Source organism: Henckelia pumila, chromosome 4, assembly GCF_033568475.1.
Source record: "Henckelia pumila isolate YLH828 chromosome 4, ASM3356847v2, whole genome shotgun sequence".
In the NCBI taxonomy this organism is placed as follows: Eukaryota; Viridiplantae; Streptophyta; class Magnoliopsida; order Lamiales; family Gesneriaceae; genus Henckelia; species Henckelia pumila.
In genome coordinates this window covers 523,110-644,200 of record NC_133123.1, presented here as the reverse complement: position 1 = coordinate 644,200, position 121,091 = coordinate 523,110, and the positions used below count along the sequence as shown (strand labels likewise).

The following is a 121,091-nucleotide window of genomic DNA, read 5'->3' as shown; positions in this document are numbered from 1 at the left end:
CTAAGAATTTAATTTATTGGGCTTAAATAGTGAATATTCTGGGCTTGAATTAAATTTATTGGGTTAAGGCTTAAGTTAGTATTGGACCAAATTTCTTGGGCTCGAGTAGATTAGAGTTAATTGGACCAACTTTGATCTAATTGGGTTAATTTATGAATAATGGGGCTAATTTAAGTGTTTGAGCCTTGGTAAGGGTTAATGGGCCAGATCTAGTTTTAGGGCTGAGGTTAAGCAGCAACAAATCGAACCAGCCGTGGCAAAATAATAGTCCGTAAATATATATTTAATAGACGTATATTTAATATTCTGATATGAAAATTATTTTTATAAAAATAAATTAAATATATATTTACGGGCAAAGTTTTCAAGGAAAATTAATATTTTAATTCATGATTTATGCATATGATTTACGTTAAAGTGATGACATGTGAAGAAAAAAATAATTTTTGGGATAATTGATGTGATTTGTGACAAACACGGGACTGGAGGTCAGGATACCGGGCCCGATGACCTTTTCACTTACGATTATGAGCCTATGGATCCCCAAAGATTGGGTGAAGTGGCATAGGGCGTTAGGGGTACACCCCACAGACCGCCACCACGTACGATGGATTTAGGTTGATCAATCAAATTAGGTTACACTTAACTGATATGACCCACATCAAAGATTTTTATGACTACGACATGCCATATTTATGTTATGTAATTATGATATGATTATGTTATGATTTATTATTACGCATATGATTTTACGTTCATGCATGCATTAAAATCCTTAGGTTATTTTTATATGCGTCATGTGCTTGCATGTGGTTTTATTTAGTAGTACTTGTTATGTATATTATAGAGCATGCTGGGCCTCTAGGCTCACTAGATCTAAATGGTGCAGATGAGCTTGATACTGTAGCTGATGATGTGGTCCCGACTGGCGGCGAGGACCTCTGAGCATCCATCGCGCGCTTGCATTTCCTTTAAATTAATTAGGCGTTTTAAAACTGCTAGAGATCAACCAATTTATCATATATTTCATTACGTGGAATAAAAACTAATTTTTTTTTGTAGTGACACATATATGTATGGGCATATATGTGGGGTTTAAATTTACATTTTAAAAAAAAAAATCCTTCGAGTGTTCGATCGTTTCAAGTGGAATGTAATTAAATGGTAATGATTCTCTTTACGAGGTGTTTCAGCAGCGGATATTTATAAATGTAGGTTTGATGGAGATGAAAGAGGACATCTGGGAAGGATAAATACTTTGTTTATCAGAGTGCGCAGCAGGAGCATGAATTTTGGGATATTGAAACTTGGAAACTAGATAGGTAATCGTGGATTTAGTAAATTGGATTTTTGAGAGACTCCGTTATTAGAGTTTGATCAGTCGAATTTCGATGACGAAATTCAATTTAAGGGGTGGAGAATTGTAGCTCCTGGTATTTTTCTCCCGTAAATTCGCATGCATAATTAAGGAAGATAATTATTTAAAATTTATACTTGTGGGTTAAATATTATTTATGTGTTATTATGTGTTATATATGCATGATTTAAATTATTTTAGCATTTAACCCATAATTATGAAAATTCTAGATTTTTAAGAAATTTATTATTTTGATCGCGTAGACGGAACCGTGGACGGACGAGTTAAAGATATTTCATCCCAATTATTTTTAGGAGATTTTAGTAGCCATAAATTATTATTTTTGAAGTTTTTATTCTGAAAAATTATGGTATTTTATTTATGCATTTTAGAAAGCCGTTTTTAGCCAAAATGAGTCATTTTAATGACTTTTATCAACTTTTAAAAATACCCTAATATTATATTTCGGGATTTTAAGTTTATAGAATACATTAGAATGTATTTAAAAGTTTAAAAGTTTTATATTTTTAGAATATTATCTATCCTAAGTAATTATCTACCTAATTAGTCTAATTATCACCTAAATTAATCTTAATCTCCCCAAAACCTACGCTTTTCCCATTCCACTCTCCTCTTCCCCCCCCCCCCCATTTCATCGACCAAAAGCAGATTTCCAGACCACCATAGCCGACCCTTGGAGTTTTTATCGAGTTTGTTCGTCGTTCGTCATCCCGGAGTCGTACACGCGATATTCTCCGATTCTATTCAATAAGGCATGTCTATTCTTTTTATTTCTCACCATATAAGCTATTTACATTATTTATAATAGATTCACCATGTTTTTACTCGGTTTATCAAGAAAAGTTTTGAAGAGGATTGAGTTATTTCATTGCATGCTCACGTTTTTTATATTTGCTTACTTCATGCCTCACGTTTCTGCCATGGTGAAGGTCTAGCTACTGGTGCATGGCTAGTTGAGTGTCTTAGGGTCTACATGGTTGAGCTTGGTCAGGATTTGGGGCTGGAAGAGGCTAGAACCGAAGCCATGTATTTCTGATGCGCAACAATTACAATTTGAGCGGTTTTGGGAGAATGGTTCGTGTGCACTGTATAGGATGGGTTTGAGGGTGATTCCAATCGGGTTAGAACCCCAAGACGTAGAGGAAGTTATTACAGGTAGTTCTCTAGCCAGTGATGGTGGATTTGGAAGGCCAAATGGCCGGAAGTCCGGCGTCGCGCGCAGCGCGCGAGCAAAATTAGGCAGATTTTGTTTTTGTTCGTTCTCCTTCATTAGGACTCCGTTTGGGCTGGTTTTTGGTTTTCTGGAAACTTCTTAAAGTATTCTAGGTGTAGGTGGTGGTGATACTGCCATTGGGTTGTCGGAGTAGGGTGGCTGATGCCTCTGAACAGAAGCTGGTCGCAGCCGAGAGTAAGGAACAAGGGGGAAACGAGTTAGGGTTTTGGGCAGTTCCGGGTTGGGTCTTGGGGCCTGGGTCGGGTTAGGTTGGTCCGGGTCCATTTTTGGTGGGCTGGGCTCGGGTATTTTAATTTCTAAGTATTTGATGTTTTAAGTGGTTTTTTGGCCAATTAATTAGATAGAAAATTATTTGGGCCTCCAAATAATTTTATTTTGGGCTTTAAATAATTTATTTAAGTTAGCCGAATGATTTTTATGAGCTTGGGAGCCCATGGGAATTTTTGGGCCAGTCCGTAGATTTTTGGGTCAGTCTAGAGATTTATTGGGTTTAATTAAGTTAACGAGCTTAAATATTTTTATTTAGGCCCAGTTAAGTTTAATTAAGTTATTTGGGTTAAAATATGATTTTTGGGCTTTTATTTAATTAATGAGCCACCTTAATATTTAATGGGCTAAGAGTGAGTGATCAGCAGTATGAACCAACCCATGAAAATTTACTAAGTCCGGAATATATATTTAATTTATTTTATGCATGAAAGTTATTTTTAAGTATAAGTACTTTTACCACCGAGCACAGGGTAGTTTACTACCAGCATAGAGGTGGATTTATCCACCGCCACGTACGATGGTTCTTAGACTGATCAGTCGCTCATGATTACGAGCCACACTCATGGATATAACCTACTATGTTCTTTATGATTATGACATGCTTAAATGATGTTATGTATTATATGATATAGCACATGAATGTTATTTTATGATGAAAGTTATGACATCGAAGTATTTTGATGCATTATTTTAAGAGCATGCACGCATGGTCATGGATTATGTATATGTATTAGTATGATTATGTGATGCATTATTTTAACCCTTGTTACCAAGGTTTAGACATATTGTGCCTCTAGGCTCACTACAGTTATTTGGTGCAGGTGAGCATGATGATTTCTATGTAACTCCTACCGGTGGCGAGGACGTATGAGTGAGCATGACAGTGGCCCCATGACCGTCGCATTGAGTCTTAGCATGTTTGAGTACTTTTGAGAATTTATAAAACATGTTTCATATTTTCAGTTTCCGGTAGTTGAGAGAAATAATTTTATTATGTTTCCGCATTCGAGGTTTATGGATTTTAACTTGGATATTATTTTTATTTTTATTTTAGCGTGACGTAAGATTTTCAGTGGTATCATGTTTATTATTTACTTAAGCTTTTGTTTTAAAAATTTTATTTATTGGTAGTATTTTTAATTTTTATACATATATGTATGGGCATATGTGTATAGTTTTTATTATTTTTTTAAAAAAATATGTTTGAAATTTTTTTATCAAACAGTTTGAAAATCTTATAAGTTCAGTCAAACACCCTCGTAATACGTTTATCTTGATAGAATTTTGTATCTCATCACTCACGTAGTCACGTTTGATTGAATAATACACGCAACATATTGGGACGGGTATGGGGATGCTATCCCCATCCCCGAACCCGCAATAATAACAATAATAATAATAATAATAATAATAATAATAATAATAATAATAATAATAATAATAATAATAATAATAATGCAGTATACAAATATTTTAATTATCAAAAATTTATTAAATCTAAAATATTATTTAAAATTAAAATTATTATTATTATTTGGTTTATATATTTTATAAATTATGTATAATACATTTGTTTATGATAACATAATTTTTTATAACATAAAAATATTAATCAAAAAGGGTTTTTGATTAAGCTATGTTCTTGATTACGGGTTTCATTCCTTTAATTAGTTTCTCACTTTGCAATTGATTCGATAAATCGACTTGGACATCATGAATGAAGAAATTGGAGAAGTGATTAGAATCGCCTCGGGCAACATGAGCGACCATGCAGAGATTGAAATCGATTCAGCCATCATGAACGAGAATGAAGATAAGATTGGAATCGACTCGAATAAAGAAAAGCAGTGACACATCGATCGGAAATTCAGAATCGGTTTGGGCTCCTGTTTTTCACGTGTTTCCGTGTCTACCCTATGGAAAGTTGAAAATAGTACCAAATGATCTAGGCTACACAATGACATCTTGTTATATATATGTTTCCTTTTGAGAAAGTGAATATTGGGTTGGCGAGTCTGGAATGGATGGTGCATTAATCAACCCCATAAGTACAATTTTAGGTGAGATTTTCTGTTTTCACCATGTATCGATTCCCATCACGAAGGAATCGACTTTGAATTCAAAGTTACACGTTCGAAATTTGAAGAATTGAACTCAGAACTGTTCAAAGAATGTCTTTCACGTGTTGAAAATTGTTTGAAATATACTAACATGACCAAGACGATGATTGACGATGTCATTTTGGTCGGTGGCTCAAGTCGTATACCCAAGTTGAAGCAGCTAGTTCAAGAATTTTTTGAGGGAACAAAATTGTACGGATTACATCAACCAGAGAATGATTTTTCCCATGGGGCTGTACTCCATGCTGCGAAGCTAAACAAGGTTTTGAAGACAAAAAGATGCTTGAGAACTATATTTGCAAGATATGAGACAAGATCCTTTCTTTTGGCTAAAAAATAGGGATGAGAATTTTTCTCACGTATTCGGTTACCCACGCGGAAAACCCAAAACGAGGTAGGTTCGGAGGAATATTTTCAGGTAAGGGTTCGTGTTCGGAGATTTTTAAAAATTCACGCAACATATTGGGACGGGTATTGAGATGCTATCCCAATCCCAAAACACGTACCCATAATAATAATAATAATAATGCAGTATACAAATATTTTAATTATCAAAAATTTATTAAATCTAAAATATTATTTAAAATTAAAATTAAAATTATTATTATTATTTGGTTTATATATATTTTTATGCATTATGTATAATACATTTATTTATGATAACGTAATTTTTTATAACATAAAAATATTAATCAAAAAGGGTTTTTGATTAGGCAAATCCACGTAGTCGCTCTTGTTCTGCCATTGCTTCTTTTTGTTGTCTTCTTCTTCTGCGAAAAGTTCTTTCAATTTCTGGATCAAAAGGCACGAGTTCTGCTTCGGGTGAATGTTGCATGCACTGCAAGAAAATCCTGCAGTTCACATATGAAAATAATGATTAAAATTGAAGTAGAGAAAACAAAATAAAAAAAAATAAAAGTAATCAATAGTCCCCGACAACGGCGCCAAAAACTTGATCGAGCAAATACCAACACTTAAATTCAAAGTAATTATATCTCTTTTCTGCTCAAAATTATCGCAAGTTCACGACTCAAGTTATAGAAAAGTGTACTGAGTACGAGTGTCGTCCTCAGGGACTATGTCACAATGATTCAATTATTTAATTTCTATACCTCAAAGTACGAAAATTTGATGTTTGATTATTCTAAAATTATAAAGTAAAGAATTCGATTTAAAATTTCTTGGATGAAAATAAAATAAACCACAACAATGTTTAGCACAGAAAATTATAATAAGAAGAAGTTTTGTTGGAATCTCGGTTCACCTTTCCCCTAATTGAATCTGGACAATTGAAATTACTTTTACAATCATAAATTTGACAAGAATTCCTGAAATATCGACACTCTCTCTCGAGTTTATGCCAATCTAATTCAAGTTAATGAAACAATCAAATCTCTTTGATTATTTATCATTACTGATTGCTTTATGTTCATTGTATTCCTACAACTTTCAACCTGGTGATCTATGGTTATCAACATGTACTAAATATCATATCTCTATGTATATTTTAAGTCCATAAATTTTATCACTCGTCCTAATCATGAATCTATCTCTCGACAGCAATTCACAACTTACGAATCTATGTTAAAGTTAGCTACTCCTCAACATAGAATAATAAAATATGATAACATCAATTACTCATATAAAAATCAGTCAATTTGTCCAACGATTCAATCACAAAAATATGTTTCGGGGTTAGGATTCCCTAAATTCCAACAAAATAAAGTTTAGCTACTACAACTCATAATAATATTCAAGCTAATAAAGTTTTCAACATAAAAATTCAGAAGAATTGAAGAAGAAGAAGAAGAACTCCCAACGAGAAGAAGAAACTTCAATCTTCAGAGCCGCCTCCTCCTGCTTTGCTGTAGTTTTTCCAATCCTTAAAACATCTGAAAAGATGATATATATATTGCCCCTAGAGTCCGTTCCTTTTAAAACTCCTGAAATAACAATTTCTGCAATTATGCGCGGGCGCTCGGTCTTCTAAAACTCACCGACCGAGCGCCCAAAGTTGGCCAACCTTTTGCCCCTATTTTATCAGTGAGCGCTCGGTCTGCTAAAATTCACCGACCGAGCGCTCCAAAATCTTCAACTCTCTGCCTCTACTTTTTATGCCAGCGCTCGGTCTGCTCTTTTCTGCAGATCGAGCGCACCCCCTTGTGAAGCCAGAAATATTTCTTTTTTCTATTTTTCCTGCAAAGTTAACCACAAATCAATAGGAGTAGACAAAACACACAAGATTACCATAAATGCAATCAATAATTAGAAAAACACTTACAAGACCACTAAAAACGAATGCAAAAACACTAATAAAACAAAAAATAAAACAAGGAAAAACGACTCCTATCAAATATAAAAAAAAAAAAGAAGAAGATATTTTCTAAAAAAATATGGGTGATTTTACTTTTTAAAAAATAATTTATAAGCAGTCAAACAACTTATTTTAACAGCTTTTAGGTATTGTTTGCAATATCTAAAAATAAGTAATTATGAAGATTTTTTAACAAATTTATAAAAGGGAATCTTCATAATAACTTAATTTTAGAGGTTGCAAATACTTCTTTAAGTTGTTTAAAATTTTTTTACCAAACAATTTGAAAATCTTATAAGTCCAGTCAAACACCTTCATAATACGTTTATCTTAATAGAATTTTGTAGCTCATCACTCACGTAGTCACGTTTGATTGAATAATACAATTTATCTTCAGCATCTTTACAAAGGAAGTTGGTCTTTATATGCATCTTCTGCGTACATGTATATTTCTTGATTGCATAGGTTAGATGTCATAAACAAAAATTTGAAGGATTGAACTCAGAACTGTTCAAGGAATGTCTTTCACATGTTGAATTTTTTTTTAAATATTCTATCAGGACCAAGACGATGATCGGTGATGTCATTTTGGTTGGTGGCTCAAGTCGTATACCCAAGTTGAAGCAGCTAGTTCAAGACTTTTTTGAGGGAACAAAATGTACAGAGTACGTCAACAAGATGATGTTTTTGCCCATGGGGCTGCACTCCATGCTGCGAAGCTAAACAAGGTTGAAGACAATAAAGATGTTTGAGAACTATATTTGCAAGATGTGAGACAAGATCCTTTCTTTTGGGAGAGTTAGTTTATACTTTATATAGATCCTAAACCCACGAAAATAAAAACTAAGAACTTCCACCACACCAACTAACACGTATTGTAAAAAATATTAATAATAATTACCATAGAAGATATATGAAGAACATCCGTTTCTTTTTTATACAATAAGATAAGATAAAAAACAAAAAAAATAAAAATAAAACTATTGATCACATCATAGGGGATAAAACATGTGGACAAATGAAACCCAAGTAAGTGATGATTGTGTCATTCATTAATATCTCCCACCGGCAGCGTAGGAAATAAACAATTCATCATACTTAAAAGCTTAAACACTGTAATAAAAACTAGCTAGGAAGCTCGTTTCTTGGCCGACGACAGCAACGATAGACGAACCACCCCAGCAGCAAAAGAAGGAACACAATTACTCCCAAGGATGAATAGAACAGCACCCGAAGAGTTTTCGGAGGAGAAGAATTTTTTGATTCCATCCAACTTGAGGGAAACCTACAATCGCCAAAACTCGGGTCGACCATTGTTATTACGCCTACACCTTTCGAGGTGCAGGCTTCCAACGAGCCACTTTGATGCAGAAGAGATGAAAGTACGAAAGATGCGTGGCTTTTCAACGTATTAGGAATGAAACACTTACCACTTGATCGGATGTCGAAACAATCGACCGTGGTACCACATGTTGCGTCCAAGATATTTTGCATGGCTGAGTCAGGAAGGGAATCCTCCACGTTGCACCATATCTCTATTCCTTTGGACGTGATGGTTGGAAACAAAATAAAAATAACGAACCATAAAATTTTAAGGGAAACCATTACAGAGGTACTTTGAAAAACTTGGAGAAGAAAAACCTTTGTGGAGATGATGCTTATTATACGGTGAAGAAAATTCACACTTTATTTCAAAAATGGTTAAAAGATTAGACAGCAATTGATTTCCGAGAACGGGAAATTGAAAGACCCTCGGCTAGGGACCTCTCTACATATTTAATATGTATTTCTTGGAACTCTATCTCTCCCCATTTGTGGTTCTCTCCCTTTTCCCATCAATTCACTTTCTTTCTTTCTTTCTTTTTTGTTTTCGTTTCTTATTTTTCCCCTTTGGCTTATTTTTTTAATTTTGTTATTTTATTTATTTATTCACTTTTACTTATAACCATATCATTCTTATCATTTTTTTTAAACCATCAACATTATAAATAAGATTTGATTTTGGAAAATAAAATTAAAAATGATAAATTTATATGATAGAACATATAAATTTAAAAATTACAAGGAATTTTGTAGCTCATCACTCACGTAGTCACGTTTGATTGAATAATACAATTTTTCTTCAACATCTTTACAAAGGAAGGTGGTCTTTATATGCATCTTTTGCCTACATGTATTTTTCTTGATTGCATAGGTTTGATGCCATAAACACAAATTTGAAGAATTGAAATCAAAACTGTTCAAAGAATGTCTCTTTCACATGTTGAAAACTTTTTGAAATATGCTAACAAAGCCAAGACGATGATTGGCGATGTCATTTTGGTCGGTGGCTCAAGTCTTATACCCAAATTGAAGCAGTTAGTTCAAGACTTTTTTGAGGGAACAAATTGTCCGGAGTACGTCAACCAAAGGATGTTTTTGCCCATCGGGCTGCACTCCATGCTGCGAAGCTAAACAAGGTTTTGAAGACAATAAAGATGCTTGAGAACTATATTAGCAAGATGTGAAACAAGATCTTTTTTTTTGGTTAAAAAATAGGGATGACAATTTTCACCGCGGATTCGGGGACCCACGGGAAAAACCCAAAACGGGGCAGGATCAGAGGATTATTTTTGAGTATGAGTTCGGGTTCTGAGATTTTAAAAAATCCACGCAACATATTGGGACGGGTATGGGGATGCTATCCGCATCCCCGAACCCATCTCGATAATAATAATAATAATAATAATAATAATAATAATAATAATAATAATAATAATAATAATAATAATAATGCAGTATACAAATATTTTAATTATCAAAAATTTATTAAATCTAAAATATTATTTAAAATTAAAATTAAAAGTATTATTATTATTTGGTTTATATATATTTTTATGCATTATGTATAATAAATTTTTTTATGATAACGTAATTTTTTATAACTTAAAAATATTATTTGAATCTCATTCATGTTACGTATACATATAAATTATTTATATTAATCTATGTATATTTTTTTATTTATTTTGATAAATTTAGTAACAATATATAAATTTTTGATACATAATATTTTATTTAAAATTATAATATTTATTGATAAGAATATTTGTTATTTAAAATATTTTTATTAATTTTAAATTTTAATATTATAATAAAAAAAATTACCCAAAATATTTTATGTATTTTATCATAAAATTGAATAATAATTTTTATATTCTTATATAATAAAATTTACAAATATTTTATATATATATATATATATATATATATATATATATATAGAGTTCTTTTATGGTGCCCAACTCTATATGCCCAACTCTATGCCCACCATGTACAATATGTGATAAGTCAACTCATCAATTGTGTTGGTCAACTCACATATTGTACATGGTGGGCATGGAGTTGGGCATATGAGTTGGGCACCATAAAAGAACTCTATATATATATATATATATATATATATTTGGGTATGGGGACGGAGATGGGGACTTAATCCCCTCGGGGATGGGGAAGGGGAATCCTTGATAAAAAAATTATGGGGATTGGGGCAGGTACGGGGATGGAGTTCGAATTCGGGGTCGGGAAAGGAAGGAATCCCCGTCCTCGCCCCGTCGCATTGTCACCCCTACTAAAAAATCGTCTTCGTTGTCGTTGACCTTAGTGACAGAGATAGATATATAGTTTTATGGAAGAGATAGGAGATGCAAAAAGATGACTTGAAGAACACGAGTATGATGATGACGCAAACTCATTCACCAATAAAAGAAAGTGTTTGCAGACTATATGGAGCCCTGTCATACAAAAACAGAAAGATTGATTGAGGCAGCAGTAGTTCGGGCCTTCGGGGTGTTGAGAGTGTATTCAGTATGCTTTATACGTATCTCTTAGGTAGAATTTGACACTTAGACGGTGTTTGACTAGGCAAATTAATAAAATTTTATAAGCTCCTAGATCTTAAAAGCTGTCAGAACACGAGTACGATGATGACGCAAACTCATTCACCAATAAAAGAAAGTGTTTGCAGACTATATGGAGCCCGGTCATACAAAAACAGAAAGATTGATTGAGGCAGCAGTAGTTCGGGCCTTCGGGGTGTTGAGAGTGTATTCAGTATGCTTTATACGTATCTCTTAGGTAGAATTTGACACTTAGACGGTGTTTGACTAGGCAAATTAATAAAATTTTATAAGCTCCTAGATCTTAAAAGCTGTCAGATCTTATTTTAAAAATAAGATGTTAAAGTATTTTGATGAACTTATTTTTAATAACTTAATGACGTTGATGTGTTTGATATTATAAGATCTTTTTTTATTGCCAAAATTACTTAAGAGAGTATAATACTATGAATGTAATGTAAATAGTTATATACATAAAAAAATATTTAAAAATTTATCATAAATTTATTCATATATTAAAAAATAAAACTATTTTATATTTTTATTTTTTGATAAATCATGTAAAATGATGATTAAGGGGCATGGTGTGTATTTAATAAAATATATAATGATAATATGAAAAAGTGAAATATAAAAAAAAAAGATATTTTCTAAAAAAATATGGGTGATTTTACTTTTTAAAAAATAATTTATAAGCAGACAAACAACTTATTTTAACAGCTTTTAGGTATTGTTTGAAATCTCTAAAAATAAGTGATTATGGAGATTTTTTAACAAATTTGTAAAAGGAAATCTCCATAATAACTTTATTTTTAGAGGTTGCAAATACTTCTTTAAGTTGTTTGAAATTTTTTTACGAAACAATTTGAAAATCTTATAAGTTCAGTCAAACACGCTCATAATTAGGGCTGAAAAAAAATATCGAAATACTATCATACCGCCTTTACCGTACAAAAAAAACCGAAAATATCAAAAATTTTGGTATACCTTAAATTTCGGTACGGTATGATACCGTACCGAAATTTTCGGTATCGATAACGGTATAAAATTTTCGAATTTTTGGTATTTCGGTATACCGTAAAAAAATCGTTATACACGGTATCGGTATGATACCGTGTATACCGATATTTTTTTAAAAAAAAATAGTATAAAAAATCGTTATACACGGTATCATACCGATACCGTACCGAATTTCGATATTCGGTACGGTATCGGTATGGATTTATGCCATACCAAAATTTTGGTATACCGAGTAACGGTATCGGAAATTTCGGTATCGAAATTTTCGGTACGGTATGCGGTATTCGGTACGGTATGCGGTATACCGTACCGAACCACCCCTACTCATAATACGTTTATCTTAATAGAATTTTGTAGCTCATCACTCATGTAGTCACGTTTGATTGAATAATACAATTTTTTTCAGCATCTTTACAAAGGAAGTTGGTCTTTATATGCATCTTTTGCGTACATGTATATTTCTTGATTGCATAGGTTTGATGTCATAAACAAAAATTTGAAGAATTGAACTCAGAACTGTTCAAGGAATGCCTTTCATGTTGAAAACTTTTTGAAATATGCTACTAGGACCAAGACGATGATCGGCGATGTCATTTTGGTCGGTGGCTCAAGTCGTATACCCAAGTTGAAGCAGCTAGTTCAAGACTTTTTTTAGGGAACAAAATTGTACGGAGTACGTCAACTAGAGGATATTTTTGCCGATGGGGCTGCACTCCATGCTGCGAAGCTAAACAAGGTTTTGAAGACAATAAAGATGCTTGAGAACTATATTTGCAAGATGTGAGACAAGATCCTTTCTTTTGGCTAAAAAATAGGGATGACAATTTTCCCCACGGATTCGGGTACCCACGGGGAAAATCCAAAACGGGGCAGGATCGGAGGAGTATTTTCGGGTATGGGTTCGGGTTCAGAGATTTTTAAAAATCCAAGCAACATATTGGGACGGGTATGGGGATGCTATCCCCATCCCCGAACCCCCTATTTGATTCGATGTCGACTTCTACCTTTTCTTCGATTCGATGTAGCTTCCAAACTGAACAAGCGATTCTCGATCAATTCTTCGACGATTCGAATTCTACTAGCTCTGAACTCAACAACCTTCCACCAAATCTGTACGGAGATATAAAAAATAATTCAATATCAATCAATCCAACCGAATCCAATCCTCAATTTAATCAAACTCCCCAAATTCTGAAAATCTCAAACCGGCGACATAACGGCTATAATTCAGCTAACCGAAAATCAACAACTCAACATATCAATCTCATTCAACTACTAAAAACTTCAAACCAACAAAACAATTCAAATATCAACAAATCTTAAAACCCCTATTACGAATTTGCTTCCAAAAATCATAAAAAAAATCCAAATGACGTTCTTTTTTCGATCCGACTTCGAATATACGATCTATGCTAGCTCAAGAATGACATATCCTAACAAAATCAAAATCTGACGATACCTCAAAATCAAAACATGCTGGATCGTAATAAAACTTACAGTAGAACGGAGCTCTCGCAGCCGTGATCGTGAAAATACCTTCGGATTAAAATTCCATCGAACGGATCGAGCAGAAACTGAAATCAGAAAGCTTGAGATGACGCTTTAGTGGAGGTTGATCGGCTAAAGGAGAAGAAGAGAAGAAAGAAATGCCACCTACACGCTTCATCCTCTATTTAAATAATAAAGACCAAGTCAAAATAAGAAAATTACACTATGGTCCCTGAATTCTTCAAAAAATTGCTATTCAATCCCTGATCAAATATCAATTCAACCCTCGAATTTCATAACCTATGATTATCAATAATAATCTCCTATAATCTCGATTGGGCTAATTTTGGGGCGTTACATCCACGAAATCGTCGAAATATAAAAAAATAACAACTTTATATTATACAAATGTTTTCACTCGGAAATTTGTTACGACATCTGTTGTTCCCATTCCAGAACGGTTGTTCCACCCGTTCCAATCCCGTTTTTTTGAACCATGGTACCAAATGATCTAAGTAACAAGATGACACCTGTTATTTTTGTCTTGGGAAAGAGATATTGGATTGGCGAGTCTGGAATGGATGCTGCATTAATCAACCCCAAAAATATAATTTTCGGTGATATTTTCTATTTTCATGCATGTAATATTCTTGTGTTATGAATCTGTTTTAGGTAAGTTTTTAATATTTTGTGTTTTGAGTAGATTATATATGATTGTTAAGCATGTCCTTGATTGATTTAGATTCTTAACATTGTGTTATGTTTTGATTAATTTTCAGATTTCTAAAAACTTATCTTATAGTATTTTTCATTTTGTGAGATTATCTGTTTTTACATAATATTCTCGTGTTTAATATTTTATGTTTTGAGCAGGTATGTATGAATGTTAAGCGAAACCATTGATTGAGTTGGATTCTTGTTGGTCATTAATTTGGTCTAAAATTAATTAATAAGTATATGTTTGGATTAATTTTTAAGTTTGAAGATTTCAAAATAAAGGTTTTGGGGGGAAAAAATACAAATTTCGGTGAGATTATCTATTTTCATTTAATATTCTTGTATTTTGACTTGGAATTCTTAACTTGGTCTAAAATAAAATGAAACTACTAATTTTATATGGTTGATCCATATTTTAAGATTTCAAAAGATTTATGGATAGAAAGTTTAGTGAGGTCGTTGTACCAAGTGACTTGTCTTTTGTTGTTTGTTCGCAAATCACATGACGATGACAAGACAATGGTTGAAGTCGCCTATATCAAGGTGAACGAAGAAGAATCTCCCCCAAAAAAATCTCTGCCATCATGGTCACTAAGATGAAGCACATTTCCAAAGAAGATCTGGGACACCATGTCAAGAACTCAACTCTTCTAAGGTTATGTGCGGTATTTGCTCTTTAACGTAAGTATATGTGCAAGTGTTTAAATGAGAACACGGCATAGCTTTGAGAATATTTGGTATTGTTTTAACTTTAGTGATTTAAAATTAGGGAGCCACCCTTTTTATAGTTGCGACTTTCTAACATGAATGACTAAGATATAATGTTCCGTCGATGGATATTAACTCTCCAGAAATTTCTTGCTTTTACACAAGTCTAGTTGCTTCTATCTATATAATTTTATAAAAGTCCAATATATACAAGGGAATTCTAGAAAGCTCTATGTAAGTATAGAGCTAGCCAGAATAATCTATAAGGTTCTAAAAGTTACGCAACCTGCACAATGCACCACATTTAAAGATTTTTGGAATGTGTTTGAAGTTGTGGGTTTATGACATTCTCCCCCACCTATTCGGCTGACATCCTTATAGCATCAAATTGGTGTAGTAATTATTTGAATTGCTACAAGTCTTCTTTTGTTCCCTATGTCGCTTTAGTCTCTGACAATCCTTTCCACTTGGTCAAGTATTCAGTGCTAGGTTTCACTGCTCGTCGTGTCGCTCGATACGTTTGGTTAGTACTTCTTCAACTTGTTTGTTAAAATATGTTGTTACTATAGGAGGTTCCTGGTGGGAATCACCTCGGCTTGTGTCTTCCTTATCCAGATAGTAAGGTTTTATCATGCTCACATGGATGACCGGGTGAATCTTCAATATGTTGGAGGTCGAGACGATATGATACCTTCTCCACCCTAGCAATGATCGTAAAGGGTCTTTCATACTTTCGGATCAGACTCTTGTGTAATCCTCGGATGTTTTTAATTTTATGTGACTAGATTTTGATGAGTACTATGTATCCGATGGAGTACTCTGTTGACTTTTCTTCGTATTGGCCCATTTTTTCATGCGTATTTTCCAAGTACATTCGAACCAAGTCCATGTGCTCGTTGACATCTTTGTCGTGGTTGGGATTTGTCCCTTAGCTTTAGGCAATTGATAAGCACAAAAAGTATTATCGTTTTTTGTCGTAGTCTGATAGAAAAATGTTAGAAAATTGTTTTTTAATTACAAACAATAAGCCTGGACCTTACTTCCAAACTTTCAATAACTTAATTTTATTTCATTTCTCATAAATAAGTATTTGTACAACGCCGTCGTTTTAACGAAGAAAATGATGCTCAGGGCCGGGAAGCAACTGCAATTGCAGAAGATGTCGCTAGCAGTAACTCAAATCGGGCCATACTACATTGTAACACCGTCGACTCTGGCTCAATGTAGATGTAAATGCATAAATTAAGAAATGTAAATGCTTGGCGTTCTTCTCTAGGGGCGAGTCTTCTTAGTGTTTGTTGGTGCCGGAGCTTGGAACTTTGGTGCAGGTCTTGAACCCTGCGCAGGTTGGATTCGTCAAGATGTCTAAGTAAATCTTAACAACTATTATTTATTTGAAGAAATTGTAGTCTATCGTTTATAATGCCTCGTTGGATCGAATAAGTGCACTTCTAGCTATTTGAAGAAATAAAGTTGCCATATTTATACACTTGCACAAATATAAAAATATTGGCGACAACTTACAAATTGAACTATACAATACAACAACAACTAGCTAGTGCAAGTATGTCACAAAATCAAAAACTTTAGCAGCCAAAAAATTAGAAAAAGATTGATGCAACTAATTTAGTAGGGTTGAAGTGGTGTTTGAACTGTAAATAATCGAAAAGCCGACACAATGAATATGTATGGTGGGGTTCTCCAACATAGAGTTCTTGTGCAGCACAAGACAATTGGAGATGAGAGCTGGACCCAATCACGTGGAGTGACAACTCCTTTCCGTACGAGAATTAAAGCATTTGTTCCAAAGTGCGATTTCGATCCCCCAATGCCATGTGATTAGCAACATTATATTAGGGGAATTTAATTCTTCACCATCAATATTATACCAAATACAGCCTCATTTTTGCATTTATTCATCCACCCGTGAAATGGAAACGCGACAGGGATCGAGGAATTAATTTGCAGTGTAAAAACTTTGACCAACAAAACTCACAATTCTATGTATACATACAACAAAATTTAGATCCACCACTGAATCCACTCTCGATTCATTCGGTGCTTGGTCACCACACTTTAAATTATAATTTGGAGAGAAATAAAGTAACTTCGAAATTTACTTGCTAATATTATAATCTTTTTATTCTTCAAATAATTATATTGATAATAATAGATAAGGTGTGCCAACCATCAATTAATTAAATTATAAAATGGTTGTAACATTGATTAAGATGTAATTTTGTCTGATATAATAACGACATGAACCGACTAATACATCCGCGAAATAAATGTGATAAACGAATTTTTATATTAAAAAAAAAAAGCAAAAAAGAAAAGAAGACATCTTACGGGATGCCATTTATAAATGAACAAATTTCTATCCGCGAAATAAATGTGTTAAATGATTCTTTCTTTCTATTTTTTGGTGAACGAATTTCTTTGATCCTTTCTATGCTGTGATTTCACATCTTTGAATAGTGGCGATTAATATTGAAGTTTACAAAAAGAAATTAAGAAATTAATTGTTGAAGAACATATATAAAAGGAAAATATTGTACAACCTATGTATGGAATTATGCTGAAGATCGATTTCTTATTATTCGCGACAAAAACAAGTGTAATGTTTTAATTAAAATTGAAGAGAGCAGTACTAAAAATATGGTACTTTCACAGTATATATATATATATATATATATATATATATATATATATTTTCACAGTATACTATATGGTACTATACATACGACGAAGAAAATAAAAGGAAAAAGTATCCATCCTATTTCAGGGAAATTTCTCAATTATTTTGCAGGCTTTAATTATATCGTATGTTTGGTAATATAGCTTCGGAATTAAGAAAATTGAATTTTATGAAACAAAAAATAAATAAATATTAACTTTCACGGTGAGATGAGAGGAATTGGACCGACAATTAATAGATGTGGGTGTAATTGATTGATAATATCATTTTGTGGATGTATGCTATTCGCCGGGTAGTGCCTTACGGGTGACGTGGCGGCTCATGATTGGTGAAAATTAGTAGAACCCACGTGCGACCCACTAATTTTGACCAATCATAAGGTTACACATCACCCGCAGGGTGCGTGGTCGGGATGCATTTCATGAAGCGGAGCGAGTCAAGTTTTGAATAAAATTTTGAACCGACAAAAGTTTAGTGCGTAAGCCCAATCGAATAAGAATTTTTTACATTGATATCGACTCAGATCAATAATAGTTTTATAATAATATAATGGTAACAAGCACTACAATTAAGCTAGAATTTAATCGAAATATTACAAAATGACCTGCAATTTTCTAAAAGTTAATTGTTAAAATACGAATTTCTGATAAATTTCAAAATAAAATCATAATTTATGGGCGGAAATACTTAACTGAAAAAAGTTCTTTTTTTTAAATATTCCTATGTATCTATTTATTTGTAAATATTTATATCCTCTATTATATGTTTAGTCCTATATCTTCTTCTTCTTCTTTTTTTTTTTGGCAATTCTGGAGCTACGATAGGTTAAAATAATGATTAAAAAAAACAAACATAACATACTATGTTTGAAATTTGACGAGTTTTGCTATGTTGCCCACCTCCCATGCCCACCTTCATGCCCACCTATGAGGTGGCAATCATTCAATGGATGAGATGAATCATATACAAATGGTTCATCCAATTGATGAGTGTCACCTCATAGGTAGGCGTGGAGATAGGCACGGGAGGTGGGCAGTATAACAAAACTATATATATATATATATATATATATATAATATGCGATATATTTTTAACTTTATGTTTCTTGCATTCTTGGTGTATTATATATACTGTGATTATCATGCATTCTAGTAATTTGCTAAATAAAACTCTAATATTGTATCATCTGGCCAACCTTCGGCATATACTTAATTACAATTCGTTTACTTGGACCTTACTCGCACAGTTACCCATCAATGTATACAGGAACGGATCCAAGAATTAGAATTAGAGTTGGTTTGAACTTAATTTAATAAATAAATTTAGAGTAATACAATAATAAATAAGACTCAAAATTTTCATTTTTTTTTCAACCACTACAATTTATTTTGATGCAACAACAAATATTATTCATTATTTAAGTAATATATTTTTCTCTCAAATCATAAAAAAAATATAACTTTTTAATACATTCATATCACACAACTATTATAATTTTAAAAATTAATCTGAAACAAAAAAGATATTTCATTTGTATATGTATTTAAGACTTGAAAAGCCGAAGTCATAAGCTGAATTTTATAAAAAAAATTTAAATAATAAGCATACAAGATTTAAAATTTACTACACTATTAATTATTTTTGAAATTATATATATATAATATATATATAACCCAAAAAAATGGTCATACATAGATTCGTCCTTGAATGTATATATAATGTAAGATGTGCGGAGTTGTGCTACCATCTTAGCGGGTCATCGTCAGCTAAATTATTGTAAGATTTGAGCTCGGTTCGTTTTGAAATTATCAAGCTAGTGAATAGCTCAAGTTCGGTCTTGTTTATCATGTTTAACTAACCCACTGTAGCTTGGCTCGTTTTCAAACTCGTTAAACATACTCATTTTTTAGCTCGTTAAGCATATAATAAAGCTCGAGTCCCACTTGATTCGAGCATTTTAAAGATAGAATCGAGCTCGAACATACAATAGAATGTATGTCTAAAACTAATGATAAACTAACATGTTCAGTTGTTCACGAACACTAAATGAGCATGCTTGCGAGCTCAAGCTCGCTAACAGTACTCACGAGTCTATAAACAAGCATGCTCGCGATAAAATATTTGAGCTGGAAATTGAGCCCGACTCAACTCAATAAGATTAATTAAGAATGATCTCAAACGTGTTTTTTACGGAGTCGAGTTTCGAACGCTACCATAAAGGTTTTAGGATATTACCTCAAGGAGTTGATCGTGAATAGGAACCTTTGAAGCTTATTTTAGGTATATATGTTAAATAAGTGTGGGGAAATGTATAGTGGCGTGGGCATTTCAAATATCAGGGAGTTGTTATAATTTCAGGAGTGAAAGAGCTAGCACATAATCTGTTCTTTCAATAATGAATCCGCTCAGCGCCACAGGAATGATTTTTTTACCGCAAATTCTGAATAGTTGTAAGAAAGAGACATTAACCAAATTAACTATTATGCGAGGTGGAATATATACGGTCACATTCATGCATATATGATATTATAGACATTAGGAAATATAATATGGCCGTTAATGATGATGGCTTGGATATTAAAATCCTACACCAAATCGTTTAATATTTTAATGGTAAAAAGGTAGTGTTTCGAAATCGAATCAGATTTTTTGAGCAGGTTGACTCGGCTACCTTTTATATGTCTCCATAATGCTCCGTCAAAAAAAATTTGATGAGTTATTTAATGAACAGTGGCCAGAATAATTAGAGAAGAAAGAAATTATTTTTGTGTATATGATAATCAAGTTACCATATATATAGCACTCCATTTCCTAAGGTATTTAGGATAAACACATATATAGATGACTTTTCAGCTGTCCAACAATTTTTTTCCACCTCGTTCCGACCACTAAAATCCGGCATTGGGTTTTAGTTTTTTTTTATTTTTCGCATAACTAAAACAAGATACCGGGTTTTAGTGGTAGGGAACAAGTTGAACATCATTGGTTGTGCAGCTGAAAATTTTTATATATATATCATCATAAATATGAAAAAACAAAATAATTAAATTGCAATATTCAAGATCAATAATTAGTGCATTGTACTTTTTAGTGCCATATTTTAAAAACAGAAGTTGAAAATGAATGCATGAGAGAGAAGAAATAAACAATACAGTACTGGAAAAATATATATATAAAGAAAGTAGAAAAGAGGCAAAGGGCCCATATCATGTCTACTCAGTAGACCCTAAACTCATGGTTTTCATCTTTCTCCACTTCTTCTGTAAATAAATTCCCAACTTTTTCTTTCTTTTCCAATTGCTAAAAATAACCATGAATTCTCCACCTGCAACGATCATGTCCAAGGATTCTGTCGAAGCTTCAGCCAGCTGCAAGCACCAGAAGCCGCCGCCACTCAGCCGCTACGAGTCTCAAAAGAGAAGGGACTGGAACACTTTCGGGCAGTACTTGAAAAACCAGAGACCTCCACTCACGATGTCTCAGTTCAGCTGCAGCCATGTCCTTGAATTTCTCCGGTACCTAGACCAGTTCGGGAAAACTAAGGTTCACCTGCCCGGTTGCATGTTCTTCGGGCAGCCCGATCCCCCGGCGCCTTGCACCTGCCCCTTGAAGCAGGCTTGGGGGAGCCTCGACGCTTTGATCGGACGGCTTCGGGCAGCTTACGAAGAGCACGGCGGATCACCGGAGATTAACCCTTTTGGCAACGGATCAATCCGCGTTTACTTGCGTGAAGTCAAGGAATGCCAAGCTAAGGCAAGAGGGATTGCGTTCAAGAAGAAGAAGAAGAAGAAAATCAGCCATCCGATCATGAATCTGAGGCAACCCACTTGAATTTATAAAAAATGGTAACTTTACTTTATTTTTATAATTATATATAATAATATTTTGGTGTGTCGATTTTTTTTTTTGCTTCTGTCTGGTAACATCAAATAGGGATTCATGGAATTATATATTAAAGAGACCACAAATCATTAGATTTTCAGTTAATAACGGTACCTCGACATATGAAATTAAAGCTATCTGAAACCCATATATAGAGGGAAACAGATGAAATATGTTCAGACAGGACCACAAGATCACAGAGATACAATAATAGTATATTAAAGAATGCTATACTAACAGACAAACCCTAGATCCACAAAAGCAAAAAAAAAGAAAACCCTAAATTACATGGCCACTGTGGGTGAATCAGCTCCAGCACCTAGTAAACTTTATATAATTGGATGAAGGGAAAAAATAGTATGTGGTTAGAAAATGTTTAAATAAGTAATTAATTAAGTCCTTTCTCTTTGTTTCTCTCTCAAATCATACAAAACACTGTTGTTTTGCTTCATAATTTAAATGTTTTCTTTTTTTTTACCTTTTTTTGGATTCTTTAAGATTTTGTGCCCCATGACCTTTCAGCGTATCAGCTTGTCTGTGTGTTTTTCTTTCACAACTGTGGAGGTATATATATATATATATATATATATATACCCAATACACACACACACACGCTACAATTTTCCACACCATAAACTTATAACTTGATTAGTAAAAAATCAAAACAATGTTTTTAAACGTGGACTATATATAATATATATCGTAGAATTTTAACCCCCCAAAAAAAAAACAGATTGAAGAAATTACTTTTGTTGCTTCTTGTTAGTTGCTCGCATGGAAGTGACAAATGCACAATATTAATTATAAAATGCATGTTTCCATACCGTTTTTGTATGTAAACTCCTATTCTATTATTTTCAAAGTTTTTTACAACACCCAGTGTTGCTCAATTAATTTATAGGATGCATAATAATTTTCTTATTCCTATTTCAAATAAGTTACCTCATATTTCCTCATGTACAACTATAATATGTGTGTATCAAGTTTGCTTGAGACGAAGAATAAATACATTGTTGTATTTATGGGTTTTTGCATGATGTATGTATGTATGTATGTATGTACATGTATGTGCGTGAGTTACAAAACTTTCTTTCAAATTTGAAACCGACGATTTTTAGTTCTTTGTTTACTTAAAGTTTTTATGTTCCGGCCGGATATTCAATGCATGTCTATAAAGTGAGTATTACAACATCAATGTATAGAGTTATATATGCATGCACACATGACACATACGCATGTGTGTGTTTGTGTGTGTATAATCTAGATATTATCGTAGTGTAACATTTTATTTGGAAAAACAGATGTGATCTCTGCAGCTCGTTTGTTAGTTCCATCTGTACGTACGTCCCTTTAAAACTTTTCAGTAGTTCTTAAGCTGTAATTTTTATTCTCGAATTAGAAAATGGTATTTAAGTGGGGAAAAAATTAAAATCTAACTCCATCAGAAATATTTCACAATCGCGCTAGATCATTAATTATTGTATACCAAATGACTAGCAAATAGCATTGGACTTGGTTTCTGTAGTTATTTTATAATTTCTTACCTGATCATGTAATTCTGCCTTTCATGCATGATCAGTGAATTGAATTAACAGGCACTATTGTTCGGATTGAACCAAAGTATATATTCAGGATATCATGTAAAATGGTTCATATGGAACCGCTAAGTAGTAGTTCTTGACATAGAATTTTCCTATCTGGTTTCTTAAATGATATATTTGGCGATTTTGTAGTGGCTTGAACGTTGTATTCTCTACATATTAATGTCAATGTTCTAGAAAAAGACATGCTAACTAAATTGATGAAGTTAATTAGTCGCTAAATTCGGATGGAGTTACATCCATTTGTACCCAAATAATGTTTTGATATGGAGATATATAGAATTGTTAAATGTTAAGTACTGAACTGAGTTCCTACAATATATTGATGCCCACACTTTGGCCTCACACTAAATATCTAGCTCTTTCGAGTAAGTTGCCAAAGTTGGTGTAGATGAGGTAAATATTCAAATCGACGCTCTCCTTCTCTCACTCGGCCTTCATATATCCTCAACACAAAGACCCTTCGGCGATCAAGTCCTCCAACGACTTAGGGATGAAGTAATAGCATGTTGGTAATATGTTTTGGCGAGCGAACACAAGAGGAATGAGTAGTATTGTTTTTATATATATAGTAGGAATAAAATTTAAATCTTCCTGCATTAGCAAATCCCAAACCTTTTTTTTTATGTTTATCCACAATGTATTGCTTATCCCTTCTTTTTGAATGTTCTCTGTCCTTAAAATCCTTTCCTAGAAATTCCTCTGAATGAGGTCGGGAGTAAGCTATATATATACGACCTGTCATCTAATCTTATATAGCCCTTCGCGTCACGTTAAGCTTTTTATTTTACTCTATTTTATTTCAAAGAATTAAATTCAGCGCTGGGAACTCACATGTGATGGGACTAAATTTTGTTAATGTTGTTGTCAAGTGCATGTTTTAATTGTATGGAGACACATATAGTTTGGTTTTAATACAGAATACACATTTACCTTGTACAAAGTTGTGATGATATTTTTTTGCAGGGATAAGGTTAATAATTGTGTGGGAATGTTGGAGCGACCACTGGAATTCATATCAATTTCTTCTCTGCCCACTATTTGCAGACATATATATGCATGTATAATCAAAGTTATGTAAATTGAAGTGCTGGTTAATATATACAATAGAGACACATATATATAGAGAAAATGTATTACTGCTACATGGACGTATATATACTTAATTAATGATCTACTTCTCTTGCCTCAAGAGTTTTACTTTATCATCGAGAGAAGTTAAAACATCAATTTTAATTTTATTACCTTCCTGAGTATTCAATTTTTTCATTGATATTGTGTATGCACACTTTTATAGTACGAGTACGACTGCTCATCTTCCGTTGAATATTTTGGGAAATTAAAATTGCAGAAATAGTTCTAAAATATTAGTCCAATTTGACTTTTCATCCCATGAATAATCAAAATTTGATCTAACTCCATTGAGTTGAATTTCGTTGATGTGAGCATCTTAGGTGGAATATTTTGAGAAAACTGCAGATATAAGCCCCGTTTGGTATGAAAAGTCAAGCCAAAAAGCACTTTTTTTTAAAAAAAAAAGTGTTTTTTCAGCTGATAAAGTGTTTGGATGACCAAATAAGTGCTTAAAAAAGCATTTTTTTAAGTCAAAAAAGGGGCTTTTTCAGAAGCCAAAATTTATAGCTTAAAAAATCTCTTATTTTAAAAAATCACTATAGAATCCAAACGAGCTCATAGTTCTAAAATGTTGGTCCAATATTTTGACTTTCCGTCCCATATATATAGTTAATCAATTTTGATCTTATTTCATTAAGTTGGATTTTTTTTATTACTTTTTATCCTTTTGTCGTCGAACGGCTGATACATGTCAAACACATCATCAAAATCCAGCATCATATTAGTTAATGTATTATATCAGAGCACACATGAACAATAATATTTATCACTCAACATTCCGATAAAAAAAACGAGAAAGATATAAAAATATCCAGCTTATCGAACTAAATCAAAGTCTAAAAAACTCACAAGACCAAAATTCGAAACACGTCAAGTTGTGAGATGATTTTTTGCTATTTTCCTACGGTTTGAACTTGTATTTATGAATTCATAAGTATAATAAAATTGTTTCAATATAGCATCATGATTTTATTTTTAAAAATAAAAATAAAACGTAAAATGATCTTTGAGATTTATAACAAATGGAATATATAGGTCAAGGCCTCTCGACCAAGTGACAAAATATTGCTTCCAAATCTAGGGGACTCCAATTCGAGTCATATAATTTGTAAACGCCCGCATGTTACGGATTTTTTTTTTTTAAATTACTATATGTTTCCTTAACGGTTTAACCCACTAAAACTTACACTAATAGAAAAGTCGCGAAAGACTTCGGTTATTAACTGAAGTTGTAGGTGGATAATCACCGAAGTAGTGTCATGTGAAGTAATAGGGTAACGTTTTACTTCACGTTATAACCGAAGTTGTATCCCTTAAATTACCGATGAGTCAATTTCACAAATTCCCGAAGTAAAAGACATTATTCTACTTCGTCGATTAATTAAATTTCCGAAGTAAAAGACTTTATTATACTTTGTCAATTAATGAAATTGCCGAAGTAAAAGAATTTTGTTTACTTCGGCAATTTCATTAATCGATGAAGTAGAAGAAAGTTTTTACTTCGTCATTTTACTAATAGACGAAGTAAATTATTTATTTAACTTCACCATTTAATTTTAATGAAGTAAAAACACATTTCTATACATTAAAATTTAGATCCAATAATGTCACTATAAATATATTTTTGAAACTTAAAATACACTAATAAGATTAATAAATCCATCACAAAACTGACATACATAAATAGACCTGGCCAAGGGCCGGGTTGGACCCGGACCCGGACCGAAATCGGCCCGTGGTCAACGGGCCGGTTAACTGGGTCAACGGGTCCAACCCGGAACCGGGACCGAACCGGCCACTAGGCGGTCCGATCCCGGTTTTCCATTTGGAAAACCGCCGACCCGGCGGGTCGGTCGGTTCAACCCGGCGGGTCCGACCCTCCGGGTTCGCCGGGTTGACCCAGCGGGTTTATCTTTTTAAAATAATATTTTAATTTTATTTTAAATAATATATATTTGATATTTATACATAGGTGAGATTTGAACCCAAAACCAAATGATTTTGGGTCTTCATTCTTGCCACTAGGCCAAGTGTTAATTTGTTAATATTTTGTGATTGAATATAATTAAATGTAATAATATTTTTTATACAAGATATTTAAAGTTTAAATGTAATATATTTTTTATTGAAATAAATATAGTTTTTAATTGAAATAAATAGAGATTTTAATATAAGATGTTGAAATATAATATATATTTTTATTGAATAAATATAATAAATTTTTTATTGATATATATAATTTTTAATATAAGTTGTGAAAAGTTGAAATGTAATATATTTTTTATTTAATAAATATATATATTTTTTTATTGAACTACATAGAGTTTTTAATATATAATGTCGAAAGTTGAAATGCTATATATTTTTTATTGAATAAATGTAATATAATAAGATGTTAAAAATTGAAATATAATATATTTTTTATTTAATATATGTATTAGCTTTTTATTGAGATAATGAAATATTTGATAGAGTTTTTAAAGTTCAATTTTACAAAAAAAAAATTATTTTTTTTTATAAAAAACAAGGGTCGAACCGGACGCGGAACCGCCGGTTAACCGGTCCCGGAACCGACGGTTCCGGGACCCGGATCGGAACCGGCCATGGGCGGGCCGGTTAAGGGTCGGCCTATTGCCGACCCGGCCCGTGGCCAGGTCTATACATAAATCCAAAGTACATCCACCAAAATAACCCAAAATTATGCATGTATCCACACGTATTTCCACAAATCTAAACGTGTACACATAGACAAAAGAAAGTTTATCCCAACGTGCATGACATATTTAAGCACCTACATAGGAGTAGACAAATTCACTCCATTCACTTCTAACTTCATCAAATTGATATTGGCTGTAACATTGATTCTTGATGGTTCCTGCAAAGTAAAACGTAAAAAAAGATAAATATGTCACTGTAAACCAACAAGGCAGAGTTGCAAACTAAAATGTAAAAATTAAGGTAGAGTTGCAAACGGAAATGTAAAAATTATGGATCATAATTAATGTAGATTTTCCCTTTCAACTGTCTCTTCGAATCGGGTTTCGGTTTTCTATATATCCACCACCATTTTGTCTCTCCCAAACTCAGCAGGATTAAACAAACCAATTAAGCACCAAAAAACAAGAATCATCAAAAGGAAAACAAAAATGAGAGAAAATGGTGAATCCACAGAGAACCAAGTTGCTGCAGGGAGACACCAAGAAGTTGGTGGATTTAGCAGTGGCGCAACAATGCTATTTTTAATGAAAAAAAAAATGGAAGTGGGATTAAAGTGCAGTGGATCAAGAACCAATACAAGGAAATTAAATACTCTTCTAACTCATAAAATATATGTTGTTGCTCAATTGAAGAGGCTGAGCTATGGGAAATGTGTAAGGAACTTTAACTAGCGTGGGAAACTATGATCTGCAGTTTCAAAGTGCTTATGTTAAAAGACCAAAAAGGTTTAAACTAATCATCTGCAGTTTTCAATCTCTAGGAATAGTTCCACAAAATAATTTTAAATTCAAATATGACTGAGACAAGCTCAAATACGGAAAACTATTTTCAAAATCAAGAATGGATACTTTTGGTTGCGAAGTAAAAGCTCGAAATTAATCCTACTAGTGCACGTATGATATGGTAATAACTAAGCTTATGACATTTACACTTATCTGTATCAATACAATGTGAATTAGAAATTTGTTCGCACCTACGAGAACAATTTTTATTTGAACAAAATTTTCTAAACTTTGCAAATTACTTCAAAAATTTGCACAATAAAACTATATTTAACCATTCTAAGGCATAACTTCCAAACTTGAATTATCCGACAATAAAATTTGAAATTTTGAAAATAGTAACGCGGGCTGAAATTTCGAAAAATAATAAACCTTAGCTTCGGTTCTTGCTGGAGTTGAATATTTCAATACCTGCAATATGACACATCATATCTCAAACATTAATTAAAACTCAAAAAATTCAAACAAAAAACGAGCAACAAAATTGGATAAATAAACTAGTGAATATGACTTGGCATAGTAGCATGTGTACAAATAAGAAAGATAACATGATGCTCATCTATACATAAAAGAAAATATCAGTTTTGGGCATATATCAAATCATAAAAGTTTGTTTATAAAGTCCTTGGATTCTTCGGGCTCTTCAATTCACGGTATTTTTTCACGCATTGTTAGTGGCACTCAAATTAAAAAAAACGATGATAAAATGACGAAAAACAAGATATTAAATGAGAAGTATCTATATCTCGTTAGAGCATAAGTCACAAAAAGTAGACTTATACGGTTATACCAATACAAAGTCATCCACAAAAGTTGAGAAAACCAGGAAGCCATTTTTACATGTTACATTCTTCTTAGCTTCTGTTGCTTCAGAAACAATTTGCAAATTACTTCCAAAATTCGCACAATAAAACCGTATTTAACCATTATAAGGTAAAACTTTCAAACTTGATTATTTTACAATAAAATTTGAAAATTTAAAAATAGTAACGCAGGCTGAAATTTTGAAAATAATTAACCTTAGCTTCAGTTCTCGCCTGGAGTTAAATATTTCAATACCTATATGATGACACAACATATCTCAAAGACTCAAACATTAACTAAAGCTCAAAAAATTCAAACAAAAAACGAGCAGAAAATTGGATAAATAAACTAGTGAATATGACTTGGCACAGTAGCACATGTGTACAAATAAGAAAGATAACAAGATGCTCATATATACATGAAAGACAATCAGTTTTGGGCACAGATAAAATCATTAAAGTTTGTTCATAAAGTCCTTGGCTTCTTCGGGCTCTTCAATTCATAGTATTTTTTCAGAATAATTCTACCATGGCCAAAAAAGCACACAAAACACAGATTTCCAGCCAAGACATACCAGCTGAGGTGCAGGCAGCTGGTCCAGCAGATGAACCAGTGGTATACTCCTCTATATTCCAAGGTTTCTTGTTCTACCCCCAAACCAGATATCATCATATGCTAGTGATCCAGTCACAAGCTTTGCAAGAAGAACATCGCCAACAGATTTTAACCTGCACTCATCATCCACATACGTCAGAATGACTGCCTTACCTTATATATCGTGGGCTATACTCACATATCTTTTATAAACCCAAGCTTCAATGTCAAGAACTTGATTTTTAAAAGATTTAGAATCCCACGTCCTCTTGTAATGGGGTACAACAATTACATCCTTCAACCCGTATGGAATACCATGGAGTGGACCTATATACAAGTCACATCCACAGTTTGTCACAACAACTCTAGAAAAATATATTTGAATATTACACATATTAAGAAACCTTCAACCATTAAGAAACACAGTCATAAACATTGATATCATGAAGGTTGAGATTTTAGTCCAAAACATGAAGAATAATCAACAATTGCCTATCAATCCACAATATAAAATTAATTTCAGCTTCCATTTTTTGTCTTTTGGAAAGAGAGAAACGTGAAAGCTTCATTTTATTCTTTTTGCTCCCTCTTTTTTTCCCCGTCTTTTTTTCCTCGTTTACAATTCAGGGGTGCAACAAGGGTTTAATAAAAGTTTAAAGACATGCAATTGCATTTTGAATTTTGGTGTGAACGAACTAGAGAAAAAGAAACAATTTTTTTAAAAAAAAAAAAAACTAAACAAAGAAAACCCGAATTGATGTAAAAATATGCAAATTGTTTTGCTTGCTTGAATGCTAATTCTTCAGTAATAGTCACTACAGCCTCAAGCACAGGACCATACCTAATAGTCACTACAGCCTCAAGCACATGAATTCTTCAGTAATGCTAATTCTTCGAATGACTAATGAATTAATGTGAGAATCATTAGCTTATTTTTCGTTTCTTCGAGGGAACAACAAAAAAGAAACATCTTTCAAAACATGGAAAACCAAAATCAGAAAAGGAAACCCGAATTGATGTAAAAAACAAAAAACAAAACAAAACCTGAATTCATGTGAAAAAATAGAAACCTCATCCAAAACATTTAAAACCCGAATCGATAGGAAAATAGAAAGATTCATACGCTGGGCTTTCGAATTATTCCGTTGGCAGCAGCTTCGGGCAGGGGTGGACGGCTGGAGTTGTATCGGCGGCGCTAGGGTTGAAAGGAAGGGGAGGGAGTTGCTTTGTTTTTACGGATCGTAAGTTGAGAGCTAGATAACTAAAGGTTAGAAAGGGTGAAACAATTACTTCACCACTTACATTAAAAATTTTATTTTCTCACTTTTTAATTACTTCATCGAAAAAAAAAATGCCGAAGTAATATTTTTCCAAACGTTAAGTGAAGCCCGTATTTTTTAAAATTTCGAAGTAAAATGTGCGTTATTACTTCGTATGCATTATTATTGAAGTTGATTATCACATATTACTTCGTAATTTATAATTACCGAAGTAATTTGTGCCGAAATAAAATGCAAAAATTTTACTAGTGATACCCTTTTCACACCCATCTCATCCCACTCTTTTTTTAAAAAAATATATATATATATATATTTATCGGGACAAACTTCATTAAACAATACAATATAATAACTTTTCTTGTTTATATATATGTGTGTGTATACACATACATATATATTATTTATTAAATTTTTTTGTAATTATAAATATTCTATTATATTAAGTTAACGTCTATCTTAGCTCTAATTTCTGAATACCTCTTTGTCTGTTAGCCAAAATTTTCATAATGATTCGAACTTCTCCTCTTCGCGTTAATTGTGTCCCACGTTGGTTCGGTAAATATTCTAATAGTTTAATATATAGACAAAAATAATTCTCTATATCAGAGCTCAGATCTACCATTAAATGTATTGGGTTTTCCATAGTTGAGACACTCCAAATGTTCACTCCTGAGAATGTATTGAAATATACCCCACGTCGGTTGGATCTCTTGCTTCTCGAGCTGTGACCCATGGCTGGATCCTTGCAAGCTTAGATCTTGTCCGTTGCTTTTGTGCACTTTTGTGTACATCTTCTAATGATACGATGTTTCACTCTAAGAAAATATATTAGTAGCTGAAATTTACTAATTTGTGAAATTTGTGGAAATGGCTTTCGAATAAACTTATACATGTTTATAAATTGGGCCACCCAAAGCGCATGATTTATCTTCCCCTAGTTGTGGCCCAATGGACCGCTATTTCCTGATTGAGTAAAGTTTTTTTAAAAAAATTATTATTATTTAAAAAAATAAAAGGAGAGTAATGATTATTGTTTGATAACTGGATTTGGGTTACAAATTAATAGGTACATGCGCGTGATGCGCCTTACATCGACAATAAATTTTAAGTGGGTATATGTGTAACAAATGGATTGTGATAGCATAATTTATTTTTCAAGACCAATACGATTAAATTAGAAACTAAAATCTAAAAATTATTTTTTGTGCGAATGATGAAACAATAAAAATTAATTGATCATATATATTTGTTTCATTCAATATTTGACTCAATTTTTTATTAAAAAAACATTAAAATCATAAATCATCATGTTATCCATATATATCACACATATCATTCCATGATTCCATCTTAAGAACTGACTAAATCATACCAAAATAGTCAAAATTTTGAATAATTAAATGTATCTTCGACATGTTGGAGACACATTAATTTGCCTCTAGGCTCCCATATAACATGTTGTATTATTATTATTCAGTAAAAGACCCATAATATTTCAATCTAATGACAAATCGACCCTCATTTGCATTCGAGCGTATTCAAATTCGATTTTTTTTTAAATTCTTTTATTTCATCTCTACCCTACATTTCTAACATATAAACCCTTGAACTTTTGATAATGAATTTTGTGAGACTTGTTTTTGTTGTCTTCTCTCTAATCTACCATTTAATTTATTCTAAATAATTTCACGTATCTGCTAAAAATAAATTAGAAGTGAGAATAATTGGTTCGGCTTCCCATAATTAAGATATCTTAATTACATTTCCTTTTTTGTCGTACATTAATATATAAGTGAACCGGCCGAACAAGTGAGCTAATTAAGTGAACATCGACACATCGTGTATATCGCGCGAAAGTCTTGACTCTTGAGTTACACTTTATATATGCGACGCTACCGGCCGCATATATTATAAGAAGATTCATGTATTTTGAAAATAATAAAGAGTAATACCATCAAAAAAAGAAAAGAAAATAAAGAGTAATTATAATAATAAGAAAAATTATAAAAAAACACGTAGTGGGTCAAAGATTAAAATCCAAGCTTCAAACTTTTCAAAGTTAATACGAGCTTAAAATATTTTTTTCCCAATTTTCACCATATTTTTTATTATTATTTTATGATCTATAAGTTTTAAAGAACATAAAAGTATTAAAATGACAATAATTAATAGGTTTCTAAATATCTACAAAATAAGAAAATAAAAATTATTTCATTATAAATTAATATGTCCTATAAAGTATAAATATTCATGATTTTTAAATAATATTTATTTATATTCATATATGTTTTCATTAATAAAAAAATAATAAAATCGTTTGTTCTAATAAATCGTTGACGTTGAAGTAAGCCATTTGAAACAAGGATAAATAATGAATTTAATAGTCGATTACATATAGTTCATCTGACAACAAAGTCTCATTCATTTACCAATTCAAAAAATTAAAAAGAATTTAATAGATATAATTGCAATTAGTTAACGATTTAAGACGAGGAGAGGAAATTATTTTGTCCAAAGCGTGTGCCTTTTCACGGTTTGTATTTAAAAAATAATCATAACAACATATGATAAAAATTTACATATAAATATTTGGGCTGGCTTCAAACAACTTTTGAGCTTTTTCTCTGAAGGCCGAACAGAGTTTGGCTCCGACAAATAACAAACAATCAACCAAGAGAGAGGCGCCGCTCCAATTATAATATAATAATAAATTGATTATATAATACTGATACATCATCTCATATATATTAATTTACTTAGCCTAAAATTGGAATTCTTTTCTTCCTGTTGGAACAATGAATGTTTATTCGGAGTTCCACTTCTCAAAGTTTTCATAAAAACGACCCATAATAAGTCACCACCATAATATTGATCATATTCGACACATTGACCTTATTATAATGAACATGAATATGATAAACATTAAATTAACATGCAATTTGATGCGCTTGGATTGGATTCCAACAAATGTGTAAACTTTTTAGGAGGTCCCTAATGATGGGAGAGTTACCTAGCTAGCCTGTACCAAATGGATCGATCCGAATATATAATAATAATAACAATAAAAATAAAAATAAAAAACCCTTTGCTGTAAATCACCTTTTGAAGATGCTATTGGCATCTATCATATACGTAATCCATCTCTTTTATATACAATATATAACCCAATTCCTAAAGGCACTGCCCACTTGCCAGATGCGAGCTATAACTCCATTATTTATCTCCATCCTAACCACTGTGGGGACTATTATTCCATCAGTATCAACATAATTTAATACACACACACACACACATTTTTCTGTGTTTAATTGTGAGGTAAAGATTGATGAAAAATTATTATTGATTATATAATAGATATATAAGACCGTACAAGATGCAATAATTTAATGAAAGGCGCACAAATGCGGTTCTAAAAAATGATTAACTTCTTCTAATGTGCTACATATAAATATTAAATCATATTTTAAATTTTAAAGCAGCTTTGATCATTTATTCTCGTGATAATTATTAATGTATACATATGTGTGTGTGTGTGTTTAAGTGAGTATATATATACCTCTATATATGAGAATTACTTTGCAGCTAGTGGTGCCGGCAGAAAAGGGAACTAGAACCAGGAAACATGGAAACTGATTGTGTTTCTTTCCACAATGAAATAATTATAATGGGACATGTTTATTAATATTTTTATTATACCAATTGATGGGTGGAGCACATAAATATTATTATGAAATTATACAAGATAAACATACACGATCACCTCAAATTATTATACACACTGCGTTTAAAAAGAGACGAGGAAAAAAAAAAAGAAATAAAAGATCGATAAAATTAAATTTTGGGGGTAAATTACAAAAAAAAAATGATGATTGAACAGTAGAAGTGGGATCATATTCAATACCAATCTCTAAATATAAGATAACTAATAAGTGATATCAAATCCTGAATTCCGTGCCTCATCAACTTGATAAGATCACGGTAACTCTGATCAATTTTGATTTTTTGCTCTTTTTTTTTTTTTTCTTGAATTCTTATGTACAAGGAAAAGGATGAAAGGGAAAATAAAAAGACAGACGATCAAGAAAATCAAATATTTTAGCTTCGAAAACCCTATAAGTGAACTACTACCGTAATGAAAATAACATCGAGGAAAATTAAAGAAAAAGGGAGAAGGAAAAAAAAATTTACTGGCGTGAATGATTTGAATTAATCAGGCTTCAGAAAGGGTCTCAGAAATGCTCTCCAAATGGGGCCTCCACACGCCGACGCGGCCTCGCCGCCGATCCCTCTGCGTCGAAATCTTCTCCGATAAAATCTCACTCAAATAGCGATCGGAAATGAGTAGATTTGTGGCTGAAACATTGCTGCCAGCTCCGGCAGCGTTCTCCGTAGTAGTGTTGTTATTATCAGAAAACTCTTTCTTTCTCCTCTTCGATCGGGTTTTCTCCGGCGCCGGAGGAAGAGGCATGAGGAAATAAATCTTGCCACGCTGAAGCTCGGCGTCCGGAGAAACGACGACGATTTTGGGGCACACACCTTCATCAGAAGACGAAGCCTTTGATGGCTTCTTTAAGACGTGTTTGGGGTGCAATTTCATGATTTCAGCTGCTTTTACAGTGCCACTGATTTCTTCGACGCGGCCATTAGCATGCACGATTCGGATAACGTCCAGTGCCCCGCATGGCAGAATGCAAGATATGCAGCATCTGATTGCGTTTTTCATTTCTAGCTCTCTCCCTCTTCTTTTTCTCTCATCAAGTGAATATTTTCAAGATTGAGAAAAATAAATAAAAGGGTTGTTTCCTTTTCTTCTCTTTTATAATTTTTTTTTTATTTATATATATTTTTTGTGTAAAAAGTAGTGGGAGGTTGAAAACAAAAGTCGTGAGTTTGATGAGTTGTTGATGCACTTATTTATATATATTCGGTTTATTAAATTTATAATTTAAAATAAAGATATAGAGATAGAGATGACGTACAATATTATGAAGAACATACACTATAGTCTCATTTAAATTACATTTATTTTACACAAATAACAAAATTTGCTTTGAGAAAATCATCTTTAATGTAAAGGGGGTTACTATTGACGATGTCAAAATGTATAATTATATTCTTTTGGGTTCTCACTTCCTTGGAATAAAATCAATGGCGTGATTTAATGATTGCACCACATTTGTACTTTGCCTTTGGATCCATCAATTAAATCCTACACTTCTTCCCATCCCTCCCCACCTTTAGACGTTCAATAATGTTTGGGTAGGGTGCCAAGGGCTGGGGGCTTATGTGGAGACACATGTTCCTCCATGATTGGTGTATCCAACTAATCCAATCGACCGAGCACACGTGTTTGAATGGATACGCGACACTTGTCAAGACGTCGTCGATTTGTCCGTATCATGGAAGATAGGCAAGACATGGTAAAAAGCTCTATATATATGTGGATTAAAGGGAAGAAGAAAAGGAATGAGATATATGGGGTTTGTGAGTCGTGTAGTGTGTGAAGAAGGGGAAACAAATGGGTCGATTATATTTGTCATATATTTTCATCTTTTACATTTAGAATTATTTGTGGTTTTGGAGATGGATAAGTGGACCTTTTTCTTTTGAGAGTGTCAGTGATATTTCCGTATTGAGCCCTAAGCAAAACCATGTGGAATGTGGCTTTCGTTGGAAAGTGATCATCGGGGATTTAATTTTAGGCTTTTCAAAGTGCTTTGACTTGTGTGTGGTCGGTTGTCTTCTTTAGTTAACCCAAGATAAAAACGTTTTCCTATGACGATTCTCGCTATCTAGCTAGTTTATTGTTTTTCAAAAAATAAAAACCGTGACATTAATTTAAGGGAAAACATTTTTTCCCGTTAATTTGTTCAATTTTTTTTATTTTGATACGCTAACTTTTAGATTTCTACAATTTTAGTTCAATATGTTATGTGACATCTTCACAAGTCGGCAATTTCCAAAAACATGTCATTAACTCATTATCTTCTGATTTCACGTCGGTATTTTTCGGCGCTATATAAGCAACTGAACCAAAATAAGAAAAAAAATAAAAAGTTAGTTTATCAAAATTAAACTTTAAAACTCAGTGAATAAAAACTCAAAATTCAACAAATTAGTAGATAAACATATTTAAAATATTATTTCATTTTTCTTTCTTCTTCTTAAGAGTTGAACGAGACGTCTAAATTCAACACGTTAAGAGTTAAGGCATTACATGCCAGCATGTTAGGTTATAAACTCATGAGGTGTCTATTCCAAAAGGCTTGCCTATTGGGTGGGGTTGCCTCATGAGTTTATAACTAACTCTTTATTAGTTTAATATTTCAATGTGGGATATCATAAAATTGCCGACGTGGGAAGAAATTCTCCATCGTTGCGAGTTCGATCCTCGTGTGGAGCATATTTCCTGCTGAAATATTGTGGGGGGTATGCTCTGGGGATTGGACCATGTGCTCCCTCATTCAGGTCTGTGCCGCTCGTGCACATCCCTCGATTTACCCTCCGCATGAGCCAATGAGCCTCTAACTCATGTGGAATGAGGTCCCATTCGGGGTCAACCCTTTAAAAAAAAAAAAGTAAGTCCAAGTATTAGGCAAAAAACAAGAAAAATTAAAAAAGGAAATGCCCTTGCAATTTATTCTCGGCAATTTTAGTCCACTTATAAAAATGATCAAAGTTTTCTCCAAGTTGAAATCCATGTGCTTTACCATAAGTCCCGTCCGAGTTAACTCCGAGTGAAGAAATTCAAAAGGAAGAAAATGACACGGAGAAAAAGAATTGTTATAATAAGATGACCGATTTGATGTATATCTTACCCCGTGGGCCGACTTTTCAAACCGGATGAAAAAAAAAGGAACTAATTAAATCGGTTCAAGGCAGGTTACTCGAACAATATCCTGCTTAATTGTTGCCATTTTAATGTCTAATCCAACATGAGGACCCAGGCCATTTAATGGTTGTTAGTGGGCAACATGTGGAGGATGGAGATAAAGGGTCCATATGGGATAGGGGTCAAAGAATGTTATATTCATATATATGTGCAGAGAGTAAACTTGGGGTTCTTTTTTTTTTTTTTTTTTTTTTTTTTTTGTTTTTTTTTTTTCACTTCTATGGGGTGATTTAGTATAATTTGTGGGTTAAAATGATAATTTTCAAAAATATAAATATTAAAAAATAAGAAGAATAATTTTAGCACAAAAACTCTTGTAAACAGTCTCACAAATACTTTATTTGTATCATCAATGAAAAAATTATTATATTTTACGTTAAAAATATTAATTTTAATTGTAAATATGAGTTGAGTTGACTAATCTCATGGATAAAGAATCGTTAGACCGTTTCACGAGAGACCTATTTTTTCATGAATAAAGAATCGTTAGACCGTCTCACGAGAGAACTATTTTTTTTTTTTTTAAAAAAAAAAAACCGGGATAGCAATGTGATTAGTAAGATTGAAGCAATGGATTATTAAAGGAGATTTGGATATTGTGGAGGAAATTGAGGGGATCATGGGTTGTCCGATGGATTTCAATAGTAGTGCATCAGAGAGTTGTACGTTTGGATGTATGTGCACAGAGGCTTTGTACCTTGGAAGCACAAAAGAAAAAGGGCCATTTAACTGACAAAATTTTGTAATCCGAAAGTAGAAAATAAAAATGGATTCAAGTACGATATTCCTGGGGGGTTTCCAATTTGACATAGGTAAATGAAACATGAAGAGCACGAGACGATTTGTCGCTCGTACGTAGGTATTGCCATTTTTATGGGAATTTAAAGTAATCTAGAGATCTGTTTCTACTTTGGAACTTACAGAAATGAAACAAAGATTCATCCATACATAAAAAGGGGAAATGATTTTTTTTTTTAAAAAATAATGACAAATACTCAAAATATTACAAGCTTTATTCAAAAACAAAAAAAAAAAAAAAATCATACTACAGAAAATAACAAAATATTTTACAAAAATAAAATATTAATTTTTACAACAAAATTAGATCTTGGACTCTGGCCCCTCAAAGGTCAAGCCCAGCCTCTCGATAAAATGAAAGGAGCCCAACTCCTCAATAAATGTTTTCAATAAAAAAAAAAGATTTATTGATGTGTTGGGGTTCAAACCCCCGCTCCTCTACAAAATTGAAAAAGTTAATTGGAGGGACTCAGACTGAAATCAATATATATACTACTGACTACATGTCGACGCACGTACAATATTCGACAGACTAAATTACATCAAAACCAAAAAATTCAAGTTATTTAATTAAAATAAAACTCTGGAAAATTAAAATACTAAAACTAAAAATATATCAACTGAAGACTAAAGTAGTAAATTACAATATCCCCGCCATTCATCTAAATGAAAGGAGCTAGGGTTCCCTCGTGAAGGAAGGCAAATGGATAAAGTTGTAACTTTCAGTTGTTTTGGTGTTTTCTTTTCAAGTTAAGAAAAGACGAATATAATCCGAATTCCTGAAAGTAGGAACCATCCTCGCAGCTTCCACGTGCATTCAATCATGTATAAATTAATAAATAAAAATTAACACGTCTAAATAAAAGCACACATATCCAAATTCCTACAGCATGTGGATTCTACTCATCAAACACTCCCTTTTCCATCACTAACATACAAACAATATCCATCACTAATATACAAACAATTCGAACATCATTGAAATCTATAGATACACAGTAGCGTATCTCATGTATGTATTACTCAATAAAAATATCGAAATCTTTTGGTGGTACACAATATTATATGTTTTCTAATTAAAACTTACATTTTCCTATTGCAGTATACATATATCGAGAGAGTTTAACCTACTCTATGAGTATTACCTAATAGTGAATCTAACTATTCATGATATACCACATCAAAATTTTAAGATGTCGCTTGGTACATTGGATGAAAGTGAGATGATCCATAAATTTTTACTCATTTCATGTTTCTTTTTTTTTTTTTGTTAACTCAATGTCATCTCATGGCCCGGTATGACATTGTATGTGAGCTTGATGAAAAATCTCTTTCAACCCATGTATTAATGAAGGATGAGTAAAAATTAAAAAGAGTCATTAAGAGATTCTATAGTAATAAACACAATAATCCTACAAAATTAAAAACATACAAAAACAACATATTGTTCATATCTATGTATTGTTTATTCATATTTTATCATGTTTTTATTACACTTCTATTCATCTCTCATACATCTCATCCATAAAACCAAACGGTATCTAACATTAATGTTACCCATGTTGTGAAATGGAATATATAGTTATATACCCATTTCTTAAGCATGTTTATTTATAACTTATATAACTAGAAATTGGGTCCCGTAAATTCATAGCGCCATTAATTCTGGACCCATGAATTCTCAATGGTTAATGGCACCTACCAATTTATATCATACACGTTTTGCTCCTTATCCAATCAAAACCTAATTAGTACTCTTAGTCAATAAAAAAATAAATAAACAAAAACACTCCAATTATATTCTAATTTTCTTCCGTAACAAGGTTTCGGATTCGAAAAATAAAATAATAATAATAAAGTGCAAAAATAAATCCGGCTAATATAACGCCTGATCATCGGCCTTTATCTTATCTTGATGGGCTATTTTTGGCTTCTTCATGCAACCCAGCAAAAGGTCTTTAAACCAATTCGATAAACTAAAATTGCAAAAAAAACCCAATCCATGTGATATAATACCAATTCCCACCCAAAACCCCATCAGCTATTCTTTTTTCTTTTTAATGAAGGGCCAGTGACTCAGTAGTAGTTAATGAATGAGCTGACTGGTTGGTAACTAACACTTTTAATTCTTCAACCTCTCAAAGGCATGAAACCAAACCACAGTCAATGAAGATCGGAGTTCATGGGGCACCAATTTCTCCTTCCGATCTTGATATCAATTATCGTAGCTTCGATATTACCTTATCAGCTAATATCTTCTTCCCCACTACTCCCCAGCGAGTTCTCGATCATCGGCGATTACCCTGTTCTTGAAAAGAGAATCCCGGAGCTCTTCCAATCATGGAAGGAGAAGCACGGAAAGGTGTACGAACACGCAGAAGAGGAGGCAAAAAGACTGCGGATCTTCCGGACAAATCTCAAATATGTTCTTGATCACAAAAACACTGACACAAACACAAGGTCGTCGCCGATGGGTCCCCTCGTGGGGTTGATGAATAAGTTCGCAGATTTGAGCAATGAGGAGTTTAGGGGAATCTACACGACCAAGATACGGAAGCCCTTTGAGAAAAGGAGGAGATATTCGACGGAGGATGTTCGGTTGAAGATGAAGGTTTCCTCCTGCGAAGCTCCTGCTTCTCTGGATTGGAGGGAACATGGCGTGGTTACAGGGGTGAAGGATCAAGGTCAATGCGGTAAGTTTTTCTTTTTACAGCAGTGATTTCTCTGCAAGAAAATGGTAGATTACATATAATAGCCATGATTGAGCAAAGATGACAGCTTTGAGATTGAAAATGAAAAGTCAAAGGTGGAAAAGTTCCAAGTTGTGGGGGGCATTGGAAATAATAACATATTAAATTGCATCAACCTTTTTTTTTTTTTGCATTACTGTATTATTTCCTGATCGATAAAATTTATCAAAAAAGTTTCCTATGTTTTAAATAAAAAAAGGCATAACAAAATGAATAATCGATTATGAAATTTAAGATTTTAATTATTTCAGATTTTATATATGTGCTAGCAATATTACGTGTCAAATATTGGGAAAACATTGATAGAAAATATTATATTTAGGATGGCTAGATAATTATAAGCAGGTGTGAGACGGAGAGACAGATATATTGGTGTGTAAAGGTCAATAAATAAAAAGCACCGTGTTTGGGTGCAGGGTGAGATTATGCTACGCCTGGTGGAGCTTAGCCGTTGGATTATGGGAGGTCCCACATGAAATTATGTGGAAGCTCTTGATCCTTTGAATTTGGAATTAGAACTGAGCCTTGATTTTAAATCTATGAAATTGGAATTTTAATATTTTAAAATATAATTTGGAAGATAATAATATTTATATTTAACATTTTGTATTATTTATTTTTAAAAATGGTTTTTTATTACTAATATTTATGTAAATATTTTTGTATCGTTATCGAGAAAATTTCTTTTAACACATAAAAAAATATGTTTATTAGATAGTTTTTTAAGAGATGAAAAAACACAAAATTTATGGAAATAAATCAAAAATAAAGTTATCAAATTTTGATAAATTAAGTTTTTAGTATTAAAAAGACTAAATTTTTTTTAAGAACGTGAAATAATTATAGAATTTTTAATATATAAAAATATTTTTATTTTATTTTTTCTAAAATATTTATATAATATAATGGTGTGGATAGATTTTGTAAAATTTTTAAAGAACACCTAAAGTTTATAATTAAGTAAGATATATGAATTTACAAGTAAAAATAATTTTATTGCTTTTATAACCTAAACCCATAGCCCAAAGGATATATCTTTATCCGTCACAAGAAAATGAGTTTCTTGAAATATTATGGATCCTTTATATATGCACTTTCGATGCTACTACATGTAAAAATAAACTATAGTTTGGAAATTTTGATATATAGGAAGTTGTTGGGCTTTTTCTTCCACCGGAGCCGTGGAAGGGATAAATGCCTTGACCACAAGAGAACTAGTTAGCCTCTCAGAACAAGAACTCGTGGACTGTGATCCTACCAATTATGGTTGTAATGGAGGTTACATGGACGATGCTTTTCAATGGATCATTAACAATGGGGGAATCGACGCAGAATCTAATTACCCATACACCGGCAAAGATAGCAAATGCAACAACACCAAGGTTTTATTATATATTTTACATTGAATTTTGGATTTTATTTGTTCTGAGAAATAAAAATAATGTTTGGTTTAATAGGAAGAAAAAAAAGTTGTCAGCATCGATGGATATATAGATGTTGAAGAAGAAGAAAGTGCTATCTTATGTGCAGTTGTGAAACAACCTGTTAGCGTTAGGATTTATGGCTCTGCGATTGATTTCCAATTGTATACTGGGGTATGCTATATATACTTTATTATGTATCCAGATTTTATCTAGCTAGCTACTTTCTTTACTTTGAAAATATGACTTGTTTATGGCTTTGTAGGGGATTTACGATGGGGAATGCTCTGGGAATCCGGAAGACATAGATCATGCAGTATTGGTGGTGGGATATGGAAGTGAGGGTGATGAGGAATACTGGATTGTGAAGAATTCTTGGGGGGTGAATTGGGGGATGGGTGGATATGTTTGGATTAGAAGAAATACTGGATCTAGATATGGTGTTTGTGCCATCAATGCCATGGCTTCTTATCCAACGAAGATATCATCTCTATTTTATTCATCTATTCAACTATTGCCTCCTTTACCTTTCCCATTTTTTACACCACCATCTCCTCCTCCCCCATCACACTCTTCTCCACCCTCACCCACACCAACGCCTCCGCCTCCGCCTCTTTCCTCATCCCCACCGCCACCATCGACATCATCTCCTCCAGAACCCCCTCCACCATCACCAACAACGCCCTCATCACCGCCTCCTCCATCCTCGTCTTCGCCACCACCTCCACCACGACCACCACATCATCCGCCGCCTCCTTCTCCACCACCGTCACTGCCTCCTCCCTCACCCCCTCCACCTCTTTCGTCATCACCACCGCCGCCACCTCCACCGTCACCACATCAACCCCCACCCTCTCCACCACCGTCAGCGCCTCCTCCCTCACCACAACCACCACCACCACCTCCTCTTTCGCCATCACCGCCTCCGCCATCGCCTTCATTGTCACCGCCTCCGCCACCACCCCCACCACCTCCTTTGCCATCACCGTCTCCACCACCACCGTCACCACCTCCGCCCTCACCCCCACCACCTCCTTCGCCATCACCGCCTCCACCTTCACCCTCACCACCTCCGCCATCACCACATCCACCACCACCCTCTCCACCACTGTCCCCACCTCCTCCCTCACCCCCACCGCCTCCTTCACCATCACCGCCTCCACCACCACCATCACCGTCACCACCTCCTCCCTCGCCCCCACCGCCTCCTTCTCCCTCACCGCCTCCACCACCACCGTCACCACCCCCGCCATCGCCACCTCCTCCCTCACCCCCACCGCCATCACCACCACCCTCACCACCTCCACCGACTCCACCATCTCCTCCACCACTAGCTCCACCGCCACCTCTTTCCTCACCTCCACCTCCACCTCCGTCGCCATCACCACCTCCTCCCTCACCCCCACCTCCGCCACCGCCATCACCACCTCCTCCCTCACCTCCACCGCCATCACCACCTCCTCCCTCACCCCCACCTCCGCCACCGCCATCACCCCCACCACCGCCGCCTCCATCACCACCTCCTCCCTCACCTCCACCGCCATCACCGCCTCCACCACCACCGCCATCACCACCGCCGCCATCGCCTCCACCGCCGCCGCCACCATCGCCACTTCCTCCATCACCCCCAAGGCCACCCCCATTTCCGCCACAACCACCACCCCCACCATCCCCTACTCGATGTGGAGACTTTTCCTTCTGTCCACCAGGTTCCACATGCTGCTGTCGCTTTCATACGTGGGGCATTTGTCTCATTTATGATTGTTGTCCACTACATAGTGCGGTTTGCTGTAATGGCTCTGAATATTGTTGCCCGATTGAATTTCCCATTTGCGATGTGTACGAAGGTCTTTGTTTCAAGGTATGCAACACCATATTACCATTTTCAAAATTCAATCTGTTGAATAACTTGTGATTATAGGTATTCCCATACACAACCCCCATAATCATTTATATTCTTCGTTTTATTTAGAAACGTGGAGCTTTAATGGGAGTGAGAGCAAGCAAACGGAAGCCTTCGAGGCATAAATTTCCATGGAGTAAAATTGAAGAAAATGATAAGGAGTATCAACCTCTTCAATGGAGAAGGAATCCATTCGCCGAAATGCGGTAAAAAACAGAGGATCATCGGTCATATGTCATTCAATTTTACGTCAAACTGTTCGATTTTTATATGAGCTTCACTACTGGCAAGATTTGTATTTATTTTGCCATATGCATAAATTTATACACGTTTTTTTGAAAATAATTACGTTAAGATAATGGTTAAAAAAACATAATGTTGATTCTTATGAGTTACAAGTAATTATTTTCTTCCCAGTATAATTTAACGTAATTTCTTTTATTCTTATCTTTTAAAAAATTCCAGGAAATTTAGTAACTATTGTCGGACCCTATAAACATCCACATTATCATTTAAATTCATGTTGAATATACCTATTTTAATAAATTTTATTCATACTGATCACTGATACAATTAATTAATATATGATATTATATTAAAGATTAGGTTAGGGATGGTAACGGGGCGGGTCTGGGGTGGGTTTAGCAAAACCCGAGACCCGACCCGCCTCTCTTTGGACCCGCCCCGCCCCGCCCCGTGAACCCGGAGGGTTCAACCCGGGTTAGACCCGTTGGACCCGTCAGAAAATTAAATAATTTTAAATTTTTAAAATTAAAAATTTTAAAATTTTAAAAATTATCAAAAATCATTAAATTTAATTTCAAATATATATTGATAATATTTAAGACAAAAAAAAATATTTTCACAAGTTAAATTGTATCAATTTGTAATTAATTAATAATTATTAGCCAAAAAATATTATAATGATACATCTTTATACTAAACATATCATAATAAAATAAATTCATTTCAATCCAATAATATTATACACTCAAATTAAGGATAAAACATTAATTATTTAGTATAAAAATATAATTATATACTATTATTATTGCATATATATTATATATTTATATATATACATGTATATTTTAATAAATTTATATATATATATATATATACTTTGTCGGGGCGGGTCCGGGGCGGATTTGGCCAAACCCGATACCCGCCCGGGACCCGCTGTGGACCCGCATAGGCGGGTCTAGACACGCCCCGTCGGTGCGAGTTTGATGCGGGGCCGGGTTTAGACCCGACCCATTGCCATCTCTAGATTAGGTAGCTCAGTTTCCAAAATTCATTTAAAAATTTACCTTAACCTAGTCGACAATGCTAATGGGCATATTGTTTACGTAAGACATGGCCCAAATTTATCTGGACCACATGCATACATCATATAAGTTTTTGAGAAGAAAGCCCAAGATTACCTTCGCAACAAGACAACTGTAATAGAGTCGAAAATTTAATAAATACAGAATGTGACGCACATAACATGCTGGAATTCAGTGTCTATTTCTCATCAAGAGCAACACGTTAACGTAATAAGGGTGCGTAATTTTTGGGTTTATCAAAACAAAATGCATGACTGTCTTCATATGCTCTATCAAATCTGAACTAATTAAATCAAAATAATCTGATGAAAAGAATCTATTGATATAAAATACCAAATTTTATATTAAAATTTAAACATACATTTTTTATTTTCAAAATAACCATGACAAATGTTATCACAACCAAATTCAGAAAATTAATAAGAAAATTATAGTAAGGGAGTGCGGTCCTTCCTAGCAGAGCAGTCGTGAAACATCCCTAAATTCCGAGAACAACTTGATTTGTTGATTTAGTATGCACATTACACAAACAAAACGACAAGATGATAAATCCTTAGCAAATATTTTACGTACGACATGCATTATTCTACTATTAAATTTAAACTGGATGAATTTGATTCCGATTTGTTTAGTGTTTCAATTACCAAAAAAACATCAGATTCAACGATGATATGCGAACCGTCCAAATTTTTAAGCCAGATAAGAGCTTCTTTGATGCCACAAAAACATTTATTTATCTATACAAAAAAAATCAAGATTCCCATTTTTAGATTATAAAACTATTATAATTGGTTTAGAAATTTTATAAGTTACGAAGAAAGTTAAGTGGAAGAAACTCGGCACGGTATATATAAAAAAATGGGGAAAAAAAAAAAGAGAGCAGAAGATGATTATTTAAAAAGCAAAAATGAGATATAGAAGCAAAACATCCAATAGAAGGCAATTGATCTATTAGTCGAGTTAGTGTAGTTACAAAGTTAAATACTTAAATAAATAGGTTGAAATAAAAAAGTTAAAGGTTTAGACAGTAATTGTATCTTTAATTTTTTATAACTAAAGTCTACAACATGCATTCTTCCTTTTCAACCTAGCTTCATTCTCGAGTTCTTCTTTCTTTTTTTGTTTTTGAAATCTTCAGGAGATTGACCATCTCGAATTAGCCTCGTACGCTTGTTCAGCTATATATATTAGCTCGTATAAATATACTTTAAAATTTAAAAACCTGTTATTTATAATTTGTTGAGAAATGGTTTATAAATTTTTCCCCCCTTAAACCACACTCAACAATTTTAAAAATTAACATTTTATTTCACACGGCATGTTATGTTTTTAAAAAATAAAAAATAAAATTGTGGCCCCGACCATATTTGTCTCACGCAATAAATTAATTCCTGATTGATTAGTCAAAGAAAAGCAGCTCTGGTATACATTTTCAAAATCTCACATGCAGGAAGGCATCAAACATGCTTACTTTACGCCCCATTTGTTACTCTTCCAAAGATTACTGGGCCACTTTATATATTATTATTATTATTATTATTATTATTATTATTATTATTATTATTATTATTATTATTATTATTATTATTATTATTATTATTATTATTATTATTAAAATATATAATATTATTTTTTAAAAGACCTAATCTTTTGGTAGAAAGACCTGATCTTATTATAGGGTCAAAAAAGCAAAACATGGGTGTGTTTTGTTTACAGAAGAAATTGAACGTAATTGACTTTATAAGCATTACCGACAAATCCACGAGCACTGATTTTCCATTTCTTTTGGTTTGGTCACCATTAATTACGGGGACTTTTAGCCCGAATTGTCAGTTGTCACAATTGCACCAAATGACATTCATTGTATTTTCAATATTTCTAATCGCAAATGTTTAGAATAAATACATTATTTAATAACAAAGACATAATAGTTGTGGATATTTTTTCGGTCCCATGAATCAATTTGATGGTTTGTTTCTGGTGGGAAAATTGCAGATACGGCAGGGGAAAATCAACTTGTATAAAACAAAACAAACAGTGGATCTATTGGGAATAATTAATAAGCAAAAAAGATATTTAAAAATACCAAATTCAAGCCATCAAATATCAATTATCCAATGCGAACGTATTGGTGAAAAATACGTGTTTTGCTTGGTAGCACCAAAAATTAAATTAAAATTTGTAAATATATGAAAATGAATATGTAAGAAATTTATATAATATTTATGTATTGAAAGATGTGCGCCGGTCGATAAAAAAAAGTGAGAGAAATCATTAAAAAATTACTATAAAAAAGCTCTTGCTGATGAATATATTTGGCGGGTGAATGAATATTAGGAATTTGAGTTTTTGACACACGGATCGAGGTTCCTCAGCATAATTACAATGTTCGCACTTTGTGCATTAAGACACTGTTTGATTTGAGTGATATGATAAGTAATCCATAGATAAATAATATAATGTAAATTAAAAATAAATAAGAAAAAATAATTAATACATTATTTGATTTGATAGATAGATTATAATTTATTTGATTTAATTGATGTAAAATTATTAATTAATAAATAGATAAATAATATGACAAAAATAAGGCGAAATTAATTGAGATAAGTTATACATAGATTAATAATATATCAAACCAAACAATGCCTAAATAAATTAAAATAATACTTTAAGGCATGATTCTGTTCACCATATTACTAATATACATATAACTCATCTAATCTCATCTCATGTCACGTTTTTCTTATCATATTATTTATCCATATATTAACTATTTATTTATATCAATTAAATCATTAATTATTTACCTCACATCAATCAAATTATTGAACTTAAATTACTATATTATCCTTTATAGATAATATAATTTTTATTTTATTTATTGTTAAAAAGACAAAGTAGTCATTTAACATTTTAATATAAAATTTAATCAATCAAATCAAATAAACCATAATCTATCAATCAAATCTAATACTATTTTAACTATCATTTCTTATTTATTTTTTTATTACATTATATTATTTATCTATATATTACTTATATCTTACAGACATACCTCAAACCAAATGGTGCCTAAGATATTTTTGTTATTTTATCCAGTGATCGATTGAAATTATAATTTTTTTTATTTCTCATCCTTATAAATTATAATGATGTATTCATCATTTCAAATTACGAATCAGTATAACGGTGAAGGGAAGCTTAATTAAGCAACTAATGTTGAGCTAGAATTGAAGAAATTAGTCGTCTCAAACTCAACACAACTGTGTTTCAGCTCACTAATTAAGTTTTAGATATATAATTAATATTAATTTCTACGTTCCTTACGTTAATGAATAACTAAAAATTAAGGGAAAAAAGGGTCCCCTCCCGTGTTTGGCTCCTCAACTTTAATAAACTCGGGAATTGTTAAGAAAAAAAACAGGCGCGAAATAAAGGCAGTTGGGGTTAACTGTCATTATAATCCAACGGTATATACGTGACGTTTGTCCCCTTCATCTGCAGACAATCTAAATAGCATAGGAAAGTGAACGGCTGGAAAAAAAGAACAGAAGCATTATGGAAATTAAGAAAATATGTGTTTGGTATTTATTGTTTGGATTGAGGCCCACCAGTGCCCAAAATCCACATGCATTTGTCAATCACTCATCTCCATTCTCGTCTCTACTCATTATTCATAGCCTCAAAAAGCACAAGCAAGCAGAGGATTTGCTCAGTTCTTTTTCTTTCCCTTTTTCTCTCTCTCCCTCTCACTCACTCTTTTCTTATTTTTCACGCCTTTTCCCCAGTCTTCCCATAATTTGCGGAGTGCGCATTGCTTTTCTCTCTCTCTCTGCCTTGGTAAGTGAAGATGCATCTGGGTTTTGTTTACTTGCTGTTTTATTACAATTTGATATATGTTTCAGGGTGTGTGCTGGAAATGTGAGCTTTATTAACGTTGTTTCTTTCCAAACAAATATGCTTACTTGTCACTCTTCACGAATGGCACTTCTTGGAAATCAGATTATGGCCCTGTTTCTTGTGAGAATTTATGGTGTTTACTCGGTCATTTAGTTTTTAGTTCTTGACGAGTTTGGTAGCGTCTGGAATTGATGGTTTTATTTAAGAAATCTAGCTGAAATATTGTTCCCCTTTTCTGGTGAGGTTTTTGTAAGTTCTTGGATGCATTAAATGTATGCGTAGGAGCTCATTTAAAAAGGAGAAATAACTAAGCCACTAAAATCAATTAATTGCTCACTGATGAGTTCTGGTGGAGAATTAAGTAAATGCTCTGTTAATTCTTTAGCTGTTGTATGGTATTGTGATTTGCCTATGCTTGTAACGAACTTTGAAGAAGCAATTTTTGTCTTAATCAGATTTTGATAGCTAAGCGAGCTGATGGAGAACAGGCAACTAAATTTCGATGCTCCGCTTCTATCTGTGCGGCGATTTTCATCGCCCGTACGCTCTTCAGAGCTCGGAAACCGCAATGGGATCGAAAATGCACAGACCTATAGACAGAAATCCCTTCCATTGAGCAAACATGATTTCGAAATGGAGGAGGTGACAAAGCCAGCTTCAGTCCCATTTCACTGGGAAAAAATCCCTGGAAAGCCGAAAGGTGGAGTTTACACGCCAGAGGAACCTTCCATTACACCAAGGCTTCCACCTGCCATGGTATCCGATGCCATTAGACGCAATTCGGGTGAAATTCCGAGGATGGCACCGGGAAGGATGTCAGGTCCCTTGAGATACTATTCGGGTGAAATTCCGAGGTTCCTGCAGGGGCGGGTGTCGAGTTCTTCAAGGTACAATTCTGGCGAAAGGTCGAGTGATCAGAATATCTATAGGACACAAACGGAAACATCAAGTTTCATGGACCATGCTAGTCTTTTGGAGAAATTGAATGAGACTTTGGAGTGTAAAGATGAATCTGATTCAGGAAGTGAAAATGAGGAATTTTCAGATGAACTTTACTCGCTTTCGCGGACAGAGTCATCGTCCTTTAACTATAGTGTTAGTGGTCTGAGTGGAAACCATAGTTCATGTGTGAAACCATCTGGGACATTCTCTGTCGATGTTCAAACCCGAGATTTTATGATGAATAGATTCCTACCAGCGGCCAAGGCTGTTGTTTTGGACACTCCACAGTATGTCATGAAGAAGCAGTTAGTGGTAAACGAGCCAACAAAAGAACAGATAAAGAGGGTGATTTCTTGTGAGAATAGGCCTTTACCAAAGCAGTATGGTTTTGATTCCATACAGAAATGTAGCGAGTATAAAGATAACGTGGAAAGCGAAGATGAACAGAAGTGTCCGGTTCCAGCGAAAAAGCGGGGTAAAATTTGGGGGATTATCCCTCGGTTGTGTGTGAAGAATACTTTGTGCCTCTTTAGTCCTTTGCCAGGAATGAAATTGAGAAGCCAGGCCCCAAATTTTTCCGCAGGTGAGGTTAGGCGACCGGCTCCAAAAGCGTACAGCGGACCTCTTTACAAGGTAATTCTGATGTTTTCACTTGTGCAGATGTAGGAAAAACTAAGGTAAATATGAAACCAATAATTGTATGATTTTGAAATCCTGCAGAATTCTTGCCATCCAACTCCTCAGAAAAAGTTTCATTCCGGATTGTTATCGCGGGACCTTCAAGAAATCGAGAAAAAACTAGCTGATGATTCGAATCAGACTTTGAACTCTCTTGGTTCGTATAAATCAGGACCGTCCCCCTTGAGACGTAACAGAAGCGGTGGCATATCTCCCTACCGAAATGAATCTACGAAGCCCCCATTCCGTGAAGGAGCGGGCTTTCTTGGACTTCCCAAGGAAATTGAGTATGACAGTGCCAAGAAAATCGCATCTTCTCGCAAAATGTTTTTGGCCTTGAAGGATGTGTCGAAGAATCAGACAAATGGCACACTGAAGCCTGAATGTGCCATTGATGGAGTGAAGGACATTAAAATGGATCAACTTCCCAGTCAAGAATCCAGGCAAACTGATGTAAATTTCATTACACAAGATGAAAATAGTCTGGAATCTGATGATCAAAGAGAATTCGATCCCGCTTGTATGAAGTCTCCGTTACCTCCACCATTGCCAAAATCGCCTTCCGAATCATGGCTTTGGCGTACTCTGCCTTCCATTCCTTTGGGCAACCCGTTTTCGCATCCGCGGAGTAAAAGCCCCTTTGAGTCTAGGAAACAGGTTCAGCAAGGTTCCAAGACTGATACCAAATGGGAGACTATTGTAAAATCTTCTTACTCACGACGTGATCATGTTCGCTATTCAGCGGTAACCCCGCCTCCACCTTCTTTACCGAGCTTTGTACTGTAAACTAACAACTTTTATACTTTATTTTGCATGATCCTTTCCATTTTCTCTTGACAGGAGCTAGTACCGTTTGGATCGCATATAAAATATTATTCGTAGAACAGGGGAGAATCTTCCTGTTTCCAGCGCTTCTAATTTTACTTAGCTGCTGGGAAGTCATAGACAAAAACACATCAAATTAGACTGTTTTTCTATGTGTGAGGTTTGTTTGCTATTTGTTGAATGTAGACTTGTACTTCGTGTGAGGCCCGCCCATGTATATTCATTCACATGGTGCTGCAATACGTGCCTTTGTCGAGTTATTTTTGGCAATGCTTAGATAAAAGCAGGTTTCAGCTTTGTTTCTCCAAGAAAAAGAAGGTCGAGTTATTTTTGTAAGAATGATTTTATCAAGTTATATACATGGTTTGCTTTTCGATAAACATGTTTTTTGTTTTTTTTCTCAAAAACCAAAACCAAACATATATTATTCACTGCAATCTCCTAAATTTATTACACTTAAGATTAAGAAAACACCGATAATAAAATTAAACACTATTTATATTGGAAATAAAGGTTCTTTATTCATAAAATATATTACTACTATTAACTATTAAGTTTCAGGCTAACATAGTAACATAGACAATTTTGTCATGGTCTCATTTTTTGTTCTCTCTGGTCATGGTCTCATATCTCTCTCTTTCTTTTAATTTTTCATTTTAAATTGTATTTTAGTTCCTTTGATTTTTTATTTTTGCATTCTGTTATTTCAAATTACAGTTTAGTTTTTTTTATTAATTTTTACAATTATCACGTGACTTATGTAAATATAATAATTTCAAATTGTAACATGACTCTTCACCATTTTTTTTAACGTTATGATATGAATCTTATTTATATATTTTGAATATTTATAAAAACAAATTATGCAAGGACACGACCAGGCCAACAATCACTATTACTTAATATTTCACGGTTATTCATGTCAAAAAAATTTAAGTCATAACAAATTAATAATAAGAAAAATTATACCTTGTGAGTCGTGATATGGTTTTGGAATTTAGGTAATATTTTATAGAGTTTATAGGAAGAAATACTCAACATTTCATTAATAAAATTTTTAATGAAAAGTTTATAAGAAGCATTTATTAGATTTTTTTAACAAAATTTTTAAAATTTTATAAAAAAATAAAAGTGAGAAGTATTTTATTAAAGCTTTCTCAATCATTACCTTAAAAATGTCCACGCAAGCAAATACGATACGCTCAAAGAAGAATTTTCTCAGAGCCTAACAAATTAATTTCGATAGACCATTGTTTTGAGTTGGGAGTATGCGGCCCAATTTATAATATGTAGCCCAATTTATTTTGCAAAGCCCAATTAGAGACGATATTTAATTTATTAATTTTACAGAGATGGATCCACCTATTTCATGAAACAAAGATCTCAGTCTTAAAGATTTAATTGCAAAATCCATATCCCTGTTTCCCTTGTCATTCAGTGTACTCTGAAATCTTTCGGTTCTATTTACGATTCGGATCCGAGGTAAAAGAATTCAAAGTAAGATAGGAGATATTAGGGACAAAACCCTAGAATAGGGTTTTGATTTGGTGATCCGAGGTAGAAGAATTCGAAGTAAGAATATCAGATATTAGGGAAAAACACCCTAGAATAGGATTTTGATTTGGTGAGAATGGCATCGAAGAAGAAAGCCTCTGAGGGCATAGCGTTGTTGTCCATGTATGGAGACGAAGACGATGAAATGGAAGGCGCCGAAGAACAGGATGATGATAATCTTCAAGAAGAAATCATCTCTTCCATAGCGTCGGATGTCGTTATGGTGAAAGATGAAGATGATCTTAGTGCCTTTGATCTTGGTGCCTTTGGAAGTGAAAATAGGTCGCAGAAACAGGACGAGCGAGGTCCGAATGCTATTTCTCCTAATAAGCTCTTTAATTATGGTACTTCCTCGGTAACTGCCTCTCCACTGTTCTCTCGCGTGTCGCCTCAGCTGCCGCAACCCACGGTTGGTTGGGATTTGAAATCGGTTCATATCCAAAAGAATCGGCTGACGATTGTGGATTATGGGCACGAGGAGGGGGCAATGTCTCCTGAAGCTGAGGTATATATGTTGTGTTAACATACTGAAGGATGTTGGATTTATTTTATTTTTTTTTCGTTTTGGATTGAACGATTGGTGATTATAGGATGGAGAAATAGTGGCGACTGGTCGAGTGATGTATGGGGAGCAGCTCCAATCTGGTGACGGTGTGTAGTACATCTTGCTTATCATTTTTCTCTTTTGCCTCATCTATTGAATTTAATCATTTACAGGACTGAGTGTTAGTTTTATGATTGTTAGAACTGCCTATGGCACCAATTTTCAGTAACATTAAATAATCAAAGATAGAGATTTTTAGGGAGTGTTTGCAATAGATTGTGCTTTTGTAGAAGCGATTAATTTATAGATTATAAAAAAGTTAAGAAAAATCAAAAGTTGGTAGTGTTTGGAAACAAATGTGAAAATCTAAAAATCAAAGTTTGGTAGTATGTGATAAATAAGTGATTAGAATGATTTTAACAATGATTTTTTTATTATAATTACTTTTGAATAATCATAATCATCACATGACTAGCTTTTGGATTTCAATTAAGGTAAGTATAACCTAACACATAATCTAGGTTTAAAAAACACATAAAAATGAATTTTTTAAGTCAAAAGCTAACAATCAATGTTTTTTAGTGATTACAAACAATCCCTTAATACGATGTAGAATTGGGCATTTAACAACTGTATTTCCATTTCTAATACTTTATGTTATGCGACCTTTGTTATGAGTTATTACATTGGATTCTGTATAACATTAAGCTTGAAAATGGATTGGAAGTTATTTTGGGCTGGAGTTTTCTAAGTTTTTAATTGCTGTTAATTTAGGTGAGTTTTGGGATAGCAGATCTCCGATAAATGCTCGGCTCACAACACCCAATACTCAAGCCATGACACCTCAATTTTTGGATGCAAATGATCAACCTGAATCAGATAGCATGAATTGTGCAATTAATGCATCGGAATCTACAGAGACTGAAGTTGCTGTTATGGTTTCTACTGAAGAGGAGAGGGATATGGATCCATTGGACAAGTTTCTTCCCCCACCTTCAAAGAAGAAGTGCTCAGAGGAATTGCAAGTAAGTCCCTGCTTTTTAGTGAAAGGATTATGATATAACATCTTTTGTCTAGCTTATGTAGAATCTAACTTGCAGGGTATATTTATGTAACTTTTCATTTACTATTATGTGATCCTATCTGTTGGACGCACTAGCTAAAATTCAGAAAAGACTGTCCTCTATCACCGGTTCCTTTCGGAGAACTGCAATTTTACAACTGGCTGTTTTCTTGTGGTGTAATTTATAAATTTAATTGACTTGTATAGGGTAACGATTAACCTTTGATCTGCCCCAAATCATGGATGTTTACTAGGTCTTACTGGCATTGCAAGTTCGATCTAGCTCAAACTTGGTTTTTCATGTTTATCTTATGGGTTCTATGAATTTGGTGCCGATGAAATCAAAGTTAAAATCATTTCAAGATCAATCACTTCGTATATTCGAAACTTCTAGTGGTACTGGTATATGTGTATAAAACCTTGTCTAAAGTAGAACCTCTATTCCATGTAAGTTATTGTACTCCAGCTTTCCCTTGTGCGCAGCCTATTTCTGTAAAATTTGTTACTACAATGGCTCTTTCCAAGTAGCACTTTGTGCTTGGGTGTTGATCTCTTCCATTTCATTTTCAGCTGCTTCACAGATGCAAGGTTTAAAGTTAAAACATAGTTTTAAAGGCTTGCGTCTTAGGCTCTTAGCTCGCGCAGGTGATGGCCACAGCCAGGCATTGCCCATATCCTTGATGCTGCCCTTCCAAAAGGCATGCCCAGCCACTCTTTGGAAAGGTGCGTCAAATAGTTACTGTGGCCCAGTGCAAAATCATCCCATTTCCTGCTGCATGAAAGAGATTAATTTCCAACGTCCATTCTGTGCAGCACTCTTTAGTCTTTATTTGAGGATCTTTTCCTTCCTAACTCAGGTTGTGAGTTCTTTATACATTATTCGAAATCATAACAATCAGCCTTCATACTTGAATTATTAAATCTCCAGTTCCAAAATACTCAAATCCTCCTGCTTTCTCCTGCCGCTAAAGATGAAGAGGGATTTGTGATTCGGTTGATGGAAGTTTTTTCTATTGATACTGCAAATATTTACCAATTTTATTTTAATTTACACAGCTATCTAATAGTTTTAGAAAAATATAATTTTTTTTTTGCTATGTAATGTTAAAGTGAAATTACCTTCGTACATATAAACTATAAAAAGGCATGCTTAGTGCCCCTTATTTGATGATAAGGCTATTAAGGCATGTCCCTCGCCATCCACCTTTCCCCTTGCTGCTCCTTGTGCCATTAATAACTATGATTTGAAAGCCTTCCTGTTGGACACGTAATGGAATATTCATGATAGAAAGATGAAACTATAGCATATTTTGTCAGTCTAACTATGCAGAAGCAATAGATTTGTTATGTTTCAGTTGTATTATTGGTTTCATCTAGCTATGATTTTGTTGCACTCGTGCTATTGTATTTGTCAATACATTCTTCAACCTTTCTACTCTGTTGTTTCAGGAGAAGTTTATCAAGTTTCTTGCACTGAAGAAGACAACTGGAAGAAGTTTCAATGCAGAGGTGCGGAATAAGAAGGAATATCGAAACCCTGACTTCTTGTTGCATGCTGTGACTTACCAAAATATTGATCAGATAGGATCTTGCTTCTGTAAAGATGTTTTTGACCCTCATGGATATGACAAAAGTGACTTCTATGATGAAATAGGTTAGATCCGTTTGTAATTTATTTAGATTTTGATTGCCGTCTAGTGATCTATATTCCCATTTATATTCTAATTTTATTAAATCTAACTGTTTCAGTGATTTGGTTTGATTTGGTTGGTGTATGTCCATTCTAAAAATTTGTCATATTTTTCATGAAGTATCTATTCCATTGTCAACTTTATAGATTGAAATTTTTTAAAATGAACCTTTGTCTTGTTGATTAAGAAGATCCTCTGAAATTGTTATTGAGCTCTGAATACATTCCCTTATATCATTCCCTTCTTTCTGCCTATTGGCGCTTTATTGTCTTTTGAAATATATTTGACATGCCCAAGCTGTGTATGAAGAACTTTCTAAAGTGTTCACCCTGATGTTTTATTGCGGGACTTCGAAGTCAGGTTTATGTTTTCTATCTTTGGTCTTCGAACTGGACATAAATTTTCTTCAACACCCTCGGGACTCTTATCATGTGTAGCATCCTCTTATCGTGTTCCTGAGTTGTATGATTGATTGCTGTCTTGTTTTGAGTCGTGGATTTCTTTTACCCTAACTCTTAGCATAGTATTCTTCATTTTTCGCATTTGTCTTCTGCAAATAGAAGCTGATATTAGGCGGGAGGTGGAAAGGAGGGAACAAGAAAAGAAGAAAACTCAAAGGGTTGACTTTGTCTCTGGAGGAGCACAGCAAATAAATGTTGCTCCTACTCCAAAGATTAACACACCAATTCCAGGTACTTAAGTTCTTGTCAGCTTGTACCATCATCATATCTCCATACAATGGTTTGTTTTTTTTTGAAAATTTATCAAGATTGATACCTTCTTATTTGTTGGTTTTACGCACTTCAGGATTGACCGCGGTTGCTGGTGGTGTGTCTAATATAACACCAGTTGCTGTAGATGTTGCAACTCGAGATGGAAGACATAACAAAAAGTCGAAGTGGGACAAGGTTCACTCATCTTCTTATCATCTGTTAAGCAGATGTATGGGTTATTTCATGATTATTTTTCTCAATGATTTTGGTTTTAGGTGGATGTTGATCAAAAGAATTTTAATCAGTCTGGAGGTCAGGAAACTCTGTCTGCTATTGGTGCTCATGCCGCCCTTATTTCTGCCACCAAAGCTGGTAGTGGATACACTGCTTTTGCGTAAGTTTTAATATGTGAATTTCCTATGACTTCATATCTTTTTCCATTTATCCATGAGGATTAATAATCTTGTCTTATGATGGACTGGACTTGGGGATCTAAAGAAACATTCATGTAGGTGCATATGCATTCCAGATAATGCGAGTCTCAATAATTGGTTTTTAGCTTCCAAACTAATACTAGGTTTTTTGAATTGATAAATTAGTCTATTATCTATCGTGGCAGGCAACAGAGGAGAAAGGAAGCAGAAAATAGGCGATCCAGTGAAAGAAAATTGGAGAAAAGATCATAGTGTCCACTCTTTTGTTACACACCTTTTTCATTCATATTAAGATAGCCGGTTTTGTGCACGTTGAGTGTTCAATGCGCCTGATAGTTTGGGTTATTAAAAATTCAAATTACAGGGTCTATGTCCGTGATCAGTGTTTAGCTTAATAATTTTTTTGAGGAGATCTCTCTAATTTATGGTGATAAAGCCCAACTTGAATCTTGGGAGATTTCAGCTGCTACTGTTTCCTTTTTTTTAATTTTTACCATGAATCTATGATCCGTAGCTGCTATTTTTTGGTGCGGGTAAACATTCTACCGAAATTTTTTTCGGATGAAGAGTTTACCTACGATTTACTTGATTAACAAGGATATTACTACGTTGTGTAATGTGTATGTTCTTGTACGTGGGTCTTTTTTGTTAATTTCTTATCTGGTAAGAAAAAAGATTTGGAAATTTAGATCATGGGCATCATTGCTCCCACTAACCTAACCCTCATCCCGAAGTCTTATAAAAGTCGATAGTATGTCCTCTTGTCTTTTCCCTGTTTGTCTTTAATGATCACGTTTCCACGCATTTGTATATTTTAAGGTGCTCCGCTAGTCTTAATTTCCGTCCTTTATATCGATGCCCATGATTTCGTCTACCGAATGAGAGTTTATGCTACTTTAAGGATGGCTGATTTGGTATTGCTTGAAATGTATTCCAAGGGAGAAAACATTGGTGTATACGAAATTACGATATGTGTGTGTACATGTGAATTTTTTAAATTTTCGATCTACATTTGTCATAATTGTACGTCACCCACCCGCCCCTTGGGAATCTTCTATGTTCTGTTGATGATGGTTAATTAAATACGCAGTCCTCACAAGTCAGAAACTAATCAATGCGACTTCATTCTCAGATGAAATCGGTGGTTGATGGAATATTTGTTTCGAGTCGCAATGAATTTACGTTTCACCAGCGGAGGAGGGTAGGTGAAATTGGCATAAATTTTGAATAAAAACTAGTACAGGTGAGTAAAGAAGAGGCTCTGATATGAAAGCTAGTTGCCCATTAATTCACTGTAAAGAGAGACGTTGTAAGATTTTCCTACTCATGCTATACACTTGAATAGCCAACAATGGCAACATACATAATACACGCATTTCCATTACAATAATTTGTTTCAAGGAAAATAAGACCGTCTTTCGGTAAAAAGTTTTTGGGAGATTACAGGTTATCTACATTTCAATAGTTCCATTTCCTCCCAACCCTCTTCGAAATTTGTACTTGTGCTTTTTGAATGTTCATTTCGAGATAGGAATGAAGGATGTGATAATCAAGTTCATCTAGGGATAAACAAATTTCTCTTTTTCCAATAATTATACATATCTGTAGGGTTGAAGTATCATTTTCAGTATATCTATTACATATATAACATAAGAATTTATGCATAACATTAGATACGTTCATACACCATGCACTTATTTGACTAGATGTAATGAAATTATCAATAGATTCAGATAGGTTAGTTTAGTGTATCAATTGTCTTCCCTCGCAAAAATTTATGATGTCTCGTTGAGCGTGGTGAAGCTATTACGCATAAATAAAGGCCCTGGTTTATAAAATTTTGTAGATCCTATTTAAATATTCTTTTTCTCTCACATCACCATTACTCCACTTTACTACAACTAAGGATATCATTTAAATTATTAGAGTAAAGTGTATTTTTATAGATCTACGATAGTCAAAAACAAATTTAATGTACACATACCTTTTATGTCGATTATTTTAAATTATTGGGATTAATTATTAACTCGCCAATCAACATCCTTTTTGAATGAAAATGATACCTCTTTTCTCACCTTTTCCTTTTTTCTGCTTTTGAGGAATAACCCAAAAAACAAACATAAAATAATAATAAAATCACATCTTTGCAGGTGTAAAATATCATTGAGCAATTTGAACTGTAAAAATAGAAAAACGAACAAGTACAGTACAGAAAGGCAGGAACTAACGGTAACATCTGGTTTGGCAGTGCCTACAGGGGCAATCTCGGAATTTAGAAAAGTTAACGGAACATTCACAATCAAATAAAGCAAAAAAGAAGCAAAGAACACTAAGCAGGAGTTTAGAGTGGCTTTCAGCTCAATCAGCTGCTTTCTTTTCTCTCCAAACAAATCTTTCTAACTGCATATACATTTATATATACATATATATATATACAGTCACTGTGTCTAATCACATTGACTTAGTTTCTCTCCATCACTTCCACCGCTTTACCTTTTTTCCCGGTTTTCCTTTTTCTTGTCTTGGATATCCTTTTTGCTTTTTACCCATCCAATCTAATTGCATATTTGTTAATTAGCAGATTGACACTCCATTGCTTTGAAGAAATACATATTTTCTCACATTTGTTCTTGCTTTTAATGCGTTTTTGGAACGTCCCATTTGGAAACTTAATTGAGAGCGAAAAGCAGGGTGGTGTAAGTTGTGTTTAGCAATGGATGCTCCAAAACCAGAGGAAATAAGTCATCCTCCAATGGACCAACTCCAAGGCTTAGAGTATTGCATAGATTCTAATCCTTCTTGGGGTATATTCAAGTTTTGATCTTGAGTTAGATCATGGATTATTTCCTTTCATTTCCCTTTTTAATTATTTTAAACTTGACTTTTGTGTGTGTAAAATATAGTCGAGGCAATATCGATGGGATTTCAGCACTATATCTTGGCATTAGGTACCGCGGTGATGATTCCTTCCTTTCTTGTTCCTTTGATGGGTGGAACTGACGTAAGTGACTCTCTTAACTTTGACCTTAAGGTTTATCTTTGTTGTTTTAAGTTGGTTCTTAGATATTCGACAAGAAAATGTGAATAGCTAGCCACTTTTTGTAAGAGATTGCATGCTTTATGCATTTTCTCAGTGGCGAATGTATGTATTTGTTTCCGGAATGGATATTCGACATTTATGATTTAACTCAATTTGAAATTTTTTAACCAGGGTGATAAAGTAAGGGTATTTCAAACTTTGCTATTTGTTGGAGGAATAAATACACTGCTGCAAACATTATTTGGAACCAGGCTACCTGCTGTTATTGGCGGCTCATGGGCATTCATGGTTCCCATAATTTCAATCATTCACGACCCATCCTTACAAAGAATCCCAGACCCTCATATGGTATGCTGCGTTTCTTGAAATCTCAGTTCCAACCGGATTGTTGTTGGTCGTAATTTTTTTAGAGCTATTTTTTTTCCATGCAAAGATGTAACTTAATGGGTCTTTATGATATTCCTTTAGTTTCTATCGAAAAGAACAATCTACAATCTAGCCTCTTGGTTTTCTCTTTATTCTTTAACGTTATTTGGGATGGGTTAAAGAATCCTTCTAAGCACTTATCATCTATTACCATATCCCTTGTTCAAGTGTAAAAGTTCAATCTTTAAGTTTTAAATGAAACAAAGTGTCTTTATGCAAATTTAATTTCCTCTTTGGTAGACTTTCTAACTAGTCATCTCTAAAAAATACCGGTGATCGATTGTTTTCCACGTGTAGAGATTTCTCAATACCATGCGAGCCATTCAAGGAGCATTGATAGTAGCATCAAGTGTACAGATTATTTTGGGCTATAGTCAGCTGTGGGCTATATGCTCCAGGTATGATATAGCTTCTACTCAGATAAAGCATTGTACTTTATCTTAATGCAGACGTTATATCAACAGAGAGCATGATTTCATCTGCAAATTAAGTATATGAAAGGCATTTATTCCAGGTTTTTTAGTCCGCTTGGAATGGTTCCGGTGATTTCTCTTGTGGGCTTCGGTCTGCTTGATAGAGGCTTCCCAGTGGTATGTTGAAATTTCAATTTCAAATACTGAATCAAATGGCCATTTCTTTGCATTGACAAGGTTGATGTATGCAGAAATTGTGCCTTCCTTTAATTATATGTTGTTCTGATGCAATACTCTCAGGCTGGACGATGCGTGGAAATTGGCATTCCAATGTTCATCTTATTTGTTGCCTTCTCTCAGGTGTCATTTACTAATCTTACATGTATCTGAAAGTTAAATTTGCGTTCAACGTTTTTTCTGAAAGTTCGAATTTGTGCAACTACAAATGGATAAATCACTTAGAATTATAGGCTAATGTATTCTTTCATTATATCTCTCAGTACATGAAGAATTTTCGAGCAAAACAATACCCTGTACTGGAGCGATTTGCTCTTCTGATCTCCGTCACCGTCATATGGGCTTATGCACACCTGCTGACAGCCAGTGGAGCATACAAGCATCGACCAGAATTAACTCAGATAAATTGCCGAACCGATAAAGCAAACCTCATTTCTTCTGCCCCATGGTTAACATCTGTCAACTCGTTCTGCTGTAGAATCAACCTATTTTCATTTGCTTGTCCTGTCCATGAAATTAGATTTCCTGGGAGCATTACTATTTACTCACGACCTATTAATTTTTCGAATAGGATTAAAATCTCGTATCCACTGCAGTGGGGTGCACCTACCTTTGATGCTGGTCATTCATTTGGAATGATGTCTGCTGTACTGGTCTCCTTGATTGAGGTGTAACTTCTACATCTCTAATATTTTTTAATTCCATTAGAGTGATTGATTTAGTTTCCTTTTTCTGCAGTCAACTGGAGCTTACAAGGCAGCAGCTCGTTTGGCAAGTGCAACACCGCCTCCCGCTCATGTTCTTAGTCGTGGAATTGGTTGGCAGGTCTGTTTTATTTTTTGCCTTTTACTTGGTGCCACAATTATGAAGTGTTTGTTGAAGCAAATATCTCTCGAAACAAATTTAAGACTTTAAATATACAGGGCATTGGAATCCTGTTTGATGGGTTGTTTGGAACTGGTACTGGATCCACTGTTTCTGTGTAAGTGGCTTAGGTTTATTCACTGCTTTGTCTTCTCTTGTTTTAACAAGTAATCAGTAATTATTTCTATGGAAACAGGGAAAATATTGGACTTCTTGGAAGCACCCGTGTTGGCAGTCGTAGAGTAATCCAAATTTCAGCTGGCTTCATGATATTCTTCTCAATCATGGGTAACAAAACATACTGCCAGGAATTCGAAAATCACACTTTTGTTGTTTTTTTTTTCATGATTTTTTAAAAAAAAATTATATGCAGGGAAATTCGGGGCATTGTTTGCCTCAATACCTTTCTCAGTGTTTGCAGCAATATATTGTGTTATGTTCGGTACAGTAGGTCAGTAATCCAGATTTCTTTGCTTGAAACCTTGTTTCGCATCATTGCCCTTGTTTATGATTCCTTATCACTATTTCAGCTTCGGTGGGATTGTCGTTTTTGCAATTCACAAACATGAATTCAATGAGAAACCTCTTCATCACTGGTGTATCCCTCTTCCTCGGTTTGTCTATCCCAGAATACTTCAGGGAATACACTACTGCTGCTCTTCATGGTCCTGCACATACCAATGCTGGATGGGTGAGTTGACACAAATATATTATTATTCTGTTTTGTTATCACTTGCTTCTAACTCCCATTTATTCGTATTTTGCATGTTCTTCTGCAGTTCAATGATTTTCTTAACACGATTTTCTTGTCCTCCCCTACCGTTGCCTTAATCGTGGCTGTATTCTTGGACAACACACTAGACTATAAGGATAGTGCTAAGGACCGAGGGATGCCCTGGTGGGTGAAGTTCAGGACATTCAAAGGAGACAGTCGAAACGAAGAGTTTTACACCCTTCCATTTAATCTGAACCGGTTTTTCCCTCCATCATGAATTAACAACATATCCTGGTAGAATCTGATAGAGGAATGTTATCAGGGTGTGTGCTGAGAAGGATATTGTGAGTGAGTCCACATGTTTCGACTCATAATTAGATTGTGACAGATTAGTCTCCTCTGTCATTATTTTTTAATTTATTTGAGTTGACATATCTTGGGTTATTCAATTTTAATCCAATAAAAATGTTTCACAAAACTTCGAGTTTTGCAGAAAATTTCAGCTTTCTAATGGTTCCAACAGTGAATCAAGAAAAAAGGAGTTGCACGGAACTTTGCTCATTAATTAAAATTGAAAGAGAGGAACATTTGTTACATATAAAGTTTTATGTTACAGACCAGTGGTATTCACAGTCTCATGTTCGAGCTGCTTTCAATAGCAGCTCTACAAACACACACAAAAAACGCAAAGAGGAAGATATGTTTTTAAGCCTCAACGATATGTTTCACTGATTCTTACCGGAATGTGTGAGGAAGTCCCAGTTAAACCGACGTAAACTGAAGTTTGCATTTTCTTTAGTTCTGCGATGACATCTTTCATGTTCATCCGTTCGCCAGGCGATTCTGCCACACAATTCAAGGCTAATTCCAGGACATCAGTAACACATCTCAATTTCTTGTTCAAATTTTCTTCCATTGGTCTTGTTAAATCGGCATCAATAACTTGGCTTAGTGCATTAGACTGTGAATTCTTTACCCACTTCTTGAGGTTAAGGTCTCCATCAAACATCTCATCGCTAGGCCGTTTTCTTGTGAAAGTTTCCAACAGCAGGACGCCGTAACTATACACATCACATCTTGTGGAAACCGAACCTTCCGATCCATACTCTGAAAATTACAAATTCGAACAAATCATTAGCAAAATGATGAGCGGAAAGTGAGAAAGAACAAGTAAAGGTTGAGTATTGCCTGGAGCCATGTAACCCAGTGTTGCTAAGGTCCTGGTGTGTGTCATGCTCTCATCTCCGCCCAAAAATTTAGCAATACCAAAATCACTCACATGGGCGACCATGTTTTCATCTATGAGAACATTGCTAGGCTTCAAGTCACAGTGAACCACCGGTGTGGAGTAACCGTGGTGAAGATATTCCAACGCACTAGCCACGTCGATCATTATGTTCAATCTTTGAGTTATATTCAAGAAATATCCATCAGAATGCAGCCACTTTTCCAGACTCCCATTGGGCATGTATTCGAGCACTAAGGCCCTGAAATCCTGGTTGGAGCAACTGCTGATTACCTTCGTGAGATTTCTATGGCGAAGATTGCGAAGTACTTCACATTCAACATCAAAGGTCTTCAAAGCACCTTCTAATTCCATGTTAAATACCTTTATGGCCAATATCGTCCCGTCTCTCAGAACACCTTTATAAACAGAACCAAAACTTCCCTTACCCAGAAAATTGTCGTCACTATATCCATTTGTTGCCTGTAAAAGATCTTGGTAGGAAATTCTTGGTGGTCTTTCCGTAGAAGATATATCTGATACATTTGGAGGCCTGGATTTTCTTCGGTATTTAATCAGTATCAAGGTGGAGATGACGGCTGACACTAATACCACAATTCCTAGAAGAATGAATACTACTCGAAGTACCTTTTTTGGTTTTGATTCTCGACAGGGTGACACATTATATCTCGGTGGACCACATAATCCACTGTTGAACATAAAAGATTCACTTGTAAAGTTATGAAAAGGACCATCAGTAGGAATCTCTCCTGATAACTGATTGAAAGAAACATTCAAGTACACAAGAAGCTTTAGTGCTTCTAAAGACTTTGGAATTGCACCAGAGATGTTATTGTAGGAAAGGTCTAGGGAAACCAAACTCGACATGTTACCCATCGTGTCAGGAATGGATCCTCGAAATCTATTATGAGCCAGAGAAAGATCTATCAAGCTTCGCAAATCTCCGAGTGTGGCGGGAATAACATCTGACAGTTGGTTCATTGACACATTAATTGCCGTGGCCACTTTCAGATTTCCTATTCGAGGAGAGATAGAACCAGTGAAGGAATTTGAGGAAATGTCAAGTGTGAGAAGATCTTGCAACTCCCATATGCTAGCAGGTATATCCCAAGTCAAGTTATTGTAACTGAGGTCTATGTCCCTTAAATAAGATGCATTTCCCAAGCATCCTGGAATTGAGCCTGTAAGTACATTTTGGTTCAAGTACAATGCTCCCATATTCTTTAATTTGCATAGGCCACTTGGAATGTATCCTCGTATTTGATTGTTACCCAGAGATAATCGCTGAAGGTTCCATAAACCATCGAGTGTTTCTGGAATAAATCCAGTCAACTCATTTCCATAAAGATACAATGCTTGCAATCCACTCAAGTTACCGATTTCATTCGGAATCTGGCCCGTAATTTTGCAATAAGAAGCATAAACAGTGTGCAGGGAAGAAGATAGATTTCCCACAGAAGAAGGAAGAATGGCATTTAGTGGATTGTAACTGATAGCCAATTCAGTTAAGTGCCTGCAATTCGTCAAGGAGTGGAGAAAGCTCAATTCAGGAGATGTAGATTCACTTGTAAAGTTGTTCGTTTCCAAGTTCAGGACTTGTAGGGATCTCAGATTCCCGAGAGAATTTGGGATTGGGCCGGTGAATTTGTTGACAGAAAGGTCTAATCTTGTCAGCTCAGAGCAGTTTGAGATAGAATTCGGGAGAACTCCATCAAAGCTGTTGTTACCAAGGTAAAGCTCTACAAGATTTGGAAGAAGATAACCAATATTTGATGGGAGTTTTCCTGAAAGGTAGTTTCCAGTCAGTGAAATCAATACCAAAGTGGAAATGTTGAATATATCTGAAGGTATGGAACCGCTTAATCCATTAGTTCCCAAGTCCAGAGCGGCTAATTCCTTGAGTTCACTAAACCTTTGAGGTATCACACCTGTAAATACAAAACAAGCTGTAGAAGTCAAGAAAGAGGGAAGAAATTTCTAGGGAAAAAAAGGAAAATATATACATTTACAATTTTTGTACCGGTGAAGTGGTTCTTGCCAAGATAAAGTTCCATAAGCGTGGTGAGATTCCCAAATTCTTCTGTTAAACTTCCCTCGAGATTATTTTGCGCCAGTGACAAACGCAATAACGAAGTGATGTTGAATAGGCTGGACGGAATGGAGCCACTAAGAAGGTTGTTTTCCACGGCAAAGAACTGGAGATTACCAAGTTTACCTATCTCGGATGGAATTGGGCCTGAAAAATTCGAATGTGAAGTTGATAAAACAATTTTTACATCATGTCCGACATGATTTGCAACTAATGAGTATAGGATCTTGGACTAATGGAATTAGGCTTTTACATGAATATATAGTTTGGCAACACATTTATTTGAAATTTGAAACACAGCACTACAATGACATATGCATTGATTGCAAAAATATAATGTAAGGTCGTACCTGTGAACTTGTTGAAGCCAAGATACAATACATCCAACATCTCTAGATTCACGATTTCGGGTGGTATGGTTCCATTAAAGTTATTATTGGACAATGACAGGGTTTGAAGCTGAGAACACGCAGAAATAGTGGATGGAATTTGGCCATGAATATCATTGAAAGATAGGTAAAGTCCTTGAAGTGATGGAAGTTGAAGGCACATGTCATTTGGAAGAAAACCAGACAAGCTATTTTGTGAGAAGGATATAAGTGCTAGTGTTGAGATATTGAAGATGCTGAGTGGTATAGAACCCGTAAGGTTGTTATTTTCCAGATTCAACCAATTCAGATTATGCAGATTTCCTATGCCTTCTGGTATGATCCCTTGAATTGAATTTTGAGACAGAATCAAAGTCTCTAAACTCGACAAGTTCACGAGTGAAGATGGGATGTAACCCGAAAGATGGTTACCTTCTATGCTCAAAGCCTTGAGTTGACGAAGATTGCTTATGGATTCAGGAAGTTCACCTTGAATAAAATTAAATGCCATGTCCAATGTGTCGAGCTTTGTTTCATTATTAGAATTAAATGAGCCAAGGAATAAGCTCAAACCAGTGAAGCTGTTGTTTCTGAGAGACAGGTACTGAAGTCGAGGCAAGAAACCGAAAAAGAATGGAACTTCCCCGGTGAAATTGTTGTAACCCAATCGGATGAATCTCAATCTTCGAAGACGAGACAAATCACTGGGCAGAATCCCTCTGAGATAGTTGCTTCGCATGTCTAAGGAAACAAGAAACGAGAGGTTTCCGAATTCTGGAGGGATGGTTCCCGTAAGACCCAAACTTGAAACATTCAGTGCAGTTATTCTTTGATGGCGAGCGCCACAAGTAACTCCAATCCAGTCACAAACTGAAGATGAGACGGTCCAGTTCTCCTTCAGGATGCCATAAGGGTCGCGAGTTTTCAAGGCAAGAAGAGCTGATTGATCAGTAGTGATGTTGGTCCCTGCAGCAGTGGCCGAGTTAACCAGTAAGTACACTGCAGCGAGATGAATAAAGTGGAAACTTGTCGCCATAATTTAGAGATGTTGGTATGATGAATGTTTACATGGCGCATGAACAAAAAATAAATATGTGTGATGCAGAGCAGGGCGTTTCTTGGTGGAAGTCTTCTCACGACATCTCTCGTCAACGAGCGAGTCAAGTCAATGGTGAAGACTTAAAAGCAGATATACACATTTGAGACTTCATTAAAAAAATAAAATAAAATAAAATAAAATAAAAGATATAGTGGACTGGAGTGTAATCAATATTTTTTTAAAGTTTAATAAATAACACACCCAAATTTATGTTAATACAATTTTAAAATTGTATGTAACAAATAATACCATCATCATAATTTTTTAAAAAATATTATATAATAAAATAATATTTTGTATAAGAAATGTCAATCGTGAAATTAAACTTTTATATATATTAGTGGGCTCCGAGGCCCGAAACGCTGGAAGGCCCAAATCATGTGATGTTCAGTGTTGAGCTTCAAAGTCTATCTTCCATATCCATAGGCTTAAAAGGTGAAAATGTACCTCAATTGAAATTGCGGGCCTTTTCATGATGAGGGCCTGGGTCAAATTCTTAATGGAGGCCCAAGTTTTGTGATGTTAAATGTCGAACTTCAAAGTTCAAAGTACTTTGAGCAGGTTTTCTGTTTTCTTATTCCCCCAATCGTTTTGCTTTTCAAATTGATTGGTGGGGGTGCTAGATTTTTGATCTGATGATAACTAATGATTAATCCTTATGTTTTTCTTTTTTGGAAGAGGAGATAATTTCCATGGCAAAGCGAAAGAGAACGAAAAAATGCTATGCAATCTGTGACTTGTGAGCAACAGGAACAATGATGATCAAGAGGGGATCGCAGTAGAAAAGAAAGACAGAGCATATCGAGATCATGAAGGTATTGCATTTCACCCGTATAATTCCTTGATCCTTATTTTGATATCAAAATTCAATGATTTCTCACAAAGCGCTGATTTTGCTTTGGGCTGCTGAAGATATATATATATATATATATATTTTTTTTTTTACAAATTTCTTCAAAGAGTTGGTTTGAACCTTTAGGATTGCTATTCTCTTCGCTTTCTGAGGTGATCCTGAATCTTACTTGCGTTGGTTGTCCATGTTTGGATGCTGTAGTTTAACCAGGAGTAGGTGGGGAGCAATCAAAGTTTTACAAGTTGTGCCATCGTTATTTCTCCTAAAATAATGACATTTAATAATTTTATTAAGACAGACAAATTTTTATCATATATAAATATTCTCTCATTGCTGTTAGTTGTGGCTGCATTCATAGATATGAAATAATCTATTTTGAACTATAATTTTCAAGTCTCTCTGAAAAGTGTGCTTTTAGATATGAAATTCTGATACTTGGGATTAATGGATTTTAGTTGTAAAACTTTGTTATACACATGACTCCATCAGAAACTATGTGTGTCATAAATATACAGGGCATTGGAATCCTGTTTGATGGGTTGTTTGGAACTGGTACTGGATCCACAGTTTCTGTGTAAGTGGTTTAGGCTTTATTCACTGCTTTGTCTTCTCTTGTTTTAACAAGAATTCAGTAATTATTTCTATGGAAACAGGGAAAATATTAGACTTCTTGGAAGCACCCGGTGTTGGCAGTCGTAGAGTAGTCCAAATTTCAGCTGGCTTCATGATATTCTTCTCTATCATTGGGTAACAAAACATACTGCCAAGAATTCGAAAATCACAGTCGGTGTTTTTTTTTCATGATTTTTTTAAAAAAAATTATGTGCAGGGAAATTCGGTGCATTGTTTGCATCAATACCTTTCTCAGTGTTTGCAGCAATATGTTGTGTTATATACGGTACAGTAGGTCAGTAATCCAGGTTTCTTTGCTTGAAACAAAAAACTTTGTTTCGCATCATACCCCTTGTTTATGATTCCTTATCACTATTTCAGCTTCGGTGGGATTGTCGTTTTTGCAATTCACAAACATGAATTCAATGAGAAACCTCTTCATCATTGGTGTATCCCTCTTCCTCGGTTTGTCTATCCCAGAATACTACAGGGAATACACTACTGCTGCTCTTCATGGTCCTGCACATACCAATGCTGGATGGGTGAGTTGACACAATATATATTATTATTCTGTTTTGTTATCACATGCTTCTAACTCCCATTTATTCGTATTTTGCATGTTCTTCTGCAGTTCAATGATTTCCTTAACACGATTTTCTTGTCCTCCCCTACAGTTGCTGTAATCGTGGCTGTATTCTTGGACAACACATTAAACTATAAGGATAGTGCTAAGGACCGAGGGATGCCCTGGTGGGTGAAGTTCAGGACATTCAAAGGAGACAGTCGAAACGAAGAGTTTTACACCCTTCCATTTAATCTGAACCGGTTTTCCCTCCATCATGAATTAACAACATATCCTGGTAGAATCTGAAAGAGAAATGTTACCAGGATTGTGAGTCCACATGTTTCGACTCGTGTGTAGATTGTGACAGATTAGCCTCCTCTGTCCTCTGTCATTATTTTTTAATTTATTTGAGTGGATCTACCTTGGGTTATTCAATTTTTTAATCCAATAAAAAAAATTTCCCAAGTTTGCAGGAAATCTCAGCCTCTTCTGGCATTCCCTCTGTGAATGAAGAAATAGAACTTAAGTCGGCAGTGATAGGGGCTATAATATTTCAATGTTTATGTAGAAGTTCTTTCGCAGTCTCACTAAAATCAGATCTTTGGATAAAATGAACATAATTTATGGTAGTAAAAACAATCACCTGATAAATTCATCTTGGTATCAGGATATTGTTCAGAATAATTCAGCTAAATAGTGCAAGATGGGAGGGTGAATAAAATGAATCAAACTCGAATTTGATTCCAATAAAGATCAAGTAAATTCAAAGTAATTGATTCTTTTATTGTTTTTTGAGTGAAGTCGGGTCAACTGGAAGGTATCATGGCACTCTATAGTGCTGTCATTTCATGGAATTTATGGACACCATTCATTGTACTTGTGGACCAAACATGAGCAAGACTTGACTTGACTTGACTTGTCCTTAACGCATCGGATACGTGGTTGGGATCAGTATGGTGTTTGATTTCCTTAATTTACAGAGCATTCATTTCTGATAGAAAATGGAAGGTATGAATAAAACTTGCAACCAAATTATTGAGTTTGGATACAAAACTGTAGTTTATAATAACACTCAAATCATAATAACATCATTTCAGTCGTCCCTGGCTCCAATCGTACCAATACTCCTTTGGCATGTAACATCAAAACCTGGGACTCAGCTGCGTTCCCAGTCTGTCTGGGCCACTTTCATTGACTTGATAATATGTAGGAAGACTTGGAAAACTTAAACAAGCCCCAGACTGGTTGATGGACATTTATCCTAGACTGCAAGAAGATTATGGGGGGAACTGAAAGATCCCACTGCATCCATATTGCTGCAGTTTTATTCCTGCACGCTTTATTGGCTAACTTAGCCACTGCAGAAACCAATATCAGTGCCGATCAATCAGCACTCCTTGCCTTAAAGGCACGCGTCACAGGAGACCCTTATGGTGTCCTCAGAAACTGGAGCCTTTCATCTTCAGTTTGCAATTGGATTGGAGTCACTTGCGGGGCTCGCCATCATAGAGTCATTTCCTTGAATGTGTCAAACATGGATCTTACTGGAAGCATCCCTCCTGAACTTGGAAACCTCTCCTTTCTTGCTTCGCTTGACATGATAAGCAACCATTTCAGTGGAATTCTTCCTGAGAATTTGGCTCGTCTGCGAAGATTGACATTAGTCAGACTGACGGACAACAACTTCCAAGGGGAAGTTCCTAGCTTGTTCAACTTCTTGCCTCGACTTCGGTATTTGCATTTAAGAAACAACAAGTTTACTGGTTTGAACTTGTTCCTGCAGTCGATCTCTAATGAGACAAGGCTCGAGATTTTAGACTTGTCACTTAATGCTCTTAAAGGTAATATTCCCGAGTCCATAGTCAAACTTGGCAATCTCAGAGGTTTGGACTTGGACGATAATTATCTTTCTGGTTCCATCCCTTCTTCACTCGGGAACATGTCGCGTTTAGAGATATTGACTATGGCAAATAATTCAATCCAAGGAACGATACCAGAAGGCATCGGGAGTCTACTAAATCTGGTTTATTTGATTCTGCCACAGAACCGGCTAACAGGGTGTATTCCGTTGAGCATCCTCAACATATCGACGTTACAAGTCCTATCTTTTGCGGAGAATAAGTTATCTTGTAATCTTCCGGATGACATGTGCCTCGGACTTCCGTCACTTCAAGGGCTTTATCTATCTTCCAATGATATATTCGGTCAAATTCCATCAAGCATCTCTGCATGCTCTCAGCTTCAAAAACTTAACTTGTTAGATAACAGAATGACTGGAGCCATACCACCAAAAATAACTGATCTAGAGATGCTCGAGTTATTACATCTTGGTTACAACAAGTTGACAGGTACAAACGACCTCACCTGAGCACGATGTTCTATATATTTTAACTTGTTTTTCTTTTTGTTTTGTTTTTTTTTTTTTTTTGGGGATCTTGATAGGCACAATTCCATCGGAGATAGGCAAACTTCAAAATCTCCGGGACTTACGCATGCAAAACAACTTTCTTAGCGGTTCTATACCGAGTAGCCTGTTCAACATCTCATCTCTGAGGATGCTATGGTTGCCGAAAAACAAACTGAGTGGATCCCTAACGGAAGAATTCGGGAATCTCACCGTGCTGGAGGAGCTTTATCTTAGCGACAATAGTTTCGTAGGTACCAAGAATGTAAACTTACCCTTTTCAGACTATTTACACCCAACATACGATATTGAAACTGCTCTTAAAGTCTGCACCTCATCAGTAGCAGGTTTGTTTTGTATATTCAGGCGTGATACCACAAAGGTTGGGTGAACTTCAAGAAATGACAGCATTGGATTTGGGTGTTAATCGGTTAAGAGGTTCCATACCTCTGGGAATATTCAATATCTCGGCACTGACACTGCTTTCAGTGACGGAGAATAACCTCACTGGCAAACTTCCATTAGATATTGGTCATCTTCTTCCATATCTTGGAGGACTTTACCTTGGTAAAAATAACTTCGATGGTCCTCTTCCATATTCTATCTTAAACTGTTCTGAGCTCACAGTTCTCGACCTTTCGGAAAATGAATTCACCGGTCCTATCCCCAATTCTCTTGGGAACCTGAGAGCTCTAACTCACCTGAATTTGATGGTGAACAATTTCATAACTGAGTCCACTTCTCCTGAATTGAGCTTTATCACCTCCCTAGTGAATTGCAGAGACTTGATACAATTGGCCATCAGTTATAATCCACTAAATGGTGTTCTTCCTTTATCCATTGGGAATCTTTCTTCTTCTCTACGCACTATTTATGCCACCGATGCCAAAATCAAGGGTCACATTCCGAATGAAATCGGTAATTTAAGTGGATTGGTTACTTTATATCTTTCGACAAATGATTTGACTGGATTTATTCCAAAAACACTCGATGGTTTATCAAAACTTCAACAGTTTTATCTTGCCACCAACCAAATAGCAGGACCCATTCCGAACGATGTGTGCAAGTTAAAAAACTTGGGAGCATTAGACTTGAGCGAAAATCAGCTCACTGGCTCAGTTCCAGGATGCTTAGGGAATGTCTCTTCTTTAAGGGAGATAGTTCTCAATCTCAACAACTTGTCTTCTGGTATACCAGATAGCATCTGGAACCTGCACGATCTTCTGGTGCTAGACCTTTCCTCAAATTCCTTCACCAATTCTCTCTCTGCTCAAATAGGAAATCTAAAGATGGCAACTTCCATTAACTTGTCAAAGAACCAGCTATCAAATGATATTCCCTCTAGAATCGGAGATCTGAAAAGTTTAATTGATCTCTCTTTGGCTCATAATAGATTCCAAGGATCCATTCCCCAGTCCATGGGTGATATGCTGAATTTGGTGTCCCTAGATCTTTCCTATAATAAGATCTCTGGTACGATTCCGATGTCCCTAGAAACACTAAAACATCTCGAGCATTTCAATGTTTCTTTTAATGAATTATCAGGAAATATACCAACCGGTGGTCCTTTCATTAACTTCTCCAGTGAATCTTTTATGTTCAATAGTGCATTATGTGGTAGTCCGAGGTTTCAAGTCCCATATTGCAAAGGATCAAAGCACCAAGCAAAGACGAAGAAAGTTCTAAGAGTTGCGTTGATCACTTTATGTATTGCTACATTTGTGTGTGCCATCACCCTGACCTTGATAGTGGTCAAGTACAAGAGGAAAAACAAACCTACAAATATATCAAATGATGTATCTTCTTCTGTAGGACCTGCAAGATTTTCCCAATATGAGCTTTTACAGGCAACAAATGGATACAGTGAAAGCAATTTTCTCGGCAGGGGAGGTTTCAGTTCGGTGTATAAAGGTGTTTTGGAGGACGGGACAGTTTTCGCGGTGAAGGTTTTCAACATGGAACTTGAAGGCGCGTTGAAAAGTTTTGATACCGAATGTGAAGTACTGCGCAATCTTCGCCACAGAAATCTCACCAAAGTCATCGGTAGTTGCTCCAATCAAGATTTCAAGGCATTAGTTCTTGAATTCATGCCCAATGGGAGTCTGGAAAAATGGTTGTATTCTGGCACATATTTCTTGAACATCATGCAAAGGTTGAGTATAATGATAGACGTGGCGAGTGCATTGGAATATCTTCATAATGGCTATTCAACACCTGTGGTTCACTGTGATTTGAAGCCTAGTAACGTTCTTCTAGATGAAAACATGATCGCCCACGTCAGTGATTTCGGCATTGCCAAACTGCTTGGCGAAGGAGAGAGCATTAGACACACGAGTACTCTCGCGACATTTGGTTACATGGCTCCAGGCAAATAAAATCCTTTACCTTACTAATTTTTTTCTTTCCACTCTGCACAATTCCTTTTAATCTTTTGTTTGCCTCTGTCCTTTTTCAGAGTATGGGTTGGAAGGTATGGCTTCCACAAGATGTGATGTGTACAGTTACGGCGTCGTGCTACTGGAAACCTTCACCGGAAAACGGCCAAGCGATGAAATGTTTGAAGGGCAGTTGAGCCTAAAAAACTGGGTGCAGAGTTCAATGCCAAATGCATTAACACAGGTTATCGACGGCAACTTAATAAGATCAGCCGAGGGAGAAAATTTCGACAAACTACAGTACTGTGTTTCCTCTGTTTTCGAATTGGCTCTGAATTGCTTGGAAGAATCTCCTGGTACAAGGATGAACATGAAAGATGTGCTGGCACAACTCGTTAAACTGAGAACTCAATCTATGTAACTGCTGATCATTTTAGCATATCACATTTTCCTATTATTTCAGCTTAATCCGTACGTTATTAAATTTTAAGGTTGTGCTTTAATAGAAGAATTTTAAATCCATGGATTTCAAATATATTCAAATGTACTTTTATTGTATATCGAAATAGCAATATAAATTTCAAATCTATTCTTTTCATTTTAGATGATATTTCATGTTAGTCATGATAGATTTAAAATTCATCCAATAATGGATTCATTTGAAATGCATTCTACTTTATATAACTAATGTATAAATAAGTAGTGTATAGATTTAGGATTTGATTTATTGTGTCATTGTTAATAATTAAATAGAATCGAAATCCATAGATTTGAAATTCTTCTGTCCAAACACAACCTGAGTGAATTTGAACTTTGTTAGATTAAATGATTGATCATATTTCATTATTGTATTGCTTGATCTGATTATCTTAAGAGCCTGTTTTCATCTTATATTGGTAATTACTTTATTCTAAAAAAATCACGTATTATTATGGTAAAAATAAAATTTGATTTTAGATGAAAAAACTAACTCATTAACTCCAAATTAATTAAATTGAATCAAAACTATATGAACATTATTCATTTAAATTTATGTTCAACTATTAGTGAAATTTTTATCAACGTTACTTAAACACTTTTAGTAGATGGAAAAATTACAGCAATAATTAAGTAGATACTTATATTTAAAAAAAAATGTTTAAAAGATTTTAATTTAGTCACTGCCCACTGGCGTGGTTCAGTAGTTGTCTGTTATTTTTTTTAAAAAATATAGGATAGATTTAGTCGTTGGTTCAAACTTTGAGAGAGTAAACAACAAATAGAAGCTCGATAAGCACGAGTTTTAATATTAGATTAGACTGTCTCAGAAGTGAGACATAGAGTGGAAGTAACATGCCACTTGTAGATGTAGTTGTATTCTTTATCTGTTCTTGAAAGTCAACTGTCGATTTGAGATAAGGAAGTTGAAAAGAGTACAAAATTCGACAGCGAAATACTAAAATCCCCATATAAATTCAGACCAGGTCCCCCATCTCTTCGAGCTTTGTCCCTATTTATCAAGATTGTTTCTTTATAGATCTATATGCCAACTTCCCTCAACGTTTCACCTACCCATTGCTCACCCCAGCCCGAGATTGACTCTGATTTTCACGCCTTCATATAGTTTGGTTTTGGTGTAGATTCCTGTTGAAGTTGTTTTCTTGGGTTTGTTTCAAAAGCTTTGACTTTGATTGGAGAATCGCTGTTCAAGCATTTATGGATCCGGAATCAAGAGAAATCAATCAAAGAGTCTCCCGAGATCTTGCCCAAGATGAACCAAGAAATTCGGTTAATCTGGAGACTGTGATTGAGATGGGAGGAAGTGAAATTTCTGATCCAAACGCGGGGTCGAATGGGTCAGCTCTTAGTGATCCGGTGTCAGTGGATGATGCCGCAAAAATTGAAGATAAGTCGTCTTCTTGTGTGATTGATGTAAACAGCAGAGATTCTTGCGGAGAAAATTATAGGGTTTGTAGAATTTGCCATTTGAGTCCAAAGGAAAGTGGGAAGAGTTTAAATGATTTGATTGAACTTGGTTGTGGATGTAAAGGTGAGCTTGAGGTTGTTCACCAGGATTGTGGTGAGGCTTGGTTTGGTGTTCGAGGGAATAGGTATTCTTAACTCTTGTTCTTATTAAATGTCTATATTTTAAAAGGAACAATAGTACGTGTATTGTAGTATTGCTTTTTTCATTGCATTTGTTGTTTTTTTTTTCTAATCTGATGTCAGCAATCTTGTTTGGTATTTTGAGCCTCTTAGATGTGTTCATATTGTTTGCGGAAAAGTAGTTTTAATTGATCTTGGCATGCATGGAAGATGTAGATGCCAGTTGTTAGGAGCCTTTGTCTCGTGTTAAGCTGGGGTGATCTCGAATGGGAAACGTTGAAGTTAAGTCCTCATCGAGGAGTGCGTGCTGTGTTCAGTAGACTAGTAATCGAATTAACTATTATTTTCGAGAGAGAAAAGAGGGCTGCTCTTTTGCTTGCATGAATGTTTTAATCATGGCTCAAGAATTTGTGTGGTTATGTTTCAGTTCTGTTCTTTTTCGTTTTCAAAATCAAGCTTTTGGCTGGACTAGGCCGAACGGGTTGAAACTTGTAGGAATCCTCGGAGCTGTAAAATTTGTGGCTTTTCTGTATTATATTCAAGAACTTTGAACTTCATAAGCTAGTTCATAACTTGAAAAACTGTTTCGGCTTGCTTTAAAGTCCTTTTCCCTTACACTTTCTTCTCTGTTTAGTAGTGTGTGATTGATTTCAATTCATCCCGTGCAGATTCTGCGAAATTTGTGGTGAGACTGCAAAAAACATCAAAGGTGTTGGCAATAATGAATTTATGGAAGAATGGAATGACCATAGATCATCTGATACTGGTAATATGCCATCAGATAACAACAGAAGGTGTTTGCGTGGACAACCGTTGTGTAATTTCTTAATGGCATGTCTGGTAATAGCATTCATCCTTCCTTGGTTTTTCCGAGTAAATATGTTCTAGGAACGCAAGTAAAATTCCCAGCACGAACTCATATGTTGCGAAAGGTCTGTTTTTGTCTGTGTGAATAGTTGATTCACCATTGTTTGTGATTCCTTTTGAAGTCGGGCGAGTTGGATTCTTGATGTTTGCACAATCTTCAGTTTATTAGGCTGAGTTTTAGGTTCTGTTTCAATTTCTCTTTACTGTTCAGTCTGTATTTTTTTTTCCCTCTCATTTGTAAGTTTCAAAGATTCACAAAATAGTCATATATACACTTGGATTCTTGATCACCAACGGACTTTGATTGAATTGTGTTATAAGGAGTGCTACCGAACAATATTACACATTATGGTAGTGAAATTTCAATTGCTCGTTGAATCATATAAATTGTGTGAAAGTAAACCACTCAAAGTTCAGGGGCCAAAAAGTTTTATGGAAAATGCAAACGTGCTAACTTTTATTGTCATACGGACGCAAACGACTTCAACTTGAACCAAAACATTTGTTCTTGAAAATCATGCATAAAAAAATTTACACAGTTTATTGAAATTTGAAACTTTTTTTCCTTTGTAATAAAAAGTGAGCTTCTTATGTGTACTTAAAATTTAGTAACAAACCAAAAAAATAGTAGCAAGACTCGTGATACTCGCGACGTACCGAGAAAGAAGTCAAGAACAACATCGCCATTTGATTTTAAAGGAAAGCACAAAGCAAATAAAAATGGGTAATGTTTTCAATAAATAAAAAATGTGCAGAAACGATCCCAAATCCGTTGTAGTCTAGTTGGTTAGGATACTCGGCTCTCACCCGAGAGACCCGGGTTCGAGTCCCGGCAACGGAATTATATTTTTCCATAATCATTTTATATTTTTTTTCTTCTTAGGGGCATTATTGTCATTGGACACAGACACACAGTTGCAGCCCAATCCACATTCAACAACTGTGCTTTTCCACCCTGTTATTGAACAAAGTAGCCACTAGGCCTAGAGCGCAAGCTGGATTCCATGTGGATCGGTGACGTAGGTGTAAATCTAGGGATAAAAAAAAAGATTATCACAGTACATTAATTTATATTGATTCTTGAAAAAAAGTAAGCTTCGAATAAAGCCATGTCGATGGAAGCAGATGGCTTATGTTATCCATTATCAGTGGCTACTGGTACTTTTTAACCCAAAAAATGAGGCCATTTTGTTCACAAAATCTTGTCTTTCCTACTTTTTTGGTGCGGAAATGAGGCCATTTTGTTGACAGAAATTCTTGTCTTTTAACATATATATATATATATATATAGGTGTTAGGAGCTGAGGTGTTTGACAGAGTTTTTAGAAAATAATTTTCACCTTTTCGTTAACAAAATTTTAAAAAATTTCAAATTTTTATTAAGAAAAAGTTGAGAAGTGCTTATTAAAAGCTCTACCAAAAAATACCTTAGTATTTTCTTCGTTAAGCTTGTTCTATTGAGATTATGATTAATTACTTTGCTATAAATTATTTAAATTTTTAAAAAAGAGGACACTGCCTAAAACTTGAAATTTAAAATTCATCTAAACTGCAATATTAATGCATGAACTTTGTGTTATATGAATGTATCTAACGAAAAATTTTCAACAATTATTACTTAATTCACAGAGAATGAAAAACACAAACATATGACGTAAGATCCAAATTCAATAATCTTTCAAAAAAAAAAACACACAAAATTTTATCAAGCTTTAATATGCTCGTAATTTACAAGTCAAATGAAAATCATATATACTCACAAATGAACCTAGAAAAAGGGAAAAAGAAGAAAACAAGGAATACATGAACCAGAGGCTCTGAATTAATTAATTAAATTATCTGACAGCAGAAGCAACAGCGTGAGCCCACCATTTCAGACTGTCTTTCATCACAATCTCATTGGTAAGAACAGGAACTCTCCAATTACTCAATGGATTGCTTTGTTTCTCTAATATTTCCCACGCTTCAGAAAGATATGGCCGCCTCGCTCTTGAATATGAATATCCACCAAATTCTTCAACCACGACACCTGCAGTACTTGTTGTCTGATCTTCTTGCAGTACTTGACGACACTCATTTTTCTGTCCGAATCTGTGCAGACCGGGAATGATGTCCGCAAGACTCGAATTCTTATCTTCTGCAGAAAACACGAAACCAAGATCCATAAACCCCTTCAACTCCTCGAACTCCAGCTCCGACAAGCTCTTGCTGGAACCTTTAATTCTCGATCTTTCGAACCCTTCCTTGGGTTTCTTCGTAAGGGTTGTAATAATTGGGATTTCTTGCGAAATTTCTTTTTGTGAGAGAATGGTTTCGAGTTGGGGTTTTGGAAAGAGTACTGAATTTGGAGAACTCGTATCATCACGTTTTATTATGATATGGTCATGGCTTCTCGATCTAGAATGGATGCTTAATTTGTTTGGCGCCCTTTGTCTTCCTGAATTTTCTTGATTTTGGGCCGCGAGCGGAGCTGCTGGTGAATTCGAATGTTTTTGGAAAACTTTGGGGTAGAACCATAAAGAATCGAAGAGGTTTACAAAATCCTCCGCTTCCATTAATGGCGGCTGCAAAAAAAAATGTAGCAACTATTTTTAGGCTAGCTAGATTTTCCCCTCAGCTAGATTTGTGATAATGGATGTGTGGAAGTCATTATTATCTATATATATATAGTAAATTAATAAGGAAGGCGTTGACCTGAAAATGGCATTCAAACCACTCGTTTTGCACGTAATAGTATATATTATTTTAAAGTTTAGTACATTGACCAATCGGGTTATTTACACGTTTTATTATTATTATTATTATATCATCTTCTTTACGTTCTCGTGGGAAAAGATTCTTTATTGTTATCATTATTATTTTGAAATTAATTTCGTTGCTTGTATTAGAAAACTTAGCCATCGAAAATGTTGGTTAATTGGCTTAAAGACAAAACAAATTAATATCGTGGGGTACAGTACGTTTATAAATGGCATCGAATATTCGAAGTGAATTTGAAATTGATCGATAATTGACAAAATGACTACGACTGAATTCTTGGTGTCAATTATATATAAATATCGCACTCGTAATCAACATTAATTATAATATATAATCCATCTCGATGTAAAATTAAAAAATATATTTATTGTTTTCTAATAAAATGATTTTAGGTCAAAAACTTTATATATTTATAACACAATAGTAATCTTCAGATTTATATTGACGATATATAATACTCCATGGTACTAACATATCATTAACAAGCGAAAGATTAATTGAAATGAATGAAAAGTTAACAGAGAATATTATACATAGGAATATTAAAATATGTTGACCGAAATAAACGTGTATTGTATTTGTTTGTATTTCGAATACTTTTATTTGAAAATTAGTAAATACGTGAACACTTCACGAGATGCACACGCTCATGGTTGAATGCAGCCAATCGTTTGACCCAAAATAATTTACTTTGAAAATTAAAGGCTGCGATTTTTTTTTAATCCCTTCATTTTCACACTTCAACGTGCGTTAACTCAAGGATTCCATGACATCATCCGTATGCGTATGTATATATTGATTAAATATTACATGTTAATTAGTATATAGACTTTTTTTTCCTACACAATTTAATAAAATTATTGGAAAATTAAAGTTTAAAAAAATCATATTTTATATTTATTCAATTATTTCAAACATTTGTTGTACACGTTTTTTTTAAAAAAAAACTATTAAACGTACAAATTAAACTATATATTTGGGAAATCGAAAAAAAAGAGAAAGGCATGTATAGTTGGGATGGACGAGGAAGCAATTACTCACAAAGAAATAGAACAAACCCAGCTGTTAGTGGAAAAAAAAAAAAAGAAAAGAAAGAAAGAAAACGTTAAATGAAGAAAATTAGCATCACCATTATTCACCCACAAAATATCCCCTATAGCAGAGCCACATGATGGTCTGCTTTTTTTTAAACAAAAATTAATATAATTTTTGATAAATTCTGATTAATTTGATAGCTTAATAAAAAAAAATTTATTTTAAAGTTTAAAATCCTAAGCTGGTAAATTAATACACTCTGTTATTTAGATTAGCGAAAAATAAGTCGGAAGTAGATGATTTCATTTTAGCAGTGATTACTGATTAACTCGAGATCAAAGCAGATCAAAACGAGATTGAAACCAAGTGGTCGCACCAATTTTTCCTAATAGTAAGATCGAGTTCTTTAGTTTGGTTTCTTCGTATGCCCACAAAAATAAAACTTAAATTGAAAAAAAAAAAAACACACACACACACACACATACAAAACCGCTTCCCTCCACTATCTCAATTTTTTTTCCTCAATTATAATTTTTTTTTTTCATTTAACTATTTTTATTCTTTTTTTCCTAATTTTTGTATTTAATATATAATACAATCATTTTATTTGACAGTTTTAATTGAAATACAATTTTATTATAAAAACGAACTATTCAACATGCAATGCGTACAACAAGAGGCTGGTTTATAATTATATGCATGCACAAGTTTTGGAATGATGTCAAAACATCACAAAATTATACTTCCAATATACTTTTCTTTAAAAAAATCGTTAAAACTTATCCACAATTTAAAAATTGGTAAAAAGACAAAAAAAAAAGAAAAAAAAAGATTAAAAAAAAAGAAAGAAATAAAACCGTATTAATGTTGCCACATGCATGCTCGACTTCCAAGATCTTGGCAAAATAGCTTGATGTTAAAATTTAAACATATACATAAAGTATTACCTCTGTATGATGGATGAAGCCAAGTAGAGCGGCATTTCGGGGTTAAATAAGCATTAAAGCAATGAATGAATTTTTAGGTGCTTGTAGTACAGTTGCATCCCGGGGCAAATCTCCTTTGGCAGTGAGCTTACTTATAAATCTGCTGCAATAACAAAGGCTGCATTATGAGCCCTTATTATAATAAGCTTCTGCCGAAAGAGTAATTGCCCTGGAATGCATTTACACATCTCATGAATGGTGTATATATGCAGTCCGATATAAATATTTGAGTCTCAGAATGTACATATATATAGGGTGCATTTACAAGTACTTTTTTTTCTCGTACAAGCAGTATATGCTGAAATAATTCCTTTGCAAATTCATCATGTCGATTTTCGAAACTCATGCAGGTTAATGTTTTGACCCTTTAATATTCGGAGGGACGCAATAAAAATTGAAGGGCTGGAGAAGCTGTGACTGTGAGCATCTGCAATATCCCGTTCCCTTTTTGTATTCCGTACATTTAATGCAATGTATCCAATATATTGTAACATGCATGTCATTCAAGAAAGTGCAAAAATAAAAGTAAAGTGAAAATATATACGAGTGATCTATCCTCTCCTATTGAACCGTGGAAACGTCACATTAAAAAATATATTAATATCAGTGCCTCGAAAAAGCCAAGTATATATTGAAGATAAGTGATTCCATTGCTGGAGAATAGAACTGATACCTTGAGGCCCCATTGATAATATATGCAAGCATAGTCCCCAGCATATGCCCTCTCGTTTTTTTTCCTGCGTGTCCAAAGTTTAGGTTTCGAGTTTCAACTATTAATCACAGTCAATATTTGTGATCGATCCACATGCGGACACACGACACGAACAGTACGAGAATGTTTATATAAAGTATAGCTGACTGAATATGGCGAAAGTACGTCATGAAATTATTGCAGCAATTGAGAACCAATTAATAAATAATAATATTATATATTGTTGGGTTAAGTGTGCATGACTGCATGAGTTAGAGTATTACTAGGATCGATGACGTCCTGGAAAGCTTTAATTAGTTCGTCAAGCTGCTCACGTTACGCTGCTTGTTTTGGTTGGCAAGCTAGCTAGTGGGTCGTAAAATATGGACACCAACAGTAAGACACGTTCTACCCTAGACTTGTGAGATCAACAACCCGATCTAACTGTGTTGTCACAAATATAATGAAATAAAGTTGTGTTTTGGCTAACAACTTTAGCTTTTGTCCTAGTGATAAGCGCTAGGTCCTAACAATTACTAATCGAGCAGAGGCATTGTGTGAATATATGTTAGATATTATATATATATATATATAGATATTATATATATATATCACCAAACTAACGTAATAAATTTTGAGATACGACATTAATTCGATCATTAGGATCAAGATAAAAATATATTGCTGTACTAAAAAGGGAAAACTTGTTGTGGAGTTAATTAGAAATATGTAGCTAGCCATTGTTGATTTTATTTGTAGCATGAGTAGATAAATGAATGTGAAATTAATGCATTTAGATTTAAATTAAGGGTAATGCTACATGTACATGAAGTGTTACACGTTGGCTTACACAATGCATTTGAAATAACATGATTATCCCTGCACTTTATTTGGAAAAAATCTTTCAAAAATGCATGTAGGATAATCATGTAATTTCAAATGCATTGTGTAAGCCAACGTGTAACACTCCATGTACATGTAGCATTACCCTTAAATTAAGGTTTGTTCTTAATACATCGTATGCATGAAAATATGAAGTATTTTAACAAAATTAAAATTTTATAACTAATGAATTTTATGATGTATGTTAAATGACTTAAATCTAGTACTGATCTAAAAGGCGTCTTCTAGGCACTAAGTTGTTGTCCATCACCTCGATTTTTAAACAGTTAATGTCTCTGGATGTTATAATTACATTAATAGACAACCTAGACCACTTAATTGCCGCTTAAACAGCTCAAAACCCTCCTAGATTAATATATAATATATTATTTTTAAAAAAAATTAAATTTTTAAAAAAGATTAATTTTCATATTTTCCTAATAATTTGTATCTAATGAAGATGAAGAATTTTGACTTTGAATTCGATAAAGAGAATTGATTGGAGAAATATTAAGATCATGAACAAGAATAATTTGATATTTAGCCTAAACCGCATAGGCCCGCTCTAGGCGGTGGGTAGCATATTGTCTACTGCTTTTTAGAACATTGCTTAAATCACAATGATAGGTTGTCCGCATTCTTGGCACGACCAACGGGTCTCGGGTTCGATTTTTGCTGATAGCAGATAGTTTTTTTAATTTATTTAGGTAGATTTAAAAAGTTAATTTTTTTGTAATTTCTTTGCTGGAGATAAGCAAGTTTCGAATCCACGTTTAAATCATCTGTAGTGCAGACACTTATTATATTTGTATAATCTGTATCAAGATTTGTATTTAAATTTTTGAAAAAAAAAAATTCTTGGCACGGCCAAACGTAGGTTACAATGTATTATAATCTTGTACAAATTGTATATATAAAATTTCATGTTTTCTAAAAAACACCTCGCTTAGTTTTGCATAATTTTTTTTCGATCTTCTTGCAAGCTGCTTTCGAGTATAGTGTTTAATTACGTATCCATATTTTAAATAAAATATATTGAGATGAATAAAATATTCCAGCAGTTATAAAGTGATGTGAATTGTAAACACAAGGAGTTTGTTTTGCACCATATTATTTTAAATTTTGAAACGTTAGTTAGAAATTAATTAATATAAGGGAAAATTGCAAATTTAGTCCTGTATGTTTGTCACTTTGCGATTTTGGTCCTTTATGTTTTCACATTTCAGTTTTAGTCCTGTATGTTTCGATTTTTGGCAATTTCGGTCCTTTTTCTTCGAAAATGCTGACGTGGCACTGTACACGTCAGCTCCACATCAGCATTGAATTTGTGCCACGTCAGCGCCACATCGGAAAAAGGACTAAAATTGCCAAAAAAATAAAGATAGCGGACTAAAACTGCAATCTGAAAATATAAAGGACCAAAATCGCAAAGTGACAAACATACAGGACCAAAAAAGCAATTTTCCCTTAATATAATTACAAAAAAATTTAGTGCCATCTTATGAATTTGTTTGTCTTTTTCTTTCTCGATTTCTAAGTTCCCGGTTCTTTATTGATATGCCACTTTCTGAAGCGGATCTAACATTAATAAAGAGAAAGTCAAAGAAGCCTCTTTAATTTGGAAAATGTGAAGGTCTAAAAGATAATCACAAGATTCCAATGAATTATCAAATATCATGGATTCAGGTATTTTCCATTTGTTCATATAAATTATTTCTTGCTAATATATGTAACATGATTTTCTTGAGTTTAATTCAATTACTACTAGTTTTCACATATTTTTTATCATGAATGTTTGTCCATGGCATATAGTTATGTCCAATAAATTAGCCCGGTTGTAATTAATTAATCAGTATTTGATTGGTTAATTTAACAGAATTACATGAAACCATGCGAATTCGCACGTTAAAAATGTGAACTATATATGAATATCAAGGTCTACAATTTCATAAAAATTACACTGCCTCTTATATGATTTCTCATAAACCTACACATTCCATTTTGGGACCAAGAGAAATAAATGATGACTAGCTAGTCTAATTGTGTTGTCAAATTATATAACTTTTGATTTATGATTATAGATATTAATTATTGTACGTAATTTTAAAAATAAATAAATACAAATCCATTCGATCCCCAAATTCTGAGCAACTCCATCTTCTCTTCGCTCGATTTCTGGGATTTATCTCGTGCTTTTTCTTGCAAGCTTAGAGTCCTATATATGAAGATGTAGTGATATTTTATTATTAATTTGATGATATATTGAAGAAGCAAAGTCGCGAGAAATTAAAGTAGGGACCAGAAATTAAAGCTGCCAATTTGTATTTTTTTTCCTTAAAAAAAAAAAAAGAAAAGGACAGTGATATTTAATCTAAAATTATAAAATGGTATAAATCAAAAAAGTAATTAATACCTTGGATTGTACGTGGTGATCTTTGGGCAATAATGAAATGACCAGTGAGGCCGAATTGCCGGGCAAATCTCCTTTGGCAGTGGTCTCAATAATGTATATATATATATTAAATTTGTAGCCATTTACAGGCCTACTGCCAATGGAGTATTTGCCCAGTAATGCATCCCCACACAAAATACAAACTTATTAATGAACAGTGTTCCAGCTTCACCAAATATTTATAGCCGGAGCATATATTGACTATGGTACCTGTTTCGCTTGGATATCTGCAGCATATTCTTTTGTACATCCAGCAGCTACATACAAGATTAAAGAACTTGGTTAAATTAGTACTGCTCAGTGTTTACGAACAAGAATCGAATCTGAGCATGAACGCCATGTTTGATTGATCATGTATCTTAATTTTCTGCACATAAAAAAGCATATCCATGGAACAAAAAGGGCAGCCAGTGAAAAAGGGTGAGGGGAGAAAACCCTAGAGGAATATTGGTCTCAAGCATATGCTACTTCTTACTTCAGCATATCCCAATTACATTTTACCGGGGTCTCTGAAAAGTTATCCTTCCAGAGTGTGTTTGCATGTCTAGATATATCGATCATATATATACGAACATGTTAAAAGAATTGTGGACTTGGTCAGCTTAAGGGGAAGGTTGTCCTAATCTATATTGAATTCCTAGCTAGTTTATTTAGTTAGCCGATGTAAGGGACACAATTAACACACCAGCACACCCCCTTAAACTAACTAGCTAATTTTGTGGTTAGAGTTAGGTCCAGTCCAGTTTTTAACATGATATCAGAGCTCAAGTTCCATTATTATATGTTGGACTGCCCATAGTTGGGCCACACGTTAATGTCTCAATGCTCAAGTCGTTTCATTTTTGGGCACGAGATTTGTGTGTTAGTTGTATCTCACGTCGGTTGATCAGTAAATATCTTGGAGTTTAATATATAAATATAAACAATCTTTCCCCCTTGCATGAGATAGCTTTTGGGGTGGAATTAAGTCCAAATCTAATTTTTTTAGCAGCACACTTACACACAATTACACAAACAAAATCATAGTTCGAAAGATTGGACGATGAGCTATACATCTATATTTATAGATTAAAAATCTATATTCATGAATAATATAATGAATCATTTTTACATCATGTCATCACTCATTCATATAGTTTAGTGTACAATATCATGACCTTCATATCAGAATTGTTATAATTTTTGTTTACTTATATAGTAATGGAATTGCAACAAAATGTATAGATAGATTCCTGCGGCTGATTATAAATTTATTTACCACTTATTTTTTTTCCATGAATTGGTTTTTCTTGAGAACGGTCAAACTCACCCATATTTAAAATAAAAAATTATATCTTTGGCATAAAAAATAATACATTATCATGTGTGGCCCAATCAGAGCCGTACCTATGCTCGATGGGGCCTGAGGCGAAAGTAAAAAAGCGGGCCCTATTGTTTGGGTAAATAATTGTAAAGTTTAGTTTGGAAATAACAAATACAATAAACAAAAAATAAATACACTAGAAACAATATAGAACATCAATAAAAAATCAACAAATATTTGAAATAATTACATAACTTTATACTACTCATCTAGTTGTTTTAGAGGTGATAATATTTTCAAATCTGTGTAATCCAGTTGTCGGATAATTTCTTTGTAAATATACAACATAGTTAGCTCATTTAATCTATCATGTGTCATTGTTGATCGAAGATAATTCTTGATTAACTTCAACTTTGAGAAATTTTTTTTCTGCTGATCAACTGTTACTGATATGTTTAACAAAATCTTATAGGAAATATATAAGTATGGAAAAATAAGTTTTTTGGTGCAGTAACTTTATCATTTTTGGATTTTGGTCCATTAACTTTTTCGATGTGGGTTTGGTACACTAACTTTGCATTTTAAGTGTTTTTTGGTCCAACTGCATACGTGTCAGTTTCTGATTGGTCCACGTCATCATTTTGGACCAATCAGAAGTTGACACGTATACAATTGGACTAAAAAACACTGAAATGCAAAGTTAGTGTATCAAAACTCACATCGAAAAAGTTAATGGACCAAACCAAAATATGGACAAGTTAATTGACCAAAAAACTTATTTTTCCTATAAGTATTTGAGAATAAACTATTCAGTTTTGTCAAACATTGTAGAAAATCAATTGTTGTTTTGACATTTGTTAAATCTCATCTCATGACCATCAACTCTGAACACAAATCATCACCATTAATGTCTTAACGTTAAATGTTAAAGTTAATACAGACTTCATCAAGCTAGTTAAAGACACATTCTTTAACTTCTTCAAATTTAACATAAATCCAAAAGTCTTTTGAAATTATTTAAATTTTTAAAACCGAACTTGAAAAAAAGATAAGACTTTATCAATTACTAGTGCCACTTTGCACGCGTTGCGTGCTTGTATCGTTAGAATAATTATTTAAATATGATAATTTTTCGTTATTTTCAAATTAATAAATTTTAACACTATTTTTTATTAAGAGTGATATAACTATTTAAAAATTTAGAAGTATAGATATGGATTTAAAAAATACATAAATAATTTAAATTTTTTGAAAAGTGAATAATGTTACACCAAGACATCAAAAATTGTTACTCTAATGGTCTAATTCTTTATAAGATAGTATAGATAACAGAAAATACTCAAAATAGTTTTTTATTTTAATATTAATATTGGACTAGATTTTTTTTATTCAATGGCCCACCAAATCAACATATGTATAGATAATTTTTTTAAAAAAATAATAATAATTGATCCCCTTCCAGGCTGGGCTCTGAGGTGGAAGCCTCATTGGCCTCATAGAAGTTAAGGTCATGGAACCAATTAAAAGATATGTCTCACAAAATTCATCCCTAAGATCGTCTCATAAGAGTTTTTGTGCTTTTCCATAATATTTCTGGATCCTAAATATTTTGATGTTACACTTTTGAGTTTTGATCCATAGACCATAAGTAACTAAATATATCAACAAATTAGCACTTGACATAGGCCATAAATTTGATTGCAAATGAATGGAGAATATATTTTTTGTATAATTTTCTCCAATGTATTATTCATATTTTTTTTAAAATAAAACTTTGTATATGATGAGGCTGAACTTGTTTGGATCATGATTCATGACTATCTTACTGATAATTGAATGGATAAGTGGGCCTTTCGTTGAAAAAAGACCCTCTTAGTTCACAAAATTGGAACTCTTCACTTATTTGGATCCAAAATATTCCTTTGACGGCCCAATTGTGGCCTAGAAATCCGGACCAAGATTAATTATCTAAAGCCACAAGCAACAATATCACACGACGCCCAGAAAAAAAATAAAAAATTTAAAAAAATATTCTCTCTCGAAGTCAAACTCAAAATTATTTTTAACCAGGCCTAGGCCTAAGCCCTAACATTATATTAGATTCAACTAGTCATTTGTTTAATAGTGAAACTAGGCTTTAAATCAATAAATATAAACATAGTCGTCAAAAGAGTTTTCTGATTGAAGTTAATAAAAATCTATATCCATCAAATATATAAAGAAATATTTAAATGGATTGATATATATCATCGATCGATTGAGCGAAAAATAGTTGAATATTAGTTAAATGATTGTGTTACAAATGTTTTGAAATTTTACATGTTTATACAATTTTCATGTTATATTTGCATGTGTTCATAGATCATGTGTAATTAGATTTAGTTTTGGAAAATTATCATTAATAATTTGAATGCACCTATGGTTTGAGGTAAGTTACTATAGAATAAATGATTCGGACCCAAAATATCTAAAATGCAAACCGAGTCACGCGTCTCGTAAGCCAATTCTAATTTTTTTATAAAATATTCTTGAAAAATACATAGAAATTTTATAAATACCAAGTTCGTGCTCAATAAATCCTTTCCACACTGACAGTCGTGGGCACACTTGCGAATAAAATAATTATATACGCTCTTTACGATAAATTAAATATCATATATATTTGTTCGTGCAGTGTGAATATAGCAAGGGAGACACAAAGATAAAAATGATATAATATTAATATTAATAATAATATTAATAATATATATAGATATAAACAAGCTCATCCATGCATGCAAGTATTCCGTTCGCAATAAAAACAAAAAAAGGAAAGGTAATAATAATGTACGCACGTTTTTACTTCAACTTCACAGATCTTGCGTTTAATTATTCATCATGAAACCGGAAACGGCCCAGACAGATTCTTAATCTTATCCCCAATATATTAATTAATTAATAATCAGATTGACCTCATGAATACACGCACAATCGTGTATATATATATATATATATATATATATATATATATAAAGTCCAGTGCCTTATAAAAACCGCTTTAATCTGATCTGATTTCATTAAATTAAATTTACTTTTGTAACCTTATTTTTAATTGAACAACCAAAATATCTATACTTTATTAATTAAAATAAAATATATTATATAATATTATACACGTATCGTGTGTGTTTCGTCTTAGTAGCTTGTAATTAAGTCCAGAAATACCCCCAAAAAAATAGACATGCCAACATTCAAGAATATTTAATAAAATAAAACTAAATTACTATTAATATATATATTATATTGTAAATCAATATTTATAGTATACTATATTATTAAGTTAAGTATAGTAACTAACTTTATAGAGTATTTAACTGGCTTACAAGCTGATCATAAAAATATTTTATAAGCTGTTTAATTTCAGAGCTTATAAGTTCTTTAAATTTGTTCGAGCATTACCATCCGCCCACAAATTCCCTTATGGCAGAGCCACATATATGATCTCGGTGGCTTTATTTTTTCAAAAAAAAAATTTATATATTAATTTATTATTATTTTATTAATTTGATATTAGTTCGGATATTTGTGGGTAAATGGCGAAGGATAATATATCTACATCAATTTTACAAAGATTGGTGATATTTGTAAATTAAAAAAACATCCGAAGAGGTAGGTGACATTCTGGTAAATGTGAAAACAAAAAATGTATAAGAAAAAATAGTAGGTCGTCATATAAAATAATTAATTTGCATAATAATTTTTGTGATGTTAGGAATTAAGATAGGATGTAATTGTATTCATCTTAAATTTCATCAATTAATTAAAAAATGATTAGTTAAAAAGATGCTACTATAATAATATAGTAGAATATATTAAGATATCATTGAATTTATTTTAATAAAAATTTCATCTCATCTATATCTATCATATCCTAATAAAATTTTGAATTAAATAATTATTTCACTCATAACTTAAAATTTATTACAAAATACGTTATTAAAATTTTAAATTTTAATATAATATCTCAAAATTAAAAAAATTATATATACACGCATCATATATATTCATAAAATAAGTGTAAGGTATGCAGAAGAATCGATGGTTGGGCAGGAAATTGTATGGAACCACGCAATAATTGAGACACAAATAGTATAATAGGGCCAGCCGAAGATGATATATACACAATAATCGTACGAGTTGACTTATTAATTTAGTATATAAATTATAATGAATGATTAATTGATTTATATTAACATTAAACTAAAGGGAACTGAAACTCAAGGATATTTATTAATATAAAAAAGGACATTTATTTTTATGAATATTTTATGATTAATAAGTTTCTCATACAACGGTCCAACGAATATAAATTTTTCATAGCATAACCAACAAAAAATTATGTTTTTGTAATGAAAATGATATCTGGATAAAAAGTAATCTTTTTTAAGGTTGGGTAATCGAATACGATCAGAAATCTGTCTCATGGAAGTTTTTATGGTGCCATTAATAATATATTTGTAGACCTCTACACACGATGTACGCACATATTAAAATTTTTATCTAAAATATAATTTAAAATTAAAATATAATATTTTTATATGAAATATAATGATATTAGAGTACTCTTTATTTAAATTTAGTTTGTTTGAATTTTTAATTTATTATACTTTTTTTTTTCAAAACCAAGTTACACAAATTCGGAATCTGTTGGAGGTGACACAAGCAATTACATTATGTCATGTTAAGCGTACGGCGAATATTGTTGTTCATAAAATAGCTCGTTTTGCTTCTTCTTCTTCTTCTTCCTCGTTTTTTTGGTTGATTGGGAATTTTTCACCTTGGATGGACAACTTGTAATCTGTCATTTTGTTTTAATAAAATTACAAGTTCTCTCCAAAAAAAAATATATATATATATAGCGGTACTTTTAGGGAAGGGGTATTTTTGGAGAAAAAAGAATTTGATATGACTTGAAAAACCAAAATTAGTTACTATTTATGTCTCAACTTTAATATTAGTAATATAAACCGTTTCATGAATACTCAAATTTATATGTTTTACTAGAACTAAATTTTAGTGTGAAATTTCGTTCTAAAAAAAATAGAATGAAAGTAACTGCAAAAAATTGAAAATAATTTAACTTAATGGTAAATCAACTTTTCGTTTGGTTTTTTCAAATATGTATCAGTATCAACATTAACGGATTTTATTGTTTTTTTCCTAAAAACTCACTCTGTTACAAAAATAAATAAATAAATAAGTTTTATAAATTTACACGGTTAAATTTATGCTTTAGTTTTGTTATCTGTATTTTTATGTTATTTAATTTAATTTAGTCATTTGCATTCGTTATTTAATTTAGTCATTTTCGAATGCAGTGCCAATATATAACGTAACGTCGACATGGTTCTAATATGTAAAATGCACATTCTATATTAAAATTATTGTAAATTAAAAATATGGGATTAATACATAAATTTGATAGCACTGATCACCAAGATCGATAAAAAAAAAAAAACAGAAAACAAATATAAAATACCAAAATTACATGAATTCTCACTTAAAATAATATTAACTCTCAATAAAGTTTTAGATTGGCCCCAATACTTGAAATATACATTTCAATAAATGTACTATAGTTTAATTATAAAATCCTATATATTTTTTTGTAGTTAAACAATTGATTATTTGATCATGCCGATTGACATGATAGCCACGATCAACCATATTTACATATAATTTATGCGAGTGACTATTAATAAAATAGGATCGATTCTAAGCATTGTTGGACTTTGGTATTCTAATTACTAAATATTAGAATCATTGTTGGACTTTGGTATTCTAATTACTAAATATTATAAAATTAGAATATATATATATATATATGAAAAATAATAGACTGGGGGTGCACATAAATGAGAGATACTAGACGGCAAACCAATCCAAGTGATCAGAAGCATTCCAGTATTTGTTATTTAATATTAATATATAAAGATTAAGATATTTAATTAATCAACATCACATTTACTTTTTCTCAATTATTGCGTTATTGAACAGTTCAATGCCCTGACCTCTAGGGGTCTGTTTGGTTTGAATGATAGGATAGTGAAAGGATATGTAATTGAAGTGATAATATATTGAGATGTAAGGACAAATAATGTATCGTGATAAAATATATGATGTTTGGTATGATTTTAATATGATTGATTAATTTTGTGTATTACCCCGAAATGACAAAAATACCCCCAATAATAAAAAAAAATATAATAACTAGTATAAATAATAATAAATGAAAATAAATGTGATAATAATATGATGATATTAATATTAGTAACAACATTGTCATAAATTTTAAAATTTTATTTTTTTATTATGCAGTTTAATTCTCATTTTAACTTTTAAGAATATGAAATATTTTTATAATAAATAGTGATGGAACTCTTAATATTTTTATTATTTGAAATTTAAATTATTTTTTAATTTTTAAATTTAATTTAAATATTAATATTCATTATTTTTATTATTTTATTGATATGTATTTCTTACTTAAAACGTATACTTCATCTTAACTATATTTGTCAATATTAGTTAAATAAATTTGTTTCTTATCATCCATCAATAATTTGTTCTTATTAGATAATGGTATAATTAATATAATATTATTAAATGAATTCATATTACTTTAATTAATATTTCTCATTATTTTATTATTTATTATTTATTTTTAATTAATCAATTTATATGTTATTATTCTCGTTAATAATATTATCTGAAAAATAAATTAAAATTAAAAAATGGGTAGTAAATCTGTTCATTGGGTTTAGCACAATTTTCGAAAAGAACATATATTATTATTATTAATTTTGAAGATTTCATTCACTCCCAGTAGCGTATTGTACAAGACAAACAATTTGAAATTTTTTTTTGAATTTTATATTTATTTATAAAGGGTAGAATAGTAAATATGCACTTTATCCTTGCCCCAACATAAATAATCACGTGGCTCAGCAGGGTTAAATTATCTGCCATTTTAGGTGTACAGTGCGGGCCGTTGACGGGCCATTGAGATAGCCAAAAAACGTACCAAACAAATGATAATGACTGATTATTAATTAATCAACCCCTTATCTTATCTACCAAACAGGCCCTAGAGGAATTAAATCACCAAGAAATTGAGATTACTAGTCTATATATTTTACAAAATAAAAACATTTTATTTTATTTTACACTAGAGATTTGAATTTGTCATTATATATATATATATATGTATGTATTACCGCGTAGAAAATATATATTCATAGCACGCAGAATGCATACTTGGAAATGCTAATATATAATATAAAAAGAAAATTTTAATTTTAGTTTTTATGTTTATTTTATTATCGTTTTGGTACTCTATATTATCACATTTCACCTTTAGTTTTATTTTTCAATTTTCGATAACTTTATTTTTGTTTTTCCATCAGGAGCGTTCATATAACATTGGACATATTTGTGACATGTCGATACTTGATCAGTATCCAATGGCTGAGCTAGGATTTCAGCTCCACCCGGGCTAAATTTTTTTAGTGAGAAATCAAAAAATCATGGAAGCTTAAAACACCGATTTTTTAAGAAAAAAATAGTAAAATTTTTTATTTAAAAAATCAAAAAAATTGCATCAAAATTAGTTACAAAAAATTAAATATTTCTCAGCGTATATACAAATTTCATAATTATTTGGTCGATATATACTTTATAAAATTGGGAGCAATATAATGTCAGAGAACCTTATAAGATGGAGAGTGAAGAATATGACACTAACACAATAATAGATTTGAAAAAAAAAACCCCATTTTTTTGTTTTTTTTGGACTAGTATTGAAAACTAAAAGGTGGGCTACTTTATATTTTTAATTGGATTACCTAGGCTAATATAACATTAGCCCCAAAAATAACACTTAAATTTTATTTTTAATTTTTTGTGCCATATAAAAAATTTGGGCCACCCGAGCTGACCCAAAGCTTGCCTCCGCCCTTGTCAATATCACATAAGAAAAAAAAAAGACTAAATTTGAAAAAGAATAATAATAGTAATACAAAGACTAAAATATATAAGTCCAATAATGTAATTTTACATATATATGATATATATATATATATATATATATGTGAGGGTTTGAATAATCGATTATCCATTCTATATTAATAGCAAGCAATCGTTTTCCACATAAAAATACTGACGATCGATAAGACAATATGGATGATGCCTGATTGGAAAAAATTGATAATGGTATTAATTGGATAAAACAACTTAAGAAAATTTGCCTCGAAATTATTAAATTAGTAAGATAATAAAACTGATAAATCCAAAGGACGGATTAGGTTGATTAATTTACTAAATAAATCCAAATCACGTAATTAAATTACTAATTACCATCAAAAATCAACGTGAGGGTTCCTTTCACACAACATTAAAATATACTAAAACCACATTTGCTTGCACGTCCTCTATAAATTATTATATCATTAAACAACTGTCAGCATTCGGCCCCTCAATTAAAACTAAGCAAACAGACAACCCAATTTCTCCTCCATTGTTTCTCAACTTCTCTCATACATAAAAAATCTTAATTCACACTTCAAACTTGATCACTACAGCACTGTTAGAGATGAGTAGATTGAATAACACTAGACTTGTTAGCGAGCTTGTGGACTCCGAGGAATCCCCGGAAAACAGCGGTGATTCGCCTCGCTCCGCCGTGTCTGGAGATATCAAGACGGCCGCTTCCACCTCCTCTTCCAGAAGAAGGTGATCGCTATTAAGTCATTTATTTGAGCTTCAGTGGTAGAAGAAGAAGAAATCTAATTACTTGGTTGTTTATGTAATTTGATATGATTTACACAGTAGGAGAGGAGGCATACAGAAGAGAGTTGTGTCGATTCCAATCAAAGAAGTGGAAGGATTAAAGCTAAAAGGTGATCATATGACTGCTCCGCCGTCTGATTCTTGGGCATGGAGAAAATACGGCCAAAAACCCATAAAGGGTTCTCCATATCCAAGGTATATACCAGCTCAACATTAATCATTTCATGAATCTCAATCTTATTAAAATTATATACATGTGTTGAATTTGGAATTACGTTAGTCGTCATAAAAATTAATCCTGATTTCTTGGATTAATGTATTTTAAAAGAAAATTGTGATCATCGATTGAGTGGTGTGGGAATGATCAATACAATCCTACGATATTGTTGCAGAGGATATTACAGGTGTAGTAGTTCAAAAGGATGTCCCGCAAGAAAACAAGTGGAGAGGAGTAGAGTGGACCCTAACATGCTAGTGGTGACATATTCTTGTGAACACAACCACCCTTGGCCGGCATCTAGGCATAATAATAATCTCAACACCAACCACCCAAAATCCACCAGCTCGGCGGCGGCTACTAACTTGACAGCTTCAGAAGATGAAGAAGAACAAGAAGAACAAGAAGATCAGCAAGAAGAAGAGAAGCTGCCTGTGATTAATCCTAATTGTAATAAACCTCAAGAAATCATGGAGGAGGACATGAAATTTAGCCATTTTATTAATGGTAGTACTGAATTTGGATGGTTTTCTGATTTCGAATCCACCACATCTTGCACCATGCTGGAGAGTCACATGATTTTAACAGAGGACAGGAATATTGCTACAGACAATGAAATGGCTATGATTTTCACGATGCGTGAAGAAGATGATGAGTCTCTGTTTGCTGATCTCGGTGAGTTGCCGGAATGCTCGACTGTGTTCCGCCGTGGGATGGCGCAAAAAGAGGCGGAGCAACGGCGCCACACTGGGGATAATGAGACCATGTGCCTTCCCCAAATTTGTCTTCCGTCATGAACGGGTTGATTTATTATTATATTCAAAACCTCTAATTATTTACTGATTTTTTATTTTATTTTTTTTTATAAAAGATTTGATGAGTGTAGTAGTTAGGAAATTTTATTTTATTTTTTTTAAAAAAAAGAAAATGTTTCATTCGAGGGGGGTGATGTCACATTTTCTTGTAGTTAGCGCCATGGCCGTCTGTTTCTTTTTAACGGTTATGTTATATCATGATTTTATTTTTTTGAAAGTATAATTTTAATATTGCAATATCTCATCATGCAACATTGTTATTTCAGAAAAATAAAATCAATTTATTATTCAAACAGGCAGTTGTGACACGTGATTTTTACGTGTTCGACAATTCAATTATTGTGAGTTTTTTAAAAAATAAAAAGAATTTGTAAAAATGTATTTGGATAATTTAATAAAAAACGAATGATGAAATTTGATAAATAAGATAATGATGTTAGAAAAAAATGAGGATAAGTTAGTCATTTGAGATATAAATTAAATAAGATATGTGTTTAATTTAGGGGTAAAATGAAGAAAAAATTTGGTGTGATTTGACACTCCAAAAATGGATAGTATAAAACCGTCATCTATTATAATATAGTATAGATAATTGAGATTATTAATCGGATATATTAGAATTACCTCTTCTTCAGCTAAATTGGTTTTTAATTAAATAAATAAATAAAATATATTAGCCGGTGGATTTGATTGGAAGAGAGAAAATTTTATTTTCCAAAATAATTAACTAAAAAAAATATTCTTGAAATGGATCTTGTCATTGAAATTAGATAAACATCGTTGGATTTTAAATATTTTGTATTATCCTCATTACTCCTGTCTTATTAAATCTTCTAGAAAAGCATATTAAGTAATGACTTTCGATATGATAATATTTCGGTGTACGTCTCTAGGCTATTTGTCGCCATTTATTTATTCTTGAATCACTTGATCTACAACTAAATATTTCGTCGGTGGTTGTAAATTCTTTGTAAGTTTACAAATGATATATATAAATAGCCGAATAGGACACTTGAAAGTTGAAACATATTAAATTCACTCTGAAATTGCTCGAAACAGCACGCACAATACCTCCCAAGTCCCATCATCCCATGATGACCAAAGAGAGCTAGCTATTTTCTTCAAAATTTTTGTTTTGATAGAATATATTTAGTTAATAAAAAAATTATTGTATAATTGTATCTAAATAAACAATCATCATCACCTTTTGCTACCTTAATTTCGTGACTCCGTGTCCAAACACAACTATGAAATATCATAGTTAAAGGAAAAAATATAATTTTCCCACTTGAGTCTGTGTTAGGCAGATTTTTAAAATAAAAGAAAATGCAAAGGAAAGAAAATGTAACAATAATCCAAGCTGTAAATTCAAAAGTCAAATTTAGAACAGTTTGACTTTTGAGCAAGGTAGTTGGTTGGATCCGTTGTCATCCATTTGGTATTTATTTTTATTTTCATTATTATTATTTTTTACAATCATTTTGGTACTCATTACACGGCATAACTCACCTATCATATAATTAATGTTCACAATAACTTCCATTTAGTTTTATAAAAGATTTGCACTGAACTAACGAATCACATTGCTGTTATGAACACTTGAATTCAATGCACAAACTTGTATATATCTAGTAAATTTTTATCAGCATATTAGGTATTGGAGGGTTGAGCTTTTTCTAACATATCGACAATAATATTTAACGCTGAATCTAGAATTTAAAATTGATTCGATTAATACGTAGAACAAATAGATCTCACGTAACTACACCCTGATATGTTACAATTGAACCTTAATTTAGTCTAAATGTTACAATAATTGACACCTTACACCCTCATATGACTTAACATTTTTCTCTTAAAAAATTTCTAAACTAAACACATTGAATTCAAATTAGGTGTATCGGACCATGAATCATTATTTATTGTAATATAATGTGAGGATGATGTCCACAGGGGCATAGACGAGTTGGTAAGGCCTCAGGTGACCTGAGAAGAAATTCTCCAGCGTTGCGAGTTTGATTTTCGTGTAGAGCATATTCTCTGCTGAAATATTGTGGGGTATCCTCTGGGGGTTGACCATGTTGCTCTCCTTCAGGTCCCTGCCGCTCGTACACGTCTTTCGATTTAACCCGTATGAGTCAATAGACCTCTAACTTATGTGGGATAGGATCCCATTCGGAGTCAAACCTTTTTTTTTATATAGATAATATGAGGATGATTATATAATATACTAATATAAAATAATGGTAAATGACACTAATCTTCTGTTAAAAGGTAAAACTTGATTCAATCAATCATTGGATGAAATAAAAATGAGTTTTATCATCACACTAAAGATGTCTGATAGTATTTAAGTTAGTGTAATGCCTATGAGGAACAACACCCAGATTTTTTCATGTCCGATACATCCTTACTAACATCAATTTTCTCCCCTATCGAAGGGACAATGGTTGCAGCTGAATCCTCACCCGCCTCCACGTTCTTCTTGCTCACGATACGATATATCTGATCAAGAACATCTGAGAATGCTTTGTCCACGTTTGTAGCATCCAGTGCAGATGTTTCCATGAAGTAGAGTGATTCTTTCTCAGCAAATAATGTTCCATCCTCGGTTGAGACAGTCACCAGATGTCGAAGATCTGACTTGTTGCCAATGAGCATGGCTACAATGTTGGGATCGGTGTGATCTCTCAGCTCTCTTAGCCATCTTTCCACACTTTCGAATGTGGAATGCCTGGTGACATCATATACCAGCAAAGCACCAACCGCACCACGATAGTAGGCACTGGTGATGGCACGGTACCTAGAAAGCAAAAGGATATGAGACCTTTAAACAGCTCTATAAGTTAAAACAAAAGTAGGGGCAACCATTTATGATTTATTTTTGGCACTTCTGGAAGATCCCAAGATGTCCTGCTTCTTGGCCATGACGACAATGAGTTTAGATATGTGTTGAAAGGATACACATTAGCACTCGTTGAAATGTAATTTATCTCTTCATATATAGCTAGCTCCACTGTCAGATACCTGACTATATAGTACCTATCAACACAAGTTCTCTTCATAGATATCAAGGCATAAATCTGAACATAGGTTCGAGCAAACATATTCGCCATATTGTAAAATTCAAATGAAGGTATATGTGTCAGTTGAACAACACTTCCATCAAATTTTGACATTTTTACATTGGAAGAGTCAAAGCAAGTAGTTGAACATCGAAATCCTTTGTATTGCATATAAATATAGCAGATTTTACAAACAAGTGCTGGCCGTTCATGCACCAAGGAAATGTAAATATTGTGGCTTCTCTTTCTCCTAATTCCCCCCAGACCATTTATAGTCGAGGGCAAGGCTCCATTCAATAGATTAAACAAGAAAATAAAAATTTGACAAGCCCACAAAGCCGATCAAGAACTCATCTTCCTTTGTTCTAGAAAGGTGGGGTACAATCACTTCACCGTAAAATTATCTCAGTAGTACTGTGAAGATTTTGCAACTCCCGGGAATTTTATCCAAACTGAGTGGAACAACTAACACACCAACAAGTAACAACTACCCCTTCAAGATTGAAACTGAAAGCTCGATCACAGCTATAGGCAGTGTTTGGAAGAGCTTGAAGTACTTTTTAACTTTCCCTTCACAAAATTTGAAAATTTTGCGAAAGAGAAGCGGAGAAGTGCTTCTAGAAGCTCTTCCAAACACTGCTGTAGTCAGCCAACACAAAGTATATTAATACTTTAAAGAAGCCACGAGAACCATTACACCACACAAAATCTGCACCAAGGCATGAAATTCACAAATCTTGCACAAAACCCAATTGAGGAAATAGCAATAATTGTACCAAGATTTCAACTAAATCAACAATAAGATCCGTTCCTCTGAAATATCAAAGAAACTTGACAATGTGGGCAAAAAAAATGGGAAAATCCAAAATAAAACTAAAAATTGATGGCAAAAATGTCACCTTTCTTGGCCAGCCGTGTCCCAAATCTGAGCCTTGATAACTTTCCCCTCAACAGTCATGCTTCTGGTAGCAACAACCCCGATGGTTGATTTAGTCTCCAAGCTAAACTCATTCCTAGTGAATCTCGAAAGCAAGTTGGATTTGCCCACACCTGAGTCCCCAATCAAAACCAACTTGAACAGATAGTCATAGTCATCTTCCGCTCTATGCCCATCCATCTGTAAACTGAGCTAATTACTTCTCAGTTTAAAGAAAGAATCCAGTTGTCTGATAAAGAAATTGTGAAACTTTGAGGCGTGCAGCAGAGAAAATTGTAAAGATGTTTTGGTGTTCTTGTTTTCACAACAGTGGCTGCAAAAGGTTATTCATTTCTTTTCATTTTTTGAGCTTTAGCGTGGGTGGTTGTGTCCCCCTTTTTGACTTGGAGTTGAAATTGGAGATGGGAAGAAAGTGCTGCCAGACATGGCTGGTTTGAGATTAGATTACAGGAGTTGCTTTTTGAAACTCGTGACCCGGGAAATGAAACAAGCCGAAACAGATCTATTAATTGGGCCAAACAAAAGGATCAAATGAAGCCCAAATAATTTAAAATCTCGGACCCAAATTAGAATGGGCTAGTAGAATTGCAGCCCATCATTTTGATGGATCTGAAATTTGTGAATATTTTATGCGATAAACCTAACTCATTTTGAAAAGTCTTCATACAACCGTATGATACAAAGATATGTTCCTCCATTTATATTGATCGATGGCTTTGTTTTGGTAGCAGGCAACGTGTATTCTGACTTCTAGTATCCAAAAAAAAATTTCAATTTTTGTCCTATATGTTTATTATTTTGTGATTTCGATTATTCATGTTTTTATATTTTTGTTTCACAACAGCACTGCATTGGTCTCACATCAGTGTCACATCAAAAAATGACTAAAATTGCCAAAAAAACAAACATAACGGAATAAAACTGAAATCTGAAAATATATAAGACGAAAATCGCAAAGTGGCAAACATACATAACTAAAAAATCAATTTTTTCTTTCCATTATATACACAATATTATTGGTTAAAATCGAATTGTCAACAAATTAAACCAAATATTCTGAACTTTACTGCAACACAGAACAAACTAAACCGAACTTAGAGATTTTTTTTAAAAAAAATCAAATTTTAATTGATGTATGATATTTTAGTGGTCGCGGACCAAATTTGATTTATTTCACTTCGGTCGGTTATTTCGGTTGAAACAAATAGTTCACTCACCTCTATATTATAATTGATGTATGATATTTTGGTTAAAAATAACTTAATTTTTTTTATTTTCTTCATTTTCTAAGTTACCACCCTATAAATATAATCATCCCAATAATTTCAACGCCGAATTATTTTCTAAATCTCATAATATTCATTTTTTGGTTATTTTAAATTGAAAAATATCAATACAAGCCTAATAATACTTGGAACATCAATATTTCAACTAATTGATTAATTTTCCCAAAATTTGCATCTATATATTTTTACGGTAAAAATTCAAAATCGAAATTCATATTTCATATACTCAATTAATCAAGATTATCGCAATTCAAATAACAGCGACTAAATATTCAACATAATGTTAAATTATCGAATTTTACCTCAAAGTTGTATAATTTTTAACCATAAGATAACAAATCAAACAATAGAAGAGAATGAAATGTGATTTGTGAAAATTATTCTATTTTTAAATTTTTTAAATGGGGTTTAAATTTTAAAAAATTAAAAAAATCATGGGGCTAAAAAAAAAAATTCAAAAAATAGGTGTGTGTATATATATAGAGGAATTTTCAGCTGCCCAACCATGTTTTCCCACTTGGTCCGCGATCACTAAAAATCGGCAGTGGGTTTTAGTGATGCGAAAAAAAAAAAACAAAAACCACTAAAACCCACTACCGAATTTTAGTGGTCGCGGACCAAATGGGAAAACATGGCTGTGCAGTTGAAAATTTTTATATATATATATATATACACAGCATTGGTGTCTCAGAATCAGTCCCTTTTATCTCTCTTTCTCTTACCCTCAAACCCACCAAAGCCTGCATCCAGAACATCTTCTCATCTTCTTTCTCTTCAATTAATTATTATACTATACAAACAGAAAGAGTCAACATTAATAAATGGCTGGAAAAAGTGTGATGATATTATTCTTGGTGTCGTCGATCATATTGTTCTCAATGAATTTGGCGTCATACGTGCATGGGAGAAAGGTATTAATGTTGAACATGGAAAGCAGCAGTGGTACTGTTCCATCTTCAGAGGAAAGACTCTACTTATTAGAATCTCTTGCAAGAGCAAAATTGGCGGACGAAAAGCTCATCGCCCGCCACTTTGCTGCCCTCGATCGCATACTCCGTTCGGTTCCAAGCCCAGGGATCGGCCATTAGCATGCACACACACACACATATATATATACTTTTCTTCATGTTTTGGATTCTTTTCGTTGGTCAGATATTGAATTTATTACATAATTAATTCTTTCAGAAGTATGATATTATTTCATTTAAGTTGATATCTATTCTATGCACTTTGCACTAAGGGTGACGTTACACATTCAAGTGTAATGATTAATTGAATACATGATGAAAGAATTCTTTTTTTCCCTTCATCTGTTTCATCATTTCTTAATTATAAATTAAATAGAATTATAGAGAGTTCTTAAAAAAGTCTCATCCCATGCACAGGCTAGACGCCCATTAGGCTCGAGCTAAATAATGATGCATCCGTTCTCTCTTCTATCTATTATTTTATTTTATAGTTTAAATTTGACTAAAAAGTCTACCATTATCCCAAAAATCATGGCCCTCATAACTGTTTCATCTTAAATTTCTCAAAGTTTAAATCCTTTTTTTTTCATTCAAGTTTTGTTCCAATAAATTGGTCTATAGTTTCAGCTTCAAGCCTTGCAAAAGGTTAACTGCGTGATCATAACCAAAAATTGTATAAAACAACGTCCCGTGGATTCTTAAGTGAGGTTATACAGGTTCATTTCATTTAACAAGGAATATGTATATATATATACATTTCTCATTTCTGGCTACTAATATTATCATATCTTATTCATAAGACTTCATTAAGTTGGCTTGACAAGCCTTGGTAACTGGTAAGATATTTTTTTCCCGTTTAATTGGGTTAATGTGATTGTGTGAATAAATAATATTGTGATTTTTTTAAAAGGAATAAAATTGTGATTGTTAAAATATGAGTGGGATGTGAAATATATAGTATTGAATAAATAATATTATATATGTTTGATGTGATCGATTAAAGTTGGGAAAAGATGGTAAATTATAAATTAATTTTTTTTTCAATAGTTAATAAATATAAATAAAAGAAAGATATATCTTGAAAAAAACTAAAGAAAGATACGAAGGATAATATTATAAATTTTATTTATCTGAAATAAAAAAATTTATTATTGGATTGTTAAAATAATAATTACATAGAGTAATTAGCAAGTAGCAACCAAGCCGAAACATAAGTACATAACAACTTGCAATTTTCCGTTCCTATATTGTCGGTTTGAATCCAAACACAACATGCCAATTTGAATAATATAATGTATATATTATTCAAAATAATATTTTTTAATCATAATTAGATAATTTAACTTCATATAGAAACAATTTTTACTAGCATTATAGATGTATTTTTCAAATTAATATATTTATTTTATATAAAATAATATGAGAAATGACAAAGTAACATTAACTTAGATTAGTTCTTAAAATTATTTTTTGGTTTACATTTTTTTATTATGTGATTGCAATATTAATATAGAAAAACTGCAATTTTGGTCTTTGTTTTCATATTTCAGTTTTAGTCCTGCATGTTTCGATTTTTGGCAATTTCAGTCTTTTTTATTTGAAAACGATTACGGGGCACTATACACGTCAGCTCCACATCAGCAATGTATTGGTGTCACATCAGCGCCTCATCAGAAAAAATAATAAAATTGAAAAAAAATAAATATAGCGGACTAAAACTGAAATATAAAAATATAGAGGACCAAAATCGCAAAGTGACAAACATATATACATGACTAAAAAAGCAATTTTTCCCATTAATATTATAAGCCGTGTTTGGTACAAAAGATGAGATTGTTGAATGATCAGTAAATGAATGATAAAAGATATAATAAATAAGGATTGATAGTTGTGTTTGAAAATAGTATTTTGTTTGGTTTGAATTTTAAAAATAAGATTAAGTAATGATTTAAAATTCTTTTGCCAAAAATACCCTTTATATTTTATTGAATAATTAAATTAATAACTGATTTTAGGTTGAAGGAAAAAGGGTATTCATGAAATTTATATTAATGATAAAGACAAGGATGAGTTATATTAAGGTGGGTGAAGGATTCAATATTTAACCCACTATAATATCATTTTATCCTTTTTAGAATAAATTAGGTTTTTTAATAAAAATTCTACCAAACAATAGATTACAACGAAACTCACACACAAATCTACCTAATCTTTTGTACCAAACACTAGAGGATATAAATATAAATGTCAATGTGTGCGTGTGTGGATATAGAAGTGTAAATCTTATTTTTGCGTAAAATTAAACAAGGGAAGCTGGTTCCTTTGACTTTGCTCACCATATCGACGACTGACTACAGTTTATGTTGAAAAATAGAGAAGATGACAATTTTATATTACCATCTTTGAATTTTCATTTTGTCAAAGAATGCAAAGCATTTATTTGGAAATCGCTATCAATCCAACACGTTATCATCATTTTCTCCGACTCAATTTCAAAATTATACCACGCACGAGTTAGGTAGGTAGCTGTTCCACGCTTTCTTTGGGCGGTCCATGAGATCAATATTTTGTTCCATGACGTCAAAATTCAGTCTTTTTTTTGTCTCAATAATATTTATTGCAACAAAATATGATAATTATATACCGACCAACAACATCTACAACTAGATTTTATCGCAAATATGGATACATTAATGAACTAGATTATATACAGAATTAGGTAAGTTGGGAAAATTCCATATAATCGACATTAAAGTTCTTTAATCTCTCATTTGAGTCCAACGATGTATTGAAGGGAAAAAAAAAAATCAATGTCAAATGAAATTTGACGGATGTGGTAATAAATATGCAAGCATTAATGATTGTGTATTGATTTTCTTTGGATTTCCAAATTTCCAATGCATCTTCTTCGCTAAATTCTATACATCATGAATGATCTCCACGTGAGAAGTTTTATAAATTTCATGTGTCTTGTCATGAAACGCATCTACTTTCATGCATCCACATAATTTGAACAAATAAAATGCTTTCACCTACCTCATGAGATAATACCCATATGGTAGGGTCGAATTTTCCCTACTTTATATTTGTATCAGTCTAACTTGACGATTTGTATCCTATCTGTGCCAATATTTTAAACTTAAAATGGCATATCATGTTCGAGATCTAATTGTATTATCATTTTTTTCCTTTCGTCTTTTATTTTCCCACATTATGGTTTACAATCAAACCAAATATTTCAATTTGTATTAGAATTACCTTCATCTTTCAGTCCTTTTATTTTTCCCCACATTATGGTTTACAATCAAACCAAATATTTCAATTTGTATTAGAATTACCTTCATCTTTCAGTCTTCACTCCACATATTGCTGTCTAAAAGTCAAATCTACATCTCACGTCATGAAACCTTCTATGTTTTTTGAATTTTGAGTATTCTCCGGGCTGGGCTTTAAGCAATTGATTCGTAGACATCTTAGATATATCTCTGAATTGGGCTCTAACGAGAAATTTTATGAGTTTGTTTGCCAACCAATCGACATCGGGCTTTTTAATTAGATTACTGACAAATTTTATCCAGTTATATTCGTTTCTTGGACTTGGCCATCTAAATCGGCCCGTAAATGTATATTTTCGATACTGGAACACATGGTCTTATTATTTTAATGTTATTTGAAATGTTTTAAAATATAATACATGTAATCAATATATATATAATATGGTAATAGACTAATTTTGCAAAATGGTGAACGCTGAATGAAAGCACTAGTTACATTTGGAGATTTAAAAAAATAAAATTAAAGAAGGTGTCTCAAGGATTATATTAGAGAATGCGGTATATCTTTTTTGAAAAAATAACTCCGATATTCTCTATAACTTGTAAATTCTACTAATAAATTTAGAGAAGGTTTTCTGTGATATAATGTCACGAATCTATATTAATGTGACGAACAACTCCATACATAGAATGAAAAAAAATAATATTTTTTAACATAAAAAACAATACTTCAATAGGTTAGATAAGAAAGAAGACTCGTCTCGTAAATGATATGTGAGACCATTCCTTAAGATTTTTTTTTGTTTTTGATAAAATTATGTAGTTTATTAAATTCTATTGCAATTGGGAATCACTTTGGGACAATCAATGACAAAAGAGGAAGACAAGTAGATGGGAAATTTATTTTAAATCAACAAGGGTACAGACAACATGAATCTAGGTGTAGTAAACATCTCCATAACCCAAGCCAACATTTACACATTCGATGTCTCTTTCGCTGTCTCCGTTCAAATATATAATATAACACGCTTGTGGGTCTCAAAACTCTAACTCATTCATTAGACAAACACACGTTTTCTCACAAATTCAATCCATTTTTTACAAGAAAATCATAATAATAATAATAATTTTATTACATTTTTTGTCAAAATTGTATTTTGAAACTCAATTGTGCTTTTACTTGTATATTTCTCGGCATACCATTATAACGCAATAATTCAATAAAAATATTAAACTATATATAGTAACATGTACATCAATAAAGCTTCGAACAACAAAAAAATACAGAGCTTTGTGAGATATATATTTTACATTAACTTATTGATACAGATTGTAGCTGTAAGCTATGAAATAGAATGATCTCTTTTTTTTTGAGAAATTAAGATAACTGAAATTAGAGGGCAACGAAAGTGGAAACTATGATTGTGTATTATTTATTATATCAGAAAAGGGCCCATATATCGCCTCCTTTTGTCACTTCAAAGAACAAAGGCGAAAGCTGATTGGACCAAAAATCTGACAGTGTGGGACCCGCAATTCCTTGAATTCCTTTCTCGTGTGGGTCCAGATTCCCTCGATCCTGCCTACTGCTCTGTAAACTTGGACTTTATGTCACTTATTATACTGAAGACCGTATAATAATACAAAATACTACGATACATGTTTCCCGTCACGCGCGGCCCCACGCGCCTCCACTATCCCGGCTCTTTCCCACCGTCCATCTACCTTTTCTTGGGATTGCGGTTGGTAAAGACGAGCTCACTATCACATCGGATCTTGTTCAAAGATTGCCATCCCCCACCACTCGAAAGGTCCATTTGGGCGTAAATTGAAAATTAAATGCGCAAAATCATATATTACATTTGGGTATTGTAATCTGACCGTGACGTACGTAGCTTGAGTGATGATTGTTATTGTACATGAGAAAGACAAGGGGATTAAGCCGGAGATGTTGCCGGAGTTAAGTACACCTGGCTTTGAACCACCGTGTGGCCGACCTTGAACCCCGGAACCACGGTGAACGCGACGGTGAAATCGCAGTCCGCCGCCGTGAAAATGTCTTGGTTAACGCTTTCCATGTAAACTTCGGAGAATCTGGAACTCTGTTTCACTTGGAAGGAGCTGACTTCTTGCCCGAACGAAAATGCCAAACAGTGTGAAAGCCAAATCCTCCTCGCCATTTCAGCAAACGCTTTGAAGAATTCGGTTTCTGGGTATTCGCCGGAATTCACCATTTTTCTTTGCTTCAAGTTCCCGGAGAAGGAGAGCTCCATTTTCGGGTGAACCAAGTGAAGGTACTTGTGTTTCAAGAACTTGGCAAACGAAGAATTGGGATTTTGCCTCAGGAAATGGGTTACACTCACTGATCTCATCCTCTTGAACTCGTCGAACAAGAAAATTCGACGCTGACGAATTTCTTCTGGCAATAACTGATCATTTTCTTGTACAGAAAAGCTTGGATCGTTGAAGCCAGCAAAAATTTCTCTGCACACAAACGATTCAAATATGAAAACTTTATGATCCCTTTTGCTGAAAACGAGGCCAGATTGTATAGCATTTGCTGCAGCTTCAATATCCCAGTTCACAGACTCCATTTCATGAATCAAGAGCTTCACAAAGTTGCGTACAGATCTCAACGCGTAGTGCAAAACCAAGATAAAATCTTTAGGACTTACTTCGGAGAACTTAACGTTGTCAAGAATCGAAAAGGATCCACTAGCGTTCAGCTTTTTTTCGAGGGATTTGTTGTTCTGAATGACATCTTGAAGCCGTTGTTCAATGGTGGAAATCAGTGCCTCCTTGTTCTCGATTTCACCGCGCATTTTCTTCATGGTGATCTCATAAGTCTTCATCAAAGACTGCTGCTCTTGAATTTCGGCGAGCATTAAAGTCACATGGGATGGCGAAGAATCAAACTGTTTCTTCAAGAACTCTCGTTTCAGCTCCGAAAGTGTTTTCAACTCATCAACAACAGCTTGATCCGCAGACTGTACAGCCTCTCCATTGTAAGGAAACTGAGCCATTTGAAGCTCGGCATAAGCTGCTTTAACAGCTGAGATAGTGGCAAAAAGCTTGGCAACGAAGGCATCCATTGCAGCCCTGTTTCTGGACTCTTCTTTGGCTTCCTCCGCATTCTCTTTCTCAAACTCATGAGACTCACAGCACCGGAGCTTTTCTTGTGGGATGAGCAGGCAAAAACCAGGATTTGAGCCTGTTTTTTTAGCTGTTTTCAGGTTAATAACGTTTCGAAACTTTCTAGCAAACCTGCTTCTGTTTGTAGCTGGAGAGGGCCGGATTGGATCCATGAAAATTTGGCACCAAAAAAAAAAAAAAATCCAGAAATTTCAAATTTTGTTCGTGAGGGGCATGAATAATTTGAAAATGGTTTTGGGGAAAAAAAAGTTGAAAAAGAGTAAAGGGGTGGTTGTGAATGAAGAGAACAAAAGGAGAAATAGATAATAGTTGGAAAAAGCAAGCTAGAGACTAACTTTGACTCTGTGGATTTAGCTCAGTAAAGCAAAGATCTAAAGCGCGGGAATGCAAGAAATAAAAAAAGGAAATATCAGCATTTTGCATGCTTTCGAAGAAACTGGTGGTGTATATATTTTATAATTCTTCGTGGGGTAGGCACTGTGAAGAAAATAGCAACTAATTAATTGTCACATTACATACCTGGATTTAGCAAATAATACTAATAATAATGTGTGAATCAAACTTTTATTTCAAAACAGAGAAGGAAAAAAGAAAGCAATAACTAATGTAGACTTGGAGACTAGCATGCAACTAATCAATCATGAGATTAAATTTTTAAAAAAAGTTAATTAATTGGCCAGATCGATCAGTTTTAGTGCAAAGGCATTATTGCACACGGGTTATGATTAGAGGGAATGAGTTTGCATGTAATTAGTGATCGATCTGTCTGAATTAAAATTAAATTGAAGGACACCATTATTCTAAACAACCTCTCCTGCAATCATTCTTTATACTAATATTGCACATACAAGTCTGTATATAATTATACTTCTGATCAGTACTTAATAATTTTTTTATTTATTTATAAAAGTACTAGAGAACATATATGAATTAATACATAAACAAACACCAACGCACATGCTTAGAATTTTTTTTTAAAAAAATAATAATATAAAAATTTGAAGGTACACTGATTGGAAACAAACTAAATTACATATAATTAATTTGTATAATTATCCAGGAAAGATGCTACGAGTGGAAACAGAGATAGGTCAAATTCAACTCATGACGAGTTACAACAATTGCCCATTATATGGAAAAGAGTTGGGCTATATCTGTCTGTCACCCAAATGGTTCAGGTATCTTGCTCATTATTTCTTTTGAATCAAGCTTTTTTGTGAATCATACATAATTAAATTATATAGATATATATTCACATTTTTTTAGATATTATATTATATAATTTAGGAAGTGCATGTATGCACAGAATACCTCGATCATGTGCAATAATTAGATTTTCAATTGAATTTTTTCATGGTACTGTTTGAATTTGGTAGTATGATTGTTCTGTCAAGTTGAAGTGGTGCATGCCAGGAATATCATGATCACTTTGGAATTAATTAATTTGGATTTTAATTCGTCGGATCGATCCCTTAATTAATTAACTAATTAATCAATAGTACATAATTAATTTAGTTGTTTTGGCGCTCTAGACATCATTACCAGACAAACTCTAGTCCCAAAAAAAGCAATCAAAAATTCTAAAATTTTATTTTATTTTTATATATTTAAAAAGAATAAAGCTAGAAGCTTGAAAAAGTAACTCGACTATTAAAATTTTGGATGGCATGGCATGGCCAAGACACAATTAATTGGCATCATTGTTTCATCTCCTTTTTTTATGCAAGAGTACAATCCATATTATATTTCTCGAAATTAATGCGCAACCACTCAAAGTTTTAAATATTAGCTAGGGTCAATAAATTTGTTTAAATAAAAACATTAAAAGCCATACTTGGGGACCTCTATTCATAGTATCGGGGCTTACTAGCTAATAAGTGCCAAATGAGATGGACCCATATATCTTTTTTAAAGAATGTAAATATATATAATTTTTTTTTAAAAAAACAGTTATATATTAATTAGATCCAATTTTCGAAGTCTTGAGTTGAGTGGTGGTACCTCACAATACAAAGTTAAATTAAATTGGACGGATTGTTTTAACCATAATTGGCTAGTACTTAACGTGGGAATGAAGAATACTACCAACATTTTGCAATGATAATGAACATACATAATTCCTTTTGTTTCAGCTTCTGCTACACTATTTCCACATTTGTTTGGTAGGCATTTCGATTTCACGCCAAGCAAAAAAATTACCCACAGGAGCCTAGATTTTCCATAAGATTGGTTCCGACATTCAGCAGTCACTTGTCTATCTCACTGAAGAAATTTTAGTTTAAGAAACTAGAAATATATATATATATATATATATATATATATATATATATATATATATATAATACTAGGAAGCATGCATGATTCATGCTTCTTGGTCAAACTAGGTTGGCCCTTGGTATGCTGTACATGTTTGTTTAACCTCGAACACACCTTCCATCTTGAATTATGATAAACGGGCAACGCAGTTTTCTTTACGATGAGAATTTTAATTTGCTTAGCCAACACAACATGTGAGTTTTGATATTGGCTTGATTCATCAATATTGATGATATGATAAAAATTCTATCATATATTTATTTATATTTTAGAGATATATCATAATGTTGCATGGATATGCATAAATTTAGTTGTATTATACATTACAATTCTACGTGAACTAAAATTCTCTCCTTATAAATAAGGGATCTCTAACTCTTATTCAGACAGGTTGTCATAACACCTCTCACTTTTTTTTCTTATACATTGCACCTATGTGTTTTACACATATTTTTCATATTTTCTATCTCTTGCAATTTTCATACATATTTTCTATTGAATTCAATATTGACTTGAGCGTCGGAGTGGCTTCGCCTTCGGGCGAGCCATCTCACATGTTTTCTTTGATACACAGAAATATTTTGGGATCATTCGACTCGATTATTAAAGAAATTGGTTCGTGATTACCGGTTCAAGGTAATTTATTTGATGCGGAAATTTTTGAACGCATCAATTGGCGCCGTCTGTGGGAACGACATCTATTCCCATGATTATATTCTCTACCATTGAGACCGAAAAAAAAACCCTGAGATTCCATTCAAGTTCGGCAATTGACAGACAATCTACACGAAAGTATGCCCCTATGAAAAAAGAAAGTGCAACCCTTCGGGCCGAGAACCATCATATCCTTCCTCCATGGTTTGCCATCTCGGTTGCATGATCGTCATCCTTCGATTTGGTTATCTGTAGTCACACTCGTCGGTATCCATCACCTACAACATCTCCCATGTAAGAAATCAAAACAAAAACCTCTATTCAAGAATCCAAAAGAAAAGCTCACCTTTAGGGGATTTGTGAAAGTGCCGATCTCCATTAAACCCAAATCTGGCCACAACCTCACTAAAACCCTTGATGGGTTGGCCGCAACAATGATCGTCAGTCTCTACAACATTCAAGCGTGCGAGCTAAGACCCCACCATCGATGCACACCTCAAATATCTTTGTTCTATTGTCTCTTCTACTCACGTACACTAACCTTTCTAAAGCGGTCAACATCATAGTAATGCGCCTACCGTGTGATGCTTGCGAGCCTTCCGAACAATATTCATAGAGCCAGCTCAAAAAATCCATCAAAACATTGCATGAACGCGGTCCATGTTTGTTTCAAATTTCAAGGGTGCCATCGACACTCATAATAGAGATTAGCTAGGCCTATTTTATCACTGATTTCTCGTGATTGTTGCTGCTAATTCCACGCTTGCTTCAAAAGGCATATTGGGATCGACTTTGGAATTTTTGTGGCTTTGTTTGAAGTATGCTTGAGTTCTTTCGCTGATTACCCTGCTGCTGCACTCGAGTTTTTAAGCAAATTTCTGTTTTTGCTTTGCAAAGTGCTCGGTGGTGGGAGTCTATTGCTTAGTTTCGCAATTTGTATCAATAGGCTGTTGGAGAACACTTTGTGCATAGTTTTGGAGCTATTTTGACTAACTTCGGAGTTCCTACATTAATTGTCGTTGGTCGGGTTAATCACTTCCTGCCGGCCAAGTTGCATTGGTGATCGTCTCACGGATAAATATGTTCTTATCATGGGAAATCCGGCCAAATATGCGCTGCCATAGTGTGCATCCATCAAAGCTGTGTGTGTCATCATAAGACAGAAGCTTGGACAAATCTAATAGCACAATTTACTATGCTTGGCGTTTCCTTCACGAGCTCAGGTTATATAATCTTTGATTGTTGGGATTTATATTTTATCTTATCTAATTGCATTATTATCTTGGAATTCCAGTAAGTTTAAATGGCATGCACTTGGGTCCCGTAAAATTTACTATATTGACTTTGAACATTCATATTTAAAGCAAGGTATTATTAAATGCATGCAAATTGAATTCAAATGTATAGAGGACACATGTCGTTGGAATCCCATTAATCTCCTTGTTATAGAACATTTTCGAGCATGCTTGCTTGAATATTATGGAAGGTAGTTAATGCTTGGTGCTTAATATGGTTTGTCCGCATTTTATCTATACATGAAATCGAGTTTCTCAAACTCGAAATATTGAACATCAAATAGCCTCATAATTGTGACATGCTTCACATGCTTGGGAGTTTATTAATATCGGATGTAGGACATTTTATAATAAAATTTTTATGCGGGACCATTTGAACTTGACATTGTATTGGACTTCTATTGTCTAGTATTTGGGTTGGGTATTATTTATATATTGGGCATGCAATCTAGCAGTAAGCCCCACCCGAATTTTTCGGGCATGCGATCTAGCAGTAAGTCCCGCCAGGATTTATTTATCGGGCATGCAATCTCGCTGTAAGACCCAATTATATGACATCGGGCATGCACTCTCGTTGTAAGGCCCACTTATATCACATTGGGCATGCAATCTCGATGTAAGACCCAATTATATGACATGGGTCATGCACTCTCGCTGTAAGGCCCACTTATATCACATTGGGCATGCAATCTCGCTGTAAGGCCCAATTATATCACATCGAACATGCAATCTCGCTGTAAGGCTCAATTATATCTTGTAGTAAGACCCAATTATATCACATCGGTCATGCAATCTCGTTATAAGACCCAATTATATTACATCGGGCATGCAATCTCAAAGTTAGGCCCAATTATATCATAGCGGGCATGCAATCTCACTGTAAGGCCCAATTATATCAAATCGGGCTTGCAATCTTGCAGTAAGGCCATATTCTACGATATTGGGCATGCAATCTCGCTATAAGGCCCTATTTTACATCCATGGGCAGGAAATCTTGCAGTACGACCCTATTATACTATATTGGGTTTGCAACCTCGTTGTAAGGCCAAATCTATGGTTCAACATTTTAAAAGCCCAGACATGTCTGACACTCAAAGTCCATCTCAGTGGCCCACATCAGTGGTAAACAAAGTCCGGGCAGATCCGACATCAAAAGCCCACATCAGTGGCACTCAAAGCCCACTTTAGTGGCCCACATCAGTGGTATACAAAGCCCAGACAGGTCTGGCACTCAAATCCCACTTCAGTGGCCCACATCAGTGGTATTCAAAGCCCGGGCAGGTCCGGCATCAAAAGCCCACTTTAGTGGCCCACATCAGTGCTATCAAAAGCTCGAGCAAGTCCGGCATCAAAAGCCCACATCAGTGACATCATAAATCCACGTCATTGGTTATCTCAAAAGCCCGATCCGTTCGGCACCCTGTAATTTCACGCAGCTCGTGGTTATCTCAAAAGCCCGACCCGCTCGACATCGATGTAATTCCACGCAAATCGTGGTTATCCCAAAGCCCAACCCGCTCGACACCGATGTAATTCCACTCAAATCGTGGTTATCCCAAAGCCCGATTATCTCGGCATCATATAAGTTCACTCCATCACGAACGCTCAAAGGGAATTGCAAACAACCAGAATGTTGTTTTTATGCTCTAAAATATAAATTCAACCACTTCAAAGTTTCTCCTCGTTTCACTCGTCGTCACTTCTCTCCGGGAGGTAGCATTGATGATATGATAAAAATCCTATCATATATTTATTTATATTTTAGAGATATATCATAATGTTGCATGGATATGCATAAATCTAGTTGTATTATACATTATAATTTTACGTGGACTAAAATTTTCTCCCTATAAATAAGGGATCTCTAACCCTTATTCAGAAAGGTTTTCATAACACCTCTCACTTTTTTTCTTACACATCGCACCTATGTGTTTTACACATCTTTCTCATATTTTCTATCTCTTGAAATTTCCATACATTTTTTTTATTGAATTCAATACTGACTTGAGCGTCGGTGTGGCTTCGCCTTCGGACGAGCCATCTCACATGTTTTCTTTGATACACAGAAATATTTTGGGATCATTCGGTTCGGTTTATTAAAGAAATTGGTTCGTGATTACCGGTTCAAAGTAATTTATTTGATGCGGAAATTTTTGAACGCATCAAATATGATGATCATCTCTATCAATCAATTATTCGTAATGCGCTTGGGGACGAGTATTTCATTGCTTTTGCGAGATATATTTGAAATTCAATAATTTTGAATATGATTTTATTGTTATTTTTGAAATAATATATCAAAATTTAAATCTATACGTTCTAGCTTTTTTAAGTAGTTATGTATGCATGCATAACATAAAAGTAAATTTATCTATATATTTTTAAACGAAAATTATAGGTAAGTTTTTAATTTGAAATGAACCATAGTACTCGAACTCCAACTTGTATTAGAAATTAAAATATAAAAATCCGCCCAATTCTTCAATTTTCATTCAGGCCACCAATATTGCAAGTCGCATATGGCATGCGTAGTGTCTCCCACCTGTGTAAATTGAAGAATGGGCTTGGGGTATGTAGTCAGGACCCTTCTGTTAGGAGTTTATGGTAGTTTTAGTTTTTTCATAATGAAAATAAAAATAAATACGTGATAAGGCCCAAATCCAAAGCCCAATCACACAATTCTCAAATCTCAAGCCCAGCCCTCACTGTACTGCTTTTCAACGCTTTCTAGGGAATTTTTTGTGTCTCAATTTTAGAATCATTATTTCTACTGGTGTCTATATATAATGATCCAGAAATTACAATAGAATACAATGGATACAAATGTATTTTGATGCCCTTTTTGAAATGTTTTTTTTTTAAAAAAAAAATATTTGAAATGAACTGTCGGTTCCTATATATTTAATTTATTTACGAGAAGCAATGTGAAATATGTAACTTAATGTCAACTGGTCCAATAAACAGGTTGTTGAATAAACTAGGAGGCACATGGTGTCAGATGCAAGCGCTATTATTTTGATAAATTTAATTGGTCCTGCCTCAATTTATACATGTATGCATATATATTTTTTCACATAATTTAACGTTTCTTGAATGATGAAACACATGACATTAATTCTAACCCAAAACTGGACAAATTCATCCTCTCCATTACACAGAATCCAATGAAGCATTCATCTTTCCTTTCTTTCTTTTTTTAGTTAAATGAAGCATTCTGAGTATAAGCTAACCCCGGTCTTATAGAGCAAATAAATAATGGTTAAGACTATTCATCGTTGGTGTGGCCTGTCGTCTTCGTGAAGTAGGTATTGATCATAAGGGGCATCGAACTCTAATATTGTCAAAAATTTACTTAGTAATTTCAACAATTTGGACACTGATTTGGGAGCGACCTGTCTTGTTTTTTGTCCTATTTTTTAAGATTGTTTGCATTCACTAAAAAAAACGATTTCTGGCTTTGGACTGAAAAAATTCAATTTTGTATATTTCTTAAACCCAAATTTCTTCTATTTAATTTAATTAAAATTCAAAAAGGTGATCAGATGTTGATTTGTATATATAAAAAAATTAACAATATAACAATCTATTTATCAAATGCTAGACAAATATGATTTTCAGTTTTCACTCTGGCTATCAAATTTTGATTTTTTTTTTAATAATATATAAATTTAATCACTTTTAAAAATTATAATATTTTACAAACGCTGTCTTAATTATTCTTTTATTTATTTAGTGCAAATTGCTCAAAAATCCCCAATGCAAACATGTTTTGCTCTGCACTCCCTAGCCACTTTTTTGTACCACATTTTTTGTTAATTTGTACCACATCTTGTATGGTTTTGTACCACATCTTGTATTGTTTTGTACCACATTTTATGACTAAGGACCCCAAAGCAAAACATGTTTACATTTGGGGATTTTTGAGCAAATTGCCCATTTATTTACATCTTTTTTTTTAAAAAAAAACGAACGAAGTGCAAATGTCCTAATTACCCTTAAAATTCCATCCCACCTTTCTCCGTACACACCTCAACGGTATTTTGAATCAATGGACCCTTTTAATCGGTCCCACTAATTTCAATACATTTTTGTTCCTTCCAAAAAAAGAAAAGAAAAATAATTAATATATTTGCTATTTTATCCATTTGTAGTTAAATGCAAATTATTTTCACCCAAATAGCACTATTCTTTTCATAGGTCGATGCGCATTATTAATGATTTAATACTTATTGGATCCAGAAAATTATATATAATGCACACAATAATTTAATGTTATCGTACGTAGGATTTGTTTAGCTGATTAAAATTGATTGATAAATAGTTAAGAATATAATATAATTGTACAATAAAAAATGAATGGAGCATGGAGCTTGTTGCAGTATCCCGTTATGGTGCATTTCTGTGTACAGTCAACAGCACCGCCAGCTTCCAATTATATTCATTCTTTCTCAGTTTCTCAAATGCATTATTTGTTTCTTTAACGGTGCCTGCTTCGTTTTTCATTGAAAGAATTGCTTGTGTGAGATCTGCGATGGCCAGAGTTGTTCTAATTATACGATTCGCTGTTGTTTAATGAAGGCAATAATAGCTAGCTAGCTAATTGCTGGTCAGGTAGCGGTGGCGATAGTCGGAGAGATTGAGGTAAGGGCTTAATTCTGTATTCTCCATGTGTCGGAGATTTTCTGGCCACCCATTTGCTTGCATTAACGTTTTATGCAGCTTAAAAATAGAATATTAATTGATTGCCACTGTTTGTTGAAATGCTAGAATCACAATATTGGTGGGTTGTGGGAAGAAACAACTTTTGAGTCGTTTAAATTTTTTTTAAAGAAGAAAGGAAGGAGCTTTCTTCTACATACTGCATGCACTACTGTTCCTAAAGCTAGCAGTTGTTTTTTTTAGGTGAGAAAAGTCTATAGTTTTATTGAAATTAGGTGGGTTTTGTTCTTGATATGCATATTTATTCAAGGCTTTGCATTCGGAATCTCGGTTGCCTTTACTGAACTCCAGGCCTTTCTTTTTTCCCCGAAAGAAAGCTATGGTTGGAATCTTTGATTGGTGGGTGACGGGGTGTTGCCGTGTTGATGACGTGTTGAGTCGAAACAATATGTTGTGTCTATAATACAAGAACTTAGACGATCATAAGCTTCCTATCTTGGCGTGATTCATTAACATTTCAGTTGGATCCGTTTATGTTCCAATCATGACAAGGGCTGTTCGAGACCGAATACTGAAGGATGTGAATGGTAATGTTAGCGATCATCTACGCAACCACATTCACCTGACTAATTGCATTCATTTGAAGAATCATGTGCATTACAAGCATAGTTCCGTCTTGGCCGATAAAGCCCTTATGAGGGGCCTTGTTGTCCTTCAAAGATCGAGGTCTCTAAGAGATCCTTCTGCCAGTCCACGTTCCTGGCACTCTCCTATTGTTGATGAGTTTTATAAAGGTGGTGAAAGGGAAGCTTTACACAATGCAAGACAGTCTGTTGGCTATGAGCAACCTATAGAGTATGGCAGAGAATCAGGAATCTCCCTGCCAGTTACTACTCTACCAGTATCCGAAGCAGCTACTGTCCAGGTTAGCAGACATAATGGAGGTGCTGCCGCTGCTACTAACCTCAGAATAGAGAACCCGATACATGAATGCAGAAGAGCTGATAGGGAAGAATCAGATGAAAGATCACTTGAAAATGATATTATGGGTTGGCGTGATGATCGCCCACAACCTGGTAATTTTATGGTCTCTGACAGTGTCTTTGAAAGTTCAAATTTGAGAGACATGAGTGTGAAAACAAAAGCAGGCCATAGACAAGATAGGCATCTTGAGACCCTCTGCGACCAGGTAAAGGATG

The 121,091-nt window shown here is 33.7% G+C and overlaps 13 protein-coding genes, 2 long non-coding RNA genes and 1 other non-coding gene across 31 annotated transcripts in view; 11 read left to right on the top strand and 5 right to left on the bottom strand.

Annotated features, from left to right (window-relative positions):
* The first annotated feature begins 15,497 nt into the window (after positions 1 to 15,497).
* Positions 15,498 to 16,536, top strand: LOC140894517 (uncharacterized). Its single transcript, XR_012153848.1, has 3 exons — positions 15,498 to 15,650; positions 15,743 to 15,877; positions 16,259 to 16,536. It is a non-coding gene; the product is annotated as an uncharacterized lncRNA (long non-coding RNA).
* Positions 16,537 to 21,041: 4,505 nt separating this feature from the next.
* On the top strand, positions 21,042 to 24,503 carry LOC140864378 (protein LIGHT-DEPENDENT SHORT HYPOCOTYLS 10-like). Its single transcript, XM_073268531.1, has 2 exons — positions 21,042 to 21,670; positions 24,275 to 24,503. The coding sequence occupies exon 1, from the start codon at positions 21,138 to 21,140 to the stop codon at positions 21,654 to 21,656; it is 519 nt and encodes a 172-aa protein (XP_073124632.1). The 5' UTR covers positions 21,042 to 21,137; the 3' UTR covers positions 21,657 to 21,670; positions 24,275 to 24,503.
* Positions 24,504 to 27,104: 2,601 nt separating this feature from the next.
* Positions 27,105 to 30,624, bottom strand: LOC140864379 (uncharacterized). Its single transcript, XR_012144219.1, has 4 exons — positions 30,464 to 30,624; positions 29,321 to 29,667; positions 28,315 to 28,353; positions 27,105 to 27,317 (listed from the first exon to the last, which is right to left on the bottom strand). It is a non-coding gene; the product is annotated as an uncharacterized lncRNA (long non-coding RNA).
* A 3,698-nt stretch (positions 30,625 to 34,322) lies between these two features.
* LOC140866998 (uncharacterized) lies at positions 34,323 to 35,457 on the bottom strand. Its single transcript, XM_073272065.1, has one exon. The coding sequence runs from the start codon at positions 35,341 to 35,343 to the stop codon at positions 34,831 to 34,833; it is 513 nt and encodes a 170-aa protein (XP_073128166.1). The 5' UTR covers positions 35,344 to 35,457; the 3' UTR covers positions 34,323 to 34,830.
* Positions 35,458 to 40,234: 4,777 nt separating this feature from the next.
* LOC140860154 (uncharacterized) lies at positions 40,235 to 44,790 on the top strand. 2 transcript variants are annotated; one of them, XM_073262991.1, is made up of 5 exons: positions 40,238 to 41,003; positions 42,210 to 42,442; positions 42,518 to 42,655; positions 42,747 to 44,342; positions 44,454 to 44,790. In XM_073262991.1, exons 1-5 carry the CDS (start codon positions 40,493 to 40,495, stop codon positions 44,592 to 44,594), a joined length of 2,619 nt encoding a protein of 872 aa, XP_073119092.1. In that variant the 5' UTR covers positions 40,238 to 40,492; the 3' UTR covers positions 44,595 to 44,790. The 2 variants fall into 2 exon arrangements, with proteins under 2 accessions (XP_073119093.1, XP_073119092.1); XM_073262992.1 differs by lacking the exon at positions 42,518 to 42,655 and having other exon boundaries at positions 40,235 to 41,003.
* Positions 44,791 to 49,426: 4,636 nt separating this feature from the next.
* Positions 49,427 to 52,406, top strand: LOC140865787 (uncharacterized). 2 transcript variants are annotated; one of them, XM_073270558.1, is made up of 4 exons: positions 49,427 to 49,555; positions 50,071 to 51,190; positions 51,278 to 51,979; positions 52,076 to 52,406. In XM_073270558.1, the coding sequence occupies exons 2-4, from the start codon at positions 50,093 to 50,095 to the stop codon at positions 52,115 to 52,117; spliced, it is 1,842 nt and encodes a 613-aa protein (XP_073126659.1). In that variant the 5' UTR covers positions 49,427 to 49,555; positions 50,071 to 50,092; the 3' UTR covers positions 52,118 to 52,406. The 2 variants fall into 2 exon arrangements, with proteins under 2 accessions (XP_073126659.1, XP_073126660.1); XM_073270559.1 differs by lacking the exon at positions 49,427 to 49,555 and adding an exon at positions 49,672 to 49,853.
* Positions 52,407 to 53,447: 1,041 nt separating this feature from the next.
* On the top strand, positions 53,448 to 59,329 carry LOC140866040 (uncharacterized). Of its 2 annotated transcripts, none has more exons than XM_073270904.1 (8): positions 53,448 to 54,119; positions 54,205 to 54,265; positions 54,933 to 55,183; positions 56,671 to 56,875; positions 57,473 to 57,604; positions 57,720 to 57,820; positions 57,901 to 58,019; positions 59,192 to 59,329. In XM_073270904.1, exons 1-8 carry the CDS (start codon positions 53,691 to 53,693, stop codon positions 59,193 to 59,195), a joined length of 1,302 nt encoding a protein of 433 aa, XP_073127005.1. In that variant the 5' UTR covers positions 53,448 to 53,690; the 3' UTR covers positions 59,196 to 59,329. The 2 variants fall into 2 exon arrangements, with proteins under 2 accessions (XP_073127005.1, XP_073127004.1); XM_073270903.1 differs by lacking the exon at positions 59,192 to 59,329 and adding an exon at positions 58,245 to 59,068 and having other exon boundaries at positions 53,450 to 54,119.
* LOC140866039 (nucleobase-ascorbate transporter 2) lies at positions 59,284 to 71,104 on the top strand. Of its 4 annotated transcripts, none has more exons than XM_073270900.1 (14): positions 59,284 to 59,302; positions 60,641 to 60,863; positions 60,963 to 61,060; positions 61,271 to 61,447; positions 61,823 to 61,923; positions 62,040 to 62,115; positions 62,239 to 62,298; positions 62,439 to 62,843; positions 62,914 to 63,000; positions 63,099 to 63,157; positions 63,236 to 63,327; positions 63,413 to 63,490; positions 63,570 to 63,730; positions 63,819 to 64,182. In XM_073270900.1, exons 2-14 carry the CDS (start codon positions 60,773 to 60,775, stop codon positions 64,029 to 64,031), a joined length of 1,698 nt encoding a protein of 565 aa, XP_073127001.1. In that variant the 5' UTR covers positions 59,284 to 59,302; positions 60,641 to 60,772; the 3' UTR covers positions 64,032 to 64,182. The 4 variants fall into 4 exon arrangements, with proteins under 4 accessions (XP_073127001.1, XP_073127000.1, XP_073127003.1 ...); XM_073270899.1 differs by lacking the exon at positions 59,284 to 59,302 and adding an exon at positions 59,373 to 59,505; XM_073270902.1 differs by lacking the exons at positions 59,284 to 59,302; positions 63,413 to 63,490; positions 63,570 to 63,730; positions 63,819 to 64,182 and adding exons at positions 70,239 to 70,316; positions 70,403 to 70,563; positions 70,696 to 71,104 and having other exon boundaries at positions 60,728 to 60,863; positions 62,439 to 62,623; positions 62,747 to 62,843.
* LOC140866037 (uncharacterized) lies at positions 63,499 to 68,520 on the bottom strand. 2 transcript variants are annotated; one of them, XM_073270897.1, is made up of 5 exons: positions 67,440 to 68,520; positions 67,021 to 67,236; positions 64,943 to 66,928; positions 64,494 to 64,861; positions 63,499 to 63,707 (listed from the first exon to the last, which is right to left on the bottom strand). In XM_073270897.1, exons 1-5 carry the CDS (start codon positions 68,491 to 68,493, stop codon positions 63,687 to 63,689), a joined length of 3,645 nt encoding a protein of 1,214 aa, XP_073126998.1. In that variant the 5' UTR covers positions 68,494 to 68,520; the 3' UTR covers positions 63,499 to 63,686. The 2 variants fall into 2 exon arrangements, with proteins under 2 accessions (XP_073126998.1, XP_073126997.1); XM_073270896.1 differs by lacking the exon at positions 63,499 to 63,707 and having other exon boundaries at positions 64,308 to 64,861.
* Positions 71,105 to 71,245: 141 nt separating the features above from the next.
* On the top strand, positions 71,246 to 75,939 carry LOC140866038 (uncharacterized). The gene is made up of 5 exons (XM_073270898.1): positions 71,246 to 71,594; positions 71,684 to 72,934; positions 73,029 to 73,244; positions 73,357 to 75,357; positions 75,446 to 75,939. The coding sequence occupies exons 2-5, from the start codon at positions 71,866 to 71,868 to the stop codon at positions 75,784 to 75,786; spliced, it is 3,627 nt and encodes a 1,208-aa protein (XP_073126999.1). The 5' UTR covers positions 71,246 to 71,594; positions 71,684 to 71,865; the 3' UTR covers positions 75,787 to 75,939.
* A 741-nt stretch (positions 75,940 to 76,680) lies between these two features.
* LOC140866576 (uncharacterized) lies at positions 76,681 to 78,607 on the top strand. The gene is made up of 2 exons (XM_073271601.1): positions 76,681 to 77,455; positions 78,119 to 78,607. Exons 1-2 carry the CDS (start codon positions 77,061 to 77,063, stop codon positions 78,336 to 78,338), a joined length of 615 nt encoding a protein of 204 aa, XP_073127702.1. The 5' UTR covers positions 76,681 to 77,060; the 3' UTR covers positions 78,339 to 78,607.
* A 478-nt stretch (positions 78,608 to 79,085) lies between these two features.
* TRNAE-CUC (transfer RNA glutamic acid (anticodon CUC)) lies at positions 79,086 to 79,158 on the top strand. The gene has a single exon. It is a non-coding gene; the product is annotated as a tRNA-Glu (tRNA).
* Positions 79,159 to 96,943: 17,785 nt separating this feature from the next.
* Positions 96,944 to 98,372, top strand: LOC140866354 (probable WRKY transcription factor 65). Of its 2 annotated transcripts, none has more exons than XM_073271333.1 (3): positions 96,944 to 97,195; positions 97,295 to 97,447; positions 97,645 to 98,372. In XM_073271333.1, exons 1-3 carry the CDS (start codon positions 97,056 to 97,058, stop codon positions 98,264 to 98,266), a joined length of 915 nt encoding a protein of 304 aa, XP_073127434.1. In that variant the 5' UTR covers positions 96,944 to 97,055; the 3' UTR covers positions 98,267 to 98,372. The 2 variants fall into 2 exon arrangements, with proteins under 2 accessions (XP_073127434.1, XP_073127433.1); XM_073271332.1 differs by having other exon boundaries at positions 97,292 to 97,447.
* A 2,185-nt stretch (positions 98,373 to 100,557) lies between these two features.
* On the bottom strand, positions 100,558 to 102,667 carry LOC140866988 (ras-related protein RABA1d-like). The gene is made up of 2 exons (XM_073272055.1): positions 102,249 to 102,667; positions 100,558 to 101,087 (listed from the first exon to the last, which is right to left on the bottom strand). Exons 1-2 carry the CDS (start codon positions 102,464 to 102,466, stop codon positions 100,652 to 100,654), a joined length of 654 nt encoding a protein of 217 aa, XP_073128156.1. The 5' UTR covers positions 102,467 to 102,667; the 3' UTR covers positions 100,558 to 100,651.
* Positions 102,668 to 109,087: 6,420 nt separating this feature from the next.
* LOC140864718 (protein GRAVITROPIC IN THE LIGHT 1) lies at positions 109,088 to 111,386 on the bottom strand. Its single transcript, XM_073269046.1, has one exon. It carries the CDS (start codon positions 111,118 to 111,120, stop codon positions 109,753 to 109,755), a length of 1,368 nt encoding a protein of 455 aa, XP_073125147.1. The 5' UTR covers positions 111,121 to 111,386; the 3' UTR covers positions 109,088 to 109,752.
* An 8,211-nt stretch (positions 111,387 to 119,597) lies between these two features.
* LOC140859969 (protein STICHEL-like 4) overlaps positions 119,598 to 121,091 on the top strand; it is a 5,919-nt gene continuing 4,425 nt past the window's right edge. For 2 of the 8 annotated variants that reach the window (XM_073262653.1, XM_073262646.1), the window contains exon 1: positions 119,598 to 121,091. This exon is cut by the window's right edge and continues 1,403 nt beyond it. In XM_073262653.1, the coding sequence (XP_073118754.1) occupies positions 120,437 to 121,091 (655 nt within the window). In that variant the 5' untranslated portion in view covers positions 119,598 to 120,436. The other 6 variants (XM_073262652.1, XM_073262651.1, XM_073262650.1 and 3 more) reach the window with 6 other exon arrangements.

Bases quoted from the DNA above. Each gene is read 5' to 3' on its own strand.
- LOC140864718 (XM_073269046.1), bottom strand. From the start codon at position 111,120: ATGGATCCAATCCGGCCCTCTCCAGCTACAAACAGAAGCAGGTTTGCT.
- LOC140866039 (XM_073270900.1), top strand. From the start codon at position 60,773: ATGGATGCTCCAAAACCAGAGGAAATAAGTCATCCTCCAATGGACCAA. The intron at 62,844-62,913 runs GTGTAACTTCTA...CTTTTTCTGCAG, and splicing joins TACTGGTCTCCTTGATTGAG to TCAACTGGAGCTTACAAGGC. The intron at 63,001-63,098 runs GTCTGTTTTATT...TTAAATATACAG, and splicing joins GTCGTGGAATTGGTTGGCAG to GGCATTGGAATCCTGTTTGA.
- LOC140865787 (XM_073270558.1), top strand. From the start codon at position 50,093: ATGGAGAACAGGCAACTAAATTTCGATGCTCCGCTTCTATCTGTGCGG. The intron at 51,191-51,277 runs GTAATTCTGATG...GAAATCCTGCAG, and splicing joins ACAGCGGACCTCTTTACAAG to AATTCTTGCCATCCAACTCC. The intron at 51,980-52,075 runs GTAACCCCGCCT...TTCTCTTGACAG, and splicing joins ATCATGTTCGCTATTCAGCG to GAGCTAGTACCGTTTGGATC.
- LOC140866998 (XM_073272065.1), bottom strand. From the start codon at position 35,343: ATGAAAAACGCAATCAGATGCTGCATATCTTGCATTCTGCCATGCGGG.
- LOC140866038 (XM_073270898.1), top strand. From the start codon at position 71,866: ATGGGGGGAACTGAAAGATCCCACTGCATCCATATTGCTGCAGTTTTA. The intron at 72,935-73,028 runs GTACAAACGACC...GGATCTTGATAG, and splicing joins TGGTTACAACAAGTTGACAG to GCACAATTCCATCGGAGATA. The intron at 75,358-75,445 runs GCAAATAAAATC...GTCCTTTTTCAG, and splicing joins ATTTGGTTACATGGCTCCAG to AGTATGGGTTGGAAGGTATG.
- LOC140860154 (XM_073262991.1), top strand. From the start codon at position 40,493: ATGGGGCACCAATTTCTCCTTCCGATCTTGATATCAATTATCGTAGCT. The intron at 41,004-42,209 runs GTAAGTTTTTCT...TTTGATATATAG, and splicing joins GAAGGATCAAGGTCAATGCG to GAAGTTGTTGGGCTTTTTCT. The intron at 42,443-42,517 runs GTTTTATTATAT...TTGGTTTAATAG, and splicing joins GCAAATGCAACAACACCAAG to GAAGAAAAAAAAGTTGTCAG.
- LOC140866354 (XM_073271332.1), top strand. From the start codon at position 97,056: ATGAGTAGATTGAATAACACTAGACTTGTTAGCGAGCTTGTGGACTCC. The intron at 97,196-97,291 runs GTGATCGCTATT...TGATTTACACAG, and splicing joins ACCTCCTCTTCCAGAAGAAG to TAGGAGAGGAGGCATACAGA. The intron at 97,448-97,644 runs GTATATACCAGC...ATATTGTTGCAG, and splicing joins AAGGGTTCTCCATATCCAAG to AGGATATTACAGGTGTAGTA.
- LOC140866576 (XM_073271601.1), top strand. From the start codon at position 77,061: ATGGATCCGGAATCAAGAGAAATCAATCAAAGAGTCTCCCGAGATCTT. The intron at 77,456-78,118 runs GTATTCTTAACT...CATCCCGTGCAG, and splicing joins TTTGGTGTTCGAGGGAATAG to ATTCTGCGAAATTTGTGGTG.
- LOC140866040 (XM_073270903.1), top strand. From the start codon at position 53,691: ATGGCATCGAAGAAGAAAGCCTCTGAGGGCATAGCGTTGTTGTCCATG. The intron at 56,876-57,472 runs GTTAGATCCGTT...TTCTGCAAATAG, and splicing joins TGACTTCTATGATGAAATAG to AAGCTGATATTAGGCGGGAG. The intron at 57,821-57,900 runs GTTCACTCATCT...TTTTGGTTTTAG, and splicing joins AAAAGTCGAAGTGGGACAAG to GTGGATGTTGATCAAAAGAA.
- LOC140864378 (XM_073268531.1), top strand. From the start codon at position 21,138: ATGAATTCTCCACCTGCAACGATCATGTCCAAGGATTCTGTCGAAGCT.
- LOC140866037 (XM_073270896.1), bottom strand. From the start codon at position 68,493: ATGGCGACAAGTTTCCACTTTATTCATCTCGCTGCAGTGTACTTACTG. The intron at 66,929-67,020 runs GTACAAAAATTG...TTGTATTTACAG, and splicing joins TGGCAAGAACCACTTCACCG to GTGTGATACCTCAAAGGTTT. The intron at 64,862-64,942 runs GCAATACTCAAC...TGTAATTTTCAG, and splicing joins ACTGGGTTACATGGCTCCAG to AGTATGGATCGGAAGGTTCG.
- LOC140866988 (XM_073272055.1), bottom strand. From the start codon at position 102,466: ATGGATGGGCATAGAGCGGAAGATGACTATGACTATCTGTTCAAGTTG. The intron at 101,088-102,248 runs GTGACATTTTTG...TTTGCTTTCTAG, and splicing joins GACACGGCTGGCCAAGAAAG to GTACCGTGCCATCACCAGTG.